Source organism: Pagrus pagrus (assembly GCF_965226575.1).
Source record: "Pagrus pagrus genome assembly, chromosome: 4".
Classification (NCBI taxonomy): domain Eukaryota; kingdom Metazoa; phylum Chordata; class Actinopteri; order Spariformes; family Sparidae; genus Pagrus; species Pagrus pagrus.
In genome coordinates this window covers 9,319,729-9,461,457 of record NC_140188.1, presented here as the reverse complement: position 1 = coordinate 9,461,457, position 141,729 = coordinate 9,319,729, and the positions used below count along the sequence as shown (strand labels likewise).

Below are 141,729 nucleotides of genomic sequence, written 5' to 3'. Positions count from 1 at the left end.
CGTGCTCCACGAGAGTCACTGCTGCAGAGGAATCTGAGCTCTGACCGACCTCATCTTCATGTTTACTTCCTGAGATAAACATTAACTAAAGATAACCATCTCTGAGTCACGCATAAGCATGTTTCAAAGATCCCACGCCAGCCAGCACTAGCCGCGGCCTCCTTCACATGTACATCCTGACACTGTTACAGACGCACGAGAGCTGACAAGTCAGCGCTAATATTACCGGAGCGGAGCGGAGCTGCGTATAGAGGAACATGATGGAGACGTGAGACATCCTCACTGACGTTGTCTTCGTACAGTACGGCCTCCGTGACCGAGATAACACATCATTATCTATTTTCTGTCGACTCCAGCCTGTTATGTATGCAGCGTGAAGACGTGGAGGAGAGCGGTTATAGACAGGGAAGTGACAAAGACACATGTTTCATCCTTTGGGTGCTGCAGAATGTGAAAACTCCTCGTCAGCCTCAATCACATCATTTTAAATCTTTCCCACTGATTATTTAAGGGTAACTCCACCAATTTGACACATTAAAGGGTGTTTGCAGGTCTTTGGGGGGTGCTGCTGCATGTGTGAACAAAGCAGAATAAAGCCTTCAGAGGAAGCTGCATGTAATCGGATAAATTGCCTCCAGTGATGACACTCAGTCGCTGAGTTGCATCATGGGTAATGTAGGCACCAGGTTTTGCTTGAATTCAAATTTAAGATTTAAAATACTTGTGCATCTCTACCAGCCGTTAGCACAGGTGTCCTGAACTAACTTGCTAGTTTTATCATCATTATTTAAGATAAACATGAACACGCTCCATTGCCAGAATAAATACTGGCAATGTACGCATGTTCCTGCAAACCATAAATATGTCGAGATCTAATGTTTCTTTAGGTTTAACTCAATTATATGTTGTAACAACAATGTGCTTAAGGATCTCGTCAGGTTGAGCCCAAGAAACGACTTGGTTAGAGTCAGGAAAAGATCGTATTTTGTCACCAGAACACGGCTGGAGACGTCCCAACATCTTGTCAAAAACATCCTCGCTTACAACTGCTGAAACTGTCACAGTTTGCAAGAACAGTGAGGATCCAAAGACAAGACACACAAAGGCAGGCATGTTGAAGACAAAAGGCGAGCTTTAATAATGAACTACTGTCTACAAAGCAAGAGAAAAAACTAACAAAAACAGGCAAGGGCAAAACCACAAAAGAAAACAAAGAGAAATAAAAATATCAAAAGAACAAACCAGCAGCTCGGGGAACACAGGCAGGAAGCCAACAACACAAGGGCGGCAAACACACGAGAGACAAAACACATGAACCAACAAAGTGCGTGGGAAAGACAAGGACCTAAATACACAGGAGGCTAATCAGGGACAGGTGAAACTAATCAGGACAATCACAAGGGAGGGAAAACTAGAGAAAGACGGGAAATAACACCACATGACGCGTGAGGATGAACCTTTCAAAATAAAACAGGAAACAATAACTTGTATGACACAATCTGAACTTATCTGTGGTTCGCAAGAACAACTAGTGAGCTTCTGAGACTTCTGACACCACCACAGACCCATCGCTTTCGTTTGGAAAGCATGTTTGTTCCGTTTACCTTCTTACTCATGCAAGCAAACAGTTCAGTGTGTTAAACTGCGTCCTGAGTGCAGCTTGAAATCGGACACCAGACGTTACACTGTTGTCTTCTCACACACACACACACCAACTCCCACAGCTTCACCACCTCCCCCGTTCTTTGTGGGAGTTTCACAGGACCTCCTGTTTTATCTAATTCAACAGTTTGTGATAAAGGAGTGGGAGAGCACCTTGCAGTTTCAGGTCCAGTGTGTTTCGGGCTCTGGGACGTCAGCCAAGCTTTCTGTGCTGTTCAGCGATGTTGTGCCAATTAACGGTTCCACTGGTTTATCATTGGTGGTCCATGACACAGGCTGAAAGTCCCCGAGCTGCTCCACTGTTGAACATGGTTTAATGTTTGACTCGTCCCCCGGCTGTAAAAGTCTGCGTCTATATAAATGGAATGTGTGATTCATGTGAGCAGCTTTTACAACGACACAAAGGACGCCGGAGTCACTGCAGTATATTAAAAAAAAAAAGCAGGAATGTTGAGTGCGGTCCAAACCATGAGCTCAGTGTGCAATGTACACATGAGATAAATGAAGTCTCACAGGATTTTGAAGTGTCCTTGAGCAAAACACACACAGTCGAGCTGAGCCTGCACTTGAATCTCTTTGATGTATTGTATTTGCCTTTAGATGCATCAACTTGCAATCAATTTCTTTCACACCACACGTTTTTTTTCTGAACTTTACTAGTCGCCACGGCGCAAATTCAAGAAGAGGCCGATGACCCAACGAGTGATACTGACTTGTAGTATGAAAAACAGATTGATGTGGCTACAAAAGCAGCGTGTGGCTGATGGATGCACAAGACTTCACGGGAAAAATATCCAGAAAACAACTAAAAAAGGACAAAGGGACTTATAGTCGAGCATTTTAGCATCTTCCAGCTCATTGTTTTGGTTTTATAGCTTGCAAGTTTTAGTGTTTTGGTTCACAGCAGACAAACTTGTCTCGGTCGTGAGAAGGAGCATTTATGAGCTAAGCAGCGTTGCCAGATGGGAAATGTTAGATTGTCGTAACAGAGGCTTAAAATTATTGAACGTGAGTCACAACCACAAGAACAAATCAGCGTAAATGTTTTACTGAGCACATATTTAAAATTATAAAAACTGGGGTCACGTGAGGCCAAAGATCCACATTTTCATGTCAGGAAGTGAAAATGAGACAGCGTAAACTACAACCAACTACTAATGTAAGCATCCCAGAATGGTCAACTTTGAGATGGTCAGAAACCTTTTCGCCTGCTTCACCCGCATTCATGTTTCTGCCTCTTGCTCTCAGTCTCTCTTGCTCGACCTCACACTGGCCATGAGCAAAAAGGAAGACATCGAATGGTTTGTGTTCTCCTCTCGGTATGTGGTTGTTGTTTTTTTTTTACAACAAGGAGGCAAGCTTTGTTTGAGAAAAGGCTGCAGTCAACAAGACAGAAGACTGTTGAAAAAAAATAACAGGAGTGTTTGAAATTGCACAATCTGTTCTGATATGGCCGTGATTGTTTTGTTGCCACAACATCTTAATTAATGTGGTTCATTGAAACTCGTGGTTTTGTAATGTCATAGCTTAGCAACTCTGGGGGCAACCAAGGACGTTAAACTAAATCTGGACACAGCGTTGGAGGCGGAAGCCATAAAAGCTCGACTTCCTGCGTATGAAAATACCCATATCTTCTGCGTTGTGCGGCTCATAGCGCGTGTGCGCCGGCTAACTTGAAGGGCGGCTTTAAAGACAAACAGACACATTTAGCAACTAGCTGGTGAACATAGTGGAGCATTCAGCAGCTAAAGAATAAGATGTTTCTCTTGGGAGTTGGTGGAGACCAAAAAGAGAGCAACAACAGAGTGCATATTGGACTTGTATTTGCCGATTTGCCAGAAACATGACTCCAAATAATTGCCAAGTAATTAGACTTTTCTACTTCACATGGTGATAATACATCAGTGTTGTTTTCAGCTTGTTCTGCCGCCCCAAGTAGCCCAAAAACATTAATTAACACTGCTTTAAGCTGCTTACTTCCCTCTATTAGCAGCGTATCAAAAAGAAAACACAATTACATTAATTTGTGGGAAGAAACAGTCAGACCTCAAACATGTATGCTGCGGTTTACTCCCCGTGAAAATAGTTTTCTCGTCTACAAGAGGTGCCAAATTCCAGCAGCATTCCTCGGACCGCTTTACAACAGCGGCCTTGGCTGCAGTAAATGGGCGCCGTCCTGCAACAACAAGTCTTAAATGTACATTGTGTTTACAGAGAAAACAAAGCAGCACCTCCTAACAAACCGGTCACCGCTCGGTCGTCAGGGTGTGGTGGACGTCGCCCTGCTAAAGTGTCACATGTAGCTAATCCAGTCCATGTGTCTGAAACCCGACACACTGACCGAGAGCGGAGGCAACATGGACGGCCTTGTCAGTGATGGAGAGCTCCCCGGTGACCCATCAATACACACCAGCACCGCCTAATGATCATATTCTTCATCTTCCATCACCCAGCCTCACCAGGACCTATAGCCCACAGCCAGGGGCCATAAAGCAAGAGACCACAGGGGCCACAGTCAATAGGTTACATGTTTAAAGGCCCAGAAAGCAGTTTTACCAGTTTCTTGGGTGTCATTTTCTCAGTGGGTGGGACTGGGTGGGTGATGTCATGTTTGTCTGTGCACCAATCAGAGTTTTTGCAACATTTGAATCAAAAACTGATGATCGTTACGTCAAACAAACCACATAATCCCTGTTAAACGTCCTCCGTCACTCCCCAAGGCTGCCCAATCTCCAAACATCCAAGGATGTATGTAATAATCATATATTTCACTATCACTCTTGATATATTTGCCATATTATATTATATTTCTAGAAGTCTATACTGTGTTTGCCAGTTAAGCAAAGAAAATAAAAAAACAAATTCTCTTTAGGATACCCTACATAGCAGTCTGATGTAAATATCACTTGGGCAGCTTGTGTTATCCATCATGCTCGACGTTTTCTTCCCTCACCGTCTTTATTTTTATTCCCACAGAGTGACACAAATTTGAACAGACAGTTCCTGAACAATGGATTCCCATGAAAGCACAGGACTACAGTTTTAAGGTTTTCGTGTGGTGTAGGATCAAAATATTCCTCCCCAAAAGAGGAGTAATCAACCAATCCCGATCTGCGCTCTCCGTCGCCCGCCTTTTCCACAGATGTAATTATCCGGCCGTATTTGGCACGTATCGTTTTCATTCAGCTGGGGAAATTAGCAATAATCACAACTCTGAGCATGACAAGCGAAGTTTCAGCCGGCCAATCAAGACAATAGTTTTGGATCCCGCAAACCTCAGAAAAAATGTACCGCAGATCCCGACTCTCAGCATCTCCCGTCCCACGTGGCTGCGTCTTAATCAGAAACAGGCAGACTGGATCGGGTCCCACATGTGGAAGACTGGATTATAAAAGCTGTGAACAATTAACATGCATGAGGGTCCGGCCCTGCCTCAGTGAGAAAGGAATGGTATCTGCTTATGTTAATTTCTCAGGATTAATTTAAGAAGCTTTTAAGGGCACTTGAGTGGGAGGGATTTTTAAAGTGGAGTGACTCTTTTCCTGCTTTGTTGAGCCGAGTGAGAACTGTGCCTTTGCGTCACCGACACAACTGTACATCCAGTGCTTCAGAGCGCCTGTGTGCATGAATAATGAGCAAGCGAAAAAAAAACTTCTTGTGTGCCACCGCACGGCAACATTTTGGGACACACAGGGACGAGTGTGTGTCTGTGTGTGCGTGTGTGTTTCTGTGGTGTTGGCTGGCGCCGTGTTTGGCCCCATGGCTGCGGCTCCAGATGTGATCTGTCTCTCTGTGTGAAGGGCTGCTCAACACGCCCAGAGGAAGAGGATGAGGAAAAACTTCGCAGCAGGATTGAGAGGGAGGAGAGGAGAAGACTGCTGCAGGGAAATTGAAACGTGACCTTCTCCACCTCCTCCTCCTCCTCCTTCACCCCGTCGTCCTCAACGCTCCCTGCACCGCCCTGTGTGACACATAACTCACTCTGAGCAGCTTTCAAGGGACCGTGCAGGAGTTATTGGGTCAGGAGAGGGGGTGAAATAAAAAGCAAAAGGCCCTGCCCAGTGTTATTAATGCTTTCTTTGGACGCGCCTCTTGACCGAAACCTGTTAAAATAATATGCGTTAAATGAGTTTTAACTTAAAGATACAAACCTTCCAGTTCAACCAGTTACATTTGACACGCACGCTGTGAATCAATCGTCTCATTGCTGGCAAAATGTTTCTTTTATTTTCTGCTGTCAGCTTTCATTGCAGCGTCCACGACATTGATCAGAACCGGCTGTACTGGGTCCTTCCAGTGAGGACGTCATGATGTTGTTGAAAACTCTTCACATCTCTTTAACTGTTCCTTTCATGCACACTAATATATTAATATTATATCAAATATAATCATTTAGTCATCAAACCCTCCTTTTCAATAGACTCTCCTGGTTTCATTGAAGACTGTGCCCTCCACTTTATATCTTCATGGGCACCCTTTACATGAAGGTCCTTCTGAAAAGCCATAGTTAATAGATAATAAGGCCCTTTTCAGTCCTTATAAGATGCTTTTGGTTGCCATGCTCATGCCCTCAGGTGTAAATGTATCCATCTGAACAGCTTTGTAATCCAGTCTTGAACTGCAGCTTCTTTTTGGAGACTAAAATAAATCTGTGTTTATTATTATCTGTGATCATGTATACGTTTTCTGAGTCGTTGTTGGCCTTGTTAGCATGATTGTTAGCCGTATAAACCATGCAATTAAGAGCAGTTAACAGTTAAAGATGCTCCATGTAACACACTTTGTGAAGGACTGATTTTCTCCCCTTTTCCTTACCTGCCTTCACTCTCTTACAATATCCATAAAATCCCCCTAAAACAGAGTGAATGAAATCACCTCCTCTGACTGACACAGAGACGTGTGCGGTGATGAAACAAGTTGAACAGATCCCTGTGGTCCGTTTCAACCTCCGTCAGTGGACGCCTGCCAGTCCTGCTGTAACTCGACCTCAGTGGACGGACTCCTTTATCGCATTAACTCTCTCCTCTTGTTAGGGGCCAAATATTGCTGATTTACATATGCAATTAGCTCTGCTGCAGGGGTAAATTTCAGCCCGACAATAGTTGTCATGGTCCAAAAGAGTAATGCAATTAGAGCCGATTGTTTAAGCACGCCCGCCCAATTCAATTACTCGTGTGCAGCTGACAATTACTGTCTGGCTGTTTTGAGATGCACGACTAATGAGTGACACCAGGACATGTTTCCACCTTGCATTACTGCACGCCTGCACGAGTTTCCACAGGCACGGTCGTCAAAATAACACCAGAGTCCTTTAAAGCAACACGTGGAGAAATCTGTGGAGTTATACTGTAATTTGAATGTGAAACATGATCGTGTAAGTGAGAACAGAAGCAACGCAGATTTAATGATACATCCAGAGGGTGTAACATTATAACATACAAGTTTTACATTGCAATTAAAAGACTTCGTACGCACGTTTTGTAGCTCACACCCCGAGTTATAAAGGAGGTAATAAAAAGTAAGAATACACTGAAGGGACAAAAACCCTCCGCAGAGCACAGTGAGCTCATTGTTTTTCATCAGAAAGTTCAGAAAGTTCATGTTCCACAGCTTCAAACGGGCTGAAATCACAGAGGGATGTGATTTTATTACAAGCAGGGAGGATCTGTTTGTATGAACGGCTCTGATTTAATAAAGCATGTGAATATCACAAGCCTGAAATGTAGCTTTGTTTGACATATTCAGCTGGATTTAAAGGTTATTTGTCATTTTTTTGTGACGAACAGATGAAATCAACATGACTTTATAATAATATTCATACTTCATGCAAAGCATTAGCTGCGTATCTCGTGGGTGTTGATGCTACACAGGCTCTGTGTGCCACATGATCTCCATGCAGAAGTTTGATTTTTGTATTTGGCTGGCAGCCCTCAGTAATCAATACCCGGGGGAGGTGAACCGATTTCTCACATCAAAGCGTGTTTACAGGTCTCGGGGAGTATTAATGCTTTGTGGAAATAGGTTGTTAAAAAGCCTTTTGTGGATACATAGTTTGACAAATTGGGTCTGAAGAGTCAAAACAATCGAAGGAAGACGCTAGCAGCTCGAGGCTACATTAGCCGCTACTAGCATAACACACAAGAATCTCCTCCAGATCTGTTGGTTGTTAGGGCTGCATTGTGGGTAATGTAGTTGTCATGTTTTGACAATAAGGAAAAATGTGTGAAGTGATTGGAGAAACTCGAGTCTGGTTACGCCTGGGCTAGTAAGTAAGTCCAGTTGCCTTCATGTATCAATTAAAGGCTGAAGACGTGGCGCTAAGCCACAGTATGCAACTTCTCCTGCTTAATAAAAACAAAGAAAACAAAAGATATATATATTTATAATATAATGATTGTTATAGAATATTTTTACACTGTAGCATTAATACTTTTCCTTAAGTAAAATATCAGAATACTTTTGTTCCTGTTATCCGTCTGTTTATCCAGAAAAAAAAAAGTCTGTGTATTTTAGCGCGTCAGCTGTGAGCCCTTGCTTTTAAAGTCTCACCTTTTCAAACCTGAGGAGAAACCTTGTTGCCAATAAATGTCAGCTTTGTGTCAGGACAGCTTGGCCCGGCAACAAAACATCAATTGTTTCCAATTGGCAGAATTTCCTTCCCTCAGCCGCGGCTGCGGCCAATCAGAGGCCGGCTTGGTGGAACAGAGCACGCTCACCGTGGCAACCGCTCCACTCTACCTCTGCTCGCTGATACTCCTCACACCGTCCTCTCCGTCTCCGTCAGACGGCCAAAAAAACGCCCACCGCTGAAGTGAAACTGGCCGTTCCTGCTGCTCAGGATGAGGTGAAGCCTCACCTAACAGAGGAGGGGGCTGTTTGTGTATCACAGATGATATCCTGCGCGTTGGAGGACGTTTCTTCCTAATAAACCAGGGCTTAAGAGTCAACGTTTCACATTAGGGGCTGAGGTTATCTCAGAGGTTGAGGCCCGGTGACTACAAATGAGTAAGACGACACAATCTAGGCGGCGTCCTCTGCCTATAGCAGATGCTTGTGTGTGGGGGGAAGCAGTGATATTTGAGCCACAGCACAGATGTGGGAATACAGCTCAAGAACAAGTGTGGGTGGTGCTGTGTGTTTCAATGCAGCTGGGTCAAAAGACAAACCACACTTATTTGAGTAACCCTTCCCTGACCGCGCCACAGCAAACACACATCTGTACGCAGGAACAAACAACACACGGAGATGCTAAACATGCAGACCCCCGGCGGAGAGACCTGCTTGACACAGAGCTGCATGTGTTTACCCCCCCGACTTCTTTGAAATGACAGCGTTGCCATCAGGGGGCTCAGAGAGACCGGGAAGCCATGTTTAGAGGATAATCTTGGCCGGACCATCTGGTCAAGATTTTCTTCTCTTTTCTCCGGATTTCTTCTCCGTTTTTTCCCATGAAAAGATGAAGAAAAAAATGTTTTTGTTGTCTTGAAATGCAGCTGAAAAGTCACATGGATTTGATTTACTTCTTCAAATGGATAAGTGAATGGCATTTGTAGCAGAGAAAGGGCAGCTTGTGCAGCGTCCCGAGCCACTGGTGAACTATATAATCTATACTTACGCTATTACTGATCACTTCCAGTTGCTTCTGCCCATCTGGATGTTTCAGCAATCCCATTGCTCTCCCAGTGTAATCACTGTTGACACAGGAAATTTAATCTATATATCTTGGTGATGATGAAAGTGGTTGTAATAGGATTATACTGGGATTGACAGGAGTGTGACATCGCTACTGCGGGGCATTACTCCATGTGTACAGCACTGAATTATACTGTTGGTGGGAGGCAACCCTGCTGTGTGTTTGCTGCGACTCCAAGGATTGAAGAGAAATGTTATTTCATTAAAATAAAAATGAATATTTTCAGTGAATACACGATGAGCAGAAGTGTATTCGTAGGTTTTAGCTAAAAAATGATGTACGCTTTACATTTTTGTTGACTGTTTTTAAATACAGTTTTAGGTGTTGCTTTCCATTCACAGCTAAACTGTTTAAAAACCCACCGACACTCTTGAAATTGTATTTGGTTGTACGATACATATCAGGTTTGCATTCATATCTGTCGGTGTTACACGATTGTTGTGTAATAATGCAGATTCCTCATTTAATTTCTTACCTCTGCCATGGAGTTATGTTTGGTTAATTAATCAGGAAATAATGAAGAAAGGAAATCAGGCACATTCAGGTGGTTGGTATCTATGAGTAAGCACAATTTAATGCAGATCCTAGTGAGCTAAAATTATGTTTTTTGTCTCAGTACACTTTATAGTTGCTATTTGTGTTTGCATTTAATATTAAGCACCTTTTCTTTTTATATTTTATGCTTTATTTTGCGTGTAGTAGACATTAAAAATATATATTGTGTTTTGGGTTTTTTTATTACCACAAATCTTTCCTGATACTTCTGCTGCTGTAACACTTTAATTTCCCTGTTTGGGATTAAATAAATTGATGTTACCTAAAAATAAATTAATTAATAAAATGGCAGACATGATGTGTACTTGTTTAAAGTTTAAAGTCTAAAGAGTCTTACGGGAATAATTTACTACTGCACAGAAACGAAAGGAAAACAAGACAAAGTTTGCCAAATAAAAACTTAACAAGTTGTAGTACAAAATGTTAAACATGCTGAAACACTGGATTAATGATTTTGTTTCAGAAATAAACATAAAAAGATGCAAAACTGTGGCTATGTTTTTTTTAAAAGGAGCTTTATGTAAGAATTTCTGAACTAAAATGATCAACAGATGAGAAGAGTCAACAAAGACTGAAGTGCAAAACTGACGAGGGGATGAGGCGCAGGTGGAGCGAGGCGGAGACACACAGGTGAGGGGAGTGACATGAAGAAACAAAAGAGCAGGAGAGCAGCTGATTGGCTGGAAGGACACTGGGGACACGGCTGAGCTAACAGAGCTGTTGCAGGGCAGGTGTGGAGGGGAAAGTCGGTTGGGGAGGTAACACAGGAGGCAGCAGAGCAAACACAAGAGCAAACCCAGAAAAAACAAGAAGTATCAATCATCAATCAAATGTTCTTGATTTTTCTTTCTTTATGACAGCATACCATACAGCATATCCTCCTGTCTACACAAAGCGATATTGAATGATACGTCAGCGAGCGTCACAGTTACTATTGAAAATCAATGTACAGAACAAATGCACACATGTAAACACACATCAGCTGCACACATCCAGACTGAGCACACACCTCTCTGAGTTATTGGCGTTACTGTACATGAGTTAACAGCCTAATCAGACTAATGTCTCAGCTGTGGGGGTTAAGAGGTTTAAGCTGAATGTGAAGACAGCAGCTTCATCACGTTCAAAAATAACTTTATATGCCACATTTAGCTCGCTGATACCTGCTACTTATCATACAAAATTGTACAGTCGAACTCCCAGAAAAACGGGAAATAAAAATAGGCCAAAGGACCATAAAATGTGTATTTTGGTGTGGACGGAGGGATCTTAAAGTCTTCTGCGCTGCTCATGTATCTGCCATGTGGCCTTTTACCATACGGCCAGATTATGGGTTGCATGGTCGGAGCCACAGAAAGCCATTACTTAGGGACTGAAGGCAGGAGTTAAGATTATCTGCAGGACTTCAGGCCGAAGAGATTTGTTTCCACAACACAACGCTGTTTTGTAGTGAGAGGATTCTGGGGTGGCAACGGTTAAATCCCAGATTAGGCCGATTTAATTCTGGTTGATGGGAATTTCGGTTGAATTTCTAGAGAAATTCTCTTTGAGTGTGATTCGTCACTAAAAAATGTGACTCAGGTAAAAAAAACTATGAAAACGGATGTCTGTCAAAGTTATTTTAGTGGAAATAAAGATACTAGGCCACAGCGACACAGCCAAAAGAAATGACTAACTAGAATAGAAAAAGGGAACGGAGAACCAACCCTATTTCAAGGAATCTCGCTGGCTCATGCTTATGAGCCATCATGCTGTCTAAACCACATCAGTGCTGCAGGTGTTGAACAATCATTGTTTAAAGTAGCTGCGTAAAAGCTTGTGCAATAAACAATTGTACAATAAAACACAGCAAAGGAAACAGACTTAAACAAACAAACTAGCATGTACAAAGTGTTGCCAACTCACCAATTAAGTGAATTTCACGGATGCTTTTTCATGCTTTTATCTGTAAAACGTCTCCTCATTGAAAAGCAGATACCACCTAACCTCTACAGTGGCTAGATCCTGACATGGCCGCCGTTTGATTGACAGCTTCTAAGCCCACCCTAGAGCCTACAACAGCCAATGAGTGATTGTCCCCTCCCTCTTCTTTCTCATGTCTCCTGAGCCACTTACACGCCAGCCTCAGGATGATTGATGCATCATGTAGCCAATGAGATTTCCTCTCCTCTTCATGAAACGTTAGCTAACCGTTATTAGGGATGGATGGGGAACCTCCGGCCTCCAGGCCGTATATGGCCCGCGAGACTTTTCGGTCCGGCCCGCGAGGCAATCCATAAGTGCACCCACAAACAATTAATTCAGTAAAAATTATTTCAAATGTGAAATTAAAAGCCATCGGGGCTGGTGTCTGTCTTTCCGGGCCATGATCAAGGTCAGTGAACACAGCATCAGCGTAACTGACATAGCGCGTCATCGCGTCGTGTCCTCAGTGATTGACAGGTGACAACAACGAGAGGAGACGAGCGTTGTCTTAACGGAACATGGCGACTAAAAAAAGAAAATTGTCGCTCTTTCCAGGACAAATGGACTTATGAATTCTTCTTTGTGGACGTGAGAGGCTAGCGGCTAGCCCGTGTGCCTGGTGCGTGGGGACGCGCTGGCCGTGATGAAAAAGGCAAACCTTGAGCGTCGTTACAGCGGGAAACATGCTAACCTGGATGCCTTGAAAGGACAAGCGCGGGTGGATAAAGTTGCCGCTCTCCGACGGAGTTTGAGGGACCAGGACAACGTGACGCAGGCTAGCTTCGTGGTCACTAGCTAATTTAGTAATGACCTTATATGAGACAACTCAGACTCATGATTTGAGGTACATTATAAGGTTATCTACTGCTTAAACTACTAAACATCAGTGAATATAAAACCAACAGGAACAGATTATTAAAAAATAATTTGGATTAAAACAATAAGATACACTGAGATGGATAACATTGGCTAAAATGTTTAATGGTCATGATATTTATGCTATTGCAATTAAGTTAAAAAGGCCATGAAAATATGCTGTGAGCTGCTTACCTTAAAAAAAAAATTCATGGCCCCTGAGGGATGGTATGAAAATTGAAATGACCCTCGATAGGAAAAAGGTCCCCCACCCCGTATAACGGTTATACGTAGCCAGCTAGATAGGTAGCGTATTGCTAACATTAGCTTACCTAAGATGTGACTGTATACAATGTGATGTGTTGGGCATCTTAAATGTGACTTGTGATGTTACCTTCACAAACCTAGGTGCCTTCAGTGATGGTGCTGAGGTCCCTCAGCAACATCCTTTAACCATCTTCTTACCTTGTTTTTCTTTTGAAGCTAGACAAACTGAGCACATAGCACATATTAATTTGACAGGAAGGTTGGCAGAGGTTCGTCCAGGTACCGAGCTGGCTCAATTTTTATATGAGCACGGCGCGGAAATGGGCGGGACTTTGAAAGGGTCAATCCCTTTTTTTAGATTATGGTAAGACAAAAAATAATGGGCAAAAACATGAAACTATGCCTCAAGGTCCACCTCTAAAAAACATATTTTAGTCACCCTTTCCCACTCCAATTAAGATCACTGTGAGAATAACATAAAATGACATAGTCGCCTAGTTAAGGTTTAGTTAAAAACAGCTGACTGATGCTGAAGATCCTCTTGGGTATCAGGGGATTTTGGACAATAATGCAGAGGACACTGAGCTACAGGGACACGCAGTACGGTCAGAGTGACATTCTTCATCTGAAGATCTGATGTGGACGACCAGGAAGCCTCCAGAGTTTCACACGCTCGCAGGGACGATTCGTCATCATGAATGTCGACTCGTGTAAGCAGCGGTCACCGAGAGGGCCTTTCAGGTTCACCGACTCAAACCGCAAACCTCCTGCGCACACACTGTACACGTGACCATGAAAGTTAAACATGCACAGTTTTATCTGAGGAGGTGCTTATTAAAATGCCAAAGCCTGGGAGTGTGTTTTGTTCTCAGATACACAGAGAAAAATAGCTTCAAAATTCCCACAGTGCATAGAGGTAATATAATGCAGTGACGATGCACTGTCCTGCTTTTTCTACTCAAATTATTCTCGCACTGTGCATGATTGTGCCTCGCATGTCACAAGGTTTTATTTTTGCTTCGCTTGCTGTCATAGTTTGCTAAATAAAACGACCCAGTGGGACATCAGGGATTAAAATATCTTGGGCTTTAGGCTACGACATATAACGGTTTCTGTGTTGAGTTGTGTTCAGGAAGCAACAGATTTCAAGAAACAACGTCTGAAAAAACACACTTTTCTCTCTCGCAGTATACAAACAGCGGTTGACAGACTCTCACACCTCTCTGGATGTTTGCATCAGAGCTGTCGAAAATCCTCACAGAGGTGTCAAACACAGGTTGCTGTCACAGTCTGTCATTTAGGAGACAGCGTAAATATAAATGAGCAGAGTCTGAAAGGCTTTTGGAAGATCTTACAATACGTTCGTGTGCAATACATCTTTTCTTTAGTAGTTTATCTTCACTCCTGTTTATCAACCCGACTGCAGCAGCGATCAGAGGTCATGTGAGCGGACTGGAGATGAATTTCTCGATCATAGAGCTCAGATCACTCAGCATAAACCACATTTTCCAAGCAGAAATTATAACAATAGTTACACTTAGATGCATTCTGGGTCAAGCATGCTTCGGACTCAGGGTGTGAGCGGCACCAGTGGGATGGAGCAGGAGATAAGGCGACTAAACAGCAGCTGAAGTCTTCTGTTTGCTTCCAGGTTTCATTAAGTGTGGCTCAATAATAGCAAATTATAGTTGCATATTTGATCTGTTATATTTTGAGTTTAGGGGCTGAATTTACTCTACACCTAAAATCCTGTTTAGCAGAATCAACCGTCCAGTATTTGTAGCACATTTATTATGATCTATCAGATGTCTTTGATGTGTACGGGTGAGCGTGAGGCCTCTGAACGCCTCCAGGTTCCTCCCCCCCTGGACCGGCGTGTTATTCCAGTAATCCAGGCCAGTGATTGATCCAGGCCCGGCAGCATCGCACTGCTGGCAGGTATCCACGGTGGGTCTGACTGACCTTTGGCCTCGGGTCGCTGCTTCTGGTCTTACTCTGCTGGCTTTAAAAAGAGATGAAAACTATCAATCACTTGCTGGATGGATGGATGCACATCACAGGGAATTCATAAATCAATATGCAGGAGAGGCTGTCTTTTTTTTTTCTTTCCAAATAATAAGTCAGCTGTGTTTTGCAGGTTTTTTTCAGACTCTGTGCAGTCCAGCTGTTGCGTCAGAGAAGCCAGATGGGTCAGTGAGGTCAGCGTGGTCAGACAGCCTTATCGTAAACAGCAGTGGTCTACAAGTCTGTGTCATCCAGTCGGTGATGCAAGAGAAAGGTGCTTGTGAACACAAAATAAGAAAAAATAGTAGTAGTCTGTAGTCTACAAGCTTTCAATCAATATAAACAGAACATAACATCTACAGCAGCGTCACAGTGAGCTTATCAAACAGGCCTCTCATTAAATCAGATGACTCACGAGTGTTTCAGGTATTTCTTAATGTTTTATAAGATGTGGTTCAGGTCTTTCCTCTGCTAACGTCACACAGGTGACGTGCAAACATTTTCCACCCTTGCAGCTGCCTCAGTTTGTCGTAGATACAGTAAGCAGAATTATATCACTGACTCACAGCTAATGCCTTTTAGTTTCAGAGGGATGGGTGGGGTGGAGCTGCATGTGAGTAATAGAAGATTAGATTTTGGATAATCCAAGACAGAACCTGCGAGGAGGTCAAATTACTTAATGAGGTAATTCTGAGGTGAGGGCTTAACACCTTCAGGACAAGACTGTAAACGTGGGCTGCAATGTTTAGCCAGCATTTACAGTTGAACTCGTACTTATGTGGTTTCAATAACATACTTACTAGGTAGGCCAGCTGTACTGGGACACATAGTGTCGGTGTAAAACCAGGTTAGAGATTGAAAGGTTTATAACTTTGTGTTTAAGATGTAAGATCTGGTGATGTCGGTTGTTTTTGAGCTGTAGTTTTGCAGGCTGATGCTACTCTGCTACCTAGCCCGTCCGCTACGCCTAACAAGCCGGCTTCAGAGGATGAGTGACCCCGAGAGGAGCAGCGGATATCCACAATCGAGGCCGAAGAGGTCGGTGTGTTTACCCGCAAAACTACAGCTTTGTGAGTGTGAGTTAACAGTTTGAGTCAAGCATAGAGGACGCAACCGATGAAGCCAACCAATCAGAGGCCGGTCTTGTGAGTTGAGTGGGATCCATATTAATGCTAAGCTAGCTTGGTTAGCTTTGTTAGCCTCCCGTACATGAGTAGAGGCATGCTTCCTTCCTACATGCAGCTGCTCACAGAAAGGTCTGTGGATCATCTTGATGATTTCTGGACAGAGACGTTGCTCTTGAGTTTTGTTTTAACGCTTTGAGCAGCACAAGTCGAGCGTCCTTTATATTCGAGAGAGAGCAGACATCTCCAGAACTTTCCAACTCACACCAACACAGTCTAAGATGGATAAAAAGCTTCACATCTCCAGACTAAAATGACCAAAAATGACCGGACCTTTGTTCTATATTGACGTGTGTACGTATATGAGCCCAAATGTTTCCAACAATGTTCAAACCTGGAGAGTGGGGTGAGGAAAGACGTCTGCAAACACGACTAAACATGTGGAAACAACATTCATTCATCACCTCGTCTGTGAACATTTCTGTCTGAGTCATGTCAGATTTTCATCTGCAAGGTGGTCGAAGACAACTGTCATTACTCCAACGCCATCAAACTACGTCTAATCTGTATACTGTGACTGTTTTTGGGCCTATTCTGTAAATACAACATCTAGTTCATGTCTCCGTTGAGGGTATAGCAGAAGGACAGCGGGTGTCGTGTGTTGTACAGATTGTAAAGCCCCTTGAGGCAAATTCAGATTTATGATTCTGGGCTGTAAACATAAAATTTGACTTGACCTCAAGAGCTTCACACCACTTCTCACAGTCTCAGTCGACCTTTAGTTCAGGTTGTTGTGTTTCCGAGGTCAACGTTGAACCGATGACTTGTCTGAGTCGTGGTTGAACTCCTGAGAGTTTTTATCTCACCGCCTCACTCTGATACCACCCCCGTTTCAGCTGCTGCACCGTGAGGCAGGATTGTTGAACTTGGGGAAGAGGGACGACAGCATGGCACCGCTTCACAAACCACAGCTCCTCTTTGATGTGTTAGTTTTTATGGGCGAGGAAAGCCTCATGGGTTGGGCCTTTTCTCCGCCTTCACCACCGCCACCACCTCCTCCTCCTCCTTTGACCCAGCTTGGCATCTGAATTTCAAGCATACGATGACCAAAGGTTGGGTCAGAGCTCAACCAGCAGGAGTGATGTGTGCGCGAACGTGACCGTACCTGCAAATCATTTACAGAGCCAGCAGAGGGTCGTTCGAATGAGAGCGAAGCCAAAGGGCAGCGCTGTACACCCAGCTGCACGTGACTCCGCTCTGCATGGGAAACACGGAGCTCGCTAACGTGTAATTAGCCGTTACTATTTTCAATCTGTGTCGCCCTGCAGCAGCGCAGGGCTGTTGGTTGTACACCGTGTGCCAGGAAAGTTTGAGGCTTCGACTGCAGCTCTGAACTTCTTCTGTGTTGGTCCGAGGAGAAGACGGAGGGGACTGTCCTGACCAGAAGACCCCTCCCTGAAATGAATGAATGATCGCTCTCTCTCACTGTGGGGGGAAAAACTTAAAAACAACTATCCTGAATGAAAAATAAGGTCACTCAAGAAGCAAAGGATATTGGCAATATCTTCAAAAAGGTTGTAGAGAAGCGAAGAGAAGTCACGCTGTATTCCTAAAACAGATGTTGTTTTCAGAGAGAGAGAGAGGGTTCAGTTTGAGGAGGACTTTCGTGAGTTGTAAGTGGAAAACAGGACCGTCCTCCTGAGGGACCACTCAGTGACTTTCACGTCCAAAGCTCATTTTTCCTCTTTCTCTAAATCCCGCCGCACTGAACATCATCCAAACTGCAAGCTAATGCAAACTCCTGGCACCGCTTCAAAGCGGGCCTGGTGTCTGCCTCACTTCCTCTGCTCCTTCGCCTCCCTCCATCTCCAGCAAAGACTACAAAAAAAAAAAAAAAAAAAAGGCAGGACAGAAGCTGCGTTCACCTTTAACCCAGATCACTAAGTAGGTGTTGGGATGGAAATAAAAAGAGTCGGCTACTGTGGATCGTCTGGAACAGAAACAGTGCCTCTGTTTGGACTCTTTTACTTTTAATAATCACTAAAACAGCACAAACTTTTGCACATCCGACAGGAGAACAGAGATTATTGTTGAGCCGGACTAAACAAAACCCTTAACATGCAACTGGTTTTGAGTTTAATGAGCAGAGAGGTAAAGACAGGAGGCAAACAAACACTTTAGAGTCGTAATTTGGCCACTCTGTGATGTCGAGATGAGCTTTATAGCTTTTCAGCTCCATTAAGAATTAATACTGATTATATGTTTCATCAATAATTCAATAGAAATGCGTTTTAGTGTTCAGTAGTGGAGCTAATTCTGGAAGAGCAGTCACGCTGAGGAAGTAAATGTTTTAGTTGGTAAATTAATCCGCAGATATTTCTGTATCAACATGTTTTTCCTTTAAGTTAAAGAGGAAACAAAAACAGATGCCGCAGCGTTTTCAAGGTGGTGTTAGACAACAACCAGATCGCCTTCCCATCAGCAACACAGGATGAAACGTAAAGAAATCACCTTCAAACTTGAATCTTAAGGCGAAAAACTTGTCTATTCGCAGTTTAAAGTCTGCTCAGGGTCCTATACTGTCGTGACAAAGGCCTTCATTGGTCGGAAAAACCAAGTGATGTTCATTCTAATCGGTTCAGCAACAAAATCCACCTGGTAAAACAACTATAATATATGGTATTTTATTTCAATTAAGAAATTGACAAGCACTCATCAATCAACATATTAAAACATTTGTGGCCATCTGTGCAAACTCGCACGACGGCTCCTTAAAATAAATACTTTTAAGAGGAAATAATACAGACAGAATATGTGAGGCTCAAACCACGAGTACAAACAAATTATCCAAATGTCCAAAGAGACGAAAGGGTCTGAAAATTTCCCAAAGTCAACCCCGACTTCTCCAACGAAAAAGTGTTTGTATAAAACAGCTAAGTATTTTTAAAAATACAGAATCTTACAAAAAAGCTTCTCATCTTCTCACTTCTTTAAATCACTGTAAAATATCAGCTGGTATTATGACAAGAAATCATGAATCGTTCCATGTAGAGTAATAAAAAGACAGAATGTGCTTCTGCATTTTTACATTAGTATTCACATACATCACGAGTCCTCCACCTCTCTGACGCTGCTGTGATGGAGACGGGTGCATCGCATAGCGTCCATCCAAAAAGGTGTAATCAAGTCCCCGAGACACCCGCAATATTTGCAGAGATCATCCATCATCAGCCGTCCTTCTCTCCACTGTCCGTGCCCGGGCGACGTAAAACAATACACTTCACAGCCGAGTGTTCATTGTCTTTATAGGTTATATGACCGACGGTGTTCACATTTTCTGTATATAAAAAAACAAAACTTAAAAAAAAACCTTTTGACAATTTGTCAACTTTCAAATGGTCCAACAAAAAAAGAGACAAAGTAGCCATCGACAGGAGAGGATTTCAAGAATACAGGTTACAGTACAAAAACGTGGTCCAGGTGGTAGCACATGAAGCATGCATGTGTTTATGTTGCCCTGCTCACCCCTAAAACCCTCATGCGAAGACATACTGTATAAAAAGGCCACATGGCTTTTCCTTCACTATTAAATGCGCGTGCACTCCGACGACTGGCCTCTTTGTCTGCTCTGCTCATCCGAAGACCGACGAAAAAAGGTGCTTTTTTTTTTCCTTCCTATTGGTGGACACGAAAGCCTCGTAGGGTCACTATGAGGTGCATGTTTGGTTCATCTGCACGATCCAGAACTGGGTCGAACTACTGACAAACACAAGCCGCAGACAGGTCCTGTGATGGGAGCAGCTAGCTAGAAGAGACAGACCTGTAACTTTTTTTGTTTTAAAAGCCCAAAAGCAAAGGAATAGTTTGACATTTTGGGAAAATAAGCTTATTTGCTTGAGTGGAAACCACGCTCATATTTTTCACTTCAATATAGGGCTAAAGACAGCAGCCAGTTAGCTTAGCTTATCATGAAAACTAACTGTAGCTATATTAAGTTATAGAGTGGTGAATTAGTGAGTCTTAGAGGCGTTGTTAGACAGATAAGCTAGCTGTGTCCGGTCTTTATGCTATGCTAATTTAACTTCCTGCTGGTTGTAGCTAGGCTACATGACTACTGCACAGACATGAGTGATCAATAAACTCTTGGTAAGAAAGCAAATTAAATATTAAACCATTCTTTTAAAAATGAAGCTACAGCCAGAAGAAAGTTAGCATAGCCTAGCATAAAGACTAGAAAACAGAACAGGAGCAAACAGCTAGCCAACAAGATATAAACTGGAGAATTAGTGAGGTTTGGAGGTGTTGGTAGATGGTTTAGCTAGACGTTTCTTGTCTTTATGCTGAGCTAATTTGAACAGCTACTAGTGCCAGAATACAGTTAGCTTAGCCTAGCATAACGCCTAGCCTAGCTCAGTTGAAATACTTTTTTATGGATCAAACAAACAAGATATAAAGTGGAGAATTAGTGAGCTTTAAAAGCGTTGGTTGATTGATTATCTTAGCTGTTTCCGATCTTCATGCTAAGCTAATTCTCATCTAATACTTGGTAAGAATAATAAACAATAAAATATCAAACAATTCTTGTGATTTTCTTATGAAGCTACTGCCAGGAGAATATTTAGTAGTTATTTTAGCCTAGTATTAAAACTAAAACAGGAGAAAACAGCTAGCTTGTTGTGACAGGGCGTCCAAAGATGTTTATATGGATTAAACAAACAAGATACAAAGTGGTGAACTAGTGAGCTTTAGAGACGTTGCTGGGTAGATAAGCTAGCTGTTTCTTGTCTTTATACTGAGCTAATTTAGCTGACTGTTGGTTCGTAGCTTCATGATTAGCTTAGGCTATTGCACAGACGCAGTAACAATCTTGTCATCTGGTACGAGTGAAGTGAAGGTTTCCCAAAATATCAAACAATTCTTGAAGCTCCCATCAGAAGACAGTTAGCTTAGCATACAGACTAGAAATAAGACGAAACTGCTCGCCTGATTAAACAAACGAGACACAAAGTGGTAAAGTGGAGAGCTTTAGGCGTTGACTAGCTAGCTATTTCCTGTCTTCATGCTGATCTAATTTAACTGGCTGCTACTGTCAGAAGACAGTTAGCTTAGCCTAGCATAAAGGCTAGAAAGAGGAGGAAACAGCTAACCTGGCTCTGTCCAAATGAGATAAAACGTGCGCTTCATCAGGCTAGCTATTATCTCCTTTTGTAGTTTTTGTTCTAAGCTAACCGGTATTGAAGGGACAGATATAAGCGCCGCTGATCTTCTCATTCAACTGAACCAAAATGTCCAACTAGTCCTTTAAAACATGAAAATCGCCAAGACTGACACTGTTCACTCGAAAACACTGTTCGACGCTCGTGTGTACACAAACCTCAGCAGCAGTCTCTTTCCAAGGGCTCTGTGTTTGTTAAGGGATCAATGGGAGTATAAACTGTATGAGTGTGTAAACAAAAGGCAGTTGGGCTTTGAGCTCGAGTCTGCTGAGCTCCCTCTTCCTCAGATCACCCCGACGGGATGCCTCCGACTAACTTTCCTCTTTTCACTCTAAGTGCAGAGGCTTAGCGAAGCCCTTCACCCCCATTTTTTTTTTTATATCTTTTTCCATAATCTTTAACATCTGTACTGCGGAAATAACAACAAAAATATAACTTAAGATAAACTCTCTAGGCACTGTTTGATTTCCAAGGCTTTTTGTTGTAGACTGTGATAAAAGGTCAGCAAACAGATAAAAAAAAGAAAAAGAAATGAATAAAAAGGAAACAGCAGAGAGTGATGGTCCTGCAGACCAAACACTTTCTCCTCTGTGAGATATCAAGGTCCTCCGAGTCAGCTCGCACAGACTCGCTTCAAGCTCCGCGGTGGAGAGGCTGTCAGGGCACAAAGTATCTAAAGGGTAAGTGTGTCGAAGTTTTCAAGGTTAAGTGTCCGTTCAAGTCTTTAACCCGTCTTTCTCCTTCAAACTAAAGGTCGGATCTTAAGCCATGATCTTCTGGGGAATCTCTATAGAAGCCTTGATGAAGATGCAGTTGTCTCGGATGTAGTTCCTCTTCTTGATCTCGTCGTGAGAGATGAACTTGGGGTAGCCGAAGCCCAGTGTGCTCTCGTCCAGCGAGTTGCGGCTGCTGCAGGGCTTCTGGAAGTTCTTCCAGTTGGGGTCGGGGTTGAAGGTCTCGGTGATGTGCTGGGGTTTGGAGAGCGACGGGTCACTCTGGTCCATGATGGAGAAAGTCACCTTGTAGGAGAAGGGCCACTCCAGCAGGCTGTCGTACTCTCCGGGCAGCACGCGGATGTAGACGGAGAGGTGGGAGCCCTCGCCGCTGCCGTTGCCGTTGAGGAAGGCCGACACCTGCAGCTTGTAGCCGTAGCGGTGGGTGTAGAAGGGCGGGCTGAAGAACTCGTGGTTGCTTCGGAGTTTGGCCTCCTGGAGCTTGCGGGAGTAGTCGCTGAGCTTCCAGATGAGGACGCCGTCGTGGCTGACGGACAGCTCCTCCATCTCCCTCCGCAGCTCCAGGATCTCCTGCCGCTGACGACCCACCAGGTTACACATCATGGTCAGGTGAGACTTGGTGGTGTCCTCCAGGTGACGACCGATAGCCAGTTTGGGGCACTGATGGAGAGAGACAGCAGAGTCAGATCATGACTCCGGACACAGACGAGCGCAGACGTGAAGGAAGTTAAACGTGTAAATGAACAAATGTTTGGTGATGCAGGTCGGTCTTACTCTGTGTTTGCAGCCGGCGTCTTTGAAGGGGCAGAGGACGAGCGCGCTGCCGCAGTTGTCCTTCACGTGGTTAGCCAGATCCTCTCTGGCGATGTTGGGCGTGCCGCACTGGTTTGGACACTGGACAGGGAACCGAGGGCAGTGGTACTGGTGGTTCTGCAGAGAGGGGGAGTCAGGGGGGAGGGTGGTGTTAATATGAGCTGCGCTGAAAGTTATGTCCTTGAAAAATACACATGCTGTTAAAAACGAGGCTGCAGAAGTAGACCAGAAAATAATTTCTCATGCAGCCTGAAGGCACCGAAAATATCAACAACACACGCAAAGTCGTGTGATGCACTGATCGATTCATCGACTGACATCATATCAATAAAGTTTCTGTATATAAAACCAAGAAAAGCAGAAGATCCTCATATCAGAGGCTGAGAGAAGCAAGAATTTCTGTCATTTTTGCTTAAAATACGACTCAAACGAGGATTTGATCAGTAAAATAGTTGTATAACATTCTTGGATTTTCACATCGAGCGTTTATCATCTTCCAAAACCACCATAAAGTCAAAATGCCCAGAAACAGGTTACTCTCCAGCTGTGGTTTTTAAAGATAAAACGATGTTAAACTAAATGACTGTAGAAAAAACAAGATTGGGTTTTGACTTGTTGGCCCGGGAGCGTTGGGGGAGGGGAGAGCGACACAGGCTGCTCAGCCTCTGGCCAGATGTGAACAGAGGCAGGTGCTTCAGCAGAAAACACCAGACAGCTCGCACTAAACATCCAGCTGCCACGGGACACAGATATCATGAAGCCACAAACAGGACAGGCGCTGGGTCCAGTGAGCCGCGGGGGGGAAACCGACCTGGATGGTGTCGAAGACGAACTCCTTGCCGCAGTATTTGCAGGGCTGTGTGCGCTTCGGACACTCGGCCAGGCCGTGTTGGGACAGCAGGCGGCGCATCATCCTCGCCCCGCACTTGTTCTCACAGTAAACGCTCTCCTGAGGACAAACACCCTGGTGGTTCTGGGGAAGGAAATGAAACATGTGATTAGAGCCGGGTCATACCGGGTCAACACACACGCTGCAGATAATGTAGATACAGGAGACGTTTACATGCATCTGTAGTCAGTATTTTGTTGTTTACTCGCTGCCAGTTCGTCTTGTTTTAGTCCTGCATCCTTATGTCTGTTTCTCGTCCCTCCTGTCTCAAGTATTTACTCCGGTATTGGTCCTAAAAACTCCAGCAGTGATGGAGGAAGCTCTCACATCTCTTATAAGCAACAGCAAAGAGTAGAAGACCCTTAAAACTTGAAGTACAGAAGAGTCCTGCAGAATATATGCACATCGCTGGATTATAATTAGCGATGCATTAATGTGTAATCTGGTCGAGCGGAGATCATTTTTAGCTACAGCAGAGCTTAATCCATAACAACAGCTGAGTATAAATACAATATCTGCCTCCATGATGTAACAGAGGTGGAGTATAAGGTAAAATCCTCCGGTTACAGCTGTTTTTCTCCTGTTTTATATCCCTAAACTGCAGATCTTTGGCCTTCTGGGCATGTAGAAAACAATCTACAGATCAGTTAAAGTCGGTGTTATTGACATGTTTCAGTCAGTGTGTGCAGAGGCTACAGTAAACACAGGAGGGGGGAGCATGGTGGAGATGACGGAGGTGTTAGTGAAGGAAACATATTCGGTATGAAAGAGCCAGTCAAAGCTGGTTTCCTTCTGCCAACACACAGCGCTCTGAAGGCAGCGACACACGTGCGTTAGCCTCCACAAAGACTCTTTCATACGTGGCTGGAAATTATGTGGCGGCACTTCTGGTTTGTTTACGTCAAACTCAGGGAAAAAAGAGAAATAAAAACATGTTTGTTTGGAGTCGGGGGGTGTTTTTTACCTCGTAGGCTTCGCCGGTGAACTCGCTGCCGCAGAACTCGCACTTGACCTTGCGCTTGGGGCAGTCGTGCTGCAGGTGGTCGGGCAGGTCGCGGCGCGTCAGCTTGACAGAGCAGCGGTTGGGGCAGGGGATCACGTTGAAGGCGCAGGTGGAGAAGTGGCCCTGAGGGGAGAAACAGCGACGACAGAGAGGCGTCAGACTCACGCAGCCAGGCCGCTGCCAGACAAACTACCAGAGAGGATGTGGGAGCTTCTCACCTGCAGCTGCTTCATCTGGCCGGTCCAGCGGCAACCCTCCTCGCTGTGGATGCAGCGGATGGGCAGCGCCAGGATCTGCTGCTCCAGCTCCGGATCGGGGTAGATCTGAAGAAGAGAGGCAGGACGAGGTCATGAGGAGGTTAGGAGGAGAGGACCACGTCATAAAGGTTATGATTAGGGAAGTTATCTCCAACTTTTTAAGATAGATAATCTCTGACACACCTGGTAGGCGGACGGAGGCTAGCTGTTCCCCCCTTGTGAGAAATAACTGTGAACTGTACCTTTACACATTAAATATGTTGATTCCTGCATCTTATCAAACCCTGAGCTGAACGCTGTGAAGTCAAACTGTCTGACTGTGTAAGAACTGCAGCAGTGAGTCAACTCGGCTGCTGCAGCAGTAACGGCTGAGTTTATGGGTCTGCAGGACCTCTGAGGGGGAGAAGATTTACTCCTCCTCGGTCCCGAACGATTGGGGATGAGTCAGTTTTCTGCCCAAACGCCCCAAGTCCTCCCCTACAGTCCGCCGTCCTGAGGATTCACAGCTCGGCTCTGCGTCTTGTGCCGTCACGCGAGCTGAGCGCTGGTCAAACAAGAACAGCCACTTCCTCAAAATGTCACAACAGCCCTCTGAACAAACAGCAGCTCGCTGATGCGCACGTGCCGCAGCACAGAAACATCCATCTCATTGTTCCCGTCCTGGATTCTGCAGGGAGACGACTGTGATGACCTTTTAATAACTTTAGTCCCGGGCAGATCAGGAGGGGTTAAGCTCCTCGCAGCTCCAACTTGGGGGGTTTCATTCTGTAGCCATTGTTAGTCCCACACTACTACTATGACTTTAATGGCTGCACCCGGTTGTAAGACGGCGTGCAGCGAGCGAGGACCACCAGGACGAGGGGGTGATCTGCAGGCAACTGGGTGAATAACAACGCGTGACAGGTGTGCCGTGAACGCATCCTTCACCGCGGGGAGTCCCTGCGATTACTCAGCATGCAGACCTGCACTGCTGCAGCTCTGAGGGGTTGATGGCTAATTCATGGCTAACGCTAACCAGCTACACGGAGCGGTCTGCTTTCAATTGATGCCAAAAGCTGCTCAGAAACAGAGGCGATGATTTTACAGCTCAGTCCTGATCCTCACTTTACAGCAGAGACATCACGTGGGACAGACAGAGAGACAGAGACGTCCTCTGAACACAGTCAGTCACTATCTGTTTCCCCTCCGGGCTCAATCTGATGAGCCGCCTTTAAAAAACAAAAGAGAAAAAAGAGCTGAGTTGAAGTTAAGATGCAGTTTCTCTTCTGGACTGAGGGAGTTTGTTTTGGAGGGAGCGTGCAGCCTTCACACTGTTATTATGAGACTTTAAAGTCAAAGTCAGCGTCCTACAGCTGTCTTTCTCTTCAGTTTGTGTCTCATATCTAAACTACATCTGGATCCAACACCAGGATGATGTGTTTGTCCTGATCTGAGCCGCTCGCCTCGACTCTGATTTGCATGTTTCTCGTCGGATCACGGCACACGAGTCTATTTACATGTTTCCAGCACCTGTGGTTTGACTATTTCTGTCATTTCTACCACATCTAATGTGTTTTAACAATGTGTTGAAGCTTTCCTGATTGTTTTCCTGTTTTATTTCATGTTCCACCTCTAAATACTTGTTGTATTCTCATTATTTTAGCCGTTGGTTCGGCCCATCGTCCACAACTCCGGTCCAGACTGAGATATCTCAACAACCTCTGGATGCATCGCCATGAAATATGTCACAGTTTTTAATCTCCCCCTTAAAATGAATTGTAATAACTTTGCTGACCCTCTTTACTTTTTATCTCGCGCCGCCATCAGGTCAAACTTTGGTGTGTATGAAGGTGTGTGTACAGGTGTGTGTTGTACCTTGGCATAGTCCAAAGGCAGCTGGTCCTCGGGACACTTGAAGACGCCCTCGCTGCAACAGAAAAGAGCAGAAAAGCTTTCGTTATTATTGGAAATCGCTCAGAATAAAGACGACTGTTTACAACCTGGACGAGGACGATCAGACATTCAGCACTCAGTGAGACGACTGACTGCGACCCTGACTGAGTACAACAGGAGCTGAAAGGCACTTTTACTACAAGTGGAGAGCCTGATGGGTTTATTTATAATATACGCAGAGGAGATGACTGATGATCCACTTCCACAGCTACTGTCACTGCTTCTCTCTCAGTTCAGAGTTGTGTGCCCTTGTTTCTCAGTCTAGCTTCAACAGGCGTCTGTTTCCTGAGAATAAAGCAGCGTGAGCTCGCCTCCTCGCTCGAGGCTCTTCCTCAGGAGAAAATTGTCGATTTGCCGGTTTGAGAGGAGCTTTTTGTTCGTCTCCCCCTGCAGCACTTTAAACCAAACTAAGACTGAGCTCGCTTGTTTTTACTACAAAACCCCAGTGCAGTTTTTGCGGCGCCACAGAGGAGCCCTTCACTGGCCTGTTTGTGGGGCCAGATGAGCGAGTGCCACAGCTTATTAAGGCTCAACGTCCCCAAACCCTGATGTCATCATGAAATATTCACACTTGTAAATAATGGAGCCAGCAGCCGCTGGTGGTGAGCCGCTGCTGCACGAGTGAAACCATCCTGACGCACGAGGGTGACTTAAGAAGGCGGTCGGGGGGGCTGATCTCTGGGGATGTCGGTCTCCAGCCCCCCTGCTGTCTCTGAGTCTTCGTCTCCACGTCTGCCATCTTGATTCCTGCTTAAATTATTGTGTTTCTCACGTGAAAGTCGACGACCGCGATGCACAAAAATGTGCTTTGTTCGAGAAGTCACATGCCCCGCAGCTCGATCTGACCTCTCATGCGTAGAGGCCCCCACCCCCTGTCTTACCCCCGACTGAGCCTAAATTACATTTAAACTAATTAAGGGGACAACAGTGTGCAAACAGTAAGCATTCGCCCCTCGGTGCTTTGACTTGGTTGGCTTCAGCGTCACCTGACCGCTGAATCCCAGAGGCCCGGCGACATGTGACAGGACCCGAGTGTGTGTGTGTGTGTGTGTGTGTGTGTGTGTGTCGACCCAGCCGCTATGAGTGTGTGCTGAAGAGTCGGGGAGGGGGGGATGGGAGCAGAGGTTACAGGCCTGAGAGGGAGGGGGAGGTTAATGCATGACGAGACAGCAGTAATTCTCCTCCATTAGGGTCACCGTGTCAGCAGGGAGCTGGAGACCAATTAACGAGCCGCGACGGGGCCGTAAAACAGGGTCAATCGATTAGAGGCTGCGAGGGGCCCGGTCAGCACCTCATGTGTGGCGTGAAGTCATTTACTGTCCTCATCGTCCGTCGCAGGAGGAATCGTGGCGAAGGTATTAGAGAGCGACCGCAGACGAGATGGGAAGCGACAGGCCACTCGGCTCCGGGACAGCCGGAGGGCCCCTCCACATCCGAGCTCGGGCCCCCCTGAATGTGACGCGCAGAGAGGCCGACAGGCGAAAAGAGCCAAGTCACAGGCTGTCAGGACGATTCGCAGAGAAGCTCCCGGCAGCCACGCATTCATGTGTTCGGCCCCCCACCGCTCGGTAACAGCGCTCGACTCTCTCGGCCGCTCGCAAGACGAAAACTCGCTGCCACTTTGTGACAGCGCATTAGCAGTGAGAGGTGGAGCCGATGTGTAACCAACTCCACTTCAATCCCGTCGTCCGACTAACAGTTTCTCTGACTGCTGAGGGCTTTCTAGTCGAGTGTAGCGATAACTCAACAAGAAATGTACTCATTTAATCTTTTGCTTCGTTTATCAAATAAATCGCTTACATTCTTTGCCTACAACATGTCAAACAGCAGCTTTCCAGACCCCAAGGATTCAAATTTTAGCAATTTTAGCATTTTTGAAAGTGCCCTGGTCGTAAATTAGCAAATGTACGTATGCTCAAATTCTAAACTACGATGGTAAATATTTCACCTGCTAGCTAAACATCAGCGAGCTTTATTGTGAGCAGGTGAGCTCGCAGAATGGCTCTAGATTAGCGAATATTAGCATGCTAACACGCTAAACTAAGATGGTGAACAGGGTAACATTATACCTGCTAGCTAAAAATCAGCAATAAGGCTAAGCAGTGTCATTTTGAGTGAGTTCACATGCTAGCGCCGTGGCATTAAATTACCTAAAATTAGCATACCGCTGTGCTAGGCTAAAGTGTTAAACATGGTTAATCCCTGCTATCTATACACCTGTGTGTTTCTGCATTAGCTAGTGTTAGCATGCTAACACACTAAACTTAGATGGGGGAACCAGGTAAACATTAGGCTGTACAAGCTAGCTAAACATTTGCATGTTAGCATTGTCATTGTGGGCAGGTTAGCATGCTAATGCTCTGGCATTAAAGTAGCTATTTATGGGCATACTGACATGCTAAGATGTTGATCATGGTAAACATTACCTGCTAAACAGTAAGTTAGCATTGTCATTGTGAGCAGGCAAGCAAGTGAGTGTGCTAGCAGTATGGCTCTAGCGTTACATTAGCGTGTTAGCACTGTCATTGTGCCTAGAGTCAGTACCATGCTAGCGGTGTGGCATTAAATGAGCTAATGATAGCATACTGACAGGCTGAACTAAGATGGGGAGCATGGTAAACACCTGCTAGCTTAACATCTGTATGTTAGCACTAGCACTGTGGGCGGGTTATCATGCTAGTTATTAGCATTTAGCTTAAAGTATGCCCTTGCTGAGCTGCTATCATGGCTGTAAACTGCTCGATGAAACGATTAATAGATTATCAGAATTGATTCCAATTAATATTGTTGATCCGCTAATTGATCTTTTGTCCTCGTGACAGATTTGACTTGAGGCTGACGTCGATCGAACTGTGAAACATTTGATTAAAACATTAGCTGAACGTCCCCGTTTGACTCTTTATTAGGCAGAAATTAGCCCTTTTTTGGGTCATTTGTCACATGTGTTAGCTTTAGGCCTTAGATTAATGGTAAAAAAAAAGTTGCACAGTTAATCAGTAGGCATTAATCAATAGTTGCAGCCCTAATGCTGCATTACAGGATAAACACAACTGTTACACTAAGCCCAAAGGGAAAACTCCTTTTGTGTGCAACCTCACAAGTGGTAACTTGCACCTCACAAACGGCTTCTTTTACAAACAAGTTTCACACCAATCTTCTCCCACTGATCTCTGACCACAGTTCACACCCTCGTCAGTGACAACCAGGGCGAGAGGCTGGTAAACAACTTGGGATGTCACAGGGGAGCAGCTTAAGACCGGACAGCATACAGTATAATACGACCACCTCATTAAACTTTTATCGCCTCCTTCTGTCCCGCCAAGGCTCTACAGCTGCTCAGCGTTGAAGTCGCCTCACGTCATGTTAACCTGTGGGAAACACGTCCAGCGCTCTGCAGGTGAGATGAACCCGCTCGTCGTCGCCTTTGGACCCTCTGAATCCCTGAAACCTCCCTTCAGGTGCAGATTTAACAGCCGTCCATTCACGCAGCTGATGCCACGAGGACAGCCGTCACAACACGCTTCATCACGCTGCGCACAGCTCCTGACAGGCAGACGGTGAGGCGCACAAATCCCCTCAGGTTTAATCTCACCGGTCGCAGAGCGAGAGGGCTGTTTTTCTCAGGCGACAGCGACCGGCCTGCAGGCCACATGGAGGAGGACGTGTCGGCGTCCACAGAGTAACCTTGAGGCCGGCTCCGTATTAACTCCTAAACAAACCTCCTTGTGTTTACAACTGTGGCGGCCGAGACTCACTAAACAAACCGGATCAGAAGCGTCTGCGGCACATTAACACATTAAACAGACCTCTCGCTCTCTCCAGGTATTTCGACTCAGAGAGCATCAGGAGGCCTTGAATGAACTTATCTCCTCCAGGAGCTCACCGCCGGCCTTTATGTTCATCCTAAACCCTTTTTGTCTTTTCAAGTTATAACCAGGATTAACTTTTATATACACACATGTCCAGCAGTGGCCTCCACGCAGGCCTCCAGTCTCACAGCTGAAACCAAACTCTCAGGAAGTCTGGAGAAAACAGGAGTCTTGTTTTATCTCAGATAGTTTCTGTAATCTCCCAAATCCATCTTCTGTGTTTACGACTGTGTGTGGTTCAGACTTCTCTCCTCAGAGCCTCCTGTAGCTGATTTTCACTTCATTTCATAGTTGATTATTGAGTATTTTGGGGGTTTTGGACCATTTCTCCACCAAAATGAAATTTAGAAGAAGATATTTAAAGACATATATTCAGAAAATAGCTAAAAGTGCCATTCCCAGACCCCAAGGACATGAATGACTTGTTTTGTTGAACACAGCATGAACAGAAACGCATCAAATACTCAGAAACATACATGGGTCTGTAAGATAGTTAGCATTTTTAGCAATACTAGTGGCATGGCTTTAAATTAGCACATGCTAGCATGCTTAATGAATTAGAAATTTAAAAAAAAAAAGAAATACTAGCATGTTAGCATAGCAGCATGGCTCTAGTTCAGCCAATGTTAGCAGGCTAACATGCCAAATTAAGTTGCTGAACACGGTTAACATTATACCTGCTAGCATGTTAGCATTGCATTGTTAGCATGCTATTTAGCACATTGGCTATACATGAGAGTGGCATCAAGTTTCTCGTCTAACCCTCTGCAAGAAAGCAAATAATATTATTTCGTAAAAATATTATCTTTTGTTGGTCATTGTTCTGCAGAGAGGAGATGAAACACTGCAGCTTTAACAAAATGATGCATGATTAAGAGGTCAGGCTGGTGAAATAAAGCAGAATATAATGCTATATATGTGTACTGACTGTAGAAGTGAAGATAAACTGGAATAAATCAGCGTACTCAGCGGTTTTTCTACTGGCTTTAAAATTAAGTGTGACTTTGGACGGCTGCTTTAATTATGGAAACTTAAAAAGAGAGAAGCAAAAATGTTTTTCCAAAGATTGAACAGTTTATTTTGATGTTTTCCCAGCTGTCTCTGGAGCGTCTCACCACAACCCACAGTTTGTTTTTCATTTCTTCCAAATGAAAACTGAGGATCTGCCTGTGAGCGGCTCAACAATAGTTTTATATCCGCCCCAGAATAAAAATAATTCAGTACTCAGTTAATTTTACACATAATAAACACGTTATAAGTCTTTATTATGGAAGTGGGACACAGCTTAAAGGTGTGACAGCCCCTTCTAGCAGCGCCTGCAGGCTGAGCTACTTCTTAACCTGACAATCCCTCTTTGAAACAACTCGCTCTCACTGCCTCGTCCTCTCATCCTCACGACTGGCTGGATTAGCGCTCTAACGTGAGCAGTCAGCTCCAGCCCCTGAACCAGGTCGAGTGACGGGGGCCGAGGCCGGGTGGTGTTTCCACCTAAGGAACTTGATACGCCGCGGGCGCAGAGCTCCCGTCGCCCACGGCTGATCCATCTGGCTCTGAGCCCGAGCTTTCTCCAGCCCTCTTGTTTGTCTGCAAAAGGGAGGAGCAGCTCCTACTTTCCACAGGAGTGTGATGACACATCAGCCCACAGGTGGATCGACTGCTCCTTCACAGGCTTTCTGTGTGGGACATCCACACAGAGAGCGCTGTGACAGCTTCTTGTGTGGGATTTAATACCGACAAGATAAGCTGTCCATACCTGTGGTTTTTCTCTAGAGATTATACTGTGCATGAGCTCCTCTCTTACGCCTGCGATGACATCCTCTTCTGCCGCTGATAACAGGAAGGCAACGCTAACGTCTGTGAACAAGTCAGCGTCTAATTCACTGAGCGAGGCTTCACCTGGTCATCAACTATAATATCTGACAATAAAGTCACCAAAATAGTAGGTAGGAAGTTAACTCAGCCTCCATGCTAAGGCTGGAATAAGCAGATCTAGCTAATGTTTGTTTGTACGCTAAACAAAGATGTTGAACATGGTAAATATAAGGCTATACCTGCTAGCAAAACATCAGAATGTTAGCTTTGTTATTGTAATTTAGCAATTTAGCATGCTGATGTTAGCATACAGCTTAAAGTACGATTGAATACAGTATGTTAGCTAGCCTGATCGACAACTAGGCCTACTTAGACTTAAAGAGCATCTTCTTCTTCTATTTTATGGCGCTGCTACAACCTGCCATCCCCCTATAATTTTATAAAATGTATTAAAAGGTCGTCTGTGCCGTCTCTCTTCAGTCAGGTTTTGGGTCGAACCTATTTGAGTTTTGCAGAACACAATACGACACCTGTAAAATCCCATCTGACTTCCTCCGCTCATCGCTAACAGCCACCGGCAGCTGTTTCATATGAAGGAACAATGGCTGACAGTCTGCAGGTCACGGTCATCGACGACACGGACGTAAACTACATCTGACTCGGCGTCAGACGAACCCTAAAAAAGACAAGACAGGCGGAAAATTCAACCGCTTCCTCCGGTGATCACACACATTCACACAAAATCAGAGCAGAACTGCACTGTTAACTTTAAAAATCTCTATTTTATGATTCTTTATCCAGACAAATACTACTTTTCTGTTGTGTTGCCAAAGCAGGAAAGAAAAAAAAGTGATGCAAGTGGAAGAAAGGCACTACTACGAGAGTGTGTGTGTGTGTGTGGGCGGATGTCTGGCCTTGTTCCCTGGCTTCATCTCCAGCAGCGCCCCATGTAACACACTCGCTGTGGACCAAATGTGGACCAAGATAGAAAAAAAACATTAAAAAAACAAAAGAGAAGCAGGTTTTTGATGCTTCTGGGATTTTTGTTTAATTTAACGACCACACACACACGAACGCCGTGTGGATCAGGACACCTGAGGCCGTCCTCGCCCGTGACATCACCGCTTATGTAATGATATTCGTTTCTCCTTCGCAGTTCACCTCACCGGGCTGACATTTGTGTGCACGAGCCATCTGTGAGCGAGTTCACGCAGCTATAAAGCATCCAAAAGGTTAACAAATTCTCAGTTTGTGTTTTTTCCTCTAAATGTCAAGCTGTGCGGCGGATAAAGAGCCGCGTACTGTACGTTTATTTAAGGACTCTGTGCTCTTCTGGCTTCTTGCATGAGAGAAATCTCTGCAGGAAAAACACAGAAATGCACGAAATACACTGAAGAATATATTATGTAAAAATACTGGAGAACATAAACAGTATACATGTGGCCAACAGTGTCTATTTAGAGCAGGTATTTCCATTTCTGTGCTATATAATGCTGAAACGTGTCACAGAGAAACACCAGAGTGACACATGTTGCGGTTAACGCTGTAACAATCCTGTTAGCATCCTGATTTCTCCATTTATGACGAGGTTACTGTTATCTGAAGGGCTTAATAGGAAGTAATTAATACACTTTCATGCTTTTATGTTCTTTTCCTTCAAGGAAACATTTGCTCGCGTCATTATATAAATGCTGCCGAGGCGAGAAATCAGACTTTGTGAGCAATTAAGACGATGACTCATCGACTCGCCAGAGGTGCAGCTCAGACACATGATAGCAAACCATAACGGGAAGAGAGAGCCACCTGCCAGAGGAGGAAGGAAGGAAGAGAGGGAGGAAGGAAGGATAGATGGAGGAGGGAGGGCCAGAGGGAGGCGGAGCAGCCATCTGCGGGGCTGAGATGCCATAATCCATCCTTAAGTGTGTGAGGAGGGGAGACGACGGCGCTCGCAAGTATTTATAATCCCCCTCGCAGTGTCTCCCTCCATCAGTCTGATCGGACTCTGACATCACAGTCTTTATCATATTAGCATGGAAGCTAGCACCGGCAGCTAGTTAGCTTAACACCAGCATAAAGGCTAGAAACACAGCTACAGATTAAACAAACATGTGAATTAGTGACCTTCAGAGGGGGATTTTGTTGCCTTTAAATAGCTACAGACACGCTATCTTGTTTCCCCCCCTGATTCAAGGGTTTGTGCTAAGCTAACCAGTTTGCTGGCCGTGTAGCTTCATATTTGGCAGACAGACGGATAAGGCTACAAAGCTTTTATGCTAAGCTAAGATAGATAGCTGCTGGCTGTAGCTTCATATGTGGCCTATGACATTTTAGGGATAGCGCCAGCAGCTAGTTACCCAGCGGCTTAATTAGCTTCGCATTAGCAAAACAAAGAAAAAATCCAGAAGATAACCACAACACTCGTCTGTCTGTTTCTCTTCATACTTCAGCTGTTTGAAGAATAAAAACAAAATGTCCTGACGTGAGACTACGTAAGCTTTGTGCTAACTCAAGCTAACTGGCTATTAGCTTCACTCGAGCGGTAACAATCTCCTCAGTTCTTCGTTCTCGCCCCGTGGAACAAACGACTTGTCCCGATATAGATTTCAATCTCAGTTATGCAGTTTCATACCTACACAGATTGTTTTTTTACTGCGCTTGGCAGGCGATCAAACAAATAAAACCACAAATGTAATAGAAACGCTGCAGGATCTTTTGTTTTCCTGGTCGATTTCATCCCCTCAGATTACACTCTGTATGCAGGAGGTTCAGGGAAATCAATCCACTTTCATTAACTGCTGCTGATCTGGGCGGAGGGTGGGGGGGTGGGGAGTCCGTCCCATCGGTTGTAGCTGGGAGCTGAGCTTCATGCATGCATGAGTGCAGTCATCCTCACCAACGCAGACCACCACAACGGAGGAGGAACCGCATGCACGAGGGCCTGCGCTGCGTGCATGAAAGGAAAAAAAGATGGAGGGCTTTGAAAGGAGACACTTTCCGTTTGATCTGGTTGAAGGGGCGGGCGGTCGGTGGGTGGAGGACTGCGGGCCCCCGGAGATCAATGAAAGTCCTGAGCTTAAACATGTCGCACATGCATGGAGGAACCTGCTGGCCTGTGAAAAAAGTGCTAAAAGCTGCTGTCAAGGTTGCAGAAGGTGTGAAATACCCCACTCTCCATCTTTACTACCCGCTGTCACACTTCTGCGAAAGATTCAAATGATGCCAGACAACAAGAGAGCGATGGAGGCACTTACATGCTATAAATTTCCTGCAGACACGTGCAAATTTTAGCTGTTTTAATCACAGATGGCCGGTCTAATTTTAGCCTCGGAGGGCAGATTTCTGCTCAGAAAGGGGGCCGATCTGCAGCGAGGGCGACCAGGCTTCGAGGAGCCGCGACGCTGCCACGCTAATCCTGAGGAATGCTGCACTGGACGGAGCGGCTCGGAGATTTGCCAAGGCATCGCCCGGCCTATTAAAAAAAAAAACACAGAGCTGCCTGCCAACTGTATGCATATGGCAATCGGAGAAAAAAAAGCAGCGCTAGACACAGTCGCCTTCAAACGGCATTAATGAATCAGCCGTTGGAGTCACAATCATCATGAAGCACGGCGTGAAATCGCAGCGCTAACACAGATTAAGTGTGGAGGCAGCGATGCGCTTCGGGGCTGTTGTACAAGCTGTCTGTCAAAACGAGGCAAAATGGATGTTGTGCATTTTCAATCAGTGTGTGAACTCTGCAGTATAAATGTGTGTCGTCCAGGAAACTTGATGTCTGCACAGGATGTTTATTTAAGGGGCTGTGTGAAGCTAACGTTAGCTGCTGTTGCTCCCTGTTGCAGCATACAGCCAGCAACCTGCTAACAACCTGCTGACTGTCTTTACATGATGGTGCTTTTTATTCTTTACTTTGCTGTGCCATTAGCTAGTTAGCTCGGTTAGCCGTGCAGCTAGTGGTCCAGACTGGGAGCTCGGAGTACCGGGTGAGTGTTGATGCTTACACCGCTAGCAAAGGAGTTTTTGGACTCAGACAGGCCAGGGCTAGCTGATTAGCATGCTAGCTTCCGTCGATATCTCTGCAACACAACATCGGACTGTTATGGGGAATTTTATCTTATCGGTTATTTACCAGTCTTGTTTTCATCGGCTGAACAAGAGCAGCATTTACACACTCTGATATACTCTTTAAAGTTGGTTTGTGATCCACCACTGAAGAAGAAGGAAAAGGGGAAGAAGACAATCGCTGCACGCCATCGAAGTCGAAGTGCTGACCCACTGTAGAGCCACACGGTGAAGACATGTCATCGCTCTAGTGGACAGACATCTCAGCCTTCCTCACCCTCAGCTAGACTCGTGACTCGACTTATTTCATCCACGTCTCAAGCACATCATTTCTTCTTGGGCAAGTCGAGTCAAAAGCCGGACCAGATGCCTCGTACATGAACGCATACTTGACTTGTAAAGCTATTTTCTAAATCTTACTGTTTGTCAAAATTATTATTTTTTATGTCACGCTGGTCTTAACCCCCCGTGGAAGAACGAAGAGGAGCCTGCCAACGGCTTGTTAGCCGCCGCTAACGGCTCATTATTCCAGCGTAACGACCTCCTTCTGCTCTCCGTGGGGTTTTTTGTTTTTACGAGCTCCAAAACCACCGAGATCTGTTTCACCCGGCCCCGGAGCCGAGAGGGACAGCTTCTCTTTAAAGACAATTTACTCCGCTCCCGGCCACCGATCGAGCGAGGCATCAATCAGAGGCCACTTAGAGGTAAAGTTTCACGATTTAGCAGCACCTATAGACACATGAGCTCATGGCACCGAGGAGAGGGAAAGGCTAGCTGCTGTTTGGCATACTCTCATCATGAATCACGTTTTATAGCAGAGTGCTTCAGCTCTGCTTGTTTATGAGAGACTCTCTCTCAATGCCAAAGCCAACAGCCAGGCAAAGGAGATCTACTGTGGTCCTCCGAGCCCCCATCACACGTCACATCCCTCCTTCGATTAAAACGATCCTTCTATCGCAGAGTGACTCCTCAGAAACAAAGTGTAAACAAGCCGAGATGGAGAACAACATCTGCAACCAGACGAGAAGTTTTTACAGTCTGATATCACGTCCAGGAGGAGACGGACCGGCGAGCAGATTATCTCACCTCAGTCACCGAGACCGGCAGCAGCAGGCGGGCAGATAATCTGTCCGACCAGTAACCTCTGATGGACCACAGATCTTTAATTAACCCACACCTGTTCACTCCTGCGCACAGAAATCTGCAATCACGCCCACAATTTCACTCTTTTAATCTGTTTACAGAGGAATTATCACATGATTCTGTTATTGTTTGGTCTCAAAAATGCTGAAAAATGCTGATCAGTTTCTCTCGAAGCCCACGATGACGTCAGCAAACGTTTTGTGTTTAACCACAACCCAAAGATATTCAGTTTAGAGGAGTAAAGAAAGCAGATAATGAAGCTGAAAGCAGAGAAATGTGACTCAAAAATGATGAAGTCATGATCAAAACAGCTGGCGATTGATTTAATAGCTGCATTTATTGATTAATCTGTGTTGTGTTTGTGAGTTTTACTGATATTCTGAATATTTGGTGACAGTCGTTCCTACATTTGGACGTAAACTCGACTCATGTCGTCTGTAACTCTGCAGATTGAGGTCGTCCAGCGTCTTTGTCGTTTGTAGGTCACAGCTTTGAACACAAACCGTATCAATCTGAGAGAAACGGCTCTGCACTCATTAACCAGCTGCATTTTCTTTTCTGCCCGTCATAGATAAGTATTTCACACACACACACACACACACACACACACGCCTCTCGAGCTGACCTGATAGCAGGTGTGGGTAAACCATTATCAGCTTTGCTGTGCGAGTGAGTTATTTTAGTCCGATCCCACAAGAACACCTTCGGAGAGAGAAATGTGTGACGCCCTCAGCGACACACCCCTTAATGAGCTGGAGGCTAATAAAGGAGTCCGGTTCTGCAGAACCATTACAGGAGATGTTGACGACGACTCAACCTCGCTGATTGTTTGATTCGAACGCTGTGAGAACTGATCAGCGTTAGTTTCTCTGGCAGACTGAGGTCATGCTGAGCTGAAGAGGTCGGGTAATGGTTTGGACTCTTCCTCTTCAAAGTCTGTGAGACTCAGCCGTGAGTGTGATGTGTCGTGAGTCAACGGCAAACTTTTGTCTCTCTCAGCCTCATCTTAACTTCCTCCCTCGGTTGCCGCTCACCTCCATAAAGCAGTTGGAGTGAGCGAGCAGTTATATAATGTGGATCTCATCTCCCGGCTCGTTTGCATCTTCACTGAGCCGCAAGCAGGAAAAAGCTCCTTTTCCCGATTTGTCAGCGTGTGTGAAGGTGTGCACATCACCGGCAGGGACAATTTTAGGTCCTGTGCTTTTGTGTCCATGGTAACCGGGAGGGAAGGTGAGGGCTTTATAGGTGTGTGTGCTCACTGACACACACACACACACACACACATGGACTAATTCACAAAAAATAAACAATCACTGCTCGCTGCTCCGATCATCATCCCGTATAATCACAGCTAAGACATGCTCTCTCTTATTGGTCTGAATCTGTGACGAGCACATGCAGATAAAGTCCAACAGAACCACAGGAAGCCGCCTCCGGGCCCGAGCGCGCCCTCCTTCTGCCGGAGCTGCAGCCTCCTGCAGGTCGTCCACTTCTCTGCTTTGTGGATGCAGTTTTCTTTTGTTTGGCGAGGCGAGTCGCTGACGTCAAAAATCGCCTCCTTTGTTTCAGAACGCCTCGGCTGCATTGTTCCTCCGGCGTGGAGGCTTCAACCTGCCCGTTGCCGGGAGCAACAATGAGATAAATGACAAGATTTCTCAATCAGCTCATAAAAGAGCAGCAGAGGAGTGAAGATGGAAATACAAAGAGGTATTATATAGAGACTGGTAGAGATGTCACCACAAAGTCATCACTGCTTTTCTGTCGGATACATTAAATGTAAAGATTAACCAGCGTTTTTCTGCAACAAGTTGATTAAATAAGCAGAGGTGATCCTGAAGGGCTGCAACTGACCAGACGTGGGAACGATCCACTCGCTCCAGCTCCTCATTTGACAATATTTTCTAGTTTTCTTTGTTTGCTTTCAAAGTTTTGAGCTCCATATCTGTTGAAGCTAGCAAGCTAGCCATTTTGTACCTCAAGAGGTGATGGTCCGACAGTAAACAGCACCAACCCTCCCCCACCGATCCAAGCTACCTTAGTTAATGTCGGGTAGCGACCGCTAGCTGCACCGTTAACTGAGCTTTCTAGCTAACGACAGCTAGCTGTGTGTTAGCAGCAGTTAGCGGCCTTTAGCAGCAGTTATCTTTATGTATGAATTGGACAATTGGACGATTCTCGCCTTCCCCAATGAACCAACATATTAATATTTGAATGTTTAAAACTGATCATGAGTCGCCAAGTGAGGCAACTTCTTAATCCCTCCCCCCCGACACACACACACAATCAGCCGATCCGGTGCCGTTTCCGAGTCTACAAAACAAGCGCTCCCTCATCCTGAAGGATCCATCTGGACGTGCACCTGACAGAGCGACTTCCTTTCATGGGATCAATAGTTGGCTTGTGTAGAGAGAGGAAGACGGAGGCTGGGAGCATTAACTCTGTGTTGACATATCTGACACAACACAAGGGAGGTAGTGTACTTGACGGAGTCATTGAGCTGTTTGGTTAAAGGAGCAGCACAGTAAACAGGCCAGCTGATGAGAGGATGAGCGTTGGCAGGAAGGAAGCTGAGGGGCAACCGGGCACTGACCTTAACATCGATGTGGCCCCTTGTGGATAAATGGCTATAATTCAGAGTGTGTTCGCTTCAAGTGAAGGGCTTAACTGCTCCAGCGACACCTGTTCAGCTCCACAGAGGAGCCTTTCACTGAGGACAGGTGTCTCGGCAGCGAGCTGCCCACTTCCCCCTCGCTCCCAGCTGCTCCCCTTTCAGACCTCAGACACAGATTCCTCACATGCCGGCCTGTCAGCTCGGCAACCGCTGCAGCGGTCACTCGGCTGCCTGCGAAGACAAACTCCCCAACAAGGCCTCTGCCAGAGCATCACAGGACACATGAAGTCCACTGATACTGCAGGATCTGCTCGGTGGCAGGTTTCCTAGAAAGCAGTGATAGCTTACTCTACGGACAATAACATCAGTTCTGTCACAGTCATCAGTTTGACTCAGATTCAAGAGAAATGATTAAATGATTGTATGAGGAAGTGAAACCTGCCGTCTTTAGATCAGAGCTGCAACAACTACTAATAATCAGTCAGTTAACAGGAGGATCTGCCTTTTAGATGTGGAGACTTCCTGCTTCTCTGTGCTTTATATTGAATTTAATCCAATTTATTTTGGATCGACAACAAGAAACGTGAGCTCATATTGGACGTGAGAGGCCGGGATGGACTAGTGACCGATTAAGTTGGAGGATGATAATCGGCTGTGGAGAAAAACGTCTCCCTTCCTCGTCTTAATGTTTGTGTCATTGTCCTTTGTCTTTTTCAGGAACGCCCCAATCACATTCACACCTGAAGCTGCCCCGTACAACCACAGTCTGACTTGTCGGCCACTGAGCAGTCGGTGTTAGGGGCCTTGCTCAGGGGCACCTCAGTGGCGGTAATGAGGGTGAAGCGCCACCCAGATTTAATCCTCCTCTAACCTTTAGGGCAACCACTGCCCCAGACTGTTGTCTTAATGACCTTTGGAAACATAAAAAGATACCAGAGATACCAGACACCTAAATAAGATCCATGAATAATTCCCTGGAAAATATGGGGAAAAAACAACTATTTTCTTTTTTCTATTAATTAAATAAATCTGCTGATTATAAAATGTCAGAAATGAGTAAAAAAAAAAACTGCATGCGACAATTTCCTTGTTTTCTTTGTTTGTTTTGTCTCACTAACAGTAAAAAAAACCCCAAAATATACAGCTGACTATCAGATAAGACAAATCAAAGAAGCTAATTGATTATCAAGGCAGCTAATTTCGGACTAATCATTTACTGGACCCTAACGTGGGCTCGATGGTGTCGGGGAGCTCATTTAACACCCCTGTTCTGTAAATCCAGTCATGTGTGAATGTTTGACTCGATTCAGAAAAAAAAACAAAAAATCACCCTGCTGGAGTGATTACTGTGGGAGCGTGAACATGTGTGTGTGTTGTGTGTGTGCGCACTGGGTCTGTCGGCTCGCTGGCTGGCTCACTGACCTGCGAGCGAGACAAACAGACTGGAGTGGGGGAGGTCAGAGAGTACAATAGGAAGCAGAGCGCAGATGAAGCCACACTGAAATGGTTTTTTGCTGTTTACCGCCTTCATTAGGAGCTTGTGGAGGGGCTGGCTGCAGCGGTGGGAACAGAGCACCAGAGCATGTATGTGTTATGATAAGTGCACCTTTATCTAAGCTGTTTCACATAGCATGCATACCCGGGCACGTGTACGCACTAGCCATGCGCTTCAGATCTGGGCCAACTGGCTGCGGTCCAGCAGCAGCAGCAGGGCTGGGTCTGGTGGCTCGGTCCCAGCATGCTCGCTGTGTGAGGGGCAAGGTACTTCGCTGCATAGCTGGAATGTTTTCCGTCTTTGTTTGGGCCCAAAAGGCTCAGAGATTCGTGTTAAAGGAGCTCGTATAGAGGAGGGCGAGTTCAGGCATGCCTATAACTGGGAGGCTGCATACGCACTGCTGCTGCTGCTCATATAGTGTCACCAGATTCAGAGATATTCATATAATAATACACCCACAGCACATCCGACAGCGTCATTAAAGAAACAAATCCAGTTTATTACAACTTCCACCATCAGGGCTTCTCTTGGTGTCACTAAAGAGACGTTTGGACATAAAACATGAGGAGCTTGAACGAAGGACTTCCACATTCGTCCTCTCACAGATGAAAAGTTGAATTCATAAGCAATAAAACACAGTCAGGCTCAATTCAATGCACTCAGCAGTTTGTCGATACAAACTTTACAGCTGTACTGACAGACGTCGGTGAGTCATTTCGCCGGTCGTCTGTACGTCGATCAGCTGATCTACTGGATGACTAATCTCTTCAGGTCTGACTTCAGTCCAAACAACCAGGTTTGGATGATAGCAGGACCCCTAAACCGACTTATTAGACCATGGCAACCATCAGCAACTAGCTTAATAAAAAAAAATATCATCATAAGTGGTAATAAATGACAGTCAGAGCTACAACAACTAAAAGCCATGTTGTAATAAACCATGAATTTCCTTTAAGTGAGCCGACTTTGTAATATTTCATGTGTACATCAACAATCCAGATGTTTTTGTCTCCATTTTGACAGAAAACCACAAAAGCACAGAGGTACAATGTTTCCTTTAGAGCCAAACCACCTGTGACGATGACTCCAGCTCCTCATGTAACAGGAAGTCAGATACTAATTGAAGACTGTCATCTGCAGGTGAACTCAGGTGAAAACAGGTGGAAGCTGAGTCACGGTTTTAAAATGCTTTCTAGAAACCACAAATTGCCTCCATCCAAACTTCTCACATGGTTTCTGGACCACACAGCAGTGAGAAGACGGAGCATTTAGGGTGTGCCCTCGTCTGATCTCGAGCCTGTTTCGCTTGTGAAATCAAATAAAATCACTTTCCAAAGCAATGAATTATGCTCGAGCTGGCTGTCACCAATAAACTCCCTCGCAGTGGAGAGGCGGCCTGAAAGCGACGCGCGTCAAGCTGCTCCGTCACAACGAGAGGCCGAAACATCTCGACGAGGAAATCCACCTGAAGAGTTTTAAAGTATCTGAGAGTTTCATCCCGACACGAGCGCCCCGCTCTCGTTTCTTTTACATCCACAGCTGTCACAACGCCGAGCCTCACAATAACACATATCTTCTCTGCAGCTGTGTGAAATGGTCAGGCCACTTTCTCTCAGCGATGTCATCATCACAGCTGCATCTCTAAAGCCTCTCAGCTTCCTCCCAGGAGATCCAGGACGATTACCTTATCCTGAATCAGGCCCGGCTCACGTCTATCTGTCTCTGTGGGAAAACGCTTGCCGAACGGAGCAAATTCACAAACGACAACAGCGAGAGAATTAAGCTAAAACAAGTTTCTTTTTGTTTATCAAAGCCGCAAACAAGTTATCTGATTAAAAAAGAGGCAGAACGCTGAACTTTGTTTGCTCCCTTTGGCTTCAGACCGTGGTGAGAAAGTGGACTTTGTGTTTACAGTCGTCACGGTGTCGGTAGGAAAAAGTGAATTATCTGACTGTCTGTAATAATCTACCCTCTCTAAGTGAGAGTTTGTGGGTCAAATCTGCAGCGCGGCTTCATTTTTTCATGCCTGCTTTCCTAAACACGGGTAATTACTGGCTATTGAATGTCAACATCCATTTCCTTACACCCGTAAAACACAGTGATTTAGGGTCGTTTCCTGTTGTTTGTTTGGATTACATTCCCAGGCTTTCATTTTCAGCTTAGCGCAGCCCCTTTAATGTGCATCCAAGTTCAAGTGTCGCTGTTCATACTGGAGCTGATGAGAAATTTAGCAGCGTTTTAGAGAACCGATTAATCGTTTCAGTCCTTTTGTTGAAGCAGAAATATCATTTACTGGCTCTATTCTGTCAAATCTGTGATGTTTTCTCTGTTTGTGTGATAACTTTTGTTATTTTTAAAATATTTTCTGACATCTTACAAACAAATTCATTCAGAAAATACCATAATTGGCAGATTAATCAGGAAAGAAAATGAAGAAAAGCTGCAGCTGTGGTTCATAATGCCCAAACTGAACCAAACCTCATTAGAAAAACTCCACATTTTCAATAAAACGCTTCAGACAGACTCTTTTAGACTCTTTTTCTTACTCTAGAGAGTAATAATTTGGAGCAGCAGGAAGTAAGCATCCACGTTAAACTTTAAACTTCTATAACTATCTATATATCATATGACTGTAAACTAAATATCTTTGGGATTTTAGACTGTTTTTGGATCAAACAAGCTGATTGTTTATATCATCTTTGTCATTTTAAACTAATAACTGACATCTAACAATCAAATTCATTACAAAAACACCATTATTTCCAGATTAATCAATAATAAAAAACAATTGTTAGCTTCAGCTATAGTTCGTAAAGCCCAAACTGAACCAAACTCCATAGAGAAAAGTCCAAATTTTCAATAAAATGCTTCAGACAGAAGCAGCAGGAAGTAAACATCCACGTTAAACTTTAAAGATCAGCGACTTCTCATATAATCATTAGTTTCAAAGTCCAGGACTGTGGTGACGTGTAAAGTTCATGTGTTAGTCACCGCTGCGAGAACAACAGAAGCGAGTGGGCGGCAAAACTTGTCTCTAAACTTTACAGGTGCTGCACATGACGAGAGTGGAGGTACATGTAGAGCACAGAGCACTGACTGTCCTCTTCCTGCTGCATTTCGCAGCGTCTCTCTTCCCCGAGCGAGCGCCTCCTTCTATGCATTGATGTGTTAAAATTTACTGGGCTCTTTCCAGCTCCGTCACCCCAAATACATCAGCTGACAGCAGCCTCAGTGCACAGCGCTGAGAGGCCTTCACAGACCCTCAAAGTGCAAGAGCGGAGGCCTGAGGGCTTTCACTCGCCTCGACACAACATCTCTCTGTGTGCAGCTCACTGACCACCGTTGTCAGCAGAGAAGGATGGGACAGCAGAGTCCCCCGAACTCTCCGGATCTGGACCCAGGATGCCTGCGCAGCCTTTTCGGACACCTGCGGGGGACTGTGAATGTCTCTGTGATGGGACTGAGGGACGGGGATGGTAATGAACACACAGTCATTCATCAGCCATCCATGGCGTCGCTCCCATTCAGATACAGATACCCACTGAGACACAAAGCCCCAGCTGCCTCAAGTGGCAGACTTACACACAACATTGGGCACCAATGCAACACAGCTCCATTTAGGCCTTTAAGAGACGCCCTGTCACAGCAGCCAAAGTGCCTCTCTATACGTCCCTCTGCACGGTAGCACGCACAATGGACACAAGTGGATTCATCATGTGTTTAAAGGGGGAGCAATGGCCCAGATTACCACACGTTGACGAGCCAAAAGCCTTTCAGATCCGAGTTTAAATCACCTTCTACAGTTTCACAGTCGATTATCAGCCATTATTCAAAACAAGTTTTTAAGAAAGATCGTGAAAGATTCCTCTGGCAGGTGTTTATCCTCCAGCAAGACACTCAGTCTTTTCAGCTCAGTAGAGGAAAAAAACGCTCAAGCACATTCTTGCCAAGACTTAAATGAGAAGATTGACACCCTCCTCGTGTTTCTCACAGCCATTAGACAGTTAGCTTAGCATAAAGACCGGAAACAAGGGGGGAAACAGCTAGCCTGGCTCTGTCTGAATGGAACAAACTCTGCCAACTAGGACCTTTAAGCTCACTGTAGCTATAGCATTAGCTTTACTCATTAGCTAACAAGGTCAAAACAAACAAAACGTAAAGAAGATCAAGCTTAAATTAACGAAAATGTGAGAAAAGATTCCCGGATCAGCATCGAAAGTAAAAGGGGTCTATTCTGGGCCGAGGCCGATCCTCCATCCAAGTTTCATGGACGTCCGTTCAGCAGTTTTTGTTTAATCCTGCAGACAAACCAACAAAACAACCAATTAACTAAATAATAGAAAAATAATTGCTAGTTGCAGCCCTCGTTGATCAGTTTACTAACCATTAATAAAGCCCTTAGCCGCACCCTCATAAGAGTCGGCTTGTCAGAAAGAGGTGTTGATTTATCTCTGCCCACATATTCAAATAAGACAGACAGCTGCTGGTGGAAGCAGAGTAAAAGAACGAGGAGGCGTTTCGACTGCGGTCGCTCATAATGCTGCTGATTGTGCATCGGGGCATTCAGACTACGAACGCGTGGGCGAGCACAGCAGATAAAGTGAGTATCACCTACATCAATGAGGAGAGAAAAGGCCGCACTACACACGGAAGATGTGTCAAAGTTGCAATGAATCACGGCCCGCTCCCAGAAAACACTCCCCTGGCGTTTGGACAGTGAATAATCGAGCCGTGAAAAACTCTCATATTAGCCCACTTCGGAGTTCCTCGTGACTCTGGGTAAGTCAGCAGTCGCAGCAGCGCTACACGACTACGCGGAGGCCTGTAGGAAGACGCTGCCGAGCCGAACAAACCAATTACACCGCTGTCAGGGCCGTGGCACGGCACTGCATCATCCCCGCAGAGACGCCGCTGTCACACTGCCTGGCATTACTGCAGCTCAGGAGAAGACCCAGGACTGATGAGCCATGAGACCCGGCATGTGTGGCACGGCCATAAGCCCCGCCATTAAGTGTTGATTCTCCTTTATTAAGGAGGCACTGTTGCTAAAACAAAGGGCCAGCCCTGGTCAGCACTCTGAGCTGTTGAAGCATGTGACTCATATTTGATTGCAGTGAGTGTTAAAGCTGCAGGGCCGGGCAGAGCCGGGCCGGGCCGACTCTCCCTCGGAGCTGGGGCAGCCTCCAGGACTGCTGCTGCCGAGCATTCACACATTCCTCCCCGGGCGGAAACACAGCCCATTAGCATCACATGCTAACATGCCTGAGGAGCAACAGAGCAGCGTTTCTCAGCGTGGGGACACGGTGAGGTGAGAACAACAATGTGTTTCCTCGAGTGCCTCTCAGGGAGGGTCCACTTCATTGTGACGTCGTCTGAAGTGAAGAGATTGAAACAACTCGGTGTGACGGAGAACTGGAACGATAATAAACAGTGTTTATATTTAATAAATGGCTCATGACGCACTATAATGAAGCTGTGAGCTGTGTAGAGTTTGTAATCGCTCTATCAACAACTGTAACTATAAATGGTGCCTGATGTGTAAACAGATATAAATAACAATACAGCAAAAACAGTTTAAATGACATAAAATATGTCTTAATAGGGGAAATTCATAATTGTTGACACAAACACATTAATAGACACTTAAAGATGTCCTTATATCTCGCCTGCAAAGTGTTTATAATACATATTTTATGTTATTACAACCTTTTATATTATTAATAACTGCAGATTTAATGATTAAAGCTCTTTATCAATGATTTATTGGTGTCTAAACATTTAATAAATGAGAATATAGTAAATCAAATTTTCCTCACAGTCACATTAAGTGTTCATTATAATCTTTATAATGACTTATTAACATGTATTACTACAGACTTGATGATTAAAACACTTTAATCAGGACTTATAACTGTATATTTGATAATTTAACTGTTAATGACTTACTAACATTTATTAATGTAGACTTGATGTCTAAAACTCTTAAATAATGACTTATTAACATCTTTAACTACAGACATGATGAATAAAACTCTTTATTAATGACTTATTATCATTTATAACTTTTGATTTAATCATTAAAACTCTAATAACATATTTTTAACATTTAAAAGTGCAAACTTGATGATTAAATACTTTAGAAATGACTTATTAACATCTTAAACTACAGACCTGAGGAATAAAACTCTTTATTAATGACTTATTAACATTTATAACTGCAGCATTGATTATTATAACCCTTGATTAATGATTTATTGCAGTGTTCTGGTCCGCTGAGCCTCCTGTCCTGTGTCGTTATCAGAACTTGATGACGAGCTCTGGTGAGTTTGCAGGACAGAGGCCTCCAGGACGAGGACTGATTTATTGTGTATATTAATAAACCCTCCTGACCTGTTTATCAGTGTTTATATACTGCTTGTAAATGTTGAACAGTGTGAGTTAAAGTGAAGTGTTACCAGGAGGCTGATAGAGAAAGGGTGATTAACAGTGAAGCAATGCCATGCGGCTGCATTCTTGGGTGGCTTGTTGCAACAGAGCAGCGACTCTGGAGACGACTCGGAGCTGTCAGTGTCGAAGTGGGCAGAGTCGGGCTGGCAGGCCCGGACTGGATGTTTCACAGCCTTCAGTAATTACAGGCAGAAGAGCAACCTGGTTGCACAATGGGCGAAGCATTAGCTAACTGCTGTCTGTCAGCCTCAATGAACTCCAACTTTTCCCCACAAAAGATGCGTGCGCTCAGCAAGCTGAAAGTGGCCTCAACTGGCACACTTTGTTAATTAAAGAGGTGAACGAGCGGGCGGGCGCTCGGCTGCGGCTTTGTTTGGAGCTAGTGAGAGGAAGAGGTGCTGAAATATCGTCTGCCGTTGACAGAAATGTTGATTTAAGTTTGACAGAAGTGAAAAGGACACTTGTCAGCGTGATCTTTGACATCAGGATGCAGAAACATTTTGATCATGTGATAAATCTGAACGACTGAAACAACTAGTTCAGTCGCTTCAACGCCACAATCTGATGTCAGATAACGAGGCACCGCTTGTTAATGAGGCACCTTTTCAATAAAAAGGCCATTAATGGTTACTAAATATGTTACTAACACTTTATAGATAAGTTATCCAGCTATTGGTAGAACTTTTGGGTTGCCAGGTTGTGAAAACTCTCATTAGCAAGTGTTATCAAGTCATTAATGAGTTAAATCCACAGTTCTTAATGTAAATAAACAGTTTTAACCATTAAATCTACAGTAAAGGGCCGTCCGCACCAACAACGATCACTGTAATGATAACGATGTGGTCGTCCACTCTAAACAGTAGCGTCTAGCACGTGTTTCTCTCTCCAGCTGTGTTGGAAACTGATACTGATGACCTGTTCCAGCTGTATGTTACAGAAGAGAAACAAAAACCCAGAAGGAAATGTTTTTCTCATGTTCTGTTACGAGAGTTATCGTCTTTTGAAGCCAAGTTTTACTCAAACTTCTGTATGGAAGACCATCTGGCGGCACCTCTCAGGTAAAATGACATGTTTACGTGTGTAATTGGCAGTTTAATATACATTATATAAGCGTTTAATTAGTTGTTTGAATAACCAACACTGAGTTATTAGAGTAGATCGTCTGAAAAGCGTTTCCTGCGGCTGCAGTTTGAAGTGATGTCCCTGTAGACCCAGAAGGATTTTGATCGGCAGTCGGTGTTTATACCGTTCATCAAATCACTGTGAACGTGTGGAAGTATCGTTCTTGGGGTGTAAGTGTTGAGAAGCTGTCAATAACGGGACTTTGGCCCAGATTGTTCTAGCAACAAACGGTCAAATGATCTCAGCAGTCGAAGGAAGTGTTCAACTCTTGACACCTCCAAACTTCATCTCACTGATGATCTATTACTCATTGATAAAGTCTTTGTCTACGTGGTATAAGAGGTGCACAGCTGTTACATCTTCAGACCATGCAGGTCAGACAGGGAGGACTCACATCCTGACTATTACTCAACAAAAACTTTCAGAAGTTGGGAAACTTTAGTTAAATTCAGTCTGTGGGAGTAAAAATAAAATAAAAAACAGTGTAAACTGGAGGACGGAGGCGGAGGCGGGCAGGATGAGGCAGACAAAGCGTCGGGCAGAACTCATTGATCAGCAGCGAGCGCTGTTCCTCCCTCGCTCTCTCTTTGTTCATCCCAGTTTCTGCTTTTCAACCAGATGCAATTTGCTGCTGTTCAGTGAGCCAGAGGAGGCTTCCTGATGACTCAAGGTGCAAACCAGGAACTCACGACAGAGCTGTTAATGTATTCAGAGCGTGGATTCACATCTCTGCTGTCAAACCAGTCGACTGTTTTTTCTGACACGAGGAGGCTGTGAGAAGCGTGACGAGATGATACCGGATACCTTAAGATCAGATTAGATATTCCTCTTGCCTGACGGCAAGCGTTGTTTTATTTGCTCGTGATGTTTCCGTCAGGGTGTCTTCAAGTTTCGAGTCGAACTGAAGACAATAACTTCTCTTTGGTTTGAGAGAATGACTCAAACCAAAAAAATGCGCAAACACCAAGTTTTCTGTTTTGTCTTTCTCTGATTTGAATCACGCGACACGTCAACATCGCTGTTCGTCTGCAACACAAAGGCTGCTCGTCCGTATCGGCGAGATGTGACTCAGAAATCTGACAAACAACAGCGTTTGTTGCTCGGTGTGTGAAGAAACAAAGTCCACTTCCAACCACGACAAAGCAATGACTGAATTAATGAGGATTTTATAATCTTGTCGTGCTTTTGTCCACGTTCACTTTGTGATGATGCGACACAGACAAGGAGCAGAGGTCTGATATCTGAGGGGCTGAAATCAGCAATTTGGGGCTTTTTTTGCTTGAAATGTTGCTTAAAAGAAGCAGAAGTTGCAGATTATTTGTACGTCAATCAGCTGATCCTACTTTGTTTGTTGATCAGCTATTAATGATTCCTTAAAGGTGGATTCTGTAACTTCTGGAATTCGTCCTCATCAGACAATGAAAACATGCAGGTCGACTATGAAAGCAGGTTATTACAACCCATGTTGACTGAAGGTGTGGGTGTGAAGCTTCAGGATGGGCGATGCTGTTTTCTTCTCAGCGCACCATAACTTATAATAAAAACCTGTTTTTCTCTCATCTAAAGCTCGTGTTAGCTCCTGCAAACTGCTTTTCCATGTATCAGGAGCTCTGTCTCTTTTATTGAAAGGCCTGTAAAAGACTAAATCTTTTCAAGTTGGGGGTCTCTGGTCTGATGTGCATCTGTTGTTCGGGTCGTTGACATGAAAAAGTTTGGGAACGTCTGCTATAAACAGCAATTTCAGTCCTGATCATCTGCACGATGTCAAATTTAGAGGTTTTATTGAACCATAATCATCTTCTGTACCACAGCAGAAACAAGCGGTCAATTAATCGATTGACAGGAAATAAATCTGCAACTACTGCTGACATCCTCCGCCTGCAGCTTCTCCAGTGTGTTGTTACTTTCTGACATTTTACAGACAAAATAAATAAAAGCTGCAGCTGTGCTTTTTTTTTTTTGCCTTACAAATAAAAACAGGACTCGCGTTCCACGGAAACCAAATCTCACTTCTTTAACTTTAAGATAAACCAGCCGCAAACATCCGACTCATCTGTGCTCCAACTTCAATAAAAGCACAACAGAGACCCTCCTCAGAGCTCTTGACTTCTGTGAGGTCACACCGCTGTTAAAACTGACATTCGGTGCATCACATGACTTTCCTTAGTCTACCTACAGATAAAACAAAGACCGCCTCATCCTGACCCATGCAGACTTCAGCCACCCCGGGGCCACAAACAACAGACAGGATGGGGAGGCAAGGGGCCCTCTGGAGGACACAAACAACCACAACATGAATGATATCGACAGGAAGAATAAAAAAAAAAATCACAGTCTGAGAAAAGCAGCAACAACAAAAAAAAAAGCATCTGCTTTGTGAGAACAATGACAGCATCCTCTCCACCTGTGCTGAGACACCTGCATGACTGATCACAACAAGGCTGCTGGGTCATGTCTCAGCCTCATTAGTGCATTAGGACTGTCCTGTCCACAGGCCTGCTGCTGCTGTCATATCTAAACATGAACAAGCACCGAGGAAAGGAAAGGTGAGGAAGGACACACCTACACATCCTTTATTTACTGTTGCTCGACCGAAACTAGACAAGGCTGCACTCTCCAGTATCGCCTGCACACACACACACACATCGTACCTCAGGAATTCTTGCAGACAGGTGTCACAGAACCGATGTCCACAGGTAGACACTTGGACCGGCTCCCGCATCGCCTTGCTGCAGAGCGGACACTGGAAGCGTCTCTTTGGCTTTTCCAGAAACTTGTAATCAAACCCGGGCATCGCTGCTGCAGGAGATGTTGGCTCTTATTCTCGGGCCTTCAAGCTCGCAGGTGAAAAAAAAAAAAAAAAAAAAAGGTAAGAAATGTCCTCTCTCTCTCTCTCTCTGATCCTCCTGTTAACCCCCTCCACCCTCCTCCTGCAAGACAGAGAAAAAAAACCGGAGGCTGTGGCGTTTTAAGCCGATGAGGGGCTCATATCACGTCCCTCCTTCCCTTCCCTTCCTGCCGATCGAGGCGAGTCCCGAGCCCCGGATTCTGCTCCTGCAGCCCGGCAACAAAGGAGCGAGTCGGTCCGGGGGAGAGGCTGCAGAGATGAGCGCAGATCCGATCTTTCTCTCCGTGTGTGTGTGTGTTGCTCGGGGTTAATGTGGCCGTGTGTGGCCCTCTCTCTCTCTCCTCTCCTCTCCTTCCTCGCTGGATGCAGCACTGACACACTGAAGCACAATGAATAACCCCTCCGTCTGTTTAGGTGCACCGAGTCCCGCCTCCTCCTCCACGCAGGAGGAGTCAAGAAGCTGGAGGAAAAAAAAAAAAAAACACACTCCTGTGATCATCACACCATTTTTTTATTTTATCTCCCCTTCATCCGTCTTCAGGGAGCTTTTTGTCACCAGATGCAGCTCCTCTGTGCAAAATGTTTGTTTTATATCCTATTAATCCTACTGATACTCCAGATTTAAGCTTGTGTATCTTCTTTTTTTATACACAAGCTGGTCGTAAATGTAAAAAAACTAAACATTTATGCTCATAATTAAGACAGTGAGAAGGTGAGGAGGGTTTTGTTGTGAAGGTTTAAGTCAGTAAACATATAAATGGACCTACATCAGAAGCCCACAGCACTCAGAGGTGGCAGCTGCCCTCTGGTGGTGGAGCACACACACACAAAAATAAAGAAATCTAGTATTTTCCTCCTGTTTCTTCATTATTTTTGTCTTTATATGTGATAAAAACATAAAACCTGACTTGCATTTGTACACTATTTTTTTTTAAAAAGCCCCCAAACTGTAACAAATGCTCATGTTATGGCAGTATAAATAAAAGCAACACATGGCAGCATATTTAGATCATTTCTCATCTGCTGTATTGCCACCAGATTACATCATCATTACATCATCACACAAGACAACAATGGTTAACGATCCGTGTCCTCAGAAAAAGGTGTGAGCACGTCTTTAAAAGGGGGAGCAGTTGTTATATTGTGGTTTTCTCTTTAACGTTAGCGACAAACGCATATTAATCTGCTGATATAATAATAATCAGCTGATAGCAGCTCTGTGGAAATTAACACAGATTAACGTGTGATTGGGTGATTAATGTGAGGATAATAGGGACTGTGTGGGCAGAATAAAGCAGAGGTAATCAGACTGTCACTGCAGTTAGTTATTAATCTGTAGCTGCTGATGTTTTGTTTAAAAGTCAAACTTCAGGTTTAGCGTTTTGTTTCCACACAAAAACCTCATCTTCACTGAAAAAGATCAACCTAAATGTTCATCGCAGCTCCGCTTGTGTCTGACGAAGACTTTACAGTCCGCCGTGAAACCACCTTCTCGTATAACATAAGGTTTATTACAAGTTCAGACACCTGTAAAGATCCATCTCTCTTTTACTGTTTTTATCACCACGACAATAAAAAGCTTTAACCGTAGAAAATGTCACCGTAAGTTACAACATAAAAATACTTTATGTTCGACAAAAGCACCAGTGAACTAACTCAAATACTGAGCAGAGTTTTTTATTTCCATGTTATGTTACATGATAATCTACTCAACCACAATTCAGAAGAAAACTACATTTATTTTATATTATATTGCAGATTTTTATTAATACAAAATGTGATCAACAAATGAATAATGATGTTTCACCACAGATTAAAGCATCCGGCAGTAAATCAGGTACTTTTAACCAGCTGCAGCCTCAGTGGTGCTTATACACTGATGAATCAATGATTATCATCTATTAATACAACATATACAATTATGAGACCCACCATTCTGCATCATGAGTGTTTTCATGTTTGGTATTTCAAGTATATGTGGATGACAATACCTTTATTAAAGCTACTGCTACTACTTTACTTTTTTAATTTAATTTAATTTGGCGGCCTCTGTGGACAAACGACACGACTATGGTGAAACACAGTAAAGTATTTTAGGCCGAGTCCACACGAACACAGATGTATTTGGAAACATAAAAATGATCTCCATCCATCCTGACACACCTTAAAATGCATATTTCATGGCCACATGGTACACTGACACAACTCAAAAAATATAACATCCTTTCAAATACTTAAATATCATAACACGTACTACGAGTTAACATTTGTCAACGATGCTCTAAACACTGATAAATGTGTGCGTCTGCGTCTTCGTTTCCAGAAATGTCTGTTCCTACCCGTCAGTGACCTGTGTTGAAAAGGCCAAAACGCAGAGAAAAAGCTTCCATATAAGAAATACTTGCATACGTGTGGACGGGGCCTTGGTGCGGTACCATGCCACCAGACTACAGAGCAGCTGCTATAAAAACTACTTCTTCCACTGACAGGCACATTTTAACTTCTGCTTTGGTATTTTTGTTTTCTCAACTTTCTCAGTTCCATCCTATAAAAACAGTTTACAGATATATACACAGTATATAACATCGCATTTAAAATATAATACACATGTACAGAGAGTTACAAATCACTTGATTTACCTTCCAGATGTCTGTATATTTATACATTTAAGCCTACAGAGGAACAAAACCATCATGAAGCAGAACACAGATGATTCCTATCTGGTTTTACTGCTCGCTATAAACTGCTGAATGACTATTGAGTGAGTGAACGAGTGAATTCAGTCATTAAGTCTCAAAGACGTTCTGTTGAGCCGTAAACAAAACATCGTTATCTGGTCTGAACTCTGCCGTCCAGTTGCAAATGTATCGGAGGACTAATCCAATAAAGCACAATGTGACCAGTGACGACGTGATCGAGGTGAACGTGTTCGCTTCGTTGGACTGATGAGTTACTAAACACTCGAGTGGCTTTCATTCTTCTCCTGTCTTTGTGTTGCATCATCTTATTCATCGGTAGCTTAAGAGAGCTCAAACCAGTTTGACTTTTTTCTGGTCTTTATCATGCAAACGCTGCACGTGAGAGAGGACAATAGGTCACCGCATGAGAGCCGCCTAATGACTTCCTGTAATCCATCTTCAGAAACTGTGTCGCAACATTCCTCCAACTAACCTGTTGTGAGATACACCTGCTGCGGCGCGCAGGTTGTGACCTTCGTCTGCGCCTCATGATATCAAACCAGCGAATGAAACAAACATTCATTCCTGGAGGAGTAAAAAAAAAGAAAACTAGACAGAGAGGAAGAGCGAGTGAAAGTGTGAGGACGCAGCTGCAGAATGAAAGGGAATCTTTCAGCGGCAGCACAGATGGGCCTCTGGGACGAGTTATTCAGAGGAAGCTGTCCTTCACCTCAGGACGCCGCCGGGCGCCATGACCGACGCTGGGTGGGTTCTTTTTTAGGACAAAATCATCTCGGGACAGGTTCCTCGAGCAAGGCTGGAACAAAAGGGAGGAAATGAAGAGGGTGAAGCGTCAGTAGAGCTGAAGTTACTAGTCAATCTAGTAATCTATCAATTGTTTCAGTCACGTTTCAACAAAAATACCCCAAAATGTACGAGTGCATCTTCTCAGTTGTGAGGATTTGTTGCTCTTCTGGCATGTAGCAAACTGAATATCTTTGGGTTTTGGATAGAAGGGCAGACGATAACAATCACCTTGCCTTCAACGATTTGTTAAATTAATTAAGAGAATAATCAGCAGACTAATCGATGATAAAAATAATCATTAGTCGCAGCCATAAACATCAGCACACGACTCCTCCTGCAACCAGTGAATCAATTTGCCAGTAATGAGGCCGATAGTGTGCGCTAATTAAATATCAATACAAGCTTGTCATTTTTGTCCGACATGAAACAGGAAGCATGTCTGCACCGTTAGACCTTCCTGCAGAGGAGCATAAAAAACACTGATGTCTGAAGTCGATCAATTCTGTTATTTAGTTTAGGATTGAAACGAGGCACTTGCACCAGGTGATGGACGATAGATCAAGAAATAATATTCTGATTATTTTTGACAGATTGTGATATGATTCACGATTAGAGATGACGATCATTGTTGCATCAAAATGGTCATTTTCACAGAAGAAGCTATTAAAATCATCATGATGTAAAATTTGTGACTTCATTTTTACAGCGACACCTGATAAAAGTCTGCTGTTCCCACAAAACATCTAAATGTGCAGGACTCTAACCAGCCTCACCGCCTCACTGTGTCAGCTTTAAATAAGCCCTGCATCCAACGACCCAAATCTGCTCTCTGTCTATTCATGATACAGTATGCATCTAATGATTTAATAAAATCATGGTGTATAAACTGCTTTTTGATCCTGTGATATTCATATAAAACTACATATGTACTATACATGAAAACACAGAGTAAACACTGTCATCTGGACTGTTGTAATCAGGTGAAGTGTTAAGCTCATCAGTTCCTGGTCTGGTCCGATCATGCTAATGACCTCTGCGAGTGTTGATCCATGTTGGTCTCCGTGTCCTTGTCACATGGTTCAGGTCACAGACACATTGAAACAGCAGCCCTGTAGCCTGTAGCCAGGATTACCAACATCTCTGTTACTTATTAAATTGTGATGCAGTTTAATCTTCTCTAAATCTGCAGCTATTTTCAGTTTGCGGTGTAGTGGGACGATTTAATCCCACCTTCACTGTTCCTCGGTTTTCATCAGAATCTGTGGGTTTCACTGCTGCAAACTGCTGTTTTTCTGTTCCTCTCAGAAAGACGTCTGCAGCTGTGTCATTCAGTTCGGTCTAAAATCAACAGCCGCGGAGAAAAACTGGACAGAATGATGACTTCTGGCACGCGGATAGAAAGCTTCGAGTGTGCAGAGTAAAGCTGAAAGGACGTAGTTTGTTGATGTACACGGAGCGCCTGATGTACGACTATATGAATCGAAGCTATAGTCGTGTCTTTAGCCTGTGATCTTACAAAACTCACAACTGAGTCCTTTCACAATTCGGCATGGAAAAACATGCGTCTGTGTCGACGTTATCAAGAGGCGCTTGTCTCGAGTTCAGCCCGTCTTTCATCTGAGGATTAGCACTCTCTCAGTTAGATTTCACCACATCCCAACATCTCACAGTGTTTGTTAACAAAGGGCTAATAAGCGAAATATTACGTTTCACTGCCAGCAGAGTGTTGCCATGACAACAAGCCACTGATGTCACCGCGAATGGGTGACTCTCGTCGAGCTGCACCGCCTTCGGTATCCCAGAATCCTCCTCTTTTCTTCCGAGGCGGCCGCGGGCCCCTTTTCCCCAGGTGTACACCTCCCCTTCTGTGGAGAGCAGCAGAGGAGAGCAGCCGGTCAACATTTCTTTAAATTAGAAAAAAAGCTCAGGACGCATTAACCCACACAAATCTTTAACTGACAGCTCTGCCTCTCCTGCAGTGGCAGCATAATGGCTCTATCTGTAGGAAGTCAGAGCTGAACAAAGATGTCCCTCAACAAAGAAAACCTACAGGCATGACTGGCACTGCTGGCTTTCTCCCCAGGGGGCCAGTCGCTGGCACAATGTGACATTTTACCCTCGGATTTAAGAACAAAACACACACTTACAAACACATCTGTTACTTAAAGCTAAGGTTGCTAGGTTGTTTTAGAAGGATCTTTTGTTATATTTGTAGAAACAACCCGACAGCAAGCAATAAAACAAATGTTCTGAAGAAAAAGAAGAAAAAACCTGCATCTGCGTCTCAGGTTCATAAAATGATTCTGTTGGGCCGAATGAAATGATTGGACGTCCTACTAGCCTGCCTACCTACACAGATTTATTGCTAAAGCCTTTAACAAGGATGGCAGAGAAAGTGCAGCCAAAATTGTACTAACGTTGAATACATTTCCTCACATTCGATTGAACCTTTTTTTGTGGGGGACACCATGGACAAGCCGTACCATCAGCCATGGTGACAGGCTGAGGACTTGAGGCAAATCAAATAACACAGACATCTATAGGACTGAACGTTAGCAAGCTAGACAGCTTTTTCAACTAATTCATGTGATGATATTCACAGTTACGTCGATAATTCACGATAATTGTGATCCGCAATAATATCTGTTATCCTTAGTTGGATACGATTAGTGATGACATCGATGCGCTGCGCTCACAGCACTCAGCCCTGAGTCAAAGTGTTCAGCAGCTAACCCAGTAACACTAACACCAAGCACAAACACCTCCCTGTTGGCCAGTGAGAGCCTCGAGGGAGGCCCGAAGGGATTTTTCGTAGGATACTGTCAAAACCCAGCTTGCTCTTACAGGAAGAGTGGTTCTGTTTGTTTGGCCCGTTAACTAAAACCCTGTGTAGTTACATTACCGCCAATATAACAACACGTTCTAAACTTTTAATTCATCGTCACTCATCACGGTGAACATTTCATTATTTCTGTTTCTTGGTTAAAGTCGCTGCTCATGCTGTTTGTAACGGGGTGACTCATTAAAATGCACCACCCTCCGTATCCCAGAATCCTCCTTGTTTCTTCCCAAGCAGCTACACCGCAGATATCTGAGCAATGTTGTCTCAGCTCAGAGCTGAGATGAACCCTGTTGTGTTTACTTGTGCTCACTCCTACTCAAACATATTTCTAAACAACTTTTTTAGTGAGGGACTGACAATAGTGGGGAAAATAAAGAGTTTGTCCTTTTATGAAAATGCTGCCTTTGTTCACAAGAGCTGGTTGGAAGATATCCTGAGTAGAGCAGTTATGCAAAACCATAAAATTCAAATTATCTGTTAAAGAATACACGTTTGTGTTTATTGTTCAATCTGACTGATAAGAGTCAGACAGGTTTTTCTTGAATGTACCAACAAGATGAGCTTCAAATCAGTCACTGCATGGACCAACAGTACCCAGCACACCTGTGCTACACCCACACAGGTGTTTTTACCTAATCTTCTAACAGTGCTGTCAGATCAGAGTTCACTTTCCATTCATTTCTATGTGGAGCAGGGCGAGACACACTCCCTTCCGATTGTGAAATACCCCGCCTCCACATCTTTACGCAGAGGTTAATTAGACTGAACTGTGACAGGTGAAATGGTGAAGCTCTTGAGACGGTGGTTAGATTTACCTCTCATTCAGGAAATATAGTCGTGTTTTATAACTGCACAGTGAAATAATTCAAGCAGCAAAGGAAGGCTGCGGTGACAGAGGTTAATGACAGTAAAATGTCGGTTAAAAATCCAGTTTATTAACGACTTTTGACTGCTGTTATTAGCTCCCACAGATCATGTTTACAGCCCTGCTGTCAGTCTTTCCCCTCCCTCTTGATTGATATCTCCCTGACTCTCCTGTTAGCTCTGTTGCACCTGCTCCATGGGACAAACAACACCTTTATCATTCTTATTAGCTCAAGACCTCACATGTCTCGGCCCATCTGTGACCGGAGCAGAGGTCTCACCATCCAAAATAACTCTCAACACCTGTGGACGTGTGCAGGGCCTGTATGAAGACAAAAGGTCCAAACATCACATATATTGTCTTTGCTACTCACCAGCTCCAATAGCTAAGGTAAAGGCGTCTCCACAGGCAGCCATGGCGATGCCCTGCAGCCCAGGCACCTGATAGGGCACACGGCTGCTACGACGCGAACTGCAGCCCATCTGGCCATGCTGGTTGCTGCCGAAGGTAAAACACTGACCCTTTTCTGGACGAGGAAAACATGGACGAAAGTAATGAAGCTAGTAAGACACAATTAATTGATTGACCTAGAAAACTATTTGATGAAACGATCAGCTGAAACTTTACAATAAACAATTGCTTAACAAATGTTTTTTAAAGCATTTCATCGTTTGTGAACAGTGAAATAACTATTAACTAAATTTCAATCAACTATAACTTTTCCAGTTATTGAAGTGTTACTGATTAACTGTGTGAATATTTTACCTGTAACAGCGACAGAATGGGCTGTCCCAATGTCAATGTAAACTATCTTCTCGCTGTTGAGTGGAGCTGATTGGACAGGATTGTATGAATGAACTTCTTCCACCTGAGTGGAGGGATTTGGCTCCTCTCCGGTTATTTTATCCAGGCCGAGCTTGTTGAACCTGATCATAACAAAACAGCAAAATCGAGGTACTTATAACGAGAGGGATACAGAAAACCTGCATTTATTATATTGTTTTTCAAACCCCTCTTTCCATACACAATGCATGTTTATCCCAAAACCAGTGAATGTTTTGTATTTCTGTTTCCTTGTCTGCTGCAGGTCGCTGCTGAGCCGCAGGTATCTGAACAATGCTGCTCTGACCTGAAATGAACGCCGCTGTGTTTACTGCTGCTTCCCTGACTCATACAGAGCGCTACATCCTGTCCTACTGTAAAGCTCTCTGAGCTAAAGAGACGAACAATGAGAGAAAAGTCTCTGTCATTTTAGGAGAATGCTGCCTCACAGGTTGTGCGCCATGAAAAGTATCTCTGTGCAGCACAGCATCTCTTTTTATCTTACACCACCCCATGCACGAGTGAGTTTACAAACCTACAGGAGGCACGAATCATTCTGTGTAAAATACAGGAGATCAGTTTCACAAAAACATCACATCCTTTCTCATTAAATGTGATATTCGATGTTTCACTGCTGGTCATTGGCTTATCTCAGTCAGTGACATGTTTACTGGGACTACTGGAGCTTTTGGTGGTAAAATATAGAAAATAATTACCGGTTGCTTCCACACGCCATGATGCTGTACTGGGTGCTGATAATCATGGAGCAGTCGACTCCACACACCACCCTCTGGGCCTCAAATTCCACAGGTAAACACACCTGCTGTGGAGAGTTGTGGGTGTCTTGGGTGCCGAGCCCGAGGCGACCTCCCAGACAAAGAGACAGAGACCCTACATTAAAGCTGTGTGCTGAGACAGGGCTGTCATAAATCAGCCACACACAAACAAACACCACAAGATGAATGTTGAGATAGATTGAGGGAGTTCGAAAAACAACCGGTTAATTTGCTCTTACCATTGTCTCCTCTTCCCCAGGCAAATACTTCTCTTTCATTGGTCACAGCGAGGACGTGGGAAGCCCCACATGATACCTGAACCAGCTCGTAGCCGAGGAGCGCCTCAACTATCTTGGGCTGAATGCAAAAACAGTATAAAGAGTTAGTTTATAACGCTATTATAAACAAGAAGAAATTCATTCAAACACATGCAGTCTGACCAGAAAACCTCCAGTAAGTAAAAACACAACTTTGGCAGACACATGGGTGTATTAATGCACATTGTGTTGAATTAAGTTTTAAACAGACCTGTTGAGAGACTGAGAAAACTGAGAAATAGATAAATATTAGAAAAACCTGCATCAATATGAGCCTGTCATTCAAATATTTTCTTTCAACGGTGGACATGTACCTGTGTTACATCATTGAAGTTACCGTGTCCCAGACAGCCATTGCTCCCGCTGCCAAACGTCATGATAATGCCCCTGTCTGCAAATTGAAAATAAAGAACAGGGATTAAAGACTATTAGTTGATGAGCGTAGGTGTATTCTTGTGTGGACCAACAGACCGCTTCTAATCCCGATCTAGGAAACGCTAATCTGCGTCACTACAGTGAAATGTGATGAAAGAGAGGCAACTGAGCTGAGAGGAAGGGTCTTTAATCCTGTGTTATCTGATTTGTGGCGCTGGACAGACTGACACTGCCCTCCTAAACGGACAGACTGACAGAGAAACACAGTTTGAGCTCAAGATAAATGAGTCCAAACTGCTAAAACAAGCATGCAGATGTTTATTTTACAAGTGGATCGACACTATCTCATCGAGTCTGGAAGAAGAGCTAACTGTGTCCAAGCTTTCATATGTAAGTTCAAATGCCGTCTCAGTGTTTTACAGCCACGCGTGAAGGCAGAAAACAGAAAATAAATACTAATGACTTTTAAGTGAGCTCCCTGTCGGACTGACTGGGCAATGGACGTGATGTTTCACTAACCTGTCATGCAGGTGGTAAAAAGATCGCCGCAGGACACAGACTTGATGGTGACTCCAGACTGACCCTCGAGGAAACGTGAAATGAACTGAGGCTGCATCTGCTCCACCACACCGGGCAGACTGGCCTCACCGGACACCACTGACGGAGCCTGCGACAGTAAATGATGATTAGAAATGAATGAGGGCAAAAGAGGGAAGAACAACATTAGTAAACAAAAGATGCTAAAGGAAGAAATCGGCCCAATCTGTGATATTCAATGCCCTACAGCAATTATTTTATTATTAAACACCCATATTCCCCAGCCAGCCTCGTCTAACTCTACACCTCCAAGAGAAAACCCCAAAACATTTGGAATAATGGTTTGAACTGAAGCAACTGCTGCGATCTCTGCCTCCTCAACACTGCTTTCCCTCTACGGTGGTCTGACAGTCTTCAAAGGAGCTCTCTGAGGGGCTGACACCAAAACCAGATTTGCTGCCTTTTTGATAGCTGAAAAAAAGATTATAGTAAAAATCTGTTGGTACTGCATTTTGCTGGAGAATAAGAGCAAATCATACATCAAAAAGTTGGCCCTGGAGGACAGAGACGATCATATCTGTCAGGATTTTTCCTTTATAAAACATTACTGCTAAAAAGCAGCATTTCAAACAGGTTAACACAGACCTCCCATGTAATCAGTCGGCCCGACTTGGTCACCCCCATCCTCTGAGTGCGGCCCAGAGACACCTGCAGCACCTCAGTGTTGAGCATCGGCAGGCGGAGAGGAGCTGAGATTCCACTTCCCCACGTGTACACCGAGGATAGTGGGAGGGAATGCAGCTTCCCCGATCCTAAACCGATGGATCCATCTGTTTAAAGCCAAGATATAACAATCACATTAAAGTACTGTGGTTTACCTGGTACAGCTAATTCTGTTCTCAAATAGCGTAACTACTGTATGTGTCTTACCTCTGGATCTGTTGGTAGGAACTCTCCCTCCTGCTCTACCTTGAGCTCCAGTTTGCATAGTAGAGAGCGGTTTCTCAATCCTAGAAAAGTGAGGAGGTGTGAGTCTTAAATCATGTGTGTTAAAACATCTTGTCATTCTTGTCATTAGGCATACACTGAGACACAACCTGCGCATTTTGACATTGCCTATATCCGTGTAGAGGTTAAGCAGGGGCCTGATGCATACGGGAAGAGCCATTATTTCATTGAGTTGGGGTCGTTTGGATGGATCCAGGTTGAGCATGTTGAGGATGAGCTGTCGGAGTTCGGGGCTGTATCGGTCTGAAATCGGAGCAAATGTCCCGCTCATGATCTTCAGAACGAGTGCGGGTAGATTCTGAAAGCAAAGTTAAAGAGTAACATTGCGTATTGCATTACAAATGTGAGAAAATTCCCCAATCCTCTTCCCAAAATCCCTTCCAAAGGAGTAATATTTTCACATTAGCACCCCAATGAAGAGTGAATTATTGATCTGTGTTCAAATCAAAAGCCCCAGCAATCTGCTGTTGAGTTAAACATGGGATAACCTGAGGTCTTCATATCAAATATTCTGAGAAATTACAAGAATCCATCTCTCATGGTGTACACACTGTATCTCTGATGTTGTGAGATTTCAGCCAGCGCTGCAATCTTTTTATGTTTTACACACTGAATTACAGTTTTAATACTTTAAAAAATAACACAAACACATATTATTTGAATCACTACATCCAAGTTAGTGAGGGTTTTTTTTTTACGTACAGCAGCCTCGAAGGCTCTCTTAAGGCTCGCCAGCTCATAGAGCACACAGCCCAAAGCCCAGATGTCACTCTTCTGGTTATATGGCTTCCCTTCACACAGCTCCGGGGAGATGTAGCACGGAGTCCCGACCACCTGCAGAGTGAAAAAAGGAGGCACTGATTTGATGTCAGGATTCGACATATCAGGAAACGTATCCTGCTGATGTAATTGTAGCTTTAAACCAAAGGAAATTCAACTCACCGTGTAAGCTTTGCTCTTGCTGACGAGGATTTTGGAGATGCCAAAATCTCCAATTTTGACGATCATCTGGTGCTTATCCAGAAGGATATTCTGTGTCTTGAGGTCTCTGTGCAGGATGAGTTTGTTGTGGACGTGGTACAGGGCGAGTAAGATCTGGACAAAGAAGTGAAGGATGGTGTCCTCGTCCAGCAGAGAGTTACAGCGCTTCTGTATGTAATCAGCCAAAGTTCCACCTGCAGGAAGAAAACATCGAGAAGAGAATAGACAGTAAAGATGATTTCTGATTTCCATAATAACTAAGACATCGATCAAGTTACTGGGTTTAGAGCAAAGCAATGAGGTAAAGATATCAAAGATAACGAGTGAATTTAACAGCAGGTGCACAAGTTAAATGTTAATGACAACAAAAAAGGGATGCACAAAATAATTACACTGAATAAAAGTGTAGAGTGTGAATGTTTTTTTACATTTTAGCTTGTAATATTACAAAAATGTTATCCGATCAAATTGTCCCTTAAAGCACCACCGCACTGATACTAGACGTTCATCTGACATGACATGGGAACCAGAAAAGGTATGGAGCCCTACAGCACTAAGCAGTGGGAAAAGTGAAGCGCTAGACAAAGAACAAAAGGGCGGTTATGTAATAAGATATTACAGTAATCTTACCTGGTGCATACTCCATAGCTATCATGAGGGCCTTGTCTTCCAGGAAGTTCTCATAGTACTCGATGATGTTTGGATGGTTGAGCAGTTTCAGGACCTGACACTCGTTCTGAGCCGCCAGGCGCTCGTCTCGTGACATCTGCTCCACTGGGATCTCCTTCAGGATGACAAAGGCCCCGTCGCTGCGCCTGCGGCAGAGGTGAACGATCCTGACAGGGGAGGGAGATGAAGAAAAATTAGATGTACATTCTCTTTCATAAACAATATGGGAGGATGGTCTGTGGTAGTTTAGGTTCGGCACGCCAGTGTTACTGAGCATTTTGTAAAAAACTGCATTTTATGTGAGTGGCAGAAAGAAAACAGCAGGGTTCAACACTAATGTTTTAGTCAGAAATGCACTTGCCAGTAGTCAGTTTTTACTTGCTCCAAAACATGTTGTTTTATTTATTAGCAGTTATCAAATAATGACAAAGTTAATGGTGATGTTTAACCTTTATGTAGGTAAATGAATCAGAACATGAAACAAAGTGTCATAGATGTGAAGCAACGAACATGAACATGGTGTGACTATCCCCCCTCCTTCTCCCCCTGGATGGACTCATTCACTTTGAGTAAGTGGATGAGTAAATCTACATCAAACTGTACGATCAGTCACTCACAGAGATGAGAAGGAAGCGAGATGGCTCACTCCTTTGCCACTTCTATCATCAGCTCCAGAAAAAAACGTGTGTTTAGTTCTTGCAAGATTTATTAGCCCGATGTGCCATTTCACTTGCCCCTGGACCATTGGGCAATGCTTATTGTTGAGCTCTGCTTCAATGAGTGAATCAGTGGTGTTAAAGTACCTGTGTAGTTTTCTTTCAATTTGACACACTGTCGGGTTTGTGGTGTACTTTAAGAAGGGGAAATAATGCAAAAAGGACCAACAAACATGTTTGCTTATTATGAGTCAACACTTAGCATAGAAATTGAGCACAAAGACGTACAGTGATGTACTAAAACATTATTTTCTGCACATTAATGTACTCATAAGCTGTGTCAGAGTGTATCTTCTGAATGTTTAGTGTAAAATGATGTATACTGTATTTACATTGTAATTTACTCTGGTAAATTTAGATTATTTTACATAAAAAAGGTTAATACATAAATATTGAATAAATCCATTTCCAGTATATTTGTTGTTAGTCTCATTTTGCACCTTCAAGCAACTCACTGTTCATACATATCTTTCTTTTTCTTTAATTGTGAAACATAGCCACTAGTAATTAAAAGTGATGTGGATGCAATATCTTACTTAACCTAGCGTTAACTCATAACTAGCCCAGTTAGCTAAAACGTTTCAAAAACTTTTTGAAAAAGAAAAGCCAGAAGTGTGATTTACAAAACCTACAAAGAGACACAGACTTGCGTTGACATTCAGATTTATCCCACAGCTAGTGTCCATATGACTTATAAACATCTTCTTGTTTCATAAACTCTGTTCAGTACTTTTCTAGACATGTCTTCTCTGGAGGGCGGCGCACATTTTGACGCATCCCGTTACATTTTGGGGGAAAAACTGAGGCCTCACGGACTTTTAGCTTCACAACGTCACGCCGTGACAACGCCGTATTTTCTAATATACAGGAAAAAAGACGAATGTGTGTGACTAAGTGTAAGTAAACTCAGAGTTTACCCGAAAGCTCCTCTTCCGACAACTTTGATTTTCTCATACTTCTCCATCGCTGCTGTGCTGCTCCCAAACGTTTCCGCCGTCTCCAGGCAACCCGTCCCCACTACTACAGGAAGCACCGAGGGACAAAAGAGGCGAAGGAAAATCTCAAAAGGAGAAGAGTAGTAATGAGTGCTGTCGGTGACACATATTTCTGTTTTAATAAATGTTTTCAGTCACAGAGGCAGAGGTTTAGTGACAGAAAGGGAGAGAAAGTCAACCACACTTTATTTCTGTCTCTCCCTGTGTGATCTAGCAAAAGGAGCAATGGTGTGAAAAGCAAATCCCAATGAAAACATGTTTATTTTAATACTATAGGCACAGCAGATGTATTAGTTGCTACATTACAAGACAATTTGACAGTAAACCAGCATGCACGATACCAGGACCCTGAAGCTGAAGCAGCTACATGAAATTCAGCCATCATTAAAGGGGCACTATGTAATTAAATCACTGCTTTGGTTAAGTTCATTTTAGGTGTTTTTTGTATTGACATGTTCTGATACAGTGCTGTGCCAGGAAACAAATGAAGTGAAAACTGAAGTGGAGACGGAGGTGATTAGTGCAGCGTCTTGAGCATGGACTTCACATACTGCAGTCTTACATTCAGACGCCTGGTGATTATAAAGCTCCTTCCCCTCGTCTGAGATAAGCAGGAAGGAGGCTGCATGAGCACCGTTTCCCCTCTCTGCCACCATGAGGATAATAAATGCTTTGTGCTGTCACAAAGCCTCCTCTGTGTTGTGCCGAACTACATACCTCCTCTATTATCATCAATCTGAAATAATGACATATTACCACAAACGGTGATCTTCATGTAATTGAACCTTTTCTCTACAATTTGCAGTTTTTTAAATGAAGTTTGGTGGAGGGAAGATATGTGAGTAGGTGGTTTTTACAAACAATAGTTTGGCCTTTCTCAGGGATATAATATCTCAACAAAGGAGCAACTAAAGGAGCCTTGCAGTATATACGCCACTCAGACCAGCTTAGTGACATATTTGGCTTGTCATCTGTCAGCAGGAGATCTGTCTCAAGACGCTACAGTCAGTGTCCAGGAATGTACTGTGCAGGATAGTGAAACTGATGCTATACCCCAGGTATGAACCGGTGCATGAAGAGCTATTAGTGTAATCTTAGGAGATTTATTAAGACATGACAGGAAGTTGTGGGCGACGTTGTGTCATCACACCGGTGCTTTCACCTCTTTGTCTCACCTGTAACAGATGAACCTGTTTCACACAAGACATCATGACATGCTTTAGTGGGAACAGCACAGATGATCATGATAAAATTAAATGAATGGTTCATGTTAGTGTGGTTTTCCATACTGTCCACTGAAACTGTCAAAAGCATTATTACTTAAGCATTACTTAAGTACTTAAGCACAAGTAAATTATCAATAATCAACCTGGCTATGAACTATTAACCCACATTTCTCATAAAGCTGCAATAAAAAGGTCTCATTTTACTTCCCGAGGATGAAACTGAATCCTCCTCCGACCGAGACAGACCTATTTTTGTTTGGCTATTTATGATGCACTCACTGGAAATCAATTAACCCCTGGATTTTCTCTCTGCTGGCTGCTTGCAGAGTCTCCACAGTAGCCGTTTCTCAGCAGCCCCTCAGGGGAAAGAAAAATTGCCCGGAGATCAATATGGCTCAGTGCTGCGCCAGGCACAAAGATTCCCATCTCAAACACAAACACATGAATCTTCGAGGACCTTCTGGTCCTGGATGCAGATACTACAGTAAGAAAAGCTTGTTTCCTTGGAAAATGAGGATCTCTGAGTTTCAGTGATAAAACTGTGAGAGCTTCTCCAACAAAAATAACCCCAGAGAGGCGACCAGGAAACACAAGAAATAGTATTAAGTTACATTTCTCTCTCTAACCGCAGGGTGTTTTGTTACAGAGAGCCCTGCACTCAATGGATGCAAGTACATTAATTATACGGTTCATGTTTCATGCTTCAAGTTTCATACTTTAGCAGAAGGAAAAAGGAGCATCGGGCCTATTGACACACACATCCAGTCGTCTCCTCTTCTTTTGTTTCTCTCTCTCAGACACATGAATTTAATTACATGTCTGTTTATTTCCAATTATAGCTGGAGAGCTGTGTAACTTGACTTGAAAGGAATTGCAGCCTCAATTAATCACAGGGAATTTTCTAGCACATCTCAACAATCACTTCCCCCCCAGAGAAGGTTGGTGGGAGAGTGGCGACCCCATGTGGTTGGATGAGGAACTGCTGGAACACAGAGCTGAAAAACAGAATCAGTTTACATGAGATGTTTGATCCTCAGATGTGGTTTTGCTGCCATCTGCTTGTGTCTTTTATACTGTAGCATGACGTTGTATTTTTCTTTGGGTGTATTTTTCTTTTATTTGATAGGAGAGGCTGAACAGACAGTTGAGAGGTGGCAGGAAAAAGGAGGAGAGAGGATTTTGGGTGACATGCAACAAAAGTCCTGGGCCAGATTTGAGACTCTGGATATAAAGCACTTGTATTTTTGATGCAATTAAGTTTAAAAAAGAAGCAGAAATTAATCACAATTTATGCGAAAAACATACTATAATCATAGTTGCAGCCATGATAAAATGAATTGAGTAACTACTGAAGTTTACCTCCGAGTTTCAGTTGTATAACTCCATAAAAAACACTGTCATCTGTGATTCTGGGGCAGTATTTTCATTTGTCTGTATTTTATTACAGTGCAGGAAGTAAGCGAATGCAAAACAGATGTGAGAAAACAAAATTTCACGTCAAACGATAGAAGACAAACGTGAATAAATGATGAATGAGAAGCTGCAGGAAGATAAACAAGGATTTAAAAAAATAAAAACCCTGTGAATGAACTGAAACAAAGGTAAAGAAAAGTAATCTCTCCCTGTGCCGGTTTGGATTTCACACAGACAGCTGTGGTCCAGGTGGTAAAAAAGGGGGTCTGTCTTTGCTGCTCACTTCCTTTTCCCCCCACCGGGCTGCAGAGAGGCCAGCGGTGGGGAATGAGAGCCACGCTGTGTTTATGGAAAGAGTTATGGCCTGCGAGGAAGGAGGGCGTGACTGTTCGGCTGCCTGTTTAACATACCAGATTTATGTTGTTGTGCTTCAAACATCACAAAGATGTGTGTTGTTGTATGAGCATGACTGCTGACATCGCCATCAATTTACCTAAATAAAATCAAATTCTGTATTTAATTATCGAATGCATGCAGTGTACTGAAGCTGATGTCTTTATACTCACTATAAACTCCCCTAAAACATCACACAAGTCCATGTGCACTGAGTGTCGCCTTTGGGGAGTGCCTGTTGTTAAAGAGAGTCATAAAGCAAAAATGATGACAGTATCTGAACGGATGAATAATGGAGAATTACAGGAAAGTAAGCAAAATGAACACATTATATTAAATGTAATAATTAATCCAAGCAGCAGGATTTTGGATGAGATGAAGGCAAATAATTGACTCGTGACCTCGGACGGAATAAAGACAATTTGCAGTCTACCGTGTCTCACGCTGTTAAAAATTACTTCAGTTAAACATCTCCTCAGCTGATGAAAGCACCCTGGACACTCAAACAAAAGGACAAGAGTCGGCTCAAATGTCGGACTACATGAACTAGAAACCAACAATAAAGGAGACCGATTATGCCTCATCTGATTTCTTCCTTCCCTTCAGTGTTTCATTTATGTTCATGTGCATGTAAAAGATCTTGAAAGTTAAAAAAGTCAAAGTCCACACCAACAGAAGCTCCTTTTTCCCCACAGAAAGCGCTGTTCCTGAAACGCCTCGTCAGTAGTCCCGCCTTCATTCCGTGACTTTGTGACCTCACACTACATCACCATGTCACATATTTGCATGATTTATGCCTAGTGGCTAGTTTTGCACGTGAGAATTGATTTAGCACAGCTCCTCTGTTGTTGTTAGCGGTGCTGGGTCAGGCATGTGTGAGCTGGCCAATCAGAGCAGACTGGGTATTCAGGAGGCGGGGCCTTACAGAAACAGGAGCTAAAACAGAGCGTTTCAGACAGAGGGGGAATACAGAGCTGCAGTATGAGAAAACTGATGTGTTTTTGAGCATTAAAGCATTAAACATATTCTAGTAGTAACCCAAAATAAAATCATGAACCTGAAAATGAGCAAAATATCCTTTAAAATGTTGTAATAAAACAATTCTGCAAATGAAATGAATGAAAACTTTTATTTTGATAGTTCAGGACATTTTGCTTTCAGCACATCTGTGCTTTTACTTTTGGTAAAGTCTAACACAGTACTTCCACTTGTTCACAAGGAGTTTTTATTTAACATTGTGACATAACTAGGATCTGTTTACTTCATCCATCACTGGCACAGTGTAAACAGGTCGTCCTGCTGCAAATACCAAAATGTGGACACATGGGTTGTAATTATTAACTCTTCCCCACTGAGCAAAAACATGAAAAAAAAAACAAAAAAAAAAGGTCATGTAGCCTGCTTGATGGAGGTTGGATGACCAAACACGGCTCTTCATAACACCAATAAATAGCTCTCCTGGTAAAGAGCACGCCTCATTCTGACTACTGAGGGTTTAAATCCTTCCTGCTGCTTTGCGTTGCCTGAATTTAAATTAATTTTGAACCACAAGAACTGTTTAAGACGTTGACTGAAGTTGATAAGAGTCTGAAATTACATTGTAAAAACTTTAATTCTGGCTCACCACTGGATGAACTTTCAACATCGGCTGTTGAAAGTTCGTTGAAAGACGTTGACTTGTTTGGATGTTCTGATCAGTGGATCCAGTTTTTAAACTAATAATTCAATAAACACATTCAGGGTTCCAGATAACTAAAGTTATTATTGCTGTTACTGTTTTTACGCGCATGTGACGCACTGTGCGTAAAGGTGCTGGTCGCCCTGAAACTTAAACGCAGCTAACATGCGAATAAACCTTATTCAACATGCTCACCACGACAAAATCACGTCTCGCTCAGCAGCTCGACTCTGTGATTTGGCTGATTGCGTAACTTGATCGCAGCCCCTCCTTGTTTCTATGGTTAAAGCGCGCAGCAGCGGCGGCGACACCCACTCCGCTCCCTCTCCACCACTCCCCTCTTCATTCTGCACACAGACAGACAGACAGACAGACAGCCAGCGGCAGCACGTAACACCACAAGGCTGTGCGTGAGGACAAACACCGTCGCACTGGAATGAGCTGTGACGGGAATCCCCTCCAAGCCCTCCTCTTCAGGCTCGGGACGCTGAAAACGTGAGAGGAAAAACACGCGTCCAGCATCAGCTCTGCACTTGAAAAAGACTTCAAAACAAGAGTCCTGGAGAACACTCCCATCACATACCGAGCATATCTATCCATCACCGCGCTGAGGAGACGCTGACGGGAGCGTGGAAAGCCAACAGGAGGGAGAATACGCGCGCAGAGACAGAGGGATAGCAGGGGCTGGAGAGGATGGACGCCCTTATTCCTGTCCTCAAGAATAACCCGGGCACGTCGGTGCTGGTGTTCTCTCTTCTTTTCAGGGTGGTCCACCGTTTGCTCCAAAACCTGCCGGTGCCCAAAGTGGTGACGCAGGATGAGAACCACTTCTGGAAGTGGAGGAACCTCTCTGTCTCCATGGTCCACTCCCTGCTCACTGGGGCATGGGCCCTGACCTGGTGAGTCTCCATCCAACCAAACATCTGTCTGTCCACACTGGGACACCATTGTCTATTCACGGGGCACATGATGTGCTTGTGCATAGGGATGTGTGTGTGTGTGTGTGTGTGTGTGTGTGTTTGACTGTGACAGTCTGTGGCAGCCAGGAGAAGAAGGGCATGTTCAGACAGGGTGAGGGACGGGGGAGACAATGGCATTTATAAGTGGGGAGGGAAATGCCAGAGCACAGTCCGAGCCGCACCGGGCTGCTGCTGTTCAACTTGAGAGTTTGTTTCAGTCTCATGAAATCTTTCCCAGCCAGCAATCAGGGCTACACGAGCAACAGCAGAACAACTGGAAAAACCTGCTGCAAAGCGATTATTGCGAAAGCATCAGGAGACTTTTTTTGGGGGTGGGGACAGAGACTGTGTGAGTCATCTTCTGACATTAACAAGTGGGACCCAGGGTACATTTTTTAAAGCGGGCTGCACTCTTACTTTGACGATTGCTGCTTTTAATGTGCAACAATATGAACTTGTAATGATTGACAGGAGGAAAATAAGCAGGTTTTCATGTTCAGAAGTAGTGCAGAGGAAACATGTGAAACAGCAGGTCATTTATTAACAAGAAATCTTGCATAGTGTGTTTATGAAGGGAGGGGACACACAGAAAGCTTTGCTGACCGAGGTGTGCCCCTTTAACCAAACAGCAGCAGTGAGTGACAAAGAAAAATGCAAAATCAAAGTCTACTGAAGAGAAAAAGGTAGCAAAATTGCACAATTAAAGACATTTGTTTAGATATACAGACACAGTTGGTATTAAAAAGGACTATTTGTGACGGGGTATCTATACCAGGCAGTATAAAAACGTGAAAACACCTGATATTAATGTCTCTGCTTAGTCAGGCTTCTCTCTCCAGGAGTGAGCGCATGTTTGTCTGAGTGAGCCGAGTACAGACCCACCTATCCATGCATAACATGTGTCCCTCTCCAGTGTGGTGGTCTGGCCCGAGACGCTGAACAACATCCACTCCTACCACACCCCTCTGTCCTACCTGCTCGTCTGCGTCTCAACAGGTCAGTGAACGCATCGCGGGAAGGAATGACACTGCAGGGGAAAACAAGTAAAAACAGCTCTGAGGTTGGGTGTTGGTGACAAAATGGAGATGCATGTTGTTGTTAGAAAGTAGAGAGGATTTAAGATCATCGAAACAGAAAGTTTATGAAACAGTCTCAGTTTAATACTGATACCTCTTTATGGACCTACATAAGCAAACAAGACCATTAGCGAGAAGATTGACTGTTTCCATTTAGTCTTTCTTAACGTCTTCCTCCGGTCCGCATGCAGACGGGAAGAGCCTGTGTTTATATTTTTCCAGGCGAACATACAGTGATGTCATAACTTCCCACAGCACTGAGGTAGACCCATAGTATGACATTTTGTCCGGGTTACAGTCAGAAACTCAAAGGTTCATCATGAATGACACAGACAGGGTTAAAATCTTCACTTTTGAGAAGCTAAAAGCAGGAAATCTTTGGCACTTCTGCTCGGAAATGTGATTTAAAACGCTAATCAAAATAGTTGCATGCTCGTTTTCAGTCAGCTGAGAAATCAACTATGTGTTAGAAGCTGATCACTCCTGTCCCGTGGGCGTAAACCTTCCACCTAACTGCTTCTCAAAGATCTGCCCCTCTCACCTGATCCTCGAAGCAGACGAATGGGCGTCTCCTTTTTAAAATCACCGTGGAGACCAAAGGTAGTCTACCGAGGACTCGGTGGTCTGGTTGAGCTGTGCAGCGCGTGGTTGGGTCTTCTGTGCGTCTTTTGTGTTACCATGAAGACACAAGTCTGTGGAGATCTGCCCTGACAACCACAAACAGCCCTCACCTCCACCGAGGCCAACCGGGTCATGTTCTTCAACATATAGAGGCCGGTTGTGTCGGTCTCACAGAGGAACAGAAGGACTGAGTCACTGAATACCTCCAGCTCAATGAGGCCCATGCACACAGTCTAATAACCGTGCTGATGCTGTGAATTGTTCAGCTGCCGTCTTTCTAAAAATAATGAGGAATAATTAACTCTGCTGTTACGTTGGTTCAACAAACACTGACTCCTAATGTCTCCTGGTGGCCCTCTGATTAACAGCAAGTGGCACAGGGGAAATCTTGCATTGTGGCGTCAGATATATTCAACATGATCATGTGAAAAGGTGATCATCAGACACGTGTTAGAAGCAGTTAGTCATACAGACAATACAAGCGATGACACGTTGAGCAAACAGTCTCATTTCTGTCGTCTCTTAAAGCTTTAAGATGAATTACTTGTTATTATAGTTGATTTGAGAGGTAGGCTGAGGTGAACCATGAAAGCCTCACAGTCACCACAGATAAAAATCACATTCGTCTGGTTTGTCGAGTCACACCTGTCCCGTTGCCCGAGCCGTCTAACCTCATGACCTCAGCAGAATGACGTTTAGATTCACTTGGACGATGATCCCGTCGCTTCAGTGAGGTGAATCAGCATGACGATACTTTCTTTTTGACACAGAGTTATGGTGCAGATTTAATAGGAAAGATGTTTTTTCAAGTGAAACTCACATCAGACTCGCAAGAGGAAGAGCTCTGATGTCAAAACATAGTGTGAAATAAAATACAGGATGAAATGAAATGGTCATCAAGCTGCAGGTCATACACCGACTCGTACAACCCCACATCAAAAGACCCGAACTGTCCCTTTAATGTTGTAACTTGACTTTTTTTAACCACCATATTAAATATGTTACTGTTTGGTACTTTAGTGTAAGTGTAAATACTACACAAACTCACTGAACTGTTCTTCTGCTGATCCTGACTCAGTGTCCTCTTTTCTTCCCTCTCAGGATATTTTGTACAAGATGCAGGTGACATCATCCTGACAGGACACGCAAGAGCATCATGGGAATTCTTAATCCATCACGCACTGGTGAGAAAACGTGCCTTTGGCCATGATGCCTTTTTTATCTTTATCTTTATCACGGTGGCATGTCTGGTTCAGATAAGAGATCAGAGTCAGTTGAGCAAATGGAAGTTAACATCGAGGTGAAGAATCTGGTCTGTGTTGTACGTAAAGGCTTAAAGATGCTTTTGAGAGTTTTACTAACTACTGTTTAATTATTAATCAAGATTTCACTGAACAAACACATTTAAGGAATAACAACGCTCTTTCTTTCTCTATTTTCCATCCGAGAAAAGAGTTTTTGTTCGCTGCTTAATGAGCTTTTGTTACTGTGACCACCAGCAAGACCCAGATCAGTTTCATTAGAGCTTTATCCGAGAACTGGTTTCACCCAAAGTATCAGATATATCTGCAGCGACCTGTATTTCTAGAAACCCCAGTTAGTTAGTCTGGATAATCCACAGGTCTCATCGTGAACTGTTTTTATTGAAGTTAAAGAAACAGTGTTGAGGGTGAGGCTTCTGGACTATCCAGAGTAACTGGGACAAATTGAATTCATCTCGGCCCACACTGCCAGGACATGAAGTGAGTTAGCTTGATTGAATTGTTGATGACTTAGGATTTATGTGCAGCTACAGAGCAGGAATCTTTAAAGGGACAGAGACCTATTTTCTTTCATCTTTGATTTTTGGGTGAATTGTTATAAGATACAAGAAATCAGCTGCAAGTTTTACAAACGCCTCCGCCTCTGTGTGTCGGTCTCCTCCTCAGGTGATCCTGTGTTTCCTGTACGCCCTCTACACTCACCTGTACGTAGCCGGCGCCGTGATCGCTCTCTTCGTGGAGGTCAACAGCGTCACCCTACACATGAGGCTGATGCTGAAGCTGGCGGGCGCTCAGTCCTCCAACATGTACTACATCAACAAATTCGCCAACCTCTTCACCTACATCACGTTTCGTCTGAGCACACAGTTCTACCTCACCTGGTACATCGTCCAAAACTACTCCTGGCTGGACCACGGCGGATTCTTTCTGGCCTCCATGATTGTGATGAACATCATGATCATGATTTACTTCTACCGCCTGCTCCGCGCCGACTTCTGCTCCAGGAGTAAGAGCTCCGCGAGGCAGAACGGGACGTACAACAACAACTCCAGAAAGTTTCTCACTGATTGAGTAGAGAAGGTTTACGGGACTGTCTTGAGTTTTTTATTCAGGGTGGGAGTTTTGTCTTTCTCCAGGCCATTCCTCGTGACGTCAGGTTTTTGTGTTGCACTGCCAAAGAACAAACCCCCAACACAACTTTTGGTAGAACAAATTTTAGACTTGTTCAGGAGCTGCATTTCCAGAGATGTTTTCAAGGGGAAAGATATGTGAAACGCTGCTTTAATTGGAGCTAAAAATATACTCGATATATCTCGAAACTCAACTATTTTAGACATATTTACAATTTATTTTTAGTATCATAATCTTAAAGGAATAGTTAGACATTTTAAGAAATACACTAAGTGACATTCTTGGCACAAGTAAGACGTAGGCAAACATTTTTTAACCGATGTGAGTGTATACGGTTACGTATATAGTAGCAGAAAACAAAAGCGCCAAGCTTGTCATATACCCCAACAAGAGCATTACATTAGTTTCTGACCACTCATGGTGTTTGTCTTTCACATGTGACGGACACAACTGAAGCAGACTCGCAACCATAAAGTTTGTCAAAAGTGAGTTATGAATTTGTGCAGGGCTAAATAATACTGGAAGGCTTTCATTTTCAATGTAGCGTTTTGAACCATTTAGTAGTCGCACACATGAAATTGAAAACTGAAATATGCCTACTGACTCATAGATCGCTTCTCGTTGTACAACAGAAACATAGCTAGCTGATTCGCCGACTGCAAAACAGAGGGAACTCGCCACTAATGTTGCACGTCACGAGCCGTGTCACATGACCACACAATTAAACATAAAATAATTCAGATTTAATGATAATAACTTTGCTGAACCTATTTTAGACGTAGTGACATTCGTCAGCCACTGGGGGGAGTTGGATGAGAAGATTGATTACGCTCTCATGTTTGTGAAGCTACAGCTAGCAGCTTAGCATAAAGACTAGAAACAGGAGAAACTATGTACAGAAAAACTTTCAGTAAAGTCGGTCAGTAAGAATTAAACAATCCATACATAGGCTAATCTTTATGTTTAGCTAAGCTAACGGGTAATGACTGCAACCCTATTCTCATATTTAGAGCAGGCTACAGACATAAGAGTAATTTTAATTTGTTAATCTCACTCTACTTCTCAAAATGTCAAATTGTTTTTAACATTTCAGCAACATGTAACCTGAAAGGACCTGTAGCTACACTGAATATGAAGCCAGCAGCCGTTTAGCTTAGCTTAGCATTAATACAGGAAACAGGGGGAAACAGCTAGCCTTCTTCTGTCTTACGGTTAAAAAAATCCCCCCTTAAACAAGATGTAACATGTCAGTGAGTGAGCTCCAGAGGTACTTTTTTTGTGTTTGCAAGGAGCCGGCTGTTTCTTCTTGTTTCTGCAGGCTTAAAGCTACATGCTAGTAGCAGCTACAGGTGTATTTCAGGTGTTACAACCAGCGTGAGAAGCTACTGTTTGATCTAAAACAACATCAGTGGCTCCTCAAAAGGTTAGCGTAGTTGCTATAGCATCAGGTACATCAGAACTGGCTCTTCTCGAAAAGGAAAAGATGTTTTCACTCTTTTTCCAATAGTAAGATTGTCATTTACCAACAGGCTCCACTGGTGGTAGCGCTCTTCTACTGTTGAGCTGATTGGTTGAAGTTAGCCTGTGATAGATGGTTTGTTAAGTGTTTTTGAAAGCTCCTGCCCTTTTCCAAACAGCTTCTAGATGGTTCGGTGTAAGAAACCATCAGGCGCATCAGGTTAGCATCTCTGCTAAACTAAGCAAAAGGCTGCTGGATGGAATCAATCTTCTCATCTAAGTCTGCATTCAGCTGACAGCCGAGGCTTTGTGCTGCCGTTTCTTTTAAAATTTGTGAGGGAAGCCGTGTTTTTCTGTAGTAACGAGCTACCACACTGAACTATTCAACAATAATAATTTATGCCTGGTGGGGATCATGCGTTCAGACTTGTGTGTGTCCATGTGTGCATCTGTCCGCAGCTACTGGACCCATCAGCCTAATATTTTTGTGAGTGTGTGCTCCAGGACCTCTCGTGTTTGTGGTGATTCACAATTTGAGATAAACCCGTTTTATTAATGCTGTTACCTCTGACTGCTGACACCTCATTCCTCTTAACCGTCTGTGGCCCCGAGTGATCCTCACCTGCTTCAGCTTCCCTCAGACACACCTGTGTCTCTCTTCTTGTATGTGTTTGTGCAGTACGTCCTCACTTTGCCTCTATGATGCCATGTGTGGCTGAAGAGACGCTGAGCTGTGACTGAACTGTGACCACAACAGTGCGGGACGATGACCGGTCCTTTTTATGGAGCTGATATGAAATCTGTTGGTATTTAACACAAGCAGGCTGAAGCTGGATCTCCCTGCTGTCTATTTGAGCTCATCAGGAAGTGGGCACCATGAGAAACCCCTTCACAATAAGAGCAGCACAATCAGAAGTTAGACTTGATGTGAAGTAATAGTCGAGTATCTCCACCGTGTGTACCTTTATAGCAACGCTAGACTAGATCCTGTCTTTCAAGAGATCGGTTGACCACCCTGAGGTGAAGATGTGTCTCCTCTTCCTCCTCTCTCCTCAAAAATGTACATTTTGTACATAATTTCCACAAACGTGCATTCCTTTTTGATATATTTAGACGCCATTAGTGGACTTAATCGTACGTGCTGACAGTGTCATTTAAAAATGATCAGTACATTTCATTTTCTATCTCAGCCTCAGCCAAGAAAGTCCGAACAGACGTGGGGTAGAGTTCAGATGTGTCAGAGCTGTTGCTTCGGTGCCTTCACCACAGTGCCTTTATATATAGAAAGAAGTACAAAGCACAGATGAAGATAAAGTACGAATATCGAAGTACAGACGTGTAGAATGATTCCTGTATGCTTTTGTAAAAAACTGGACCAAGTACAGAGAATTTTGAGACGAACTTTGCAAATTCATTTCACCACAATAATGTGTCTTGTGCTCAAGTGACAACTGTGTTTTTTTAGGAGCCCCGTATTTGTATTGGTTGAGTGATACCAAGAATTAAAAGCGTATTTAAAAATCAAAGGGCTGTTGGTGTACATTTTTGTAATTGATGAGGTTTGATGTGTTTTTTCTCTGTTTTATATTCATGACATCTCTGCAAAAACTTTGATTTGATACTAGTAGTACCAAAAGTAAAAGTACTCAGCCCCTGTGACTGATCTGTTATAATATATGACATTATAAGATAGTTAATGCTGATGCAGCAGTGTGTGAACAGGATTTTACTGTAGTTTATATACAGTCAGGTCGTTGTAGAAGTAGACGAGGGGTCACCAGATAAAGCGAAGGCAGGACTGGCCAAAGTGTTGGCCCACCGTGAGCTTCGATGTGACCCACCAGATGTTCAGTAAATAAAAGTGAATGAAAAGGTAATTCTGCTATGAATCAAAGTTTATTTGTTTTGTTTTGTTGTTTTGTTTTGCATCTTTACAACACAGTAGATGTGGCCCGACATTAAGTTTCAGTTTTGGCCCTCCAAGGGAAAAAATTTGGGCACTAAGGGGTCATGAGGTGATTAATGGGAGAGGAGAGAAGGAACAACTGCTTTGTGACGTTTTGGATAATTTGATTGAATCTTCAGACGGTTATCAAAATAAAGATGCTGAAAAGTTTGAAGGGAAAACTTCTCTTTGGAGGAACAACTTACAGAGTCACGGCCCGTCCGGTTTCCCCAGTGGGATCTTATTTCAGAAAAACTTTGAATGGAGAGCGACAAATAATTTCTTGATCCTGTTTGAATTGAGTAACCCAGATTCATGAAGCCTTGTGACAGACACTCAGTGGTACATATAGTCATAGATGTGGGTGTAGGTCTGAGAGCTGAGGTCATGATTAGTGGTGTTTTACTCACCTGAGAGGTGTTTTAATGTTCTTACACCACCGAGTATCAGGTCGTCCAGTAAAACACCACCTGTGATATTTCATTTCCACCAACGTCTCCAAAAAGTGAACACAATAAAGTTTGTAAATGCAGAATTTGTGGTTATAGTCCTTTAATCTTCAATAATGCATTGTTAAAATCTTAATCTGAAAGGCAGTGGACACAGATTTACTGTGTTTTATAACCAGATAGAGATCAGCCAGCAGAGGCCTCGAGCGCCCTCTACAGCCCACTTATTTAACCAAGAACAGGAAACACAAAAATAACACAAAAAAGTTACAGTATTTACTTTTTTTCACCTTTTATTGCACAAATATTAACATATTCACCAAAGATCCATGAAAAAGCATGAACATATAACTCACATTATGAAGTTATGTGGAAGGAAAATACATATTTTTGCAGATTTTAATGACATTTTCCTTAATTTTTATCTCAGTCTCACCTTTATCTTAACTCCTATAGATAGATAGATAGATAGATAGATAGACAGACGGACAGATAGACAGATAGATAGATTGGTTGTTTTTATTCCCTGTTGTTCCTCATTTCCTCCAGCAGGGGACCCAGCAGAGAAAATGTGGGAGGACATGAGGGGGAAAAAAACCCGGAGGTCTGAGTCAGCAGCGGCTCCTCCAGTCTGCTGCTCCCCCTCCAACTTCCGTGGATCGTCTTGAAGCTCTGATCTCCACAAACTCAACGCTTCAACACTCAGCTGGCAGCCTGGATGGGTTTAACACACAGTGAGGAGTTTGTTTCAGGAGGAAAAACCCGCCGCAGCAGAGCAGAGAGGAGAGGAGAGGAGTGGAGGAGCAGCCTGTCTCGGTGAGGTGTCCTCCCCCTCTCTACACAGTTTTACGCTGCTTTAAAAACTTTAATGCGTGTTCGTATCTTCTCCGCCGACACGTGAAGGAGGTTTTCCTGCTGTTTTGAATGGAAAAAGTGTGTTTTTATAAAGTCGCCTGGTTTCATTTTGACGGCAGACTTCTTCTTTTACGAGGAGCTTTTGATGAACAATAGGATTAAAACAGATCAGCTCTCATTACTCTAATTACTCTGATTACTCTGATTACAGTTGTCCTGCTCGGACACTATGTGGTCATGGAGCTACACAATGGATAACTCCGTGTTTGACTTGGCTCTGCGCCTCGCAGCAGCTGTAACAGCCTGTGTCCTGTGACTGACAGGAGGCTGGAGATGTTGGAGGTTCAGGCTGGGACAGTAAAGTAAAGCAGGAGATGTCAGAGGAGGAGAGCACGAGCCGGTTTATCACACAGATAATAGATCAGTTTGTTTGACTGAAAGTAGTTTGTCAGGTTTATTTGGGCTGTTTGGAGCAAATATTGTATATAAAAGTGAGTGAACAGTCTCAGTTTAGTTCACTGGCATTACATTTAACATGTGTTGGAGTTAAAGTTTTGTGTTTCATGTCTTATTTCATCTTCATCGTTCATGTGTGTGTATGTATGCACGGCAAAAGGAGCAGTGCAAAGAATAAGTAGCCACAAAATATAGTTTTCTGTTTGTCTTGTCCCCCAGAATGAAGGTAGTTTCTCCCCAACACACAAACTTTGGGAATAAGGTCAATTTCTTTTAATATTTGTGTAGTTTGGTTGCAATATTTATTGACAGCACAGAGAGGACGACATACATCGATCCTTACTGTTATTATTATGAATTATTTATTTAGTTTGATATCAGACACTTGAATGTTTTTAGTCAAGTTGTATCATAATCAGCTCTTTCAGTGGTTACCTCTCATTTTCCAATCGAGTACACTGCTCTCCATAATGACGTTGGTTAGAGGCCCATCAGACTTCGGTGCTCATGAGGTCTGTGACTTGATGACTTGGGCTTGTTAATTGCAGCGAGACGACATCAAAACATAAACACAATAAAAATAGAAGATAATTGACAACAGAGCTGCAGCTGATTATGATTTTCATTACAGTTTTCCTGGAATCGAAGGTGATGAGTCTGTTTTGTTCAACCAACAGTTCAAAACCAAAATGTATTCATCCTACTGTCATATTTACTATCAAAGAAGTCAAAGAAAACCAGTAATTAGTCACATTTGAGCAGCTGAACCAGTGAAAATAGCTGCAGGTTAATTTTCTATCCATCAGTCGCTGTTGCGGCTTTATATACTGTATAAATGTACATGTTACATTACATTAATGTCTATATATTCAGTATATAGATGTACCAAAAGATCCAGAGGATGGTCAGTAGAGCTCCAGCTAATGATTGTCAGTCATCAATCAACGTATGGACTGTTCTTTCCATTAGTCAAGTGTTTATTTATGTGTAAAATGAGGCCAGAATAAAGTCTTTGAATGTCGTGTTTAAGGCTGAAAACAATAGTTTCTTGTTTCACTAATTCTCTAGTTGCTGTTCTCAAACTGTGTGGATTTGCTTCTTTTATGTCACTGTGAATTTTATATCTTTGGAGGCACCAGGCCTGAAGATTGGGCGTAATAATCATTCGCAAACAACTTTCAGGCGTCAGATTGTTAATGTTTGATGTCCTTCTCTCACCACAGGTCTCTCTGCTGAACATTTACCCTGAAGCTTCATGTCTGTGCGAGTTTCAGCCATGAGTGTTCTTCCTCCTGTCCGACGGGACCGCGTCATCGCTCAGCTCCCTCAGGTAAAATCATACGGCGCTGTTACAGCCTGCAGCCGTCTCATCCATAAACATCCTCACACGTCCTTCTTCTTCTCTTGCAGTATTTCAGGAAAGAGGCAGCTCAGCACACTAAAGAGGATTTCAACAACAAAGTGAAGACTGCCTGCCAGGAGCAGCGAACCGGCACCGTGGGGTGAGAACAGGAAGCCAGACGAGCCTGGAGCCGCTGTTTGTTGTGCTGCTTATTTACTGGTTGCTTCTTCTTCTTCTTTTGTTCCTCTCAGCAGATTTAAAATCTCTAAGGTGATTGTTGTGGGTGACCTGGCTGTGGGGAAAACCTGTCTGATTAATAGGTAAGCTCCAACACAGTCGCTTAATGTTTGAGAACAGGGGGAGGTGAACTTCTGGGAAACACATGACCTCATGGACCTCCTGCAGCGAAGCACTGCTTGTTTTTGTGTTTTCCTTTATTTGAAAGTGTGGAAATGTTAAATCTGGGTCTGGATTCAGATTTACATTTAATTACATACAGTTATTGAGTACAAATACACAAGTACTGTACTTACTTAACTTTATTTTAACTCTGTGCTGCTTAGTGCTTCATTTCAGAGTGACACATTGTACTTTTTAACTCCAGTACATTTCTAATACAGTAGTTCACTCTACATTTACCTGACGGCTTTACTTTACAGATGAACTTTATCTATACAGCACATATCTATACAGATATGCAGCCAAACAGCAAAGACAACAAAGGGAAAAAGTTGACACAATGAATTGAACAAGACAATAACATATTAAAAAAGTTATAAAATGGAGGCAATGATTAATAAAAATGTATTTAATATAACATGGTTTTGTACAATATGGAACTCTGCTATAAATTTAATTATCCAACAATAATTTAACTAGTTAAAATATGCTCCACCTGCACCAAATGTATCATTGAAATACTGCTCACATCTTAAACTATAAGTATCATTATTCCTTTAATAAAACTCTGTTATATTATATATGACTTCAGTGAAATCTGGACTTGGGATGCATGTGACAAAGCTTTTTTCATTCAAATAGATTCACAAGTTCATGATAAACTAAGGCCCTGTTTTTTAAAACAAAGCTTTTCTTTCGATGCGTTTTGGCCTTCTGAACACATGTCAACGTTTTCAGCCATCTCTAAAATGTCTGTGTTCATCCCCGTACATTGGTGTTGATAGAATTTCATTCATGGCACTAAAAGCTTTAGAAATTACTTTTAAAACAGTCAAAGGGCAGCGTATTTTTCCTGCAGTGTCACTGTTACTCTGAATAATACACTTACCAAGAAATAGTCCCTGAAATACTGCACATTTTTCTGTAATTTGGGTGAACCAACCCCCAAATTGCAGCATCCACACAGCTGAATGGTCGTTTCTAAGATATCTCGACACACAAATTGTCTCAGAAATGAAGTCGCCTTCATTTAGTCTAATTACTGTCGAGCAGTTACAGCCCCGGCTACAGTGATATACATCGTACCCGTCTATTTCCTGGATTTTCTGAAGAAACTTTTGTGTTTTCAGATTTTGCAAAGATGCTTTCGATAAGAACTACAAGGCAACGATCGGTGTGGATTTCGAGATGGAGCGGTTCGAGGTGCTGGGAGTCCCCTTCAGCCTGCAGTTGTAAGTCTTTATCATTATACGTGAAACTTGAACTGAGTCGGTCTGATGTGACGGCGCTCATCATCAGCCTCTCTGTGTTACAGGTGGGACACTGCAGGACAAGAGAGGTTCAAGTGCATCGCTTCTACGTACTACAGAGGAGCCCAGGGTGAGAGATCCTCGTGTTTAAGAGCAGAAAGCCACATAGAAATGTACTAAAGTTAAAGTAAAATGTTTTCTCTTCTTCCCAGTTGTGATCATTGCGTTTGATGTGACTGACATTGCCTCTTTGGGCCATGTGAGGTAAGCTTATTTTTCCTGAACATTGCGTTTTGCAGTTTCCGTCCCGGCTGTCAGACCTAATAAAGTGGTCTCTTTGTGTCTGCAGGCAGTGGCTGGAAGACGCCTTGAAGGAGAACGACCCCACCGCTGTTCAGCTGTTCCTCGTGGGCACAAAGAAAGACCTGAGCGTACGTCTCCACGCTGTTTAAAGAGGACGTGCCCGTGAACATTTCTGTGTCTTTTTTACTGGAGTCAAATGTCAGTTGTCTGGGTCGGTGCCAGCAGCACAAAGCGTTCATGTGCTGGGTCAGACCTCAGGAATGTAGTCTCCCCGTCCTCCTCTAGACTCCAGCGCAGCTCAGAGCGGCTGAACTGATGGACATGCAGACATTTCTGAGGCGTTACTGACTGTATTTACTCTACTCTACTTCTTAGTGATGGGAAGTCAGAAGCAGATTTGTTTGCTGAGGTTACCTGGATACTTTTCTTTAAATCTAGAAGTTTGTAATTTTTCTTTAAAAATTGGAAATATTTCTCTTCTTTAACTTCCTTGATCTTTTTGTTTCAATGATTAAAAAGTATTTTTGGACTTTTCTCATTCTAATTTCCAACAATAACAATTTGAAAGGAAACTTTTCAAAAACACAAACGGATCATTTCCCATTAAACAAGAAAACAACTATCAGATTGATGTGTTATTAAAGGCGCAGTCTGTAGTTTTTGGAGAGAAATTTTAATCGGAAGAGAAAGATCTTCATAGACTGATTTATTTATGCCTAAACAAACTAAATAAACAAGCTCTCTTTGTTTTCATGACTGAATCAACAAACTGACCTTAAAGGACAACACAGTTTCATCCTGTTTTACTTTGTTTATATGTGGCGGACCCTGCCACCTTTCTAGCTTCAAACAGCGTTCTGGGACCTTATTTTCCTCTGAGAACAGCTTGTTTATTCAGTTATAGAAAAAATAAAGATTTCTGAGTTTGTATTATTACTTCGTTAATATTGTAAATATTAAAATACAATGTGCCCCTTTTTAAAATTACAATAAGTTGACGGTGTATAGATGCTTTTTGTGTTTAACCTGATAACATTATTAAGTATATCTGTCTTGTCTCCTCTGGTCTCCCCGACAGTCTCCTGCTCAGTATTCTCAGATCGAGCAAGATGCCATCAAACTAGCACAGGAGATCAGTGCAGAGTATTGGGCTGTGTCCTCGCTGACAGGTGAGTGTTTGGAGTTAAATACAGGAAAATGGCCTGAAATGGTTTGAAATGTATGAGTTTGAGGGAGGTGGGGGCAGAAAAGGAGAGGGCTTTTATGATTTACTGAAAAAAAGATCCAATATAAGCGTCTCTTCTGTGTGCAGCAAGCTTTATTTTCTGGTTGCTAGTCGGACCGATATGTCTGTTTTGAGAAACAACAGCTGTGGTCAGTAAATATTAAACATGATCTCGCTGAAGAGCAAACGGTTCCCTTCAGTTTCTTAGAAAGTCACATTCGTTTTTATCAGAGGGCGATGTTACACGGCTCACAGTTGGAGCACATGAGTCAAAATGAAACTCTCCGGTCCAGGCTAAATCTCCAGTACAAAGTGGTTCGAGCTCTGTCACTCAATATCGAGGTCCTTGATTTAATAAAAGCTTGTGAACAAACATTTTTGGAGAGAGAAGCTCTGACGCCTGGGGTGTATGTTGGCAACAAACATGAAATCTGTCAGTAGCACAAACAACTGGTAAAGGCCTCAAGAAGACTGATTTTTATATCTGCCTCTTAAATTTATTTACTTAGTTGAATTCAGCAACTATGGTGTTTTTTTTTGTTAACGACTGCAACATGGAAGCTTTGAAATGCTCTGATTCACACCTCTGACTGGTTTCTTCTTCGTGGCGTCAACAACTGAGGCTCACGTGTTGCAGTGTTCAGAGCCGTCTGCCGCCAGGGTTTCTCAGAAACAAAGTTGAAGTCATCGTAACTGGTGGTCCTGACTTAAATCCATCTGAGTTGTTGAGTTTTCAATGAGTTGTTGTCATTGTTCCATCAACATTTTAGTCTTTAAATCAGGGATGAGTTAAAAGACGTGGGAGGCGGTTTGGTGTTTTTTTCTAAGTCAAGCGGAGGATCGAAAGCTACGTCAAACATCTGTTGTCGGTTAATTTTTCATTTAATTAATTTCATACTGATCTTCATCTCTTCCCCGCTGTAGGAGAAAACGTGAAAGAGTTTTTCTTCCGGGTTGCATCGCTGGCATTCGAGACCAACGTGCTTGCCGAGCTGGAGAAAAGTGGATCGAGGCAGATCGGGGACGTCGTCAGTGAGTGTCTGAACGACCTCTCTGTAATCATAGAAACCATCTAGCCGGGTGCACGGTTTAACACCCAGCTGATCTTTTTTGTTTCAGGAATTAACAGCACTTCAAACAACGCGTACGCTTCGTCGAAGAAGAAACAGCCGAACTGCTGTCAGTGAGGACGGAGGCTGGAGCTTAAAGTGGAAAAAGACCGAGGCTGCTCTCCAGCTCATGGGAGGGATTCTCTGTGGTCGGAGCCGGAGGAGGGACGCTGGAGGTTGACTTCCTGAAATGCTTGATTTCAGTTTTTCCTGGCCTAGCAAGAGTTTTCCTCTGTGGGATGTGGATACTTGTGGTTTAAACTCGTCTGGAGCTGCAGGGTGACACAGCAATTACACATAAAAATGACTCTTCTGGTACTGCAGAGACGCCAAAGTATGACTGAGGATGTTTTTGACATGATGTGTGCGTGGAGGCTTACTTTACTTAGGGCTTGAGTCAGTTATTCCGTCTTGCTGCTGTAGTTACGATTCTTCTTCACAATAATACTCAATAAAAATCTGCTGTTTTTATATCGTAGGTCAAAGGTTTTACACCCTTTTATGAGACATTTCATGCAGTAAATCATAAGAAAAAAAGGAAGGTTGAGGGAAGTGAAAGGTGAATGTTTTCTTATCTCGTTAATCATCTTACGACCCCTGGGATTTATCTCGTGACCCCCACGTGGGGCCCCGACCTCCAGTTTGGGAACCAGTGTTGTATCTTCAGTGCTTCATGGGTACTTTTTGACTGAACTTGTCTCATCATTCTTATATCATAAGTGGAAAGTGTGTATGAATATTTTATCCTTTATTTTCTTTGAAATGTACCATGATGTGTTTTACACGCAATAAAAATATTAAAAAGAGAAAACAGCGTTTTGAAAATAACAAGCATTTATTTATTTAAAATGAGTTTTGCAAGAATAAAACTACAAAATACAAAATGTCTATGCAGATAAATCTATTTGTTGACCATCTCAGCGTTAGAAAATATCACTATTTCTCTTTTATTCTTTCCCGAAGTTGCAAAAAAAATCTTTTCCTTTCTTTTCCGTCTCCTTCAGTTGTTGAAGGCGTTGAAGGACTCCAGATACTTCTGGTCGATTTGGCTCTGCAGCTCTTTGGGGATGCAGTGAGAGAATTTGTAATTTTCTTTAATCCACTTTCCTCCTTCCGTGTTCTCGATGGCCACAGCTGCGACGCCTGCAGGAAACAGAGCAACATTCACATTTAACGTGTCGAGGATCATCGAATTAATGTGCTCCGACCGCAACTGACCCACAACGGTGGCTCCCAGGCTCTCCACCAGCTGGATGGCAGCCTTCATGGTGCCTCCAGTCTCTATCCATTGGTCCACTATCAGCACCCTCGTACCTGCAGGAAGGAAACACGTCATCATGTCAGCTTACATTTGAAATAAATACTCAGACCTTTCGTAATCATTTTTAACCACAATTCAGACTTATTTTGACAAGTCATGTTTTTCTTACTCAAACATGGCAGGTATATAAGATAAGTAGATCATATGTTGTCCCGGGCAGATGAAGGTTTGAGTGGGAATATGATTATTTGAGTAAAACTACATTTTACCAACAGTTGAGCAAAGTGTAAAGCAAAAACACAGTATCAGGTTTAGTGGTTGGTTTTAAGGTTAACGACATCAGAAATGTTGAACTTCTGAAAGACGTTTAAAGATTTGATAAATGAGATAAAATGTTTGGGTAAATTAAGACCTCACAAACTCACATTTAAAACTATTTAAAGGCCTGATATCTGATATGACGTTGAAGATACTTCTCCAACTCTTAGAGCAACATCTACTGGAGCTTTACTCCACATTAACACTAGAGGGCGCTCTGCTGCAGGGAATAAATGGACAGAAAGAGAGGAAACCTGTGGTTTGAATCCTGCATGCATTGCATGTATAACACTGCACATGGGCCCAGCCAATTAAGGGAACTTAAGATCTGAGTACTATTTTTACGTCTGCTTTTGGCCCGTGTTTTGGCCGTCCAAGGGAAAATGTTTGGGCAACGCCGATGTAAGTAATCACTGACTGAACCTGAGTTTAGCTTTTCGCAGGGAAACAACAGGAGGATGTGTCTTCTCAAGAGAAATAACTGACAGTGTTAAAGGGTAAAAAATCAAAAGGAGATTAACCTGGTTGCAGCACGTCCAGTCTTACTTCCATCATCTTTTCTCTGCCTGTGTAGTCGCTGTAGTTTTGGGTTTGGGTTGCGACACACAGGTGTCCTGCTTTACGGACAGCCAGGAAACCTTTTCCCAGGGTGGTGGCCACGGACGCACCTGAAACAAAACATCAAACATCCATCCACACTGACAACATTTCACAGTCATCGCACCTGTGTCATCCGGTTTGAACTTTATGAATGTATGTTAGCAAAGTGTTCATTTCAAGAGCCACGAGGCAGAGTTTAGATGAGCCAAAATATCTAAATTTAGTATGTTATGCAGAGGGGTTAGGTTTCCTGACCAGTGCTCTGGTAGTAACTGCCTCTTAAAATAACATTAGTGAGAGAAACCCAGTGTGACTGGTCTGAACCTACGATTTGTTTTGAAAATAACATGTTTTGATTTGTTTTCTCACCAAGAATGAATCCCATTGCATCTATCCCGGCAACCAGGTCGATGGTGTCGTCGTGGAATGGACTGAGAAGATCTCGGACACAGTCTGCAAGAGCCTGAAACAACAGCAAAGACGGTGCATGCACAAGTGCGTCAACGTCTGCATACAAAACACACACTCACACACACACAGCTTGTTTTTTTCTGCTATGAACGAGTTGCCCATTGTGTTCAGTGAGAGTGAAGTCAGTAGAGACAGACATCGACAGCTCAACAACGTGTTAAGGAACCAGAACTAATCCTTTTTCTTTCGCATCGTACCTGTGAGTTGCAGTAGAGTCTGGACGGGTCCAGCCAGGCAAACGGTGGACCTTTAATGTTGGGCGCCATCAGAGAAAGATACCATCCTTTATGTCTGTCTACAGGATTGGTGAACACGTCCATTTTCCCAGACAAAAGTTGCGCTTTTGGAGGGAGAAACTTGGGTGAATGAGGTGGACTGTGAATGAGAGAGAGAGAGTCGCACGTATCAGGTTCTGGAGGGGTGACTGGTGGGCGGGAGGTGGCTGGACCTCGTTGCTTATTTTATCTGCAGTTGTTGTGGGATTTCTAATTTAAAAACAAAGACGACTAACGATTCGATGACCAATCTCAACCAGGTTCTGATCAAGTTCTTCATGACTCAAAGTTTAGATTATGCATTTTCTGAAAAGGAGTTAAGTCTACTGATGTTTTCATCTTTTTTCACTGCTGTTTTTATCCTCCAGCACCTTCTGGTTCAAATCCTGCACACGCTACATCACTGCCGACTGTCGTCCAAGTCAAGCATAGCCCCAGTGTGTCTTAGTTCCTTGAATGCATTTTCTTGCATTCCAGGAACTCATTACTTTCCATTCACGTCACTACAGCGCAAGAATGTGCTGTGAACTTGCAGTTTTAAAGGAAAAGTTCACCCAAAAAAGAACATTTTGTCATCTTCTACGAGCTGATGGTGCTTCAGCTAAGTGGCTACAGTAAAGATGTCAGCTTAATTTGGGATCTCCGGGCTTCTGGAGACTGATCACACCAGACAAGCAGTATGGAGCCACTTTATGATTGTTTTTTTAATGTTTTAAAACAAGTCCCCATCTGCTTCAGTTGTTTAGGAGAACGCTGCAACACTGTTTTGCCGCTAAGCTCCAGAAATGTTTTGCGGACGATGAAACTTCACCTGACTTTCCATCAGTGTGACGGTGAGCAGATAAAGACTGAATTATTATTTTGAGGTGAACTTATCCTTTAACACACAACAGGTCCTTTTGACAAAGATAAAACACTGACATAAATTGACAAGGATGGCATAATTTCACTTTTACTGCCACAATGAATCAACGAGATAAATATTCTTGTGATTTGTGTAGAAAATACTGCACGTGTGTCTTTAAGTGACTGATACTCTTGATACCACCTGTCAGGCCCTGAATGCTATTTGGGACACATAACCTTGTATATGGACATGGGCAAGGACTTATTTCTGAGCGAGCTGGTTAAGGTTGTTTTTCTTGTTTCTTATGTTACCACCCCTCCGTCTTATTCTTGGCTTGGAGCCACAGAAGGTCAAGAGTGCTGATGCATGAACTACAGGCGTGTGTGTGTAAGTTTAGCTTGTGTGAATGTATAAAAGCAAACCACAAGAAGGCGTTTGGTGCCCTCAGCAAGAGCATTTCATGTTGATGGTAGAGGCGTCCACTTGCAAAAAAGCTTGCTAGTAAGTGTTTAAATGCAGAATATGTCATTTCTGCAGTTCAGAGCCGGCTGCTCCAGAGGACAGAGTCAGTTGCAGAGCCAGACCCTCTGGAGGAATAAACACTGGAGCCGTTTACCAACGTGAGGAGAGCTCAGAGATTACTTTTTAACTTTCAGATTTATCTTTACTCCTGTTTATCCACCTGACTGCAGCAGCGATGAGTGACCTCCATTGTCGGGCGTAACATTGACTCCTGACTGGAGCTGGAGGAGAAATGTCCTTTACCTCATGAACGTAACGATATAGAGAGGACAGAGGAAAAAAAAAAGTCTCTGGTGAGTGCTGAGCTCAGTGAGAGTTGACCTGAATTCAAACACAAGGTAATGTTTTAAAGTTTTATTCACATGATGTTTCTGCACATTCGCCTCCTTCCCCCCTCACTCTCTGACTCTCCCCCAGAAGTTATAGCGACAGTAAAATTACGTATTTCTCTGAGTTTTAAACATTGCTGGAAACATTTGGGATAATGTCAGTACACACCTCAACACATCACATTAAGTCCATTTGGATTGTGCTCAACAGACTCTCAGGTGATGAAACGTAGATCTTGCAGATGCATCTGCGCAGACTGAGTATCAACACTGGACCGGAGAAGCTGCGACTGACGATCCTCTGGAAATTCCTCAGGTTGTTTTTCTAAAAGCGGCTCTGAGCGGTGGTCTTCAGGCGTTTGCCTTCAGGTGTTTGGAATCAGCAGAGGATCGGTGTCTAAACAAGCTCAGGTTGCGATTCTTCTTCACCGCTGGAGGAATAAAATCCATCACCTCGCTGTATCCACAGTATATTTCCCAGCTCTCAGACTGGAAAGGTCATTTCAGTTATTAAATAAACTGAGCTGAAATTTCAGCCCAGTTTTGTGCAACAGAGTTCAAGCTGAGTGTTCACCTTCCTCCCTACAGTAACTGCACTTTCCCACGCTTTTGTCTTGAACCACATGAACTTACAGTGCGTCCAACACATGAATGCTCAGATGCATCACCAGGACAAGGAAGTATCTGAGTACTGTACTTAAGAACAATTTGAAGTACTTGTACTTTACTTGAGCATTCACATTTTTGGCTACTGCTCAACAACATTTCACATGTAAATATTTCACTTTTGTTTAGTTTTGTTGCAAAAGCAAAACTCAGGTGAGCTTAACTGTTCCCAGGTGACCTCGTGCCCGGTGGCAGACAAACCACTGGTGATCTATTTCCATTAAACACTAAATGACTGAATAAACTGACTTTTTTCTTGTGTTGTCGTTACTTGCGACTCTGAGGGGAAACAGGAGCGGTGCAAACAACCAAAAGTGGTGCAAAAAACTCAGAAAACACCAGGGGGAGGGTTATCTGTCACCACTTTACGTACAATTTTCAATGCAGGACTTGCAGCTCTGATACTTCTTCCACTGCTGCAAATCACCGCTGAGTTTTTTAACTCAACTCAGTCATTTCTTTATTGTTATGATCACCACAAATTAAACCCCCTTTTCCTCCAGCACGCTGATGTAGTGCCACAAATCTCAGAATACTGCAACCAAAACTATCTGAAAAATAGATATTTATCATCTTTTTCAATGATTTGGGTCGACTGACGTACTGACCTACTACATTCAGGCTCTGATAGAGGAATACATTTTACTCAATGCATGTTCAATATATGTACTTGTAGCACATTTAGTACAATTTAACCAAATGTTTATTGATGTTTGCAAGAATCCTTCAGCATCTGTAAACTCGGACACTGACTCCTCAGCTCCTCCAGGGGTCACTGTTCTGCAGCTGACCTGTCAAATAAAAGGATTCTTACCTACTGGGGAACTATAAAGCATATATATTTCATCAAGTGTCACCTTTCTGTTAGCTGAGTCCATCTCTTTCCTGTTGAACAGCAGGATTATTAGCTTCAGTTTGCTCCAAATCCCTCCGGCAGTGAGTGACCACGTTGATTCATGAGAAACTTTCTTTTTTTTTCTCTCTCCCACCCTCAAGATTCGGTCGAATGTTGCCTCTGGTGATTTTACATCATTTCTCTCCGCCTTCCAACAATCCGATTTCAGTGCCTTGAGTAGGCTGGATCTCCGCCTCTAGAGCTCCCTGTAAGACCAGCCATGTGACAAAACATGGGCTGATTAGAAACCCAACCTGACAAGAGGTTTTTCTTTTCTTTGGGAACGCTCCCTTGTTCACAGACGCAGAGGCTTTGCAGTGCTTAAGGCGAGTCCATACAGGCCAGAAAGGCACTGATCAGACACAGGTGCACAAAAGTTTTCCTGTACTGCAGCTGCAGATACATTAATGACTGAATGAATGCATGTTTTTATTTGTGTGTCATGCACATATGTCCAGTGTACATGAGTTTACTAAATAAAGAAACACAATTTAGGCCAAAAAATGTTCACAATAAAATTTCCAGACGTTCAGATCTGCAAAAAATGTAATATAAAAGTGGAAAAATCAGAAAAATAAAAAAATTTGTAATCTATCTTTTCTTCTCTCTCATAATTTTATTGAGTATTAACTATGTTATTTATATTATAGGGACAAAACAAACATAATTGGAGGCATCTGACTGACAGGGAATCATTGTGTCTTCATGTCATAAATTGTAGACCCCAAGGACAGATTATCACATTTTAACATTACGGAATCTCATAAGCGATTTATAGTTTTTACTGAAAAACGAACAAAAAAAGATGGAAGGGGGTTTTTAAAATGCAAAAACTACAAGTGACAATGTGAAGCACTTATGTTGGATTAATTCGGCCCCCATGTTGCCACACTGTCTATCGATCCCTCCATTTTTTGAGTGGGTTTTGTCTGAATCAAACCAACCGCCCGGTCAGTGGGGCTTGCGTGCGACAGCACCAACCTTTCTCCACATTCCACAATGAAGAGTTTTGTCCCTACATTGTGATTTAGGTCATCACCAATTCAGTGGCTGTTTTGTGGCATTTGAAAGATGTCCAATCTCCTGGGCTGGTACAATCACCCCATGCCTGTTACCATGGAAAGCGGGCCGAGCTGGAACCTCCTCCATGCGTGTTCCCAAAGTAAATCTCCACTTTCTGGGCGCTGAGCTGAGCTGAGGGGGTTGGGAGGTAACTCGCGGTCATCTCTCACTGCAGTGAAGGATGCTGGAGGTTCATGCTCCACACACCCACAAATTAACCCCCTCCTCTCCTCTCCTCTCCTCTCCTCCTGCACGAGGTTACATACCGGTGGGTAATATCTACTCTCAGTGTTTCAGCGCTGTGCCACCATGTAACATGTAAAGATACTCTACCCAGGCTGGAAATCTAAAGAGGTTAATCCAGCTGACTCCTCCCAGCGTTGCCGTTCACCGTATTAATAATCACACCACTTGAGCTTCGCCTTAAAAGTGGGAGGGCTGCTCGAGAGCGCCGGAAAACCGCGAGGAGCTGTCTCCGATACGCGTGGTGCTGAAAGTGCCACTCGCCGCATCATGTGGTCGGTCATCTTTGTCTTTCTGTCTTATCTGGACAGAAACTTTGTCAAGGGCGACTTCTTGAGCCGAGCTCTGGACGCAGAGAAGGAGAGCAAAGAGATGTTCTCCATGCTCAACGGCACCTTTTGCGCAAAGATGTCCACCGTCAGGGAGAGTTTCCTCTACCAGGTGTCGGACGGAGCCGAGGCGGTGCGCTCCGTCGTCAGCCCCGCCGGGAAGCTCGTCAACTGCTCCGTCATTGTGAACCAGATGCAGGTGAAATCCTTCATGCACGAGTGCAGGCTGGGACTGAAGGAGCGGAGAGCCGGGCGGCAGCTGGAGACGCGTTTTACGCGCATGGATGAAGCCAAAGTGATGTGCCGGGAGTTTAAAGAGAGGTCGCAGAGGGAGGACAGCGGCGACTCTGGGGTTTTAAAACGGGCAAAGAGAGGCTTCACGTATCCCGGGACCCTGTGGTGTGGAGCTGGAAACATGGCTGATAATTACAACCAGCTGGGTAGGTTATAAGACTTCGATACTTTACGCAAATTAGGTGAATTATGTGCCAAATATCTAGTGTGACCTCCATGTTGCAGGAGAGTTTGCAGACACCGACAGCTGCTGCCGGACCCACGACCACTGCCCTCATGTCATCCACGCCTTCTCCTCCAAATACGGCTACACCAACTTCAAGTGGCACCCCATCTGCAGCTGTGACTGTGATGTTACGTGAGTTAAAGCTTTCCTATGTTGGTGCACATTAAACCTCACCTCCGTGTAGGAGACAAAGTGGTTTCTTTAAGTAGCTTCATTCACTGTTGACTCCTTTAAAATGTCCAGATGTGAAGTGAACTGCATGCAGACAGAGTTTTGAATAGTGTAAGTGGAACAATGAAAACACATATCAGCATAAAACAAACTGCAATGAGGCCACATTTTGAATTTTTGCGTTTTGCACCATCAACTTTTGACTTAAAGGTCCTGTTTGTAAGAAAAGTTGATTTTTGAGTTTTAACTCCTCAATTCCTGACACTTTGTGGGGGCGACCGTCGAGTTGAGACTCAAAAATCTTTTTTTTTTTTTTACAATAGTACCTTTGAAACCCATAATTAATCTATTAAAAATGAAATCATTGCATCAGAATCCACTCAAGACTAAATAAAATCAAGCTTTTAAGTCATTTTGATGAATGTTAGCATACAAATATTCTTACCAGATCACTCCCCCCCAATTATAATGAGACTGCATTCATTAGAGGTCTCACTGTAAAGTTAATGAGTTGTTTTAATAAACAGCTTCTACAACTACAAAAGCACTGTAGATATCTTTCAAATGCATTACATCCCTTTTTCTCTCTGCAGGTTGAGAGCTTGTCTGAGGACCGTCAACGACACGTCCTCCAGGATCGTCGGTCAGGCGTTCTTCAATGTCCTCGGTGTGCCTTGCTTCGACATTGTCTATGAAGAACAGTGCTCAGAGCGGCACTGGTACGGCATGTAAGTATCAGCGTACTCTGTTGTAAAACTGTTAAGTAGATTTGCAACATACTGAGCTTGTAATACTCTCTGACAACACACACAACCCCTCCTCCGCTTGCTCTTTCACAGGTGTAAACGATACGAGCAGCTCCCCATCGCCGTGCTGAGAGACGCCGTCCCGTATGACTTTGGTGGTATTGACGTCATCGATAAGCTGCCACTGCCTTCCTCCAAGAAAAGCGAAGAAGAAGCAGAGGGTACAACACAATCCACGGTGTCAGGCCCCGGAGAGCCATCGCTCGGAAACGTTGTCACCGCTGCTGAGGACTTCATCAAAGTCCTTGCTACCGTCTCCACCTCCCAGAGCTCCACCACCGACTCCGAAAAAGGTGAGACGCAAAGCTCAGAGAAGAAGAAGAGGAAGAAGAAGAAGAAAATGACCAAAAAGCAGAAAGGGAAGGGAAAGGGAAGGAAGAGAAAGCAGAAAGCAGAGGCAGGTGTTAAAGTTGAGGAAGGAGGAGCTGCAGTTTCGACCTCGGGCAGCAAGGCAGAAGAAGTGAAGGCTCTGAGTAACTTCATCAGCGAGTCACACAAACACGACCAGTCGAGTAGAGACACGAACAGAGTCGTCGACAGCGAATATGAGCTGGGAGGAAAAGATGAGCCCTCGAATGAAGTCATGAAAGATGAGCCAGCGATGGACAAGGAGGCTGTTTCCATCACGTCTCCTGCGACAGTCCAGGAGAAACCAGCACGGGAAATGACTGTTTCTACATCAACGAGCACAACAACTGTTGGTCCACAAAAAGCAAAAACCAAAAGGCTAAAAAAGAGGGGGAAAAAGAAAAGCAAGACACCTGCTCTTCCTTCTTCTGAACAGCTAGTAATGACCACAACTGACACTTCTGTCCCCGCCATCGTTACAAAAACCCCGGCCGCACAGCCCGAGCAACAAAGCTTTGAGAGCGACACTGAAAGCCGACCTCTCGTCAGCCCTGCCAGGATGCCCATTGTAATCCCCAAAGTCAAAAGAAACAGGTCAAAGGAGCGAGGAGACAGAGAGGGGAGGAAAAAAAGGAAGAAAGACAGCTCGGCTTCTCCCATTGTGGTCGATCCCCAGGAAAATTCCACTCCGGACAATCTGAAAGTGATCCCTCCCACCGGGGCTCCCACCGTACCATCGGTGCCCACCACAGGACGGCAGCTTTCACACAGGCTGGACATTCATGGAGGGAAGAGGATCGTCCAAGTTTCGCCTCTGAACTCTTCCTTTAGTGTCCTGAAAAGGCAGAAGTCACGAGACAGAGGACTGAGGAGCAGGAGGAGGAACATATTTTCGCCTCTTTCGAACAGCTCTGAGCTTCCTGTTCGTCCAACTCCAGAGACGAGCGTTGAACTGAACCCTGCGACCACCGCCGTGATTAACAGGCCTACAGTAACAGAAACTCACAGTGAATGGAGGCTTTTTACCACCATCACATCCGCCCCTTCTGTCATTACAAAGAGACACAGGCAGACAATCAGACAGCAGAGAAAGCAAAGGAAGAAAGCCGTAGCTGCTGCCCTCGGCGAGGGCTTTTCTATCCTCACACAGACTGAACAAACACCCTTGACATTTACAACCTCACCGTCCAAAGTCGCCACTACTGAAGAGCTCAAGACCTCCATGACCACCTCAGCTGCTCCCGTCATGAGTCCGATTCAGTTATCTATTGAGAGAGCTAAGGCACAATTCAGCAGGAAGAAGAGGAGGAAAGCAATAATGTCTTCTAGACAACAGTGAGCCACGTGGTGCGGCCATAGCTACAAACAAAAAAGGCAATTTAGCTGGCTAGGCTAGCTGCTGTCAATCACATAACGTAATCTGTTCTGGCTCAGCATTTAAATCACAGAAATGGACAGAAGTCACATTTGATTGTAACGTGAGAATCATATTTTGTAATACTGTATCCTGCATGTCTGTAATAAAATTTCTGAATGATTGTGAACGTATCTGCCTCTTTATATTAGCGATCAAACAAACTAAATAACATGCTCGCATTTTAAAAAGAATAGACCATGTTTACACGGCAGCTATTTTCTCAGGATGGGAAGCCTGAATGCTGAGATAATGTTATGCTGCCGTGTTCACGGTTTCAAGCTGTATAAACAAAGGGAATCTGACAAATTGTTATCAATTCACTACTTGTCAGCCGATTTGCAACTGAGAAGGTGATGAATAGTGAAAATCTAGAGGGACAACGGGTCATTTATCAAGGTAAAACAACATGTTTGATAACTCATTAGCTAACGTTAGCATTCAACCACTTCCTAGCTAACGTTAACGTCCAGTGTGTTTCACTTTAAAGCTTTACACTTTAGTTTTTGCACATATTCAACAAACTATATTCAACATGTTGATAAGTGAGCTTTAGGAGTTCTGGTTGGTAGATTTTGTTACCTTTGGACCGAGCCAGGCTGGCTGTTTTCCTGTTTTCCTCAGCTAAGCTAATGGCTGCTGGCTTCGTATTTAACCTACCATTCAGACATGAGAGATGTAGGAATACTTTCATCTAATTCTCTGCAAAAAAAAGTGAATAACCGCATTTCCATACATGTAAAAAACATCCTCTAAATGTCTGAAATGACATGTCGTATATATCAGAGAAAGAGAGCGCTATCTAGCAAGCATAGACAGCCTGCCCTAGATGCATTAGATAGACAGGTTTACATAAACATTCCTGTCACCTCAGGTAGACATATTTAATCTAAAGGATAAAATTGAAAATCCAAATCTCAGAGGCTTAATAACACTAACCTGCTTAGCCTGGTTTTCATTTTTTCTTTCCATACTGCGTGCACAGAAAGCATGCCAAGACAATGCTGTGAGTTTATGTACTGTGCTCTTTTGTTCAGCGGGACTTTGGCCTTACTGCCCCCCCGGTGTGGTTTAAAGCAGGGTCACATTCTCCACAAAGATTAGGTGCTCACTTTGCACATTACTTCCACCTCTCATTCATGAGGGGGTTGTAACACCCAGTGCAGAGGCTGAAATCCTCCTGGTCAGCTGATTCTCACATGATTGCATAAGAGGATGAGTTTTAATGAGCGAGGTGTCCACGTTAGATCTCCGTCTCATCTTACGCGCATTTTGGCACGTCAAGGGGAGATTTCACTGTACAGCGTCGGATTATCTGCTGCCATGACACAGTGGGAATGAGGCAACAATGCAGACCTTCATGCTGCGGCTCAAGTCCCAAGATTTTTTGGAAGACACCCAGGCATTCAAAGGAGCTCGGCATTCAGACTCAATCATAAGCTGAAATGGCAGAGCGGCTAACACAGTTGGATCTGTGATAAGACTTTTTCGCTCACTAGGGAAAGAACAGTGGCAGAAATTTTCCGTTTCATTTGCATGTTTACGACCTCAGAGAATGTCTTGGGTTCATAAACGCAACCTCTGCATACAGACTAAAACTAGGGTTAGATCTGAAACCTTAAAGACCACGATGCTTTGCAAAAATACTGTCTGCCCAAATCTGATTTATACGACGATAAGAAATGATTAATGCACAGAGACAAACAGTGTCTACAGACAGAGGCCAGTTGATCGCAGTGCAAGTGGAGAATGAGTTTGGGGGCAAAAGAAACAAGCTGTGAATGCAAAGTTGACATTTTGAGTCATTAAAATATGACAAAATTTCAAACAGTTGCTTCTTTTTAAACATTACCATTTACTTGGTCTGGCCACTTGGTAAATCTAAGGCCAAAATTCACTCACTTTTATCTGTTTTTGGTCTTTTTTTTTTTAACCAAAACTGTTGACAGTGGCAACGAAAGACTGGTGATCCAAAATCACCTGTTTGGAACAGTTCAGGTAAACAGGTTCATCGGTTACAGGTGATAATATCATGAAAGGGGCGTCCTGGAAAGGCTCAGTCGCTCACAAACAAGGATGGACTGAGGTTCAACACTTTTTGGGAATCAAGCTTGAATTAAAAGCAGTTATTTATCTGCAGTTAGGATGAAGATGGGTTGAAGTCATCCGAAGTGCCTCAAATAACCTAATCTAATGGCCAATAGGCAGCGACTCCGCTGGTTTCAAAAAGAAGTCTGATTGTATGTAAGCTTATGAGAAAATGACCCTACTTCTTACTTGATGTATCACCTCATGAGTTTATAGTCTCAATCATCAGTTTCAAGTCTCAGCGTGATGTTCATTTTGTGAATTATTAATCATTTAGATTAAAATAGATGATAAAGCAGAGTTGCTTGAAGGCGTGTCCTCTGGTTCTCAATCAGATCTAATCATCCGGTGACCAACGTGATGCAACGTGAGGCTTCAAAACGGTCGTCCACAAACAAATGTGGTAACGCCACTTGGTTGAAGCAGAGTTTGGGTTTTGATGCCCTGTGGTTGATACATGAGCAGCTTGGTGTCACACTAAACCGAAAACAAATGTCGTTATAAGATGAAAGTGAGCTCTGCTGCAAAATTTGAACATTTCTGGGATGATAGGTGCAGCTGACGCCTCCCCCTCAGCGCATTGGCTGAATGCCCGCTGGTCAGGGGTCGTGTGAGTGCTTCGACCTCAGCTCGTTACTGCCGAGATGGCTTTGAAACATACGAGAGGTTGTTTTCTGGAGGCACACTAACACACAAAGGGATATACAATTCATGGTATGTGCGACAAGGAGATGACATCACAGTGTGTGGGGCTGCGGCACCCTATTAGGTGAAGAATCCAATAATCCGTTAAAATCACCAACACAGGAGAAAGTTTATTGATTTAGAGAAACTAACCTACGGTGGTTAAATTGGCTGGTGTAGCAGTGATGGATGAGGGAGAGGGATCTTGTGAAATAAAGAAACAGGGCCACAAAGTGCATCACAGTCATGAAAAGCCTTTGAATAGTTAAATCAAAGAGGAGCCACATTTTTTCCTCAAACAATAAGAACAAACCATGACAGTGAGGCTTCGATTAATTGCCTTTGAGATTACATAAAGGGCTCTGAGCGTCATCCTTAAACCACTTAACTCTCCCTGCTGACTGTGGGAACAATCCTGGGGATGTTTGACTTCAGATCATGTCATGACAAAACTTTTGCATTGCGAGACACTCATTTGCCTTTTTCCTGCTTCCGTTGCAGTTGTTGGCAGGTGACGCTGGCAAAGACTCGCACCCGTTTCTCTGACACACATTTTCTGTTTGGGTGCGAGTGGCCGTCCAGCTGGCCAAAAACACCGAGCCAAGCGCCTTGCCAACATTTTTGCATGTATTCAAACGTAGGCTCTTTGGAAGTGGATGTTCATTTACATCAGAAAGATGGTGGGCGGTGGTTGGCAGTCGCCGGCTAACCTTGGCGTTTTCCTCTGAACTGGAGGGTGAGCAGCTCTCTCCAGGCAGAAAGAGATAACAGGAGGTTTCTTATTCAGCAGGACCTCCTCTGTGGTCTGTCAGCAGCTGGTGAGTTTAAGGGAACAGCATGAACATATGACCTCCTCAACCTCTAGAAAAATATTGATTTCACGCTGCTGCAAATTTATAACACACAGAATATAAATAAATGTAACTCATTAATGGCCCAACATGAGATCAATAATATTCTGGAGGCTTGTAACGTTGTGCTTCTGACCTCTAGTGGGCAAAGCTTGAAGGAGTGTTGGTCATGTTGTGGAAATCCAGTTTAACTTCATCATCGTCTCGCTTTCTTTCTGGCACGTCAGCAAAGGGATCTAGTTTCAACCACCTCGTGTACCCACTCACAGGTCTGTGGTGTGAATGCATTTGATTCTGTTCGATCCAACTGTGTGGCTGACGAGCAGCACCAGTTTAATGTGTTTTTGTTTCACTAAACGAGATCAGGAAACTGATGCATCTTATACTTATACACTCAAGGAAGGAAAGTTTCTGCGAGTTTTGGCTCAAATCCCACTTTTTACACCTCACAGCGGTGGAGTGAGTCGTCAGATCTTTTAATTTAGTAAGAATACACCAGTACAAGTCATATTCCTGCATTCAAATGTTCCTACAAGTGCTCCGTCACAATCCTTGTTTCATCCAAGCAACAGTCAAAACCTATTATTAAAAATAAAATGAACTTATTGAAAAGAAGAAGCAGCAAACCCTCACATCTGTAAAGCTGGAACCATGAGATGGATGAAAAATAAATACCCTCAAGTGTTGTCACTCAGTGGCAAAGTGGCATTGTGGGTAATGTAGGCGCCAGGGTTTGAAAAAGGAAGAAGAATGTGTGGAATTAAAAAAAATGTTCACTTATTTATCTTGATGGTTTGTTTCTCCCGCTCCAGTTGTATTAGGTTCATGAAATTAAAAGGTGCACTACGTAGTTTTAAGGAAGAGAAAAATCTTTTTTAAATAAACAAACTCAAGTGCAACAAATTTTAGTCTTCAACCAGACATTTTATTCTGTATGTGCAAAATTACAGCACAAAGCTTAAAAAAGTAATTCCATGACATGATAAAGCAATTAATTTCACATGTGTAGTGAATCATTCAGATATATATAATCTGTCAAATGGTCCGATACTACGACACCTGCTCCACAGCTCGCATCAGAATGTCTCCAATCTGAAAGAAAAGACACGTGAAGGTCATTTCATTATGGTCAGACCACTGATGTCAACAGAAAAGGAGCACAGGTTGAAAAAAAATGAAATCACACACCTGCACATGTGGAGGGGCACTTAGGACGTATGTGACAGAGTTTGCAACATCTATTGCATCCAAAGGCTGTAAGAAAAGTGAAAAGTGATGTTATGTGCTGCTTATATGGTCCAGATACTTTTTCTTTCTAGTAATCATAACACGAATACTGCAGGGATGTAGGAATAATAGTTGTACCTTAAATTTGTTGTATACACCAGCAACTTTATCAGCATTGTCCTTGTAAAGCCGCGGAGCAAATTCTGTCTCCACCACTCCAGGAGAAATACTCTGCATCATGAAATATAAGAACACCTCATGAAACCCTGTGCAGCACTTGTCTTATGATGCTCAGGTAAACAGTTTATTTGTAAATGCAGTCGGACAGCGATGAAGTCTTACCGTGGCTCTGATGTGGGTGTTGGCCTCACGCAGCTCCTGCCTCAGGCCCTCCGTCAGGGCCGTCACTGCGTACTTGGTGGAGCTGTAGAAATGTACGTCAGCACTCGGAACGACGCGATGTCCGCTCATGCTGCAACAGATGATGTAAGAGTGATGGGAAACGTTACCAGCTCAGCTCTGGCATTTACCTACACGTACAGTTTATGATGATATCAGTCCCTAATACTTGTAACTGTCAGCTAGCTGGATATTTTGTAGTTTTTGGACCGTTGAACGACCAAAACAGGCACTCTGAAGACTGTACATGACCACGACTGTACCTGTTGATGTTTATGATGTGTCCATCGTCAACATTTCTTTCTTTCATCGACTGATACGCCTCACGTGTGCATATACACAATGCAAGAACGTTCACCTGCCAAAAAGACAAATTACAGCATTAATACCTGATAACTGAGATAACGAGCTGCAGTCTGACCCCAAAAACATGACGACAACTGGCAACAGAAGCAACAAAATCTCCCCAATATTTTACTGATATTTTTCTGAATATTTTTCTGAATATGTTATTTTGTTATTATTTTCTGATATTTTACTGTTATTTTTTTCTATATTTTCACTGTTAATTTTCTGTCATTTTATTATTGTTATTCAGATATTTTGCTTTTATTTTTCTGGTATTTTATTCATATTTTTTGGGATATGTCAAAATTATTTATCAGTTTTTAACTATTATTTTTCTGATATTTTATCATAATTTGAGAATATCTTATTTTTCTGATAATTAACTACTAATTTTCCAGTATTTTATTGATATATTTAGGATATTTTACTATTGTTTGATATTTAAATGATTTTTTCCCCTAATATTTTACCATTTATACCAATAATTACAGCAATAATGATACTTATATATGATATATATATATATATATATTATATATATATGAATATCTTCCTGGTATTTTACTAATATTTTTTGGATCTTTTATTGTTTGTTTTATTCCCAGATATTTATATTCAGCGACACAGAAATACAACAATCTGTCACAAACTTATTTCTTGTCTATCTTATATTCAAGTGTCCCATGCTGTAAGCTATACACAGCATGCACAATACCAGAACACTGACGTCAAACTAGAAGCCAAAATATTTGATCTTAAACACACATCTGATTATATTTCACAGACACTGAGCTCTTACATCCAGCATGTTCTTCCAGCCACTGGTTTTGCCATTTAACAGAGACTCTGGATGAGCCAGGCCGGCGTTGTTGATGCACACGTCCACACCTTTGTGCTGCTCTTTGATGGCGGCGAACATGGACAGGATCTCCTCCTCGTTGGTCAGGTCACACTTGTAGGGCACCAACAAGCCGCTGTGGCCGGCACTCTGACACTCAGCTGACAGTTTCTGACATCAAAACAAAAACAACATCAGCCATAACAGCCTTAGGGTCGACTTTGTGAGGCGGCTGTCATCGAAAATCGATGGACGCATCTCACTTCTTCACAGATTTAGACAGAATCACACCTCTGCTGCCTGTTTTCTTGTAAAGGCAGCAGGTGTTTTAATTTTATATAAATGATTCAACTTCTATGATGCAAAGTGTAAAGTCCTATCAAACACTGCAAAGACCTTGCCTACACCGACTGATGGATTATGTATTAACTGGAAAAACTGTCTGAGTCAGTCAGTCAAACTTATCAGCAAGGTTTGAGACGTAAGAGAAGTTTATGTGTTTATGTAAGTTAATAAAAAAGGAAAGAGGACAGCTCCTCATGTTTTGGTTCACTTACAAAGAGATCAACTGTATCTTCTCCAGGCAAATTTACACTGACACAGCTGAACCTCTGTGTGATGTAACTTTAGACATCAATAAACAGGAAGGCTTGTTGTGACTCAGCTATTTCTTTGTTTCGCAAACTTCAGTAAACTTTCTGTTGCTCGATTATTCACTAAAAACACTTTAACTAGTTATCAGTTACTTTCACTTGTATCTCAACTTATTGAGCACTTCTCTGGTAAAGTCACAATAGTTTGTAATTACAACCTGACTTATTGAATCCACACAAAACTGCAGAAGTCCCACCTGTATTTTTTCCACGTCCCTGGCACAGCCCACCACCTTCATGCCGTACCGGACCAGCTCCTTCGCTATGGCCGCCCCGATCCCGACCGAGGCTCCGGTCACCAGAGCCACTCTGCCCCTCCAGCGGTCCATCACAACACCGCTAACCTGCCACAGGTACGAGACCCTCACAGTACCGAGGAGAGACACAACGGAACTGGCTGCAGAGCTGACAAACCGATCCAACTGTCAGCTGCACCTGAACGCAGCACGGCGGATGTTATTCAGTTCCGCCTACGTCAGTTACGTCACTGTGGTGCGTTCACTGTAGTGTGTATTTCTCCCCTCCACTCAATCTCAAGTCAACCGTGTAGCCTATATGTAATATAAAAGCAAAACGAGTAAACTTCGTAAAATGGTAACTAAGAAATGTGATTTAATTAATTAATAGCCGCCTGCAGTAATTATCTACTCTGATGTCATGCATTTTAACTCAAGCGCTGTCATTTTGCGCGCAAAATAAGTCCCGCCCACAGACTCGATGAGCGCAGATGGTTTGTTGTTACACCAAACCTCCATTGTGATTTTGAAGGTTTTTTCTCTGCCGTGTTTATTACAGGAATAATACTACAGTAAATTCAATTTGGGACTATTCCAAAACAAGTCGCTAGTTTCGGTAAATTCGGCTTGAGACCTTTTTTAAAATATATTTACATAATCCTTTAACTACATCGAAATAAAATCTGATTACCTTGGTAATGTTTTGTTCGTTCGGTACAGTGAACCTCCATTGTGATTGTCATTGTCTGCTGTGTTCCCGTGAGCCCTGGGGTGAAGAGTTTATTCTTAAGATCTGTGCAGAAAGCTGACGATGAAGCAGCTTCAGGTGGAATGAACTCTACATTCCCCAGAAAACACACTGTCCTCTTTGGCTGGCAGAGCAAGCTCGCAGCTGTGTCTCTGGGCTAGGCAGAGCGGACAGGCTGGGTACACGCATGACGGATTGTCCCTCCACACGCACCAAGCTTGGATGCAGGAAGCGTTACCTGATTTCGGCAAGGCAGGTTTCGCCATCGGGCTGCTCGTGGAGGGGCAGCCCACCCTTCAGACACCCAGCCTGTCTGCTCTCTAGCCCAGAGACACCTCGGCAGGGAAGAGGGCTCAGCAGAGCTCACAGTACAATGTCCCTCCCCCGTAATGTTGCCCTCTGTGCACGCTCCCCCCCAAACACACAACAAACAGCACTGTCCATGGTCCTGAAACAACAGCTGAGCATAATCACTTCTATCTCAGAAAAACATTTAATTGTTTTCGGTGTTCATCACACAGGATAAGATCGAAATCAAAAATGATATGAAGAGTGAAAATAGCAATACTAGAAACAGTACTGTAGTACAAATAGCCTAGCACATTACACAGAAGCAGTAACAGTAGCCTATAACAACAGTTGCAGTTCACAGTACATTGTCATTTACTGATAAAGCTGCCTTTCAGAAGTCATTAAGAGAAGAAAACTGCATCTTAATGAGTTTACCATATCTTCTGTATGGGGATTCTTCTGTGAAGCAAGTCTAAATTGCATAATTCAAGCTGTGCGTTTTCATGCTGAACCCTGTGAAAAAGGGTCCGATCAGTATCTTGTGAATATATAGATATCAGCGTGTGCTGTGTATCAGTGGTCACAGAGATCAGTAGTCATAAAATCAAAGCGGGCAGTGTGGGCGGGATTGATAAGTGGACCTGTCTTATATCAGGCTGGTTGAACTCTGTTTCTGGCACCACCTTCAAAAAACCTTCAATCGAGGCAGACTTGGACAGATAGAGCACATTAACAATGCTGCTTGCACCTGTTTTATTTTTCATTGCATCTTCCTTGAAGATTGTGTCAGGGGCAGGTACGTTCTCCAAGGAATAAACAAACAAATTAATTCTGTCAAATGAGACAAATTTGAAAATGTATTCAGTGTACGAATGCATTTTATTGGACTTGTGGTGCTTTGTTTGTGAATAAGTGGGTAGATATCAAAGATTATTCAACTAATAGCAAAAAGTTGTGGGTTTGCTCATTACAAAGAAGGAATGTCAGATATTTCTTTCTCATGAATTTGCTTGACAGAGGAATTATTCCTGAGCTGCAGGCATGCATCTTTTAACTTTATTTGTTATTTATTGTTCTTCAAACCTGTTCTTGTAGATTGGTGCTACCAGTCTGAATTTACATGCAGTCACACCTGCACAGGTAAGCGCACTGACATCAACACTTTGCATAAAAGAAGCAAAAATGTAGCATGGTGTTACCTTTTTATACTTTGCCTTCGCAGGTCCAGAAGTATGGGAACATGTTTCACAGCACTGCGGTGGCAGATTTCAGTCTCCAGTTAACATCGTTACCAAGAAAAACCAACTAGATGAACGTCTCACTTCTTTCCACTTCTTTGGCTATCAAGACACTTTTCACGGTCGCCTCTTAAACAACGGTCACAGTGGTGAGTCTCTTCAGTATTTTCAAGATTTTATGACAATAAGTCAATGTGCTTCTGAGTCGGCTCGACTGAGGTGAACAGGTTGTAAAATAGTCATAAGGCTATTACCTCAGTTGCAAACTACTGAGGTAATCATATTTTATGGTACAAGAGGTGGCAAGAGGTAGATAAGAATAGCAAAAGCAATAAGTTGACTAGAGAAATTAATTTTTATCATCAATCATCACCAAACAGGTTTTAATTGACTATTTTTTTCCCTACATTTTTTTCTAGTTCAACTGGATTTGCCCTCCAGTATGAGGATCGAAGAAGGAAGTCTGTCTGCGCAATACAAGACACTCCAACTACACCTGCACTGGGGCAAAGATGGAGAACCGGGGTCTGAACACACGATTGATGGAGAGCGATTTCCAATGGAGGTATGAACAATGGAGTCAACACTATGTATGATAAAGTAAAATGTTGTGTTCAGTATTGAATTATTGTTTGAACTCTACAGATGCACATTGTCCACATAAAAGAAGAATACAACTCTTTATCCGAGGCTGCAAGAGACCGCACAGGCGTGGCTGTTCTTGGATTTTTCTTTCAGGTGAGTTTATTTTGTTATTTTGTGGTAAAAGTGAGCAGCTTAATAAGCCATTATGAGGAGATTAAAGGTATGGACATGAGTATTTGAATACTGACAGCAGACATTTTAACGCTGTAACATAGCTGTGACAGAAGATTAAACACTCCCAACTTCTAAGATGCACCTTTGATGGATAAAGGTTATGGACTTAAAATGGAATTTGTCCAAAGATGCCATCAACAATGACCACAGTCTTTGTTAAAATTCAACAAAACAAATATATGAACGGTCCATGAATCGAGCCTTGAGGTACACCAAAAAAATTATTAAACAGAAGAAACATTCTAAAACATCAGCATTTACAGCAATTTGACGTTATCAGGAAATAAATTACATTACAAAGGGCCGTTTTAATGTTGTGGTAATGGAGAAGAGCTGAATGCAGGCTGTGGGAAAGACTTTCTCAAAAGCTTTGTATTAAAAAGTACCACGAAGCCGTAAATTTGCCACACGTAAAACATTAATAAGAAAAACGACACACACAGCATCATTTTGCCATCTAGAGCTCTCTGAAAGTATGTGTTATCTCTGAAAGTGTGTGATTTAAGCTCTGGCATCTATTTGACTTTATTCTTTCATTTCAGGAGTCCAAGTCTGCAAACAAGAAATTTGATCCCCTTATAAATGCTCTGAAATATATCACACAACCCAGTAAGTCATATCTTACATAACATGTAACATGGAAAATTGTGATTCATTATCTTTCTGCCACTTTGTCTATAGAATGTGCTGCTGATTGTTCCAGCGTTAGGCTAAAGTGCAATTGCTATTTGATAAAACAATGTCATAAAACCCCTTTGCTGACAATCAATAATAAAGCGATTAGTACAATGCAGTTGTCACCTTGAACCTTATTATTGTTTAATAATAGATTTCTTGCTAACATCATTGTCTCGTTAATGTAAAACCAGACAACAGCACGACACTGAGGGGTGTGTCCCTGGAAATGCTTATGCCACATCAGGAGAACATGACCAAGTACTTTCGCTACAGTGGCTCCCTCACTACACCGAACTGTGCTGAGGCTGTCGTCTGGAGCCTGTTCGAAAACACCATTCCTCTCAGCAGGAAACAGGTAATTATTGTCACAATATTGTGACATCTACCCAGAGGAGGAAAGTAACTTAATGTATTTACAATGAACACGAGATAAACTTACTTACAGATTTTTCTTTGGGGACAATGAAGTAAATTGTATCGTATCGTATCGTATCGTATGGTGCCTTTATCTCTTGATGTGTAATATTTGCAGAAAGTATAGTATGTGCAAGATGTGTATTTTGTGGTGGTATGTGCTGCTTTGCTTATATGTTGTTTTGCTATTATCTCAACAACCATATCATACTGTACTGTATCCTATTGTACTGTATGATATCGCATCGCATCATATCCTACCGTAACGTAATGCATTGTACCACATGTTTGGTATAGTTTGGTATGGTATGATACTGTACTGTACCCTGTGATTACGTACGGTATTGTATCGTAATCGTATCACATTGCATCAAATCCTACCGTAATGTATCGTACCGCATCATATCGCATCAAATGGTAGGGTATGATATCATTTGGTATGATATCATATGCTATGGTATGAATTGTACCGCTCTGTATCACAACGTATCGTATCGCAAGGTATCGTATCGCAACGCATCATATCGCAACGTATCGTATCGCAACGTATCGTATCGCAACGTATCGTATCGCAAGGTATCGTATCACAACGTATCGTATCGCAACGTATCGTATCGCAACGTATCGTATCGCAACGTATCATATCGCAACGCATCGTATCGCAACGCAACGCATCGTATCGCAACGCATCGTATCGCAACGTATCATATCGCAACGTATCGCATCATATGGCAACGTGTTGTATTGCATCGTATGGAAACGTATTGTATGGTTACGTATCGCATCGTATCATATCACATGGCATCTACATTGTATATTTTTATAGAATGTACCAGAGTACCTTTTCACCTGTCTGTTGTGATTTTGTTGCTGTTACAGCTCACTGCATTCTCCCAGCTTCGGTTTCCTGATGGAAAGCCAATGGTCAAAACCTACAGACCACTTCAGCCCATGAACGGACGGCAGGTGTATTACTCCGGTGGCCATGTTGCTCTGGTCAGCACTGTGTTACTCATCATGTCAGTGCTGGTGTCCAGTGCAATCTGCCTGCACACTACAGGATGAAAGCTATTCTTAAATGTTATTTGTATGAATGAATACTGCTGTCTGTGTTCACTGATGATTGTCAGATACATTAAATATTATGAACTGTGTATTTAAAAGTAAATTATGTATGTCTTAATCTACTGTTTCCACGTCCACACACTGTTCGGTGCTGTTTTCTCAAATGTAAGTTTTATATTTAAGTTGTAGATTTATCATCTTACCTCATAATTTATGTCTTTTTTGATACAACAGACTGCACTGAAGTTCACTGATCTAACAATTGTTTTTACTTTTGATTGGAAAGTTACCAGGAAGGATGACTGCATTTATCTATTATTTGATATTGTTATATTATCTCTTGTGATATGTTATCATGACGCTTATGCTTACTGAAGTGTTTCCCTCCTGACCTGCAGACATTTGAACTCTGAACTGTTCTTCTCTGGCAGTTCAGCCTCTCACCAGTAAATCATCTAAATGATGATACACGTCCACACTTTTGGGTGTTTCAGTGACTCAGACTTTGGTACACAATCCTCTCAACTGTTTGTAAAAACCAAAAAATGATGCAAAGGGGCATAAATGTATACGATGATGATCTACTTTCTTCTTAATTACTTCTCACTAATTCTTGTGTTTTTACATCAAAATAAAACATGATATTCATCGACCAGACAGTTGTCATTACATTTACATTACAACCTTTTATTCCTTATTAGACCGTCTTATCTTCCTGTTATTTTAGGAATTCTGCTATTAGAAACCCAAGTACTCTTTAGTACTACTAAGGCAATCCAAGCACTCCGAATAAGAAAAGCATATTTAAAACGAGGTTGGAAATATTAAAAAAGCCTTTATAATAGTGGCTAAATCATAAAAAAGTTTATAAAGCACTGAATGGTTTAGTGCCAAAATACATTTCTGGTCTGCTGCTACGTTTTGAACCATCCAGACCTCCGAGGTCGTCAGATTCAGGTCTGCTTTCAGTCCCTAGAGTCAAAACTAAACATGGAGAAGCAGCGTTCAGTTATTTTGCGCCACATATCTGGAACAAACTCCCAGAAAACTGCAGGTCTGCTCCGACTCTCACCTCTTTCAAATCAAGACTGAACTGTAACCTTTATTGCGTTGTCTCTTTTAAACCTATTCTATTTTAGCTTATTTTTCTTTTTTTAAACTTGTTTAAATGTTTTGTTTCCTCTTTCTTTAATGTCTTTTAACGCCCCAGTAAAGAACTTTGAGTTGCCTTGTGTCTGAATTGTGCTGTACCAACAGACTTGCCTTGTTTCACCTGGTATGTCACAATCTGGGTCAGGTGAAAGCCTCGCATTGGCTGTTGCTACTTTACTGGCGGGGCAAAACGAAACATGTTCCCTTTTTTAATGACTGGTTTATTTAGAGCGCCTGGATGCCTCTGATCTTTAGATTAATCTTCTTCCCATTTTCCAAGTGCACATAATTCTCATCTACATTGTATTACACTGAGCATTCAGACACATCCTCTTTCTTATTTGGAAACATTGTCACATTTATTGAATGTACTGTACTTACATGCATACTGAACCAATGACTACTTTTGTGTCACCTCCACTCTCATCCACTAAGTGGCAGCACCGAACAAGTCTGACGTCTGGATTCTGCTTGCATCAGCTCTGGGTTGCAGCTGCACTGTGCACTCTGGTCTATCACAAAGTTATTTTTATTGAGTATTAAGTCCAGCTGAAGTTTCATCTCTCATTTGGTGACTTGCTAACAAACCTACAGCCATGATGTCATGTCAAGTTAAGACAAGATAAGATGTGCCTTTATTGATCCCTTGAAACAAAGAGTGTAACAATAACACAAAGTAGCAGCACGAGGTCGGAGGCTAAGCAAAATCTACTTAAATAGATGAAGTAGAAAAGAAATGCAGGAATCTGTGTGTATATACTTCAATGTTCATGTAAATGTGCAATATCTGTAAACACTCAAGCTGTGAGTTAAAACAGGAATAGTAGCTTTTTGTGGTGTGTGTGTGTTTCCAGCTGCTTTCCAAGATTACAACTATTCAAACATGGTTCACTTTAATAGTCCTGTAAAATAGCTTCTTACAAGCTGCATCAGAGCCAAAGTAGCTACCTTTTAAATTAATGTATTCTATCTGCAATTTGATTAAAAGACAAAATAGGGGCGCCCAGGTAGCTCGGTTGGCAGAGTGTGCGTCCCATATACAGAGGCTTCATCCTCGCTGCAGAGGTCCAGGGTTCGAGTCTGACCTGTGGCCTCTGCGTGTCATCCTCCCTCTCTCTCATCACATTTTCCTGTCATCTCTCTAAGCTGTCCCATCAATAAAGCCATGAAAAGGCCAAAAAGGTACATTAGAAAAACAAAACACTGATTCCAATAATCAGAAGAATCCTGAATATCAGATCCAGTGATTGGCCGGTCTGATACGCAGTTGACCCAGAGTATGCAGCATATACGTACACGTAAATACTGTGTACGTATAATTTACTCTCTCAATTTGGGGGCAAATATTTTACTTTTTACTCCAGAACAAATAATGATAACTTTAATTTCTAGTTTTCATATCGCAAACTGCTTTTAGATTAATTTATTGTGTTTATAAAACAGCAACAAGGAAACACAATCTGATAGTAATTTTTTTTAAAAACTGCTGAATATCAGAGCTGATAATCGTCCAGGCAGGTGTTTGGTTGATCCATAGTACACAGCATCTAAGTACATGTCAGTGTATTTATAAATTACTTTTATTTGTACTTTTGATACTTAAGTACATTTAATATTAAATCCTTTTTTTTTTTTACTAAAGTTCTATTTGTATGAGTGACTTTTACTTTAACCAACGTAATATTTTAACACAATATCTTTACTTTAACTCAAATACAGTGTTGGGGAGACTTAAACTACATGTAGTTGAACTACATAGCTTAACTACAATTTGCTGTAACTTGCTGGTAGTTAAACTACATTCATATTTTGTGCTGCATCAAGTATTTCAACTACTTTTTGGGTCATTTTTTGTAGTTTAACTACTCAGTTTACAAACTACGATTTTGGTCAATAACATGAAATATTTTTTTTATAAAAAAAGACCTATATAATATAAATCTAATTAAATTTTTCTTTGAAAAAATGCATGAAACATGTCATGACATGCTAAGACAACGCTGCCTCTGATTGGCTTGCCAACCCACTTGGGTGGGTCTTTGCGCCAAGGAAGGCAGTGCAAAGATGTTTTTAGTGCCAAAAGGAGCCGGCTGTCTGATAAAAACTTTGAGAGACTGCTCATGTGTCGTGTCAACAAGCGATTCTGTTAGTGTTAGTGCCACTGAAGTTCCTGTGATGTTGACCAAAAATGTCAGCTTTTGTTCTTTAAAAAATAAAACTTGAGTTGAGAGGCATATTTCTGCTGGCATGTGAATTTTTTGTAGGCTACTATATTTTGTTTCATATACACTATATGTTGATTTATTTAACGCTGAGTTAAATGAGTATCATGAGTATAAGTAGTTGCTAAAGCTACTTTTTTAGCAGTAGTTTTACAAACTACATTTCTCCATGGGGTAGAAATATAGTTTGTTCAAACTACTGCCAGGTTGAACTACATGTAGTTTTAAATGCTACGCTTGCAAAGTATTTTCCCCAACACTGCTCAAGTACAGTATGACCTCTGGGTACTTCTGACAACGCTGCTCGCAGCCGTGCTCTCCAGTCAACTTAGATGTTTGACTGGGCACAAACAGTCATGGCGGCTGTTTGTGTGCGTATACAGAGTTTCCATCTGTTGATTGAACAAACAATTGCAAAAGTCAGCAGCAATCATTTTTAAACGGAAAGGTACACACTGCCGCCACAGCCGCCATTACGTAACAGGAGATTGACTTCCTGCCTGAGATCAATCATCATAGGTGAAAAATAATTCAATCAGTCTTAAGCAGCGACCGGGCAGGATCGCACCTACATGGGGTCATTAGACGCTGCGCTTGACTTTGGCACCGTGACGCTATCTATATCACCCTAAGCACTGGAGGAGATCACTTTGGATATAATCCCCAGTTCAGCAAGAATAGATGTCTGATGCAAGCACGTCCTCTGGCCTAACGCAACAGTGCTGAGATAATCTGCAGGATGCACAGTCATGCTGGCCTGCTGCAGAGGGTCAATCCTTGTTGTCTTGGACGAGGCGCATGTTGACTCATTATCTCAACAAGATACAACCTTTATCTGCTGATACTTTTAGGATCTGATTCGTTCCAGCAAATTAAACTTTTGGCAAACCCTGCATGTGTCTGTGTTCATCACTGTCATTAGTGCATTACTGTCTGCTTGTCTTTTCTCCTTTATTCTCTCACAAGGACATCTTTTCTCGGTTTGTGGGTGCCCGCCCATCCCCCACTTCCTCTTATTTTCACTTGGTGTGACTCTGAGGTTTGGGTTGTCGTGACAACAGAGGACACAGGCCCGTCTCTCTTCTATTTGCGAAGTTTCTGTTGTTGCAAGCATATTGCACACTTGCTGCTGGGATAGGGAAGAGCCTTGCACCACCATCCCCCACCCACACCTTGTCAGAGACATGCAGGCGTGAATGAGTTCTCAGAAGCACAAACAAGATATGAATCGCTTCCTGTCATCTATACTGAAGATTTTGGACTTGCACGTCTATAAAATGCGACACAATTGAGGCTGCGAGGCTCCAGATTTCCTTTTCCAACATTTAACAGCTCCTAGATCCTAAAAACGACCTCACTCAATCGATACCTTTGTGATTTACTGTGATCTTTCACCATTTTGTTTCTAAGCCTCGACGCTGCTTCAGTGAAGACTATTTTGTCCTGAGATAATTGGTACACACCCACATAAATTATTACTGGGATCAATATCTATCCGCTTTAGTGTCTTCTGACTTCTTTCTTAAAAGCAGGTGTCGCCTCAGAGCTGTATGTCCTTAAAAGGGATGAGCTCACGCTTGGCAGCAGTGGTGCAGCTTGGGCGTAGGTTTTGAATTTGCATGAGCGTGTGAGTGTGTGCAGATGTGGAAAGTAACTAATTACACTTCCTAGGAAGTTAAATTTGACTAATTTATGAGCAACAGTTACTTGATTGTGAAACTTTTTTCTTCTTCATCTGATGGCTGCAGTCACTTTACTGAGTAAGATTGAGAAAAAATTAAAAAATACCCACAGTAATACTCTGAAATATACTGTATTGTTTGAATCATTACCCAGAAGTACATGAAGTAGTTACACGTACACATATTTGGAGAAGCTCCAGGTTCTTACATACAATTATTCATTTATAAATAAAGAATTATTTCTCAGAAACATGAAAACATTGGACATTTTACAGCAAATAAATCTTTTAAAGTACATGTGTCAAATACTCCAACCGCTGTGTGTGTGTGTGTGTGCATGCATGAACTCATGCACAGCTGCACACACTTCCCTGCATGTATAGTTTGTGTGTGGGTGTGTGTGTGTGTGTGTGTGTGTGTGTGTGTGTGACTGTTACAGCTCTTCCTGTGTTAACCACGTGGCTCAGACAGGGTTAATAAAAAGATCACGTTCACTTCTGGGTTTTCTTTCTTCTGCGGAGTCCAAACGCCGGTAAGACCCTGACAGCAAGTGACTTTATTTAAAAAAATGTCTTTAACTTTGCTTTTATTTGTTGTATCTTTCCACTGTGAAGTAAAATGCACTACAATATACAGGAGGTGCTACTTTATGTGTCGTTAATGTTCTGTATCAGCAGGATTTTATGCAACATTTCTGTCCAATACTGTGCGTGCGACTGATTTCGTGTTTCTCAGTGAGAAGTTGATGTTAGAGAATTTGCATTTCATGTGTGAAACTTGCTTTTGCTCAACCCGTCATGTCTTCAGCGTTCACGGCGGAGCGACCAGAAACTACTGATGTACAGTGTTGTCACCCATAAAGTAGAAAGCACTACTAAACTTCACTACACAGTGTAGTGTTTCCTACTTTATGGATGAGTATACTGTTGGCTGCAGAGAAACACAAAAGAAGACGCCAATGGACTCTGTGGAAGATTTTAAAACTTGTGGGCCCGTCAAGAAAACTTGGTGAAGTTTTCTGTTGCTTTTAGTAATTTAATTGTGATTTGTGTTCATTTATTACAAGTTGATGAGATGATGGTGACTGTGGAAAACTTTAATTGAGATTATCAAACCAGTACAAACAAATAGCTGAGATCTGAAAGAAAGCATGTACACATTTTTCAAATCCAAGATCTTAGTTTATTTTGAATATTTCTGCTTTACAGTTTTTACAATATGAACATTTTCTTTATACAATTTTTCTCTTTGAATTTTTTTTTTACATAAAAGTTGCTGCAAAATTCAAAGACTACAAAATATTTTCTTCTTATTCCTCCATATGAAAAAAAACTATGAGCCAGTTTTAGAAAATATATAAACAGGATTTAAGGCAAATATGGATGGACTATAATAACACACTCTGGTCTGCAATAAACTGAGAATTTAAGTGTTTCATTAAGGCTAAAATAACGTATCCATTGCCATCAGGTTTGATTAAAATAATTACAGTTTGTTCATGTTACAACACGCTTACGGATATTTAAATATATTATCTTTTTATTAAAGTGTATTAAGTGAAAGTTATTAATTATTACATGGTGTTTGTACAATTTGTAATTTTCTGTAATTTCTTTCACCAAATGGTTTGTAATTCTTGTTGCAAAAAAAGTTTCAATAAATGAATAACCTGACAACTGCGTGACTCTTCTCACTTCACATACTGGTCGTACTGGATTAATCAGTTGCTCATCTGCATACACTGTGAATTTTAAAAGTTGACTCTACTTGAAAAAAGTCAGGAAACCGAGGAACTCAGAATTACCAAGTAAAGTAGACTATTAAATTCAAGTTGTACGAGCTCAAAAGTTTTAAACTTAAAAATGATGAGTCAGTTTCCTCGACTTGTTGAAGTAAAGTCACTTTGTCAGATTTTACAGTGTAGGCACTCATTAAGTTGCGTTTCTAAAGCAGCTGCAGAGCTGTTCTATTATAAAAAAAGATTAAAAAATATATTTTCGGACACATAAAATGTGACTTTTCCTTCTTTTGTTATAAAAACTGCTGATGTATCACTGTGTCTGAGAGTTGGCATCTGTAGCAAGCATCCTAGCGTGGCGTTCTGCGTCTAATCCCAGGGAAGCGGCTGCAGAAAGTTAGATGGAACCAACCCTCTCCGTCCACGCAGATCCCCCTGAAATTGAGATGAAAGTTAAACTTGTGCATAAAACAGTCAGCGCATATACCGGTGAGCAATCCCTGCGTTGACACTCACAAAGTAAAATCCATCTTGATCCATGTCACCTAACACGTATATGATGTCTCCTGAATGAAAGCCAAGTTCAACCTTTGGACAAAACAGAGGGAAAAACGATTTTGTTTAGAAACGTCATCACAAACCACTTTGTTGTATCTGAAACAATAAAAAAACACAAAGTGGTTCATGCGTCATCATCGTGCTTACTTCACTGTCCATGTTGGGGGAACTTTCCCACGGGTCGTAGTCAAATAAGGCCACCATTCGTCGAACAACCACATCCTCAGGGATGCTGACTGCGTCGCTCAGATCAGGCGTAGACAAAGACATACCTGCGGGCCAAACCACACAAACACAGCTTTAAACAGTGTTGTGTGAAGTACTGAAAGGTCATACCTGAGTAAAAGTTAAGATATCGTGTTGAAATATTAATTTAGTTCAAATTAAAGTCACCTGTATGAATAGTACTTGAGTAAAAGTCTGAAAGTATCTGACACTGAATGCACCTGAGTATCAAAGGTACAAGTAAAAGTAAATTCTATTTATATACTGTATATTAACACGTATTTATACAGTATACTGTGTTTCATGGGTGGACAGATTATATATATATTATTATATTATTATCAGATCTGATATTCAGCATACGGCAGAATCAGTTTTTTATTTATATCCAGCTGCAGATAAAATAAATTCATTTAAAAATCCACAACTGATGCAGCATGCAGTCTGCAAAATAACTTGTAATTCAAGTTAAATAAATAAATGTGGTAAAAAGTACAGGATTTGCCTCCAATAAGTATGAAGTAGCAGAAAATAGAAATACTCAAAACTGTACTTAAACACATCGGACTCGTCTACTTATTATTATTTTTAATTTTCCCTTATTTTGCATACCCAAATGGAAGATATACTAAGAGAAGACCGGTAAGAGTTAACTGCATGTATGAGGCTTCATTTGAAAGGTCAAATCCTCTAGTTTCTGACGATGTGCTTGTTATGCACGTGGCTAAAACAAAACTTTAATTACATCAGTTCAAACTAATTCATTTCGAAAAACGAGAAATATGACATAATTTGTGTCGGATCTTCAGATCTCTTGGCCTGAGAAGAATACAGGAGTAAATGTACTCAGTTACTTTCCATCACTGCCTTTAAGTCACACAACCTTGATGCTAAAATAGAGAATATATGTGCACAGGGGTCAGTGAAAGCTCACACACTTGAGTAAGTGAGATACACTTGATGAATTCAGTCAGTTTTGCCTTCTACACTCGAGGTTTCTGTTCACTTTTACTCTGTTATATCTTTTTTTAACTCTTGCAACTTCCTGCTCGGTGCAAACAGCCTCTCACCCTACATTACGTCATGTCAGCCCTGCATTACTGTGTAGGAGCGCAGTGTCCTGATACCTCTGCGGTCCACAGGTATGAATCCCTGCTCCATGAGTAGATGCTTCAGGTACTCGTCGTCCACGGGGATTTCAGCCACCATGTTGCTTGGCACGTAACCGTAGAGACCGCCGGACTCGCCGTGATAGAAACCATCCGAGTCTTTGTCTCCAGACACCTAACAAATGCACGCACAGATAGTTTTATAGCTTTATTTTAGAACAAATGGATGTTTTTGTGTGTGTTTGCTTGTTGCAGCAGGAGCCAGGTTCAATGAAAAAGGCGGCAAATCACATCAATCAGTTGAGAATGGTGACAGGAAATAAAGAAAAAAAAAAAAAACCTGTCCTGAATTGAGCACAAACAGGAAACACAACCGTGCTCTTTCAAAGAAGCTTTTCAACCGATGAAGAGGGGAAATACAACTGAAATATATGAGTAACACGTGCCAGAGCACTGACAGAGTACTGTGAAACTATTGTGCACCATTTTTACACTAAGTTGAAAAAGTAAAAGGCACCACATGGGTTTTTTTTTTTACCTTGATTATCTGGCCTGGTACAAAAGGCAGCTCCTCTCCAGCCGTCTCATAGTTGGGAGACATGGCAGCAGGGTTGTAGGGGTAAAGGGCCACAAAGAGCCGGACGGTGGGTATGGACACCTGGCTCGCGGTCTCGAGTTCCCATTCTCTGAGATCGTCCGGAGTAGCAATCCTCACTTCATCTGGAAATATCAAAACATCCAACTCCAGCCCCGTCTCCATTTACAGCGATGTGAGCGCTCGGCCGTCCACAGACAGATGGCCGCTGTAGAAGGCAGACCTCTCCTAACCCTTATCCTAATTTGAGGTAACTAAGCTAAGCAGAAGGAACAGTAATCCTCTTTGAAGCAAGTGGACAGATTCATTAGTGCAGCACTGCCTGTTGCTCTGTGAAGGCCATGCAGCACGAGCTGATGGCTTTAAAAAAGTTGCAAAATAAAAGCACTGACATGTTATCTGGGTCAGATCACAGCATGTAGTTCTTTTAGGCTGCCTCTTATTTACATACGGCAGCTGAGAGAGCCCCTTGTGTCTGTGAAATATTACTGAAAGCTATAAAGTGAGTGCAAATCTGAGAAGAGTCTCATGGCAATAGAGGCATGCACTGAAAAAATAATCAGGTTTATTTCTTATGACGCATTATAAAGAGAGTAAAAAAGAAAAATACAGCTGTTAACTCTTCATGAGGAATAAATCGAGCCTCTTGGAAAACAATGAAGTTGAAGCCTGACCGATAGAGTTAATTAAAATCAGACTTTTTTTGCATGGGCCCTGTTTTATCGTCTTCATATCGTCTAAGAAAACAGATTTTGATTGTGAAATAACAAAATACAATAAAGTAAATGAATAAAACTGAATCCCTTTCTATAGTCGGAGACATGCAACACTGAGACGTGGTTCAGTGGATTGTTGTTTTCTTCCTGCACCTTGACCCAGTTTCACGTCATTGAATGCTGACGCTTCCTCTCCTCACCTCTGTCCAGGTCAGCAGGTGGTAATCTCCTGGAGAGGAAAGCAAGCTTTTACAATTCTCTGTCTGTCTGTGTGTGTGTGTGTGTGTGTGCGCATGTGTGTCTGCGCATGTGTGTAAGACAGGCTTAAAAGATGTAGGTGAGGAAAACATTGAAAAAGTTCATATTTGGGCTTCATGGTTTTTTGTTGAACGTAGTCTATCTAACTAGTTGTTGTTATATCTTTTAATTTTGTTTGTTCACATACATCCACTCTGTTTACCTTTACATTTCTGTGTGTCATCTGTCTCATTTCCTCTTGTTTTTCATCTTTCCATATGGCCTCATTACTTTGTATAACTTTTCGATTTATATCTTTTTATGATTAATCGATTTAGTACCACTTCCACGTGCAGTTTTTTCCTTCTCATGTGTTCTGTGTTTGTATCTGTTGATGTCGGTAATGAGCTGCTGCATTTACAGCACCTGACATAATTGTCCTTCCTTACAGGAATACATAAAGTTGAGGTGAATTGAATTGTACTGAATTGTCCCTCGTCAATGAGTGTTTGGACATTTACTCAAACAAAGTACTTGAGTATTTTCATTTTCTGCAACGTATTACGCTAACGCTTTTTACTCCACTACATGTGTCTGACAGCTCTAGTTATTACTAGTTACCTTTAAGATCACAAACCCTTCCTGTCCCTGTATGATGACCATGAAAGTGCTGCTTTATTTCATGTGTTGAGAGATGCTCCAACTTTTTCAGCTCCATAAACAATTAAAAAGAAACAGAGCGAACCTGATGAAGCAACATGCAAAACTGTAAATCACTCCTTGTTGATTTTAATTTAATTGGTGATAAAATAATGTCAATAGTCTCCTGGTGTGTGCTAGAATTACTCTTTGGTCCAATTAAAATGAAATAAACATGTTAAACTGATCTCAAACGTACACACCTACAGCAGTAAAATGAATCCAGAGTCATCAGATATAATAGTAAAACAAGCACTTTTACTTTTGATACTTTCAGTAGATGTTGCCTCACATACTTAACCTCAAGTAGGTTCTGGATGCAGGACTTTTACTTGTTTATTTCACAGAGTGGTTTTGGTGCTTTCAGTTAAGTAAATGATCTGAATACTTCTTTCAGTGTCTTTATACGTTGTGACCTGAGAACAGTTTCAATACATTCTCCTGTGGTTTCAGACACATTTTCACTACAACAACAACAAATGCAGAACACATCTCATCCTCAGACACTTTCACTTCCATGTTTGTCCAGAAGAGGGAGCTGTGCACAGTCCTCTCCCCCTCTGCTCTGACTGTCTCACATTGTGAGTCAGCTAAATGCTCCACACATGAACCAGGGTAAAATTATTAATACTCAATATAAGAAGTGACTGGATTTATAGATGCTGTGATATAAACCTGCTGCCCTCCACGCTCATGTTCTGCTTCTCAGTGTGTTGATAAAATAGCTGCACAGATCCAAACTCACCAGCAGGGTTTGCCCTTTGCTCACGAGCATTTGGCCTTGAGGACAGGAAATGGTCGGATCTCAGATTACAGTTCAGGGACGCCCTCTGAGCTGCCCTGCAAAAAATGATTACGTCATGGTGTAAAAAAACAAAACAACAAAATACAGAAAATTAAAAGTCAAAATGTGCGATACAGTCATGGATGCAGGAACTAGGGGTCCTGAGGGGGCTGCAGCACCCCCTAAAACAAGGCTATAACATATGCCGAATAAACAAGAAGGGCCAAATAATTAAGAATCTATCATTTACAACATTTCACAAAGCTTATATAATTTCTACTAACTCAACAACTCACAAATTGAACAATTTTATAAGGGAGTCTGGAGAATACCTCTCCCTCCTCGTCTCCTTGCTGTCGTTGACGTGGCTGTTTCGACCTATGACATGTACTGTCCAAGTATGCCGGCTGCTGAAGTGCAACACATTCACAAATTGTTGTACATTATTGTTAATAATGATCAGATACACGTTATCCTGGCCATTCAAAATAATACAAACAACTATGACATCATCATATAGACTGTCCCCCGAGCTGTAACTGGATACGGTGATGTTGGACAAAGTCAATCCAGGACATCTGAATCTGTGTGGCATCATGCTTTCTTTTCTACCTTCATGATGAAGATTGTTTGGGATTTATGCAGCCAATTCTTCACACAATAAAAACAACAACCTCTCAAAAAGCAGTCAATAAAACACAGCTACATGTGGATGAATTTCTGGGACCATGACTACATAAAGAGTTCCCATTAACTTCAGTGTACAGCTTCATTACAGAGGCCCAGAAATCAGCCAGGCTGTAAATGTTGCCTGGCCCAAGTTTTCTCTATGTCACTTACAATGTGATAATGAAGATATTGCCTTGTGAATCCTGGATGTTTCAAAGCTGATGCTAAACTGCATTTCTGATTTTTTAAAAGTTGAATAACATCGATGATGTATGGGTGACGAGGTAATTTAAAGGGTCTCTTGAAAAAGCTGGCTTGAAACTGAATATTTGGCCTTAACTTGTGGGGAGAAGCAGCAGAAGGAAGGGTTGTAAAAGTGGAAAAGCGTCTAATTATGAATGGCATTTAAAGGTTCAATAAATCTCACAATCTATGAAAGATGAGACCCATTCTGAGGTTTGAGTGGAGCTGAAAGTGTGATTGAGCAGATAGAAGTTGAAAAGAGCTTGAATAGTTGGGAAAGTGGGAAAGAACGAGGAAGGATGCAAAACAGCGTAAGCTGGGAGCTGAACTGTATCGCTCCGCTAAGGAGGATTTAACTATGGTTTCTTGTTTTCATGTTGAAAAAACAAAGAAATGAGTCTTTTCTCTCTGCCGTCACTCTGCTACGATCAAACCTTTCAGCAAACCAGGATTTTTTACATTATACAAAACAAACATTTAACAAAGATGTTCATAAGACACACATCATAAATTAAGAGAAAGATGAAAACAGTGCATAAACAAACATAACTCAGAGGAGGGGATGCAAACCAGGAGATAAAATACGTAGTGTTCATAGTGTTTTATATTGTAATGTTCATATTTATGTACATATATTTTTGTTGCTTTCAACTGAATCTCTAAACCCGTCTGTGATCATCTGAGGACAATTTAGCCTTTTGAGGGCAGCAGCCATGTTTATAGTTGGCAGACATCAGGCAGCATCTGTGAGATTACCAACATAAACACATTATTAAGGGCACTAATAAAAATCTGTGATGATATGATAGCCGGTGGGTTGTTTTACTACGTTTGAAAAGAAACAGCTTGTCCAATGGGATCCTACTTTAACGTGATTTGAGGGGCACTTCATTAAGTCTACACCCTCAACGGTCGAGATTTCACCTTCAAAACGTGGCGTCCTCCACAGAGGCCGCCGTGTTACACCGCCATGTTTATACTGTAACCCAGAACGCACAAAGCAAACACTCGCTCCAGAGAGGAATAATGTTGTTGTTGTTTTTGTGTTGTTGTTGTTGTTTTTGTTTTGTTAGTGGCCACAGTAGGGGAGGGTGAGACGAGGGGTGTTCAGTTGGTTTGATGCTATAAAATCTTACACACTGGACCTTTAAATGAAAAAACACCAAATTTTTTTTATTTTCCATATACTTACACTGTGTTGTTGTATTTCTTTATTGATTCATACCTTAATTAAAGAATTAGGTGGTCTTGATCCGTGATGTTGGCCTATATTTAACGACAAATGTTTAACTAAACCCCCGCGCCAAAAATCTGTACATCTGTGAAAGTGGAGAGCCGAAACAGTTGCAGTTCAATCAATCAATCAATCAATCAATCAATCAATCAATCAATCAATCAATCTTTATTCATATAGCACCTTTCAAACAAATCAAAAAGCAATTCAAAGTACTTTACAAGTGACAAAACATGGTATAAAAACATATTTCGAGACTAATGCACAACAATTGCAATAAAACAAGACAAAAACAAGCGATAAAAAAAAATAAAATAAAATAAAATAAAAATATTGCACTCAAAAATTGATTTAGAGAGTTTATAAAATACAGTATAAGAATAATAAACATAAGCTGATAACATGGGATGCATGACTTTATGCTGTAATGACAGTGGGATGAAAAAAGTGTATTATAGACATATTATATGAGCTGAGGTTGAAATTTAAAAAGAAACATGTATGATTAACACAGGCAGAATGATCCCGACATGAGAGTCAATAAAAACATGAAATACATAAACAGTTGCAGGAGGGTTCAGTGACGTTTTGAATGCAGTACTGTATTTTGTAATGGAGTAAATGACTCGAGTAGTCTGCATTAAATCTGCCCTGACGCTCCTCCATCCTGCCCCAGCAGCAGCAGCGCCCACACTGAGATGCTGTGTCACACCCAGCCCCCCTCCTCCCCTCCAACTCTCTTCTCATCAGCAATCAGTCTGCACACGCCTCTCCCTCTAGAGGACCCCATTTCCCAGAAGGCCTTTCACCCAGCTGCTCCCATCCATCCATCCTCCATACGCCTTTCCCATGTATGGAGTGTTACATCATTGGCACAGACACCCACCTTTCTGAGTGATGACGCAGCCCTGGGAGAGTGTGTGAGGAGGAGGAGGAGGAGGAGAGAGAGAGGGAGAGAGAGAGAGAGAGAGAGAGAGAGAGGAGAGGGTGTCCCGCACGGAGGAGCAGACAGACAGCAGGGAACAGCTGCAGCATTAGGTTCGCGTAGGATTTCACTGCATTGCGATTTAAAAATATCAGTCGTTTCATCCCCAAAACCCGAGTAGAGCAGCTCGACACAGCAACCAAACATCATCTAAAACATGGTTGATCGCGAGCAGCTGGTGCAGAAAGCCAGGCTGGCTGAACAGGCTGAGAGATATGATGACATGGCAGCAGCTATGAAATCGGTAAGTCCCATTCAAAAAAAGAAGAAAAAAAGAAAGAAAGAAACCATAATGATGGTTTGGATGTGTGTGTATGATGATGTGTGATCGGCGCGTAAAAACCGCTCGTCCCCGCAAAATCTCGACTTGTGTTGGCTTGTTGAAGAAGAAAAAAAAAAAAAAAAATCGGCGGCTCACACTGACTTGATTATGACCTCACTGCATTTAGACATCATGGAGAAAATAATGTGTGATATCTCTCATGTCTAATGCTTCATCGACAGCTCAGCGCTTTTTTTTTTCTCTCTCTCTCCGTCTTCTCCCCCCCTCCTCCGAGTCCGAGTCCAAATCGTCCGCTCCTTGGGCGGTGCCTTTCTGTCGGCCGCGCCGCTCAATGAGGGAGGATATTGCACATGAAATATCACACAGGCCTGAGCTTCATCTCTCAGCTCATACCACATAATGCCTCTGCTTCTTCTCCTTCTCCTTCTTTACCCCACCACACCTCCCCTCCCCTCCTTTAATGCCCATTTTCTGAAAGCTGCTGCTGCTGGGAGCCATGTGAGGTTGCTCGGAAAAAGCCCATCAACTGCTGCTGCTGCTGCCTCCTCCTCCTCCTCTTCCTCCCCTCTTTGTCACATTAATTAAAATAATCCACATTATCAAGAACCTGCTCATTTTTCACCCTGATTCAAAATGCTTGGGTGCGTCTTTTGAGCATGACTGCCTGGGAGAAGAGAGAAACCCTTACACTGCTCTTTCCTCCAAACAAACGTAGGAGGCAGCAGACTCTCTCTAGAAGATTCTTTGTCATATTGCAGTGAGTCAATATGATCAGATTTGATTGTGGGCTTTTGTTTTTTCTCTCCTCTCGTTACGTGTGCTGACAGATTCCTCCTGAAATCCAGCAGCTTCTTTTTTTTTTCTTTCGGAAAAGTCATTTTGGGTTAACGACCCCGGTGAAGTGCTGTGATATTTGATGCAGAGAGGATGACATGGGTGGCCTTGCCTCGCAGGAGCTCTCTCAGCTCTTATTGGCCACTCTTGAGGACAGAGCCTTTGTCTCCTTTTTCCTTTTTTACCCCTCCCTCCCTCCTTCCTCTCTCCCTGTGTGCCCCCCCTTAAGAAATTCTGGGAACTGGATTCACCGCCACCACCAGTGGTTTAGAAAAAAAACTGCTGTGTCACACCAGCTCGTACTGGAACCAAGAGCATCCTGGGAGTCTTTAAAGCCGGGGGGCCCCTTGCGTGAGCTCACGTATAGATTAGTAATCGTCGTACGTGCTTTTGAAAAAAAAAAGGAGGAACATTTTGTCTTTGGTTCCTCGGGGGAGATGGGATTGAGAAGCAGCAACCCCCCAATCCCCGTGGATCGTTTGTCATCAGGGGTTTCTGGTTGCAGGAGGTGGGATGATGTGTGAGCAGGGAGGGATTCCTTTCCCTTTAAACAATCTGCCATGTCAGTGCGGTCCAAACTGGGCCCTTTTGCAGGGGTGTGTACTCTCACTCTCTAATCAAAGGGAATCCCTCGCCATTGCAGCCAGAAATGATCAACGAGAGCTGATCACGGTTGTTTTCTTCATGAAAAACATACACGGTTTATTCTCATCGCAGCAGAACGGAGTTTTCATGGCTATTCTTGGGCTGAAAGTAACGATTACTTCATTATTGATTAACTGACATTTTAAGACATCACTGTATCGGAAAATATAGAAAAATATTTTCTTTTCGGTCTGCTGATTAGAAACATCCAAAGATATTCCACAAATATTCACATTTGTGGAGCTGAAACTAGTGAATTTTCCCCTAAAAACGAATGATTGATTATCAGATTCAGTGTCTACTAATTGATGCATGTTGGTGTTTTTTTTAGCTCGAGGATCTTCGTCTGCAACTGACGACTGTTTCCATTTTGGATTAACAGACAAATGTAGACATTTTGTGGTGGAAAATAAATCTACAGATGCGAGAATAATTGGTGGATAGTCCAAAACCCTCAGAAAAACACCAAATATTCACATTTGTGGAGCTGAAACTAATGATTTGTTCACATATTCGCCCCAAAAATGATCAGATTTACTGTGATTGAATTGAATTCATGCACTGTTCGGTTTTTTTTGAGCTGTAAACGAGGATCTTGAAGCAGTGAAGCCCTTGAAATCTCAGTATTTGTGTTAATTCTAACAGGCTGTGATCAATTTTACACTTAGCACGATGACCTGTTTGTTTCCTTTTACAAAAACCAACAGCTGAGTCATCTAATTAACAGAAATCTGCTTCGTTTGACTGTAGACTTCATCATTAGCATGCGTAGGCTGTGTTACAGTTTTGGGGAGGCAGATTGGAGGCGCCTCCGTCTCTATAGGTTGAGCCCTGCGCTCCACATCCACTCGGTGTGAGTGACGTCGGCGATCCTGAGCCATCTTTGTGCTCCTCTGCCTCAGCAGAAAATGTCAGCACTGAGAAATGATAGATAAGAGAAGATAGAAAGGAAATCACGAGGAGCTTCTCAAATAAAAAGCAGCTACATGTTTCTTTCTTTTTGTTATCGATCTGACAGAAGCCATGATCCAATCACATACCCTGAACACTACCGCCTTTTTATAGTAACACGGCCTCTTTGACAACCGCCCAACTATCAAACTGATCCGTCAAAATCTAAATTTAACGGTCGGGCTCCGAGTGATGTCACGCCGTGGTGTTTTAGACAGGTAAAAAGGTCAGTTCGAGCCGGAGAGAAGGTCACTGGGACACGTGAACCGCCTGTGCAGTGATGGTTTTCACTTACAGTGCAGCTGCCTCGCAGTGCTCGTGGGAACATTTTAGCCATCTCCAGACCTCCTTTCGCCTTCCCCTCCTCTCCCAACCCCCCACTGCCGCCGACTATCTTGAATATTCCTCTCGCTAACTAGCATTAGCCGTTCCACGTGACAGCTGGAGCTGCTGGTGCACTAAATGAAGGGATCGGCATGGAAACTGGGAATTGCATATGACGAGTGAAATATTGCTCATCGTCTGTGCTGTGAACTGTACCGTTAGTCCGGAGTCTGTCATGTGAAAAGACAGCGTTTTTTAAATCATTAGGGCGACAACTAACGATTATATTCATTGTTGATTAACTGTCAATCATTTTCGTGATCAATCTAAGGTGACTTTGTTGTTTTCTTTTCATTTATAGGGTTATATTGAGGGACTTTTTATGCCTCTATTACAGACAGAAGTAAAGAGAAACAAGGAAAGTCCCCCAATACAGCACCTTAAAATGACTTCTTTCTTTCCGACTAATGATCCAAAACCTAAAGAAAAGCAGAAACCATAACCCAACAAGGGTTGTCAACCCTGGATATGTTCTCATACTCGTTCTTGTGTCATGTAAATGCCGTCTGGTGCTGTTAATCAAGGCCTGTGCTCTTGATCTGTTGAATAAAAGGTCCATTTTCCTGTCTTTCCAGGTAACAGAGCTGAACGAGGCCCTGTCCAACGAGGAGAGGAACCTCTTGTCCGTGGCCTACAAGAACGTGGTCGGGGCCCGTCGCTCCTCCTGGAGGGTGATCTCCAGCATTGAGCAGAAGACCTCGGCCGACGGCAATGAGAAGAAGATTGAGATGGTCAGGGCCTACCGGGAGAAGATTGAGAAGGAGCTGGAGGCCGTGTGCCAGGATGTGCTCAACCTTCTGGACAACTTCCTGATCAAGAACTGCAGCGAGACGCAGCACGAGAGCAAGGTCTTCTACCTGAAGATGAAGGGCGACTACTACCGGTACCTGGCCGAGGTGGCCACGGGGGAGAAGAGGGCCACGGTGGTGGAGTCGTCGGAGAAGGCCTACAACGAGGCCCACGAGATCAGCAAGGAGCACATGCAGCCCACCCACCCCATCCGCCTGGGCTTAGCTCTCAACTACTCTGTGTTTTACTACGAGATCCAGAACGCCCCGGAGCAGGCCTGTCATCTGGCCAAGACCGCCTTCGACGACGCCATCGCCGAGCTCGACACCCTCAACGAGGACTCCTACAAAGACTCCACTCTCATCATGCAGCTGCTCCGAGACAACTTGACACTGTGGACAAGTGACCAGCAGGATGACGAGGGAGGGGAGGGCAACAATTAAAGAGAAACCACACGTCGAAAAAAAAATATATGAAGGGCCGGTGGACTTTGGCAGCCGCTTTTGCCGATGATACTACCGCAGCAGCAGTTCTTTATTTTTCCATGTGTTTAAAGAAAAGAATCAAAAGAGAGGTGAGAGTGGAGGTTAAATCTTAGTTTAAATATATATAGAAATATATATACAGTTGAAAGGGGCCTCCGTCTTCTTGATTTTCTCTTTGACATTTGCCAAAACCACTGATATGTCAGTCAATCAGCCTGAAGTGGTTGTTGTTGGATTGAAATGGCAGCCTCACACTGGCATAGGAACTGATCTTGTTCTGTCAAGATAAGCTGCTTAGTTAGGTTTTTGCGTGATAGAGATGCATTTGAGTCACTTGAGAGAGAAAATGCTTGAACGGGAATGCCTCACAAAACTAGTTTGCATTGGTTCCAGTAGTCGTCTATATATGAGAAAGGGCCCAGAAAGATATTAACCTTAAACTCACACTTAAAAACGAGAATAAAGGAAGTTTTAGACCGATTAATCCCCCCCCTTAAAAAAATCAAAAAAATCTAAGAAATACAAATTGAAAGGAGTGAAAACGAGGACCGGATCATAAAATCAATCCCCCTCTTTCTGTCTGAAGTGTATTTGGCATCTCACAGATTAGTCTGTTCTGTCACTGGAACCATAGATTCTTTTTGGAGGTGAAGATTACAAAAAGGCAGAGACTTAACGATATAAAACAATAAAAAAACAAACAAAAAAAAGACAAAAAAAATAAATAAAAGCAGCTTCAGAGTTTGTGGTTTACTTCTGTGTTTGTTTTATTAAATGCACTTGCCTACTATACTGTTTCTTCAGTGTAAGATGATGACAACAATAATATCGATTATTCAATATTGTGCATGCTGGTGATGTATTTATATACAGTAGCTTGACTTTATTAACTTATACTGTGGGTGTTAAGTATTCATATGATTGAGAAAAACAGGCTTTGTCTGATGTTTTGATTTCTGATTTCTAATTTATTTCAGTTTTTTTGTTATGGTTTTTTGATTTGCTATACCAAAATGGTGATCGTAAAAATTGACCTGTAATGGGCGTTGCTATAGTGACATGCAATATGTGTATTTAATTTGTTAATGAAAGAAAAAAAAAGGAAGATAAAAACCCACCAGTGATCACTTAATCTTGCCCGCTGGTGTTTTCGTCACATTGAAGTATGATTATGATATATTTTTTTGTTCTTTGAACAGTATTTAAGTACTTTTTTCTGTCATGCTATCCAGTTTTAATAATGGTGAAGTTTTCAGGCTCAATGTTTCTGTTATGAATTCAACAAACATGGACCATATTTTATTTCTGACAGTATACCTTTCTTTTTTCTTTTTTCTTTTTGTTTGTTTGTTTTTATACATTTTAGCTGTTCCTGAGTGACAAAATATCTTGAATGTGAGTCATTATGTAGCAGTTGCACAAGAACCGAAATAATAGCTATGATAATAAAAAAGAATATGACTAAATTATACATGCACCATTTCCGTGGTGGTCTAGTGTATTGTTGTATCGTCGCCCATGAGAAGATTTTTGTTTTTGAGGAAGAAAAAAGAAAACGGCTTTGTTTTGTGCCCAGAGTACAGTATGTGCTTTATTTTCGTGCCTGTATCATTATTTGATATGCCTCGTTTGCAACTTAACCTTCACAGAAAAAAAAAAAAAAAAAAAAGGATTTATCTGCCAGTATTTCCTGCAAAAGCATGTAATATTTTCCCTTCGGTGGTTCCTCACTTGTACATGTGTCTGCTCTCTGTACAGCACACAGATATGAATATTCAACACCAATGCACAAATAGAGTCACAGGCGATTCAGCAGAGAAAACGGTTATCGATTAGCAAAATCAGATCAAACTTTTGAGACACTTGGAAAGCTGCTTAAGAGCACAGAAAGCTGCTGAACGGATTTACATCATAATGCTGCTAGTTCTATAGATTATTACATTAATATATTCATACAGATGGCAGTTTTTGTTGGGGGTGGGAGGGGGGGAAGGACTTTTATTTTTTATCTCACATGTGATGGCTTAAGAGAGAAACCAAAAGCCTTAAGGTCAGTCACACAACCTCGTTCATGGTATGCCAATTATGTCACCGTCATGAGTCAGCCTCCACGAGCTCGCACTGTATGTCACAGCTGCTTTGATTTATTTTTAACGTAGTATAAAGTCGATGGTGTCGAAAGGCTCGCCAGACAAAATAGCATGAAACCCTAATGCCGATCTGCACAACCGCGCGCACAGCTTATGAATATCGGAGCGGGAGGTCGAATCATACATGTCAGATTATTTTTCAGGTTTTGTGTGTGAAAACAAAGTGGAAACTGATTTTTTTTTTTTCACTTTTTCTTTGTTGAAAAAGAGACTTTCACTCATTGCCAAGAATACATGCATTGTGTTCCTTTCTTCGATTAGTTTGTGTTTCTCTGTGGTTTGTGTTTTCATTATTTCTGGATGTTGATCCTTTGTTTCTGTGACATGAAGAGAAAAAAAAAACATACAAGAAAATGAGAAGAAAGTAGATTTAAATCACAAATTTAGATCCAAGCAGAGCTGACCTACTGGAAGCTAGCGGAGGGGGATACAAACTGTATGCTCTGAGGATTTTTTTGGTTGCCATCTGTTGCCCATTAAAGTTATTTGTTTATCGGTATTATTCTTTATTTTCATTTCTCTCTGTAACGCAGCCATTTACAGTCATAACCAGAACGCACAGCTCATCTCTTCTCATTCTGTGAGTTCATTACTGTTGAGTTTTACAGCCTACACACTGATAACAGGAAGTCAGTATGACCTCAGGTAACCCCTGCGTGCGTCACATAACAGGTGTGTGTGTGTGTTTGTGTGCGTGTGGATGCCGTGCGCTGTATCTGCCTGCACCACTGCATGTGTTGAGTGTCTGTGGGTGAACGTATGAGATGGAGTCTGTATCAGCTGCAGTGCAGAGACGCTGCCAGCTCGCACAACAACTACAGTATGTCTTAATGGAGGATCCTCTCAAGGCCGCTTTGCTAATCATTAACTAAATCAGAGCACAGATCAAAGATTATTGCTTCAGGAGACGACAGGTTTTATAATCACGGCAGAGATATGAAATATAAATCCAGCGTCTCACGATGGACAGCTGAAGGAGGGTTGGATTTTCTATTAAATGCAACATGCATGAGTCGGTATTTTTACCACAAAAGCTCGAGTTTATCGGAGTAATTAAGCGTATATGCGTGTTTCAAAGTGGAGCCCCCACACTGATTGATAAGCTGAAGTGGCAAACTGCTGGATCGCCCACCCTCAGACTGCAGCCTCTTGCTGCAGCCTGCTGCACTGAACCTTTCATGAGATGAAATTCTGTGCTTTGAGCCGTCCTCCTCGGCAGCCAATCGCTGACAGGCTCACTCTGCGCAGCCACCAATCCCGTTCCTGTTGCTAGGGCTATAATAAGTATCCCACTATTAGCCAGGCTCCTTGCTGCACTGCTCAGACACCTATTGCATCCTGTAAAAAAAAAAAAAAAAAAAAAATGAAAGCTCAAAGCGCACAGGAGGCATTAGGATTCAGCACCAACCTGTCTTCCAGCCTGTGTTTTAATGCACTGCTACACTTTCAGGGACATTGGTGTCATCATCATCGGTAAATGTTGGTGACATTATACGTCCCAAAAAGCACCGGGGCCCACTGATGGACGTGTAATTGAATCTCCGGCATCTGCAAATTCAATTCAGCATTTTTTAATGCTAAATTCTAGTAAATCTAAACACACACCCCTCACAGAGTAATATATAATTCATCCTGTTTGCGTATCTATTCAAATTAGTTTATTTAATTGATGTAATCTGCATCCCTGGAGAAGATTATGATTAAAGGTCACATCTACAGGATTCACACAAAACAGGAAATTGTTCTGCTTCACTTGCACTTCCACAATAACGGCTCCGTCTGATCACTTTCATCACGTGAAGCATTATTTCCCCCGAGAGGAGGCCAGGATGACAAGGCACAAGTGATCATCGAGCCGTAATTATGTCGGACAAAGGCGAACGGCCTCCAAATCACTGGATCGAATTCCTCATTAGCATCGGTGGACTGCGATGCCACTCTAACAGCATCTTATTGAAAAGGTCCTGGTATTACGAAAGAGTCCGTATCTTTGATGATGGATTATAAATAAACTGTGGAAGCTGCAGGTGCATCGTGAAGATGAGACAGGTAGGCTATTTTTGTCCTCACTGAATTTTATGAGCTCTTTCAAGTTTGTGAAAAAGTAACTGTGTGCACGTCCCGTCATCTTCTTCAGTCAGGTTCAGGATAACAGATTTAGAAAATGAAGGTATGAAAGCACGACATTTAAAGAAACTGTTTGAAATTTTGGGAAATACGCTTATTTGCTTTATGGAAGACTTGAGAAGATCAATAACACTCCCATGTTTGTTTGGTAACTAAATCAGACGCCAGCAGCCAGTTAGCTTCGCCTAGCATAAACTCTGGAAACATCAGGAAACAGCTTACCTGGCTCTGTCCGCCTGTAACTCCAAGAAAATAGTCCAGCACATGACACATGTATGAAGAGCTTGTTACCTTTGGACAGAGCGAGCTGTTTCCCACAGTTTTAAATCTTTATGTTAAGCTAAAAGTACGGAAGCCCTGAGGCGCATGTTAGAAATTGTTTTTTCTGGTTATCCATTTTCTAAGTCTGATCTACATGTGAACCAACTTATTTTTTTTCCACAATGAAAAAAACACAGACAACAAAATTCTTTTTTTCATGACTCGAACTGACTGAAAAAAAAAATTCAGGAGGAAAGAAAAAAAATCACGTGAGAAACTGAGCAAAATATTTTTTCTCAGGAGACACAAAAACAAAAAACGAGAAATCCATGTGTGGAGCTGACTGAAAAAAAATCAAAACAATTTTTTCCACAATAATAATTAAAATTTAGACTTAGAAAATGGAAAATGCATCAACTCATCTTATCTAAACTTAAAAAGGCAAGCATATTTCCAAAATGTCAATCTATTCCTTTAAGCTCCCAAAACTGTAGCCACTGGACTGAAAAACGGTCGGCTAATGTCTGCAGTTTGTCATGATGGTTGTGAGTGTGTTGCTACTGATTGCACTGTCGATCCATCCACCACATTTTGTCTTGACTGTAATAGTGTTCATGACGGCACTAAAAGAGCGCGTTCATCGGATGTGCTCATGTTTTGGGTAAACGTTGAACATGAACGTGAGTAAAGCTAGCTCCAGTGAGAGGTTATGATGCTCACACACCGCCGCTGGCAATTGAGAATCACCTTCTAGTACAACTAAAGACAGATATTAATATTTGAAGTACTCTCAACTAAGGATCATGTTAAACATTACATTGCTAACATGCTGACGTAGCATTTTTTAGCTCAAGTACAACCTCTGTAAACTCTTGTTTCAGTCCATTGCCTTAACAACCCATTTTTCTTCTTTATTGTTTTTTTTTTAGCACCACCTTACCTGTTTCCTCAAGTCCTCCCTTTGCTGTTGTTTATTCAGGAGACATGATGTCAGTGATTTTTGCCAAAAGGTCATCACAAGGCCGGAGCTCAGTTGTAGTCTATTGATTTCCTTTGATAACTCGACACTGAACGCAGCTTTTCTTGCCGTCAACAAATTCTTGCACTAAAAGGCGTTTAACCTCCTGTGGCTCGGGCGTCCGACAGACGCTGTTGAACCATTCATCATTAACCAAACCACATGGCTGTCATGGCTAGTTGTGGTGCTCTGGGGCAAAAGTGACAGCTCCACAGACCGGACGCTGAATGACAGCAGCCTGAAGTTTGACTCACAAGTAATTAAAACTTGAGACGTTCCCAAGAATAAAGATGGATGGATGAAATTCGGTGGCTTTGTGAGGTTTGGAGGCCCTATAGGTGAGACATGCCCGCGACCAACCAGGTGTTCGGATATAAAGACTCGGATTAACACTTAAGTCTATCACTTTTCTTCGGCACCGGAGATTATATTCCTGAGCACAGCTACTGATAAAACAGACAAGTCGGATGTTGAAAAGTTTATGATCTGACGTAACGTGATCTGCACCTCAAAGATGCAAAGAAGATAATAGCAGCACAGCTCCAGAAATATCAACCCATTAGAGGGAGGGAAGGGGAGAGAAGAGGGAGATGGAGAGAAAGAGGGGACCGATGTAGAAGCAGAGAACAGAGACAGATCTATAAATAGGCCTCCCTGCAGCCTGTGAGTAGACAGTGAGTAGACCAGAGACATCAATGTGACAGCCCCTCCACTATAGAGACTATGCGCCTCTGTATGGATGGTGAGAGTTCATGTCTTCGGTTAAGAGAGCCTGATTCATCAGTTTTACCTCCAGCTGAGCAAACACGCAACATGACATGAAATCACACAGATAATAAAAGATAATCAACTCCGATATCTGCTGTTTTTTCCCTCAAAGTTCACCCCACCGTGTTCATTTTTACGATAGGACAAAGAGCGCTGCCGACTCTTTCAGGCACAAAGACAGCTGTTATGCATGACTGCTGCAGAATGAATTATTCAAGATAACATTTAGACTTTGTATTATTTATCAAAAAGTGCCACAACGTTCAGCTGAAGGTTTTTAAGAGACTATTTTAGGGAGAGCACTTGTCCCAAAACATTGCAGGATACATTGCATGTGATAGGCGGCGGTGAAGTGTCATCACATGATTTTTTTTTTTTTTCTTTTTGGAGAGCTTCGTTCCTCAGGATGAGCGCTCTCCATCTGGCTGCAACATACAGCAACACGGCTGTCAGCCGAAGAGTTTTTAGCATTTTCCTGTTTGTCACTTCTGATGATCAAACTGATTCCTAATAACTCCGGAGGAGATTATTCATAACTACAGAGGCTTGTGTGATGAGCAGAAGTTTGTTAAAGGTGAGTCTAAAATTAAGTCCTCCCCCCTCCTCCCCCCCTGCTGTCTCACAGTTACGTCACTCTGCATGTTCGTTCGAGGCCTCCCATTGCAGGAGAGTCACAGTCACACCACGTCGCCTTGAAAAAAACAAAACATCATCATCAAAATAAAAAATGTTCAAACTTCATTATTTAAATTGTTATTAAATGTCTTTATTACATATGGATGATTTAATTTATTCTCAAACATTTCATCAAATTCCTGTAAAATACAGTTTTTGGGGGGAATATGTTACATTAAAGTTCTTGTAAGCATCATGTTTATTATGCTATTAACACTTCTATATATATAGTCTTGTATTTAAGCATCTAAATGGCCTTATTGCCCTTTTACTAACACTTACTAATACCAATACAAAGACCTGAATTGAAAGCGTTGCCTGTTTTTCTACGACAATACTTTGAAATTAAGATCCTTTGCAAACAAATGAGAAACAAACACATTTGAGAGGGTGCAGACTATTTTTTGTGAAGCTGAGGTGAGAGATTGTTCTGTGATGTGCAATTTAGGAAACTTATGTGATGAAACTCTCACCTGGAGGAGAAATAATTGCCTTGAAGCCCATATAAACCCAAGTATCTACCAGAACACTTAGAGAAATGAAGAACAGTACAGCAGACAAGACGAAAATCTATTATCCGTTTTTGCATTTCCTGCATGCAAAGGTAACTACACTGTTGTCTTTACTAAGACCCTATGCTACATAAACAAAGTTTTCATTTTCTGTTTTCCTGCCTGTAGCTAGCTTCATCTTCAGTCCCACTGTTTAGAGAAAAGTCTGCTGCAGACACTGACTCACTGAAATGATGAAGAATAATTGGGTTGCAAAAGTGCTTTGAGAATATTTTAAGACAGAGCAGAAAAAGATTTGTATTATTGTGAAATGAATAGCTCGGTCTTACATTTGGACAATCACATGTGTGCACTTGCCTTTTAGAAATTTCCTTTTTAAGTGATTTTCCCTTTTGCCAGTCCAGTGAAGTCTGAGATGCAGAGCTGTGAACAAAAAACATTTCTATTATAGAAGAAAAAAAAATCCAAGAAATGTCATCCAACACAACATCAACAAGCCACTAATGGTGGGTAAGTGACTTCTTGAAATCAACCCCGAAGCGTCCAAACCCTCCCTGGACAGTTGTACAGTAGGAGGCTCCTCTGCAGTCAGCTCGCTGTCAGAGGAGGTGACCTGTCTGTTTGACCTCCTCTGACAGAGCTCTGACCCGGGGCCGTCTGCAGCGAGGAGGCCACACACAGTGTTAACTATATTGCATGATTATTAGAAAGATTATTCATTCATAGTCCTGCTTGTCATGAATGTTTTTACACAAATGAAAGTGAGTCACTTGTCTAGCAGGATGCGGTGTGAATTTGCACATTATATCTAATATCTATTTTGGAAGTCTGAACTCCCACCACAGACACAAAGTGATAACGAACTGTTAATGACTAGATGTAATATGAAGACTTCTGGCACTGTGGAATCATCTGTTAAAGCTGGGGTCGCTAGGCTTGTAGATACCAGAAAGAGCGAGCTCAATTTTCTCCGTTCACAGCTGCTCCTCCAAAACACATGAACATGCACTGTCTGACCATGCCGACACCGACTGCCCTGTAGCTCCCGCTGGCCAGCTGAGAGATGTGTTAGTGGCTAGTTTGCTATGTCCAATTAGCCCTCTTTGCTTTTTTTAGTGTAATAAACACATAAATAAAGAACAGTGTGAGAGGTACAATCATATAAACACATGCCAAATAGCCACCAAGAACGTTCCTCAGTCTGAAAAGGTTACCGGGCACAACAGCTACTACTTACTGCTTCTATTGTATTGTATTGTATTCTATGTTTCTATTGTTCTGTGGCCCCAGTTCTACATATGTGCTTTCCCAGGGTCCTATGTTCCTAAGATATTATGTTCCCAAAGTTGTATGTTCCTATGGTCTTATGTTTACAAGATCCTATGTTCGTTAGGTCTTACGTTCCAGGATCCTGTGTTCCCAGGGTCCTATGTTCCTAAGATATTATGTTCCCAAAGTTGTATGTTCCTATGGTATTATGTTTACAAGATCCTATGTTCGTTAGGTCTTACGTTCCAGGATCCTATGTTCCCAAGGTCCTATGTTCTTGAGGGCCAATGTTCCCAGGGACCTATGTTCCCACAGTCCTATGTTCCCAAGGTCCTATGTTCCTAAGATTCTATGTTCCCAGGGTCCTATGTTCCTATGGTCTGATGTTCCCAAAGTTCTGTTCCTAAGGTCTTATGTTTACAAGATCCTATGTTGGTTAGGGGTTACGTTCCAGGATCCTATGTTCCCAAGGTCCTATGTTCTTGAGATCTAATGTTCCCAGGGCCCCATGTTCCCAAAGCCCTACGTTCCTAAGGCCCTATGATACTGAGGTCTTATGTTCCAGGGTACTTTGTTCCCAAAGTCCGATGTTTCTAAGGTCTTATGTTCCCAAGTTCCTATGATCCTGAGATGTTATGTTCCAGGGTTCTTTGTTCCCAAAGTCCGATGTTTCTAAGGTCTTATGTTCCCAAGTTCCTATGATCCTGAGATGTTATGTTCCAGGGTTCTTTGTTCCCAAAGTCCTATGTTTCTTAGGTCTTATGTTCCCAGGGCCCTATGTTCCCAATGTCCTACTGTATGTTCCTAAGGCCCTATGATACTGAGGTCTTATGTTCCAGGGTTGTCTGTTCCCAAAGTCCTATGTTTCCATGTTGGATTTGATGAAAGCCATGCAGTCTGTTGCCTTCCACATGTCATTATTATGTATTTGAACATGTCTTTCTTTTCTTGCTTTGTATTTCCAGTGTATTCATCTCTGAAAGAGTCCTGTCGGTGCTGCTGTTCCTCAGCGTGAGGCATCTGTGTGTGTTCTTTTACCTTAACAGCGTCTAGCCAGTCATGCTTTGTTTTACAATTAGCTCCTCAGGTGCCAACCGGCTGACAAATTATACCTTCCAGTGTTTGTGGGGCTGCCTGACGTCTGAGCTGGTGACTCATTATGAATGTGGGCACAGGGGATTCCCAACAGTGCAGGGAAGAAGAAAAAAAGAAAAAAAGAAAAAAAAGAAAATCCTTCCTCCCCTTTCCAGCCTTGAGGGGGATGTACAGTTCAGTTGACAGCGGGCCAGTGGGGTCAGTCGTGGTGAATTACAGGCAGCGAGAGGGAGAGAAAAGAGGGGTGAAACGTGGCGTGGTGACAGGAACACAGGGTGAACAGCGAGAGCCAAGGGTCAGTGTTTAGCTAAGTATCTGAGGCTGAACTGCAGCTGGCTCTGGATGTGGAAACTGAAGGGAGTCTGGGTGTGGACCCAGACACTGGAACAAAGTTTCCCCTGCCCATCCATGAGACAATGACACCACAGTTACAGCCCAGAAAATAAAGACTGTATTGTGTATTTTAAGATGCAGTAAATACAGGAGAATAGAATAGAACAGAATAGGTCGGTGCATTACTACTCAGGCAGTGAGCTCAGGAAAAAGAGCAGTCATACAGTGAAGTTACTACTCTGTATGAGCGCAGTATTGTGCTGTTGCATGGCAACTGTTTCCACAGAAATCTTTGCTCAGAAACACTCCTCTTTGGTCTTCACATAACTGCAACGGCTGAAAAATGGGCTGACTGCAGGAATACAAATGGTCTCATGAACCATTTCAGCCTGCAGAGGCTTAGTAGTTGTTTTTATTTAATTTTAACATATTTACGGAGCAGCTCACACACAGAATGTAACGCAGGAGTGGATGAAATTTATTCTTCTGATATTTTAAACCATTTTTAGGCTGGGTTTTATTGGAGGCTACAAGCCACTTGAGGATATAAGATGTTTATCTGCGATAGAAAATGTGCTACTTTTCATGAAACGTGTCTCCACCTGATCAGATTATAGTAATAATTTAAGCTTTTCTTTCTATGATGCCGCGACATTAGTCCTACTGTCTCGATGAAAAATCAGATTGAGAGCAAATGATTGAGACAGTGACTATGCTAACAAGCTCTATTTGTTACAGTCATTCCTGTGTTCCCAGGGTCCTATGTTCCCCACATTTATGTGGCACAAAATGGGAAAGGGACAAAGGGTCCTGTGTTCCTAAGGCTCTATGTTCTCAGGGTTCTACGTTCCCCAGTTCAATATATCTGCTCTCCTGGGGTCCTACGTTCCTAAGGTCTAATGTTCCTAAGGTCCTATGTTCCCAGGGGCATATGCTTCTAAGGTCTTATGTTCCCCAGTGGCATATGTTCCCAGGGGCATAAGCTTCTAAGGTCTTATGTTCCCCAGTGGCATATGTTCCCAGGGGCATATGCTTCTAAGGTCCTATGTTCCCAGGGGCATATGTTTCTAAGGTCTTATGTTCCCAAGATCCAATGTTCTTTAGGTCTTATGTTCAAAGGACCTTTGTTCCCAAGGTCCTGTGTTCCTAAGGTCTTATTTTCCTGAGGTCTTATGTTCCCAAGGTCCTATGTTCCCACAATCCTATGTTTTTTAGGTCTTATTTTCCAGGATCCTTTGTTCCCAAAGTCATATGTTTCTAAGATGTTACGTTCCCATGGTCCTGTGTTCCTTAGGGTCTTATGTTCCTGAGGTCTTATGTTCCTGTGGTCTTATG

General features: G+C 42.8%; 10 protein-coding genes across 13 annotated transcripts; 5 read left to right on the top strand and 5 right to left on the bottom strand.

The window, feature by feature from the left end:
* Positions 1-18,793: 18,793 nt before the first annotated feature.
* traf4a (tnf receptor-associated factor 4a) lies at positions 18,794-55,634 on the bottom strand. The gene is made up of 8 exons (XM_084350890.1): positions 55,547-55,634; positions 52,179-52,835; positions 26,892-26,943; positions 24,999-25,103; positions 24,742-24,903; positions 23,700-23,861; positions 22,850-23,005; positions 18,794-22,735 (listed from the first exon to the last, which is right to left on the bottom strand). The coding sequence occupies exons 2-8, from the start codon at positions 52,319-52,321 to the stop codon at positions 22,103-22,105; spliced, it is 1,413 nt and encodes a 470-aa protein (XP_084207016.1). The 5' UTR covers positions 52,322-52,835; positions 55,547-55,634; the 3' UTR covers positions 18,794-22,102.
* Positions 52,849-66,776, bottom strand: nek8 (NIMA-related kinase 8). Of its 2 annotated transcripts, XM_084350888.1 has the most exons (15): positions 66,686-66,776; positions 65,014-65,219; positions 64,345-64,577; positions 64,105-64,236; positions 63,492-63,700; positions 63,325-63,404; positions 63,040-63,224; positions 62,377-62,524; positions 61,797-61,873; positions 61,405-61,522; positions 61,106-61,256; positions 60,333-60,493; positions 59,941-60,093; positions 57,567-57,725; positions 52,849-55,870 (listed from the first exon to the last, which is right to left on the bottom strand). In XM_084350888.1, exons 1-15 carry the CDS (start codon positions 66,730-66,732, stop codon positions 55,842-55,844), a joined length of 2,088 nt encoding a protein of 695 aa, XP_084207014.1. In that variant the 5' UTR covers positions 66,733-66,776; the 3' UTR covers positions 52,849-55,841. The 2 variants fall into 2 exon arrangements, with proteins under 2 accessions (XP_084207014.1, XP_084207015.1); XM_084350889.1 differs by lacking the exon at positions 57,567-57,725.
* Positions 66,777-71,820: 5,044 nt separating this feature from the next.
* On the top strand, positions 71,821-79,506 carry tlcd1 (TLC domain containing 1). 2 transcript variants are annotated; one of them, XR_014622385.1, is made up of 5 exons: positions 71,821-72,372; positions 73,346-73,428; positions 75,231-75,313; positions 76,058-78,169; positions 78,230-79,506. XR_014622385.1 is itself a non-coding variant. In XM_084350127.1 (4 exons), exons 1-4 carry the CDS (start codon positions 72,167-72,169, stop codon positions 76,460-76,462), a joined length of 777 nt encoding a protein of 258 aa, XP_084206253.1. In that variant the 5' UTR covers positions 71,821-72,166; the 3' UTR covers positions 76,463-79,506. The 2 variants fall into 2 exon arrangements, 1 of the variants encoding a protein (XP_084206253.1); XM_084350127.1 differs by having other exon boundaries at positions 76,058-79,506.
* A 1,466-nt stretch (positions 79,507-80,972) lies between these two features.
* Positions 80,973-87,964, top strand: rab34a (RAB34, member RAS oncogene family a). Of its 2 annotated transcripts, none has more exons than XM_084351505.1 (11): positions 80,973-81,190; positions 82,909-83,015; positions 83,096-83,187; positions 83,282-83,347; positions 84,557-84,658; positions 84,742-84,806; positions 84,889-84,940; positions 85,026-85,107; positions 86,058-86,148; positions 87,129-87,236; positions 87,324-87,964. In XM_084351505.1, exons 2-11 carry the CDS (start codon positions 82,941-82,943, stop codon positions 87,389-87,391), a joined length of 801 nt encoding a protein of 266 aa, XP_084207631.1. In that variant the 5' UTR covers positions 80,973-81,190; positions 82,909-82,940; the 3' UTR covers positions 87,392-87,964. The 2 variants fall into 2 exon arrangements, with proteins under 2 accessions (XP_084207631.1, XP_084207630.1); XM_084351504.1 differs by having other exon boundaries at positions 83,279-83,347.
* Positions 87,965-88,126: 162 nt separating this feature from the next.
* Positions 88,127-90,368, bottom strand: LOC311256429 (adenine phosphoribosyltransferase). The gene is made up of 5 exons (XM_084351510.1): positions 90,161-90,368; positions 89,862-89,955; positions 89,414-89,560; positions 88,532-88,627; positions 88,127-88,456 (listed from the first exon to the last, which is right to left on the bottom strand). The coding sequence occupies exons 1-5, from the start codon at positions 90,281-90,283 to the stop codon at positions 88,314-88,316; spliced, it is 603 nt and encodes a 200-aa protein (XP_084207636.1). The 5' UTR covers positions 90,284-90,368; the 3' UTR covers positions 88,127-88,313.
* Positions 90,369-94,872: 4,504 nt separating this feature from the next.
* On the top strand, positions 94,873-98,520 carry proca1 (protein interacting with cyclin A1). Its single transcript, XM_084350996.1, has 4 exons — positions 94,873-95,571; positions 95,651-95,783; positions 96,416-96,550; positions 96,662-98,520. The coding sequence occupies exons 1-4, from the start codon at positions 95,073-95,075 to the stop codon at positions 98,313-98,315; spliced, it is 2,421 nt and encodes an 806-aa protein (XP_084207122.1). The 5' UTR covers positions 94,873-95,072; the 3' UTR covers positions 98,316-98,520.
* A 4,382-nt stretch (positions 98,521-102,902) lies between these two features.
* Positions 102,903-105,945, bottom strand: LOC311255861 (dehydrogenase/reductase SDR family member 11-like). Its single transcript, XM_084350514.1, has 7 exons — positions 105,676-105,945; positions 104,787-104,996; positions 103,903-103,997; positions 103,583-103,712; positions 103,379-103,471; positions 103,202-103,267; positions 102,903-103,105 (listed from the first exon to the last, which is right to left on the bottom strand). The coding sequence occupies exons 1-7, from the start codon at positions 105,805-105,807 to the stop codon at positions 103,064-103,066; spliced, it is 768 nt and encodes a 255-aa protein (XP_084206640.1). The 5' UTR covers positions 105,808-105,945; the 3' UTR covers positions 102,903-103,063.
* Positions 105,946-107,480: 1,535 nt separating this feature from the next.
* ca4b (carbonic anhydrase IV b) lies at positions 107,481-111,093 on the top strand. The gene is made up of 8 exons (XM_084350646.1): positions 107,481-107,549; positions 107,849-107,893; positions 107,976-108,140; positions 108,411-108,556; positions 108,637-108,729; positions 109,353-109,419; positions 109,680-109,843; positions 110,782-111,093. The coding sequence occupies exons 1-8, from the start codon at positions 107,489-107,491 to the stop codon at positions 110,965-110,967; spliced, it is 927 nt and encodes a 308-aa protein (XP_084206772.1). The 5' UTR covers positions 107,481-107,488; the 3' UTR covers positions 110,968-111,093.
* Positions 111,094-116,826: 5,733 nt separating this feature from the next.
* LOC311256051 (RIMS-binding protein 2) lies at positions 116,827-120,583 on the bottom strand. Its single transcript, XM_084350801.1, has 5 exons — positions 120,192-120,583; positions 119,672-119,828; positions 118,467-118,591; positions 118,278-118,349; positions 116,827-118,196 (listed from the first exon to the last, which is right to left on the bottom strand). Exons 1-5 carry the CDS (start codon positions 120,411-120,413, stop codon positions 118,131-118,133), a joined length of 642 nt encoding a protein of 213 aa, XP_084206927.1. The 5' UTR covers positions 120,414-120,583; the 3' UTR covers positions 116,827-118,130.
* A 5,214-nt stretch (positions 120,584-125,797) lies between these two features.
* Positions 125,798-132,835, top strand: ywhag2 (3-monooxygenase/tryptophan 5-monooxygenase activation protein, gamma polypeptide 2). The gene is made up of 2 exons (XM_084350329.1): positions 125,798-126,059; positions 129,488-132,835. The coding sequence occupies exons 1-2, from the start codon at positions 125,973-125,975 to the stop codon at positions 130,142-130,144; spliced, it is 744 nt and encodes a 247-aa protein (XP_084206455.1). The 5' UTR covers positions 125,798-125,972; the 3' UTR covers positions 130,145-132,835.
* The last annotated feature ends 8,894 nt before the right edge of the window (positions 132,836-141,729 follow it).

Coding starts and splice junctions, on each gene's coding strand:
- traf4a (XM_084350890.1), bottom strand. CDS start 52,321: ATGCCCGGGTTTGATTACAAGTTTCTGGAAAAGCCAAAGAGACGCTTC. Junction 26,944..52,178: donor TGTCTGCAAGAATTCCTGAG/GTACGATGTGTG, acceptor TTTCTGTTGCAG/CGAGGGCGTCTTCAAGTGTC. Junction 25,104..26,891: donor TGCCTTTGGACTATGCCAAG/GTACAACACACA, acceptor TCTCTTCTTCAG/ATCTACCCCGATCCGGAGCT.
- nek8 (XM_084350888.1), bottom strand. CDS start 66,732: ATGGAGAAGTATGAGAAAATCAAAGTTGTCGGAAGAGGAGCTTTCGG. Junction 63,225..63,324: donor TCCTACCAACAGATCCAGAG/GTAAGACACATA, acceptor GGCTTTAAACAG/ATGGATCCATCGGTTTAGGA. Junction 61,523..61,796: donor ACTTCAATGATGTAACACAG/GTACATGTCCAC, acceptor TTTTGCATTCAG/CCCAAGATAGTTGAGGCGCT.
- tlcd1 (XM_084350127.1), top strand. CDS start 72,167: ATGGACGCCCTTATTCCTGTCCTCAAGAATAACCCGGGCACGTCGGTG. Junction 72,373..73,345: donor GGGGCATGGGCCCTGACCTG/GTGAGTCTCCAT, acceptor GTCCCTCTCCAG/TGTGGTGGTCTGGCCCGAGA. Junction 75,314..76,057: donor TCTTAATCCATCACGCACTG/GTGAGAAAACGT, acceptor TCTCCTCCTCAG/GTGATCCTGTGTTTCCTGTA.
- rab34a (XM_084351504.1), top strand. CDS start 82,941: ATGTCTGTGCGAGTTTCAGCCATGAGTGTTCTTCCTCCTGTCCGACGG. Junction 84,807..84,888: donor GTACTACAGAGGAGCCCAGG/GTGAGAGATCCT, acceptor TCTTCTTCCCAG/TTGTGATCATTGCGTTTGAT. Junction 84,941..85,025: donor GCCTCTTTGGGCCATGTGAG/GTAAGCTTATTT, acceptor TTGTGTCTGCAG/GCAGTGGCTGGAAGACGCCT.
- LOC311256429 (XM_084351510.1), bottom strand. CDS start 90,283: ATGGACGTGTTCACCAATCCTGTAGACAGACATAAAGGATGGTATCTT. Junction 89,956..90,160: donor GACTCTACTGCAACTCACAG/GTACGATGCGAA, acceptor CTGTTGTTTCAG/GCTCTTGCAGACTGTGTCCG. Junction 88,457..88,531: donor CCTGGGAGCCACCGTTGTGG/GTCAGTTGCGGT, acceptor TGTTTCCTGCAG/GCGTCGCAGCTGTGGCCATC.
- proca1 (XM_084350996.1), top strand. CDS start 95,073: ATGTGGTCGGTCATCTTTGTCTTTCTGTCTTATCTGGACAGAAACTTT. Junction 95,572..95,650: donor TGATAATTACAACCAGCTGG/GTAGGTTATAAG, acceptor TCCATGTTGCAG/GAGAGTTTGCAGACACCGAC. Junction 96,551..96,661: donor GAGCGGCACTGGTACGGCAT/GTAAGTATCAGC, acceptor GCTCTTTCACAG/GTGTAAACGATACGAGCAGC.
- LOC311255861 (XM_084350514.1), bottom strand. CDS start 105,807: ATGGACCGCTGGAGGGGCAGAGTGGCTCTGGTGACCGGAGCCTCGGTC. Junction 103,472..103,582: donor ACACCCACATCAGAGCCACG/GTAAGACTTCAT, acceptor TTCATGATGCAG/AGTATTTCTCCTGGAGTGGT. Junction 103,268..103,378: donor GTGTATACAACAAATTTAAG/GTACAACTATTA, acceptor CTTTTCTTACAG/CCTTTGGATGCAATAGATGT.
- ca4b (XM_084350646.1), top strand. CDS start 107,489: ATGCTGCTTGCACCTGTTTTATTTTTCATTGCATCTTCCTTGAAGATT. Junction 108,730..109,352: donor TTCTTGGATTTTTCTTTCAG/GTGAGTTTATTT, acceptor CTTTCATTTCAG/GAGTCCAAGTCTGCAAACAA. Junction 109,420..109,679: donor GAAATATATCACACAACCCA/GTAAGTCATATC, acceptor ATGTAAAACCAG/ACAACAGCACGACACTGAGG.
- LOC311256051 (XM_084350801.1), bottom strand. CDS start 120,413: ATGGAGACGGGGCTGGAGTTGGATGTTTTGATATTTCCAGATGAAGTG. Junction 119,829..120,191: donor TACCAGGCCAGATAATCAAG/GTAAAAAAAAAA, acceptor TGCATTTGTTAG/GTGTCTGGAGACAAAGACTC. Junction 118,350..118,466: donor CCCCCAACATGGACAGTGAA/GTAAGCACGATG, acceptor TTTTGTCCAAAG/GTTGAACTTGGCTTTCATTC.
- ywhag2 (XM_084350329.1), top strand. CDS start 125,973: ATGGTTGATCGCGAGCAGCTGGTGCAGAAAGCCAGGCTGGCTGAACAG. Junction 126,060..129,487: donor TGGCAGCAGCTATGAAATCG/GTAAGTCCCATT, acceptor CTGTCTTTCCAG/GTAACAGAGCTGAACGAGGC.